General features: G+C 45.1%; 2 protein-coding genes across 2 annotated transcripts in view; both read right to left on the reverse strand.

Moving 5' to 3' along the window:
- The window catches only part of LOC119173756 (glutamate receptor ionotropic, kainate 2), a 45230-nt gene extending 38414 nt beyond the window's left edge, over positions 1 to 6816 (reverse strand). The window contains exon 1 of the mRNA XM_075883145.1: positions 6571 to 6816. Coding sequence (XP_075739260.1) covers positions 6571 to 6667 — 97 coding nt within the window. The 5' untranslated portion in view covers positions 6668 to 6816. The remainder of the gene's footprint in view (positions 1 to 6570) is intronic.
- Positions 6817 to 21558: 14742 nt separating this feature from the next.
- On the reverse strand, positions 21559 to 74811 carry LOC142784755 (uncharacterized). The gene is made up of 2 exons (XM_075883254.1): positions 73331 to 74811; positions 21559 to 21794 (listed from the first exon to the last, which is right to left on the reverse strand). Exons 1-2 carry the CDS (start codon positions 73479 to 73481, stop codon positions 21559 to 21561), a joined length of 387 nt encoding a protein of 128 aa, XP_075739369.1. The 5' UTR covers positions 73482 to 74811.
- Positions 74812 to 144179: the final 69368 nt, after the last annotated feature.

The following is a 144179-nucleotide window of genomic DNA, read 5'->3' on the forward strand; positions in this document are numbered from 1 at the left end:
CCACGTACAGTGGGAACCGAAGATACGCCAAGCACGAATAAGAAAGGTTGATATGTCACTTTAAAATCAGCGCAACGTTATGAGGTGGGGGTGAATTACGCCGTACATGAATTCCATGTCATAATTATTATGTTTGCACGCGTCACTTGCCTTTGTCATCTATTCACATCATTTTATATATAAATTTGGCATGTGAATAGCTAGCGAAACAGCCGCGAGTGCCCTATGGTCGTAGAATGTAGTCGTGTTTTATATGACACGCATGTCATGATTATCATGCTTCGACCTGTCATTTACATTTTTCGTCCATTCACGTCACTAAACACCAAATTTGCTGTATGTGGAGCTATTAAAACGGCCGCGAGCACGCTATGTGCGTAGCATGTAATCATGCTTTCCATGACACGCTTATAATGATTACCATGTTTAGACGTGCCATTTACCTTCGTCTTCTATTCACGTCTCATGATATCAAATTTCGTATATTTGGAGCAAGTGAAACGACCGCGAGCACATCATGAGCGTGGTATGTTTTCATGTTCCTATATGGCACGCGTGTCATGATTGTCATGCTTGCACAAGTTATTTACCTTCGTCATCCCATGACGTCTGGTAACACCAAATTCGGTATATGCGGAGCCAGCGAAACGGCCGCGAGTGCATCATGAAGGGTCCAAGATACTCCGACCTAACGTTGAGAGTGCGCATGCTGGGCTTAGCGACGCTGCGCTAGCAAAACAAGTACCAGGCGCGACTGGTGCGACCAGCGTCCGTCGGCGCGGCCCGGCGGCGACCGGCGTGATATGCAAAATGCCGCTTTCACGCCCATGACGTTACCCAGCTCTTTCCAGACAGCACTACGTCTGCCTCTCTTCGTGATGGAGGGATGCCGGCCTTCGCTCAAACGCACATGCGTCAAAGCAACGCAACGTGGTGCACGCCTGCAAGTAAACGGCAGGTAGATCGGTGCCTGGCGTGGCATCACTGGAATGACGCGAAAAAACGAACGCCGGCAAGCATGCGCGCGGGGTCACCTCGAACTGTATTGGCGCCGCGAGCGTGGCATGTAGTCATGTTGTTACATGACACGCATCTTATGATTATTATGTCTGCACCACTCACATACCTTCGTCATTCATTCACATGACGTAATACCAAATTTGGCATATGTGAAACTAGCGAAACAGCTGAAGTGCATCATGAGTGTGGCATGTAGTGATGTTGTTACATGGCACGCATGTCAGTATTATCATGTTTGGACTTGTCCTTTACCCATGTCGTTCGTTGGCGTCATGTAATACGAAATTCGGTACATGTGAAGCTAGCGAAACGGCCGCGAGCGCATCGTGTGTGTGACATGCAGCCATGTTGTCACATGACACGCACCTGGACTGATGATTATCATGTTTGCACCAGTGACATACCTTTGTCATTCATCACGTCCCGTAATACCAAAGTTGTTAGATGCGGTGTTAGCGAAACGGCCGCGAGCATACCTTGAGCGTGGCGTGTAGTCATGACAACTCATAAGATAAAAATCATGACATGTATGTCATGATTTCCTCGTTAGGGTCTGTCACTTATGTTTGTTATGCAGTCATGTCATACCATGCCAGTTTTGCAATATACCATGTGAACAAAACCACCGCAAGAGCAGCAAGACAATGAAAGGTAAATCACGACATTCATGACAAACATGTGATGATTTTTATGTTATGACTAATCAATTATGCTATTCACACAATCTTGTTATGGCATACCAAGTTTGGTGTCGATACCATGATATAAACGGCCAGGAGAGCTAAACGTCGTAAGCGGCTAGATAGATTGATAGACATATACGCTCAAAGTCGCTTAAGCTCGCTAAGAAATTCTTCGCAATAAAAGAAATAAATCCAGGCCTGCGCCGTAGGCGCAACATAGCAGCAGCAAAAGTTAGAAGAGGGGCCTTTCAGAGCCTTTTTCAAAATATTTATTGGGTAACTACTGCAAGCACACTTGCTTGGTAACCATTAGGGCAATAATAATAAACTTTTGTGTAGTAGGCTGGCATCCGCTACGCTATTTTTTGTCATTATTCTGAGAAGCGTGGCATCCGCTAAACACTTGCAAGAAATTTTGTGCCAAATTTTCATGCAGTGGCTGATGACCATGAGAAATTATGGCGGAAGTGGGTCTGCGCCACAGTTATTACTGGAACGAAAACAAGTTTTTGTGGTGGTTTAGAGCACTGAACGGCCCACTCGTTACGCTATTTGCATCTTGTGACGACTGGTTGCTTTTTCGCTTTTGTAAAACGCTTTAAAAGTCGTATTAATGCGATTGCTTTCCCTACATCATGCCTGCCTAAGGCAAGTTTGATAAGTCGCAGGCACCGGTGTAGCTCGGTGGTAGAATGTTGGGCTGGCACCCAACGGACCCAGGTTCAAGCCCCACTGTGTCATTAGGGGAACGTTTTTTTTTGGGGGGGGGGCGAAGCTCTTTATGGCGGCAGCCGTTCATCCCTCGTAGTCGTAGTCGTAGTGTGAAAGCAGTCTTACCTTTTGACCTGCAAGGCGGTGCCGGTGGGAGATTTCTCGTGTGCGTTGTTGAACAATAAAAATTCGCGGCGTGCGCGCTAACTAAAAGCCCCATTCCTTGTCTCTCATTCCCTATTAGCAGCCATTGGCATGTACATAGAGCACTATCTGACAAGAAAGGGTTGCTATGTTATACTCGCTGGGCGTAACCTCCTTCGTTTTAGAAAGGTTTAGCGAGCGTTGGGCCGCAATGCCATGAATAGAGTGAACTAGTATATACCATGAACTCGAGGTGGTTCAAGGTGGGAAGTAGACACGAAGCGCACGCTGTAAGAAAGTGTGCGTGTGCCACTTCTCGTTTAGTCCTTGCAATGTCCGCTGGATGGCGGTGCTTCTATATGGGAATATATGATGGAAAGATGCGAGGTGGTGGTACTTGGAGTGTTCAATAGATGGACGAACGGACACACAGACAGATGCATGGATAAGATCGTGCTTCATAGGACAGATGCATGGATGGATGCATGAACGGACGCAGGGGCGGATGCATGGACGAATACAGGGACGGACGCACAAACAGACGCACGCACGGACGGGCGGATGGACGCATGGATGGTCACACAGGCGAACGCATGGACGGACGGAAGCAAGAACAAATGGATGGACGAATGCTTCGCCCCACTCTCCATCATTCACTCCGTGCATGTGCTGCCATTTTTTTTCCATATGTCAGTACTCGTTTATTTTTACCGCGTCATACCTGTGACGGAAATACGTCTTCGGAGCCGTGGTGGACCTTGTCATAAAACAATATCCGTGTAAATTCTCGAATTCCGGCCCTAAGTTGTAGTCCTGCCTACAGGCGTCTGAAGAGCTACGTCACCTGCAATGAAAGCTTTATAATGTGTGCATGGTGGGCGCAGCGGGCGAACGGCGAAAAAGAAAAAAAGGAGAGAGCCGCAGTGTGGGCCTGGCGTGGCATGGGCCGGCGCCGGCGCGGCACAACTGCAGTGCTACATAACGCCAGCGACAATGCGCTCACGGATACTTCGTAGCTTGCATGGCGTAGTTATTTCGTTCCGTTGCCTTGTGACAACGTTTCTGAATAGCTCAGCGGTGTCGTGTGTGTGTGTGTGTGTTGTGTTGGCAGCTAGACTATGCTCACCACGCTGCAGTACGTGAACGGTGCTTGGTGACGGCAACAGAAGCACGTTCCTTTCATGATCTTTGTCAGGCATCGAGTGAACCTGTCACCGCGACTATACAATGCAAGATGATGCGCATGCTGCATGCGCAGAAGTGCTCAGAACCCAAATGGTAAGTAATGCTTCTGTTTTCCGTGTCCTCGTCCGTATTGTAACTCGGGTGCTTGCTTGTATTGTTCTGCAATGTGTGTTGCAGGAAAGGAAGATTAAAAAAGCAAAAAGAAAGAAAAGGACATCACGCGCACAAAGCAACACTGCGCGGGCCTAATGCACGTGTGAAGACTACTGCGAGGGCAGTACTTTATGCTTCATACGGCCACTTATTTGACACGCATGCGCGCTTTGTCAAAGACATTTTGTGCAATATGATTCCTTTCAAGGAACTACAACTGAAGCGAAGTTGTTTGCAGAAGTACTCAAGTGAAATGCCTGCTTTGTTGCGCCGTCCTTCGGTCACACGGCCTCTATGCCGATTTTTCTTTTCAATTCACTCAGTCACCATACTTAAGTTGCTTGTGTTCATCCTGTGTTGACTTGTGCTCGATAATACCGAGTTGCATGACCATGAGCCCACGTTTCCGAGCGCTTGCAGTTGATACAGAAGTGAACTATCCTGGAAGTCTTTGTTCCGCCACACAATTATTTGTATGAAACAAATATTTGTATCATAAAATCACCTTTTATAAGGGAATCATGAAAAGTGTACGCTAGTCATCACAAATCGGTGTTTTACCCCGCGTTAGGACTTGGTGAAGAACATCAACTAGATTACGTGCACTACAGTGCATAGAATACAATGTACTCGTGGTTACGTTATCGCGCACACACACTCCGTTCGTTGTCTACTTATTCCGACAATGAATCATTGCGTGTGACGGCTTACGCACCTTTCAAGTTTCAGTTAGCTGCTGCTGCTCAAAAGAAATCACACGTATAAAAAGCAGAGCAAATGCAGGCTCATGGCGCTTTTAACGGGTGGATGGTCTGCACTGAGAAGTCTGCACTGGGGGACCGTGGAGTTGAACAAGTTACCAGTGGTTATCCTGTCTACGTGCTACGCGCCCGCCTCATGTTCATTTCTTCTAATTGATTTTATTTCTATATATGATATCTTTAACCTATATTTGTTTGTTAATTGACTTAAAATCCCGACCAAGTGCCGTCACGTCTATTTTGAAGGCCATTTAGATTACGTCTGCTTCCTCTGGACAACAAACTGACTTGAAACGGCCATAATCTGACTTGCTTTATTGCTTGCTGGCGTGTATTCTAGCCAGTATATCGACCCGCTGCGGTGATTCATGGGCTAAGGGAATCGGCTGCCGATCTTCACGGGATCGAATCCCAGCCACCGCAGCCGCATTTCCGATCAAGGCAAAAATGCTTTAGGCCCATGTGCTTGGTTTTAAGCACACGTAAGGAACCCCTGGTGGTCTTAATTTTTGGCGTTCTCCACTATACGGCGTCTCTCATAAAGATATGATGGCTTTGGGACGTTAAACCTCAACAAGTATTATCTTACCAGGATTCGACTAAGAGTGTACTTGACTTCTGAAACGTTCTGCGCAAGAAACATTTTTCTTCTTTCGTAACTTGGTGTGAAAGCGACATGTTTCAACCCTTCGTTCTATTCCTTAGCAACAGTGACTGAAAGTGAGCCTTCATAGATAAGCAATTCAGTTGCTCAGACGGAGTGTAATACCTACTTTTGGGACCGGCAGTGTCTCGTCGCACATGTTGACAGTCATTAACCTGTTACATAAGGGCAATATGAGGCGAATGCATGAGCGAGCGGATAAATATAGTGAAATACAGAACTGCGTTTTCCCGATGAAAGACCGGTGAACTATAACCAAGAAAATCGAGTACCCAGATTGCAAGCATACATTAGCTTCTTTCATTTAAAAGAATGACGCCCTTTATTGAGGGCATTGTACTGGTATGCATATATGGTAGCATATTTGCTCACGGTGATGTGGAAGTGTTGCGAAAAACTGAGATTTCACGGGAGCACGTGGGCAGGCTGCCAATGAGTATTAGCCAACAAAAATAAAACGAAAACATGGCAGCATATCCACAGAGTGAATGGTGAAGAGTGGGGCGAAGCATTCGTCCATCCATTCGTTCTTGCTTCCGTCCATTCATGCGTCCGTGCGTGTGACCGTCTATGAGTCCATCCGCCCGTCTGTGCGTGCGTCTGTTCGTGCGTCCGTCCCTGCGTTCGTCGATTCTTCCGTTCATGCGTCCATCCATGCATCTGTCTGTGTATCCGTTCGTCCATCCATTCAACACTCCAAGTACCACCATCTCGCATCTTTTCATCATATATTTTTCATATAGAAGCACTGCCATCCAGCGCACATTCCAAGGACTGAACGAGAGGTGGCACACGCACACTTTCTTACGACTTGCGCTTCCGGTCTACTTTCCACCTTTAACCACCTCGAGTTCATGGTATATACTAGTTCATTGTTCTCATGGCACTGCAGCTCAACGCTCGCTAAACCTTTCTAAAACTAAGGAGGTTACACCCAGCGAGTATAACGTAGCAACCCTTTCTTGTCAGATAGTGCTCAATGTACATGCCAATGGCTGCTAACGGGGATCGCAGCGTGCGCGTTAACTAAAAGCCGAACGCTCCTGTCACTCATTTTTCCTTAGCAGCCATTGACATGTACATTGAGCACTATCTGTTATTGTTCAACAACGCACAGAAGAAATCTTTCAGTGGCACCATCTTGAAAGTCAAAATGTTATGCTTGTTACACACTACAACGGCTATGAGGGACGAACGAGTGCCGCTATAAGGCGTTTCGCCCCTAAAAACTATGCGACTCTGCACTCACCCTCTGGCTTTTCGTAGACAATCGTGAAACTCTTCCAACGTTGCGCTTTCACCAAATCTTGGAGTGCCTTGTCCAACTCGTTGTGAGGAGGTGCCATGCTAACAGACAACGACGCCGCGTTGACGGCGGCATTGGGCTGAAATTCCTGAGACAAGAAGACGTGTGGTACATGCTGTCCAGCGCAAGCGCTGCCGACCAGCGACGCCGCTTCAGGCTTCCGCGGTCCCAGCACTGCTACAACACCTTTCTTCAGGAGTCTGCACACTGCCCCGAGACAACGAGATAAACATAATTGACAGCATGCAATTGTTGTATGAGACATTCCTAAACTCAGGTTAACATGTCGTACACTGGACTATAGAGACGTTGACGAGAGTAGTCTTACGAGATCGTTCCCCTAACCACACCGAGCTGGAAATAGACGGCTCAATGTGATCAAGCTTCAAAGGAATGCCAGCTTAGCTTGCATTCACCTAAAGCGCAGTCTTGAAGAAATTGCCTCATTGTGAGTTGTTCGCCGTTGGGGGCCCACCAAAACTATTCTACATCAAATTTCGCGCTAGTGCCAACCAAACTACGTTAATTCTTTACCAGATATAGCGTCACATCCACTGTATTTCTTGTCGCACCGGAAGGGTTCGCTCCTCAATCATATGATGCTAAGCTACATCAGCACTTCATGAGCCGTCATTTGTATGGTCTTCTTTGGAAGCTGCTCCACCAGTAACATTTACCTTCTATTTTGCTGTGTATTGCAGGGTCAACAGTTTGAACATGACAATGTTCGGGATTCATTTGAACGCAAGAAAGAACAAATCACCACAATGTATGTCTCTGTGTGTATTTCTGGAATCACTAATTCAAGTGGCGAACTATGATGGAACCATATTTTCAGAAAAAAAAAGTTTTTCCCCGCTGAAATTTTGACCACATTGTGACAGTCTTTCATGAAGCCAAGAAATATTCTTTCAAAGTGTAAATATACTTTAATAGGGGCGCAAGTGTTCGCAAGGTGGGCAACTTGTATTTGCTTAAAAATATTTTTGTCTCGACAAGTTGCGGAAAGATTTGGAAATTTCATCAGCACGATAGATGGTACGAAAAAACAAGAGCAAAGGGACTTGTTGCACTTGTTCTTTCATACCATCGTTTGCTCTGGTGGACTTCGCAGAAGTGCAGTTGTAGTAACTATAGCCATTTAAACAAAATATATCAGCACCGTCACGAATGGCGTGGCCATAATAAAGCTGCCTTATGATGCTGCAGTAAACCATATTGTAAATCTTGAGAAGGTGACCGCGAAATACCGGAAATGGCAGCAAAACCAATAATAGGAATATACGGCCTCCGGTTTCACAAGAGAGAGAGAGAGAGATAAATAGAGAGGAAAGGCAGGGAGGTTAACCAAGCTTGGCTCGGTTGGCTACCCTACACTTGGGGTGGGGGAAAAGGAGAATAATAGAACGGAAAGAGACAGAAAAGAAGAGGAGTAAGAAAGAGAAGCATAAATAGTCAGCTAGAGACTACACAGCACGGCCTCGCACAGTTCTTTCACAAGCGGTCGTGAAGTTTGGTGGTCCTTAAAAAATTTACGAGGAGAAACTGGGAGAAACTGAAGTTCAGACGTGCTGTCGTGGATCAGGTCTCAAAAACTGGGCCTAGCTCACACGTATCGCATTTGCGAACGCCGACGTCAGCATTGGTCGTTAAAGTGCAATTTACTTCCTCTAGGCATTGCTCTTTTTTTATATTCTCTTCAATTCAACCGCGTCTGGTTCCCACCACGGCCCTGGGACCAGCTGTGTACACCGTATAACGTGCGACGCAAGAGAAGCAGTGATTGCTTTTATAGCGATGGTGGCGCAGATATGACAGGTACTGCAAGATCAGCACATTTATTAAAGCTGATGCAAAGGATTTTCACAAGTTGCAGCAATCCACACATTTTAAAAGTCTTTGCCAGGGTCCACCAACACCCCGGTGACATATTTTTGTCATGGAAACTAGGCCGAAAACTAGACACAATATCCTATGTAAAAAAAATTGGCAGATCCCACATACAGTGGGAATCAATTATATGCGAACGACAAATGGGGAAGGTTGATATGTCACTTTAAAGTGAGCACAACGTTACAAGGTGGACATGAATTATGCCATTCATGACTTACACGCCATGATTATCATCTTTGCACCTGGCATTTTTTTCGTCATTAATTTCACGTAACGTAAGGCCACGTTTGGCATACGTGAAGCTAGCGAAGTGACCGCGAGCGTGCTAAGAGTGTAACATGTAGCCAAACATGATACGCATGTCATGGTTATCTTGTTTGTGCATATTATTTATTTTCATCGTCTATTCAGGTCACGTATTACTAAATTTACTACATGTGAAGGTAGCCAAATGGCCGCGAGCGCATCATGAGCGTGGTATGTAGTCATGCTTTTTATTGACACGCATGCCATAATTTCCATCTTTGCACCATTTTTATACCTTCCACATCCATTCACTTCCCGCAATACCAAATTTAGCGTACGTGGAGCCAGGGAAGGGACCACCAGCGTATCATGAGCGTGGCATGTAGTGATGTTCTTACATTACACGCATGTCAGGATTATCACGTTTGCGCCAGTGATATTACTTTATCATCCATTTACGTGACGTAACATTAAATTTGGTGCATGTTAAGATAGCGAAACTACCGCGGGCGCATCATGAGCGTGGCCTGTAGTCATGTTCTTACATGACATCCATGTCATGTATATCATTTTTGCACCACTCATATTTCTTTATCATTCATTCACGTCACGTAATACCAAAGTTATTGTATGCGAAGCTAGGAATACGGCCACTAATGCACCATGAGCTTGATATCTGGTCATGTACTTTATTAACACACAAGTCATGATTATCATGCTTGCACCAGCTTTATACCTTCGCCATTCATTCACTTCCCACAATACCAAATTTGGTGTATTTGAAGCCAACGAAAGGACCACGAGCCCATCATCAGCGTGGTATGTAGTCCTGTTCTTACATGACCCGCATGTCATGATTTTAGGTTGAAGGCCTGCCACTTGTGTTGGCCATGCAGTCATGTCATGCTATACCACTTTGCAATATGTCTTGCGAATGGAAGCACCGCATGAGCAGCAAGACCATGACATGTGAATCATGACATTCCTGAGAAACATGTCCTGACTTCCATGTCATGACTAGTCACTTATGCACTTTGTATCGTCAGGTTATGTTATACCAATTTTCGTTAAGATCTCATTATCCAAACGGCAAGAAATGCTAAAAGTCATAGGCGTAGGCTTTAGATAGATAGATAGATAGATAGATAGATAGATAGATAGATAGATAGATAGATAGATAGATAGATAGATAGATAGATAGATAGATAGATAGATAGATAGATAGATAGATAGATAGATAGATAGATAGATAGATAGATAGATAGATAGATAGATAGATAGATAGATAGATAGATAGATAGATAGATAGATAGATAGATAGATAGATAGATAGATAGATAGATAGATAGATAGATAGATAGATAGATAGATAGATAGATAGATAGATAGATAGATAGATAGATAGATAGATAGATAGATAGATAGATAGATCCGGTCAAACCCGCCGAAGTTCGCCAAGACATGCTTCGCATTTAAAACAAAATTTCACCAACGTCAGTTGAACACACCACCTCGCAATCCATGACAATGTATGTCCAGCACGCTATACACTGGACCGTGGTCGCAAACCTGTATTTTGTGTTTCACTGCTTTCTCTCGGATTGCTCTTCTTTGCGGGCCCCACCGTGATGGTCTAGTAGTGGCTAAGGAACTATGCTGACCATTAGTTTGTGGAATTGAATCCCAGCTCCGGCGGCTGCAATTTCTGTGGAGGCAAAATCGCTGTAGACCCGTGTGCTCAGATTTGAGTGCGTGTTAAATAACCCAAGGTGGTCGAAATTTCCGAAGCCATCCACTATGCTCTTTGCCATAATCATATGATGGCTTTGGAACGTTAAACCTCGCATATCAATCCATCAATCATCACCACTCTTAGTCACAGGGTGTTGTCGACCTCTAGAAGCGATAACATGAACTAGTTCTTCATGGCTGGAGCTTCCTAGCTCATGCAACGCGGAGAATCTATGCATCGTTTCCGTACGGCACTTTTCCAATCGGGGAACTGCAATATATTTCAATTCGCTAAGGAACCACGACGTGGCGACCTTAGAGCAATCGTTGGCCTCGTTTTCACAAAAGTGGTTGAGCATTTTTTCGTATTTTTTCAGCAAAAAGGCGACAGAATAATTGCAACAAATTGTAACGCCACGCGCACAATGGCAACTAGGTCGGAACTTCAAGGGTACTCCTTTTCTCGGAACTCCTTAAGTGCTCCGAGATCAGAGCATGCGCAGTGGTGGTGCAGATTGCACCGCCGACGCAAAAGCGCGACATCATGGGAGTAAAAAATGCTCTGCATTAAAAAAAATATGCTTGCGCTTTTCGTGTAGACTATTTTCAGTGTCGGTTAGCTTCAAGGGGAAACAATAAACAATAAGAACGAGTGAACGAACAAACGCTACGCTACTAACATGGACTAAACCGACCCGCAGGCGACCTTGCGCTTGACGCACTCTTTGAAAGACAACGTTCTCAGGTAGCGCAGCCTGTTTAATCAGTATACGAATCTTTCGTTCTTCTCTGCTCAAAGTGCCAGAGCAAAACTTTCTTCACAAGTCGGCCCACGACAACCTCTTTTTTCCTTCGTTGTTCCGATGATCCTGATGCAGAGGTGTTCAGAATTACCACAAACCGATGCAAAAAGACACCGGCGATAAACACTGATATAGCAGAAATGAGTTTCATCACTACATTCATCATCTTCATTTCATCACTACACACTATAGATAAGATAGATAGGAAGTAGCTTAGGGTCGAGCTCAATCCAGTGTGCTGCGTGACCACCCCACTTGCGCATTTTTTTTTCGCTCTCCATGTTCCGCCTCACAATGCCGATGCATGGGATCTTCTGCTAACCAAGACACACTGCCTTGTCTTCCCTTCTTGGCATGCCTCGCCGCGGCGATTACACGTCATTGCGCCTGTACGACCCCTTGCGGTCCCTCTATATTCTTTCCTACGCTCTCCCCTCTCTCGCAAGGCAATGCCGACTCAGGCAGCGTCTGCTAGCGTTTCTTGATTGAAAAAACTAAATGTTCGTGGTCCACAACAGTTCACGCATCCCCCGTATATATAGGCACTTCAGCTTGACCAGCAATGTATGTTGATGAATTCCTCCTGTGCTTTGCTGAATAATAAAAATTCACAGCATGTGAGTTTAAAATAGCGGGCAGCGGGTCTCTGTGTCCAATCCGAGTCTTCTGTCTCTCATAGCACATTGTCAGCGATTGAAATGTTTCAGTGGGAAACATTGGTCCATCCCTGCGTGTTTTGCACCTCTCTAGGTTGCTCTCCTGCGCGACGCCGCAATGAGCGCCCGCGTAAACGTCGCCGCCAGTGGAATTCGGCTGGTTCGCATCTACACATGGTTCTGTTTAGCGGCAGATGGTGTAATCTTTTTTCTTTCATGTGTGAAGAAGAAGATGTGCCTGCAGCGAGCAGCATCGCCAACGCCCGGCTCTCTCGGCTCGTGCTTCGGTCCGTTGCTGTGCCGATCACTGGACGCCTCTTCACGCTTTCTCGTCGCTGTCTTTAACGGCTAATAAACCTCCTCACATTTGGTGGAAGTTCTGTTAATCCCCATTGCTACACCCTGGAGCTGCGAAGCCGCACGCTACCACCTGTCATGACTGCCAACGCCACTACATTGACGCCTTCGCTCCAGTTCAACTGCCCTGGCCATCCTACGCCACGGGAGCCGAAGGTCTTCAGCGGTGCGGATGGAACCGACGTCGAAGACTGGCTCGAGCACTACGAACTGGTGAGCGCCAACAATAAGTGGGATGAAGCCGACAAGCTGGGCCACGTGATATTTTATCTCACTGGCGTCGCCGAATTGTGGTTTAATAACCACAAACACAACATCCCCACATGGAGCGTCTTCAAGACGTCGTGTGCTGAAGTGTTCGGTCGGCCGGCTGTCCGCAAGCAGAGGGCAGAACAGCGCTTGCGCGTCCGCTCTCAGCAGACTGGCGAGACCTTTACCAGCTATATTGAGGACGTCGTCGACCTTTGTCGACGTGTGAATGACACCATGCCCGAATCTGACAGGGTCAAAAACATCCTGAAGGGCATCGACGACGGCGCATTTCAAATGCTCTTGGCAAGGAATCCAAGCACAGTTTCTGAAGTCTTCAGCTTGTGTCAGAGCTACGACGAGTTGAAAAAGCAACGCACTCTGACTAGGCAGCCTCAGCCTGGTGGTGAGTCGCTGTCCAGTTTCGACTCCATGCCCGACAATTCACCATTGCTTCAGCAAGTCCGAGCCTTCGTCCGTGAGGAAGTCGCCCGCCAACTTTCCCTAGTGCCCTTTACTCACGAGACCACCACCCGTCTACCTGCCCCGCTTCGCACTGCTATATCGGAAGAGGTTGCACAAGCTGTTCCTCTTGCGCACCACGAGCCACCTCTATCTAGCCGTGGTCACGGCCCGGGTGTCGCACAGCCGGTAGGCGCTCCTGTCACCTATCCGCCAGCCGTTCAGCCTGTGGCCGTGCCCCTAACCTATGCAACGCAGCCTGTGGCTCCTCCTGTCGCCTTTTCGCAAGAGATGCAGCCCGTAGCCGCGCCGCTCACATATGCAGACGCTGTACGTAAACTCCCGCAAGCACCCTACACCACGCGCTCACAGCCCGCACACCCGGCTGCTTATACGGCACCTTGGGCGGCAGCACCAGTCGCCAATCCCTGGAGGACGCCCGACAACCGACCAATTTGCTACGCTTGCTTCACTCCCGGACACGTTGCTCGCTACTGCCGCCGTCGACCTCAGACGTTCGGCAACTATGCCCGGTCGTCGCATCCCGGCAGCCAACCCTTCGTCCAATACGGGCCGGTCTCGCCACCTCGCTAGGCGCCTACAAACCACCTTGACTTCCAGCCGCAACGCGCACCCTCTCCTCGTCGGCGATCACCCTCCCCCATGCGTCGCCGGCCCGGACCCTCCGACCAGGAAAACTAAGCAACGCAGTTCAAGAGGCAAGAACTGCGCCGTTTTCGAACTGTCTAAGTCCTCGCTCCTCTCCTGCTAACGTGGTCGCAGTAACTGTTGAAGGTTATTGTACCTTCGCCCTTGTGGACACTGGCGCCGCTGTTTCTGTTATTGCCGCTAACCTCTGCCGTTTATTACGCAAAGTAACGACGCCACTTTCGGGACTGTCGCTTCACACCGCAAGCGCACAGCAAGTAACGCCTCTCGCAGCCTGCACTGCAAGAGTCTCCATCGAAGGCATTCTTTACATCGTGGAGTTTATTGTTCTTCCTGTCTGTTCGCATGACGTCATCCTCGGGTGGGACTTCCTATCCCGCCATAATGCCGTCATAGTCTGCGCACGCGCCGAATTTGAGTTTTCACCCTTGTGTGATCTCCCATTACTGGACGCTCCTCATCAGCCACCGCAGTTGCTCGTTCATAAAGATACCGATATTCCGCCTGGAAATTGCGCCCTTGTTCCCGTTTCATGCAACGCCTACACTGACGCTACAGTTCTTTTTATGCCTTCCGATATCTTCAAATGTCGTCGAGCTTTGCCGCTGCCTTTCGCAACAATTGACCTTGCCGCCGGAAGAAGCAACCTGTTCGTAAGCAATCCGCTTTCCACACCTGTCACATTGCTTGCGGGGGAATGTCTCAGCCACGTGCAGGATCTCGACGCTTCGTTTTTGTTTGATGTCCCGGACGACTACTGCGACCACCCAAAAGCACTGTCGGCACTCGGTGAATCGTGCAATGATACGTTTTCTAGCGACATCGCCGACACTCTCACTCCCACCGAACATGCCGACCTGCTGGATCTTCTGCATGAGTTCAGGAGTTCGTTCGATGTGTCGCAACCTCAACTGGGCCGCACATCACAAGTCAAACATCATGTTGACACCGGACTACACCAGCCACTGCGTCAAAAACCATACCGTGTCTCCGCTGAAGAGCGCCGCGTCATCAACGATCAAGTCGAAGATATGCTTCGTAGAGACGTCATTCGACCATCTCACAGTCCCTGGGCGTCTTCCGTCGTCCTGGTGCGTCAGAAAGACGGATCTATCGGATTTTGCATGGACTATCGTCGTTTGAATAGGATAACCCGCAAGGACGTCTATCCTTTGCCGCGCATTGATGACGCCATTGACACCCTTCACGGAGCGGAATTTTTCTCGTCGCTAGATTTGCGGTCTGGCTACTGGCAGGTCCCAATGGCAGAATCCGATCGCCAAAAAACGGCATTCATTACACCAGACGGACTATATGAATTTATTGTCATGCCCTTTGGGCTTTGTAACGCGCCTGCCACGTTTGAACGTCTTATGGATAATACGCTACGTGGCCTCAAATGGAATATGTGCCTCTGTTACCTCGACGATGTCGTGGTTTTCTCCCATGACTTTCCTACGCACCTCCTTCACCTCAGGCACGTTTGAGTTGTCTACCAACGCTGGTCTGCAGCTTAACCTGAAAAAATGCCGCTTCGCTGCACGCGAGCTCGTCATTTTAGGCCACATCGTGTCCAAGCACGGCGTATTACCAGACTCAGCAAAACTTCGGGCAGTCGCAGAATTTCCCAAGCCGACGACCATGAAAGAACTTCGCAGTTTTGTAGGCCTATGCTCCTATTTCCGGCGCTTTGTTCGCAATTTTGCATCTATCATGTCACCGTTAACCCAGCTTCTTCGTGGTGACGTGAGCCTCACCTCCTGGTCCCCTGCGTGTGACGTTGCCTTCACTACTCTGCGCCGTCTGCTCACTTCCCCACCTATTCTTCGCCACTTCGACCCGACGGCTCCTACCGAAGTGCACGTCGACGCCAACGGCGTCGGGCTAGGCGCGGTCCTCGCTCAACGAAAGCCCGGCTATTCAGAATACGTTGTAGCCTACGCTAGCCGCACTCTAACGAAAGCCGAAACTAATTACAGCGTGACAGAAAAAGAGTGTTTCGCTCTGGTGTGGGCGCTTGGAAAGTTCCGGCCGTACTTATACGGCCGCCCGTTCGATCTAGTAACTGATCACCACGCGCTTTGCTGGCTCTCCACGTTGAAAGACCCTTCTGGCCGCCTTGCGCGATGGGCACTTCGCATCCAGGAGTACGACATTCGCGTCGTATACCACTGCGGACGCAAACATTCTGACGCTGATGCCCTGTCCCGGTCACCTTTACCACCAGATCAGACGTGCGGAAACACTTGCCTCCAGACCTTGTCATCGCTAAATCTCGACTCGATCGCCACCGAGCAACGTCGTGACCCGTGGATCGCCTCTCTTATCGAATATTTATCTGGCACGCCACACCTTCCAGTATCTCGATCCCTCCGACGTCAAGCTTTCCATTTCGTCATCCGTGACCAACTTCTTTATCGACGCAACTACGCTCCCGATGGTCGCCGGTGGTTGCTGGTCATTCCACGCGCTTTACGATCGCAAGTATGCGCCTCCCTTCACGACGATCCGCAATGTGGCCATGCCGGAGTGTTCAAAACATATGAACGCCTTCGCCATCGCTATTACTGGCGCGGCATGTACAATTTTGTACGTAAATTCGTGCAGTGCTGTCCTGACTGCCAGCGATGTAAATCAACACTGCCACGTGCGACTGGCGCATTGCAGCCACTTCCATGCCCTGCCAAGCCATTTGATCGCGTCGGCGTTGACCTCTACGGTCCCCTTCTATTGACACCAGATGGTAATCGGTGGATTATAGTGGCGGTTGACCACCTGACACGCTACGCCAAAACAGCCGCTTTGCCGAGCGCTACAGCTCAGGATGTCGCCTGTTTCATTTTGCAACGCTTTATCCTTCGACATGGTGCACCTCGAGAGCTCCTTAGTGACAGAGGCCGCGCTTTCCTTCCTGAGGTCGCCGAAACTCTGCTTTCGGAATGCCACGTCATTCATCGGAAAACGACAACGTACCACCCGCAGACTAACGGACTAACGGAACGGTTTAACCGCACGCTAGGTGATATGCTCTCAATGTACGTGGCATCTGATCATAGCAACTGGGACCGTGTTCTCCCATACGTCACGTTCGCATATAACACCGCAATACAAACCACCACGGGATTCTCGCCTTTCTTCCTTCTTTACGGACGTGAGCCTTCCCATACAATTGATACCCTACTTCCTTACCGTCCTGATGCTTCCGAGTGTCCACCTATCTCCGATGCTGCTAGACAAGCCGAAGAGTGCCGCCAGCTCGCCCGTGCGTTCACCTCGGAAGAGCAACAACGCCAGAAAGAAACCCGTAGCACCTCTCTTCCGGATCCCAGCTATGCCCCAGGGTCTCTTGTGTGGCTTGCCATCCCATACCAAACACCGGGACTCTCCTCGAAACTTGTCCCCCGGTACGAGGTGCTTTACACCGTTTTGGAGAAAACCTCTCCGGTTAATTTCCTAATTGAACCAGTTTCGCGATCGGATGACATGCGCCGGCGTGCACGTGACATCGTCCATGTTTTCCGACTGAAACCGTACCATGAGCCTTTGCCTGAAACTTCTTAAGTCGCCAGGATGGCTCCTTTTTCAGCAGGGGCTATTGTGAAGAAGATGTGCCTGCAGCGAGCAGCATCGCCAACGCCCGGCTCTCTCGGCTCGTGCTTCGGTCCGTTGCTGTGCCGATCGCTGGACGCTTCTTCACGCTGTCTCGTCGCTGTCTTTAACGGCTAATAAACCTCCTCACACATGTAACACCTGCCGGAAACAGCCCATACGCCCTCGCACAGTCTCGGGTGTACGTCCTTCAGTGCGCTGTTTTCTTTCTTTCCAGAGACATAATAATGTTTGTAAACAGCCCTTGGCACCGGCGACATACTGAGCAGCTTGTAATGTCAAGCTACAAACGCCTCAGAATGTCGCAAAGCTGCAAAGCTGAATCCGAGTTCAGAGGCAGCTTTGAAGCTGCTGTGCCATGCAGTAGTCTAGTGATCATGGCGAGCATCGAGCTGGGCGGAGCCTGCGCGCCCAGGCGTCAAAACAAATGCCTCAATATGTCGACGGTGCCTACAGCTGTTTACAAACAATGAATCGGTTTTCATGAGGACCTAATTGAGTCTCTAAAAAGGAAGTCGGAGAATCAGCCCGGTGCTCAGTAATCCCTATGAAAGGGGAAGTGTGTCGACAAAGCAGGGGCGATATTTTGTAAGCGTTCTGCCGAGGGTAATATGAAACAGAGGGATGAAAGGGAGACACATGGAATTAGTCGAGGCCATTCTGACGGTCAAGGCTTGAGAATAGCCACAGAATGTGCATAGAACGGGTCGAGGCCCTGTTGTATCCCTAGTACGGATAAGAAACGGTCTCTTGGATTACCCGAATTCTATTGAAACTTAAATGCATCAACGCGAATAATCAATTTAGTCCTGCTTTGCGCATGGCTTCCTCCAATCTCGTGCTACCCATGTCGAAAAACATCGAACGACTCACCAAACTGTGACAGCAACGTGCACTCTAAACAACACAATAAATAGATTCTTAAGGCCATCCCGCTCTCTAATCTCTAACTTTGAAAGAAATGCCTGTCAATATTTATGTTGAGCTGAATGATTTGTATATGTCTTCATGCATTGAAAGCATTTCTGCATTCTCTCACCTCGACTATGAGCTCTTTGCTCTCTCGCATCCTTTTGTTTTATATCTCTCACGTTCTACATAGAACGCTCACCAAACAGCACCCCAGGCAAGTGTTCTTTTGCTGCCCTGAGAAGTGTAAACAAAGGACCCATTGCGTCATGGTCGACTTATAGGCCCTGATAGTACGGAGTTGCTTAAAGGGACAATAAAGTCAAATAACAATTTATGTCAGAGTGAAAGCACAATGTATGACAACATCTAAAACGACAATATTATCAACAACAGTGCCCTACTTATCAAGAAATTAGGTAAATGCTCAAGAACACAATGCCGCTGCAGGACACTTTCAAAATAATCCTGATCACATCGAACGGCCCGCCTACAACTAATTAATCACTAGTAATCGATTTAACTGAACTAAATAAAGAACCTTCTGTGCATCAAGGAACGCAATAAAAGGCTGCTTTTTCATTTCTGTTTGATTCATGAAAAAGAAAGAACCACCGGACGTTACTATGGAAAATTGTGCGAGTGGTTCAAAAACTGAATTTTCGCGTGGTTACACGAGACAGGTTGTGCCATCTAGCGGGTCGCAGTTAAAAAAAAGCGTCTGCAATCTCGAAGTCCATGGCGGGAAATTGATTAATGGCAGATTTTGCTGCTGTGGCTCCCACTGCTTTCAATCGGCAGCTACTAGCGTAGTCAAACCAAGCGACGTTGTGCACGGCAACATTGACGTGAGAAGGTCCGAGCTTTCGTTTCTTTAGGCGGGTGATTTGAAATGAGCCAACTCGATGCGGAGCTCCAAAATCAGATTTTATTTCAAAATAGGCCTTTTCTTGGCAGAAAAGTAACACTACGAGGTTTCCGGACCATCATTTCAACAATCAGCGTTGACTTAATTGCCTTTAGTGTCCCTTTACGTTTAAGATCCCCGAAAGAGTGGATGACTATATACAAGACACATGTTTAGATGGATTTGACTGGCTAACAGCTTCCTTTTCATTAGTATGGAAAATTATTTGCGTACACCGTACGAATAATTCATTTGTGAAGCTGCTTTCTAGAACCTGAAGCGACGCCTTATGTCAGAGACATTTTTCGCCATTTAGATTTTACGGCCCCTATTTGCCATCCCAGCACCCCCACCATCTTGTGAGACGATGTAAACTATGACAAAACGATTATTGTAATTACAGCAGAGGCGAGTGAGCCGAAAATCGAATACATGCGAAAGAGAGAACGATGATGGTGATTACAAATGTTAGTAAGCCTAAGGAAAGTTGGTGAACTACACTGTAAACGCTTACGCTTGTTTCATTTATATAGCCATTATAAATACACAAAAAACTTTATGCGTCAATATAGAGAACATTTTGAATATGCAGCGAGATATACCCCTATTTTTGTACTGTGAATATTAGGAGAACCTCTAAACAGCCTCTGACAAAATATTTAACCATATTCTTATTATATTCCAAAGTAGCCCTTTTTCGCGGCACGGTTCGCGACCTTTGCAGTTTGATCACGTGATGTTAGGGCGAAATGAGCTCTCGATTGTTCAATATTGGAGATGTATCCGCTGTGAATTGTTTCACGCAATACTTTACAAAGAGCCCCGCCACGGTGGTCTAGTGGCAAGGTACTCGGCTGCTGACCGGCAGGTCGCAGGATCAAATCCCGGCTGTAGCGGCTGCATTTTCAATGGAGGCGGAAATGTTGTAGCCCGTGTACTCAGATTTGGGTGCACGTTAAAAGAACCCCAGGTTGTCGAAATTTCCGGAGGCCTCCACTATGGCGTCCCTCATAATCATATGACGGTTTTGCGACGCTAAACCCCGCAAATCCAATGCTTTACAAAGAATTCACATGCCAGTTCTTCCTTGTATTGCATGAACATAGCACGCGATGAACTGATTTCACTTCGTGTTCTTCGTTTGCGACTGCGCAAGCACAGGTAGCAGCGTGTGGTTGAAGTGCGTGAAATCAGAACTCCTTACACATTAGTGCTGACACATTTCTCCCGTTTTATAAGAAATACGTGGTGAGAAAAGGTAGTGGTTGTAGGAAGAAAATTAAAGGCGAGAAAGGCACAACTGTTTCGCCCTTGAACTTGCGATGGGTAAAGAGACCTTCAACCATGCACTCTAAATATAATTTAATGTTTTAAAATAGAAACTCTTATATCATGCAACTTCAACCAACACCCCTCACAATATTACGCCATTCTATGGACGTATATAGCGATGAAGTAAGAATAAATTTTAAAATTTCTTTACTTTCATTGATAATGCATCGCCCTATGTCCCACGGCTCCCAAGTGCACTTGAATTTTTCGCTTTTTTTTCTGACTTAGTCATGCTAACTTTGCTCATCGTTGCAATGAAATAATATTTGCCCGCAACATTGCTAATGACGCCAGCTGAATAAAATAAAAAAGTACTAATTGTGTGCCACAGAGTTCCGAGTGTTCTATGCGAGTCTGTGGAGATATCAAACTCAAAGTATTTCTTCCTAAATAATTTTAGAAGAACAAATGAAGTATTATTTGCATCAGGCCTTCTTCCTTTTACGCACTATAACCGTAACTACAGTTCTAAAAGCATAGGTTTTTATTGACATTTCAAGCACAGCTGAGAAGCTCACAAAAGTGCTTATCTATGCGAAATTTTAGGGTAATTGCAGTATAATTTTTTTCACTTCGCAGATTTATTATAGACAAACGTATACACTTCTCTTGTCTAAATTTTAACTAAAAGCAACATGTATGCCAGTAACAGCAACAAAATGAATTGTATATTCAAATGGTAAGCCTTACGATGCTCCTTGCAAAAGACATACCATAAGAGTGCAGTTAGAAGTGCAAAACAGACACGCACAATCGATGCATCACGTGGCGAGCAAGTATCGAAGTGCTGACATGAACTCTGCTTGCAAAGCTAATATTTATTCCGTCTTAGTGAAATGTACCTGCACGTAGACAATGTTATATGTGACCATGCTTTCACTTCCTTCATCGCTCTTGGTTCATTCGACACGCCTCTTTCGAAATTTAAACACCAATGTATGGTCCTGTGCTTGGCAGCAGCAAGCACAGGACCGGGTTAACTGGCGGAACATGGGAGAGGCCTTTGTCCTGCAGTGGACGTAGTCAGGCTGGTGATGATGATGATGATGATGTATGTTAAAAGTAGTGGCAGGCTATTTAGCCTATTATTGCGGTGAATTTAGTGATGCTACGGGCTTTCACCTTTTTTTGCCGATTGGAAGGTGTCTTCCGGATCGAGTCTCTCAATGGCCAGGCTGAGGTGTGGTGCTTTGCTAGAAGAGTCGGCCAACTCGGGGGTGCTTGTGTTACCAGCCATTGACGTTGGCTTCTCTCCGTCGTCGCTGGCGTTCAGGTTGGCTCGGTCGAGCATTTGCCACAGGAGCTTTTCTTCTTCAGATGAGCCAGCATTGTCGTACACGACACCTGTGCACAAAGCAACCATAATAATTGTTGGAGCTTTACAGTCAATGACCACATCGTCATTATCAGAAACGCCATAGTGAAGGAACTCCATGAATTTTGTCCATCTTGAATGTTTGCCATGCATATATATTGAAGTACAAAAAAATCTACCACTCCGCTCTCACCTAAACGTGGTCGCCATTGCTGGCCTTTCATCTCGCAACGTTCGCGCCAGTACTCGAACACCATAAGCACAAGACCACCGAGGTGGATATGAACCGAATAACATTGAAGCTCTTTTGACCAGAAAAGAGAAGGAAGGAAGCCGCAAATAGTTGGTTTAAGAGCAAATGATGCACATGGTTTGCTTGTAACAAAACTCGACTGCGTAAACTGCTTAATAAAATAGGCCATCGCATCCTATATAATGACTGCAATGGAAAACTCAAAAGAGAAAGAAGACAATTTTGGGGTGTTTAACTTGCGTTATGCATTCTCCCGGGCCCTATTCATTTTAATGAGAGCAGAAAAGTTATTGCAATGAAAGAAATCGGCAGAACCCACGTGCAGTGGGAATCGATGATATGTGAAGCATGAACGAGAAATGTTCATATGTCAATTAAATCAGCACAACGTTACGAGGTGAAGGTAAATGATGGCGTACATGACTTCTGTGGCATGAATATCATGTTTGGATGTGTCAGTTACCTTCGTCATCTATTCACGTAACGTGATAGCAAGTTTAGTATATGTTAAACAAGCAAAACGGCTGCGAGCACGCAAAGAGAGTAGGATGATGCCATGTTCTTACATGACATGCGTGTCATGATTATCATGTTTGCAGCAGTCATATATTTCGTCATCATGGACGTCACGTAACACCAAATTTGGCATACGTGGAGCTAGCAAAACAGCCACGAGCGCATCATAAAGGTTCTGGTTTTGTTGTATATACGTTTGAATCGAAGTAAATTATTGCGTATGTGTATATGTCGATATTGTGGTAATTCACCTAACGACCTTGGAAAAGCTGGTAATTGTATTAGCTCAACGGCCGCCGTGCATTTCACTGCATTGTACATAGCTCAAGGCAGGCCACGTTGATTTTTCGTGCACGTACTGATGTAGTGGATAAGGCAAATCCGTAAACAAGAAGCTGTGTGTTCGTTCCGTCGTTTCGACAAGTGGGCTTGTGTTCCTCAATGTTCCTCGAGCCTTGAAGAAAAATGGCAACTCGCCAAAACGTCTACACGAGCACACAAAGCCTGTTTACAAAATTTTCAACTATCATCCTACATACAAGTGAGAAACGTGGCAGACCACATAAATCGTTACTAGTATTGCACGCACTCGCATAGAATTCAATCAAAGAGCTTCAGAGGGTTACGGCCGAAATTCCCCAACCGTACTTGAGAAGAAAATGACGACATGTCCCTCCAATTTTAGGCGCAAAAAGAGGATATGAAAGACTATAGAACATACGACACAAGAATAAACATGCCACAACGTTCTAATCCATCGGTGCAAATTTAGCAAAATATCCATAGCAAGACACTGTTGTTCGCGACTCAAAGTAAAAAAATAACGTGATGCAAAATCGAGAACAATTTACGCCTTAACAACTCCAACGTCAAATCCTTTACTAAAAATTGTGCATTTAACTACCGAAATACGGAGCTCCAAGTCAAAATGTTATAGGTGACTAAGAACAACACGTTATGGCTGCTTTTTTTCACGTCTCAAAAGGCCTGAATTATGGAAATATTTCCATTAAAGAATGCGCAAGAATATGTTCTTTCAATAACATTTTAATGAATGCAGACGTTTAGAGATTATGGCGTATTCAAACATTACTTTTCTTGTTTCACGCTATAAGATTTTTTTTCCTGTTTATTCATGCCAGAAGCTCAAATAAATTGTCAATCATGGATCAGTTCGCACGCTTTTCAGGACAGTGTTTTTAGTAGGCTTTATTTATGTGTATGTTTCTTCGAGTGGCTTGCTAACGGGCAATATTTTTATGCCTACTTTACGCTTGTTTTACTCACTGTACAGTTTACCCTATGTACACATCACATGGCCAGACTTTTCGAAATATGTTTTGTCTTTACTGGGCTACTGAGTAGAATGGCCCCATTCTACTGGGTGGAATGGCCCCTCATACAGTTCCGCATTTTTTCCCATTTAAATTTATGCCAACACTACCATCTAGTGTAAGAATAAACAGGATCTCCGAAAAAAGGTTGAAAATAAATTTCCCTAGGCTGTGAACCGGCAAATGTAGTGACGATTTACTCCTTCAACGTGCCAATGTAAGAATTTCTCCGTCGGCTTAAATGTCTACATGCCTCAGAGAGCATCGAGGCGTGGGTAGTATATTCGTTTGTTTACCCGTTCCTCAGCTATATTTCAGCAATGGGAACGAGGAGTGAATAAAAAACGCCTGGCGGCTGCCCAGTCTTCGCTTTAGCTTCCGGACACTCAGCCTAGCGGCAACAGATGCTGCAGCCAGCTTGATAGAGCAAATACGCCGCCCCGTCTCAACTAGTTCTAGGAAAGCCTACAGGGTAATGTTGAAGTATGACAGCCATCATCAAGCCTCATGTGCTTCGCTTCAAAGGAGTTGGAAAAAAAGTGAACCCATCCGCTTGGATTTCAGACTGCCATTCGTTTGTTATGGCGTGCGTATTATGATTTACAATACGGTACTTTATCCAGTATATTTTCCTTTTCAGTGTAACTGAGGAAGCGTTCGATAAATTACGAGCACACTTCCTCTAAAATACAGCATATCACTACCAGCTGTCTACACGTATTCTCGAAAGCATACAGTCAATTGTACATGTTTATGTTTCAACATCGCATCTTTTTTTATGAAAGCACAGTCAGTCGAAAGAGTTGAGGTGCACATATTGATTATTAGTACCTATAGTTGGTCAACGTTAGTCATATCATATTTGAAGCATGTCCTTCTTTGTTCCAGATTTAAGCTATAAGGTCAGCATGATCGATTTTGTGGCTCTATATGCGAATAAAGTAAAATTTTCTTCTGTTTTTCTCCTTAAAATAAGCATTTATCGAATAAAATTATCCTAAAGAAATTGTGTTTACGATAGCCGGCTAAATATTATGGCTGGGTAAGTATTCAGAGAATCATTCGTTTTTTGCAAGGATAGCCTACGCAGTAGTTAGCACTTTGAACCGAAAAACAAATATTGGAAAACGTCGCTGAAGTATTCAATGATAAAAAAATGAGTTTCACATTTAAAGCACAGAAAGCAGTGCAAAAAAAAAACACCAGGATGCTTGTATAAGTCCAACAACAATCCTTCTCTTCATCCATTCGTTGGAATTTCGTCAGTATTATTCTTCCTGCCCGAAGCATGTGATATAGATTTTTATAAACCTTTCTATTTTTATTCGACATTTCTCTACATTTCGCATGTAATACGTGACCGTCTCTCCTTTTAGTGTGGCCCTCTATATAAACCAATGAGTCTACTTCTTCCGTCAAATTTATTATACAATTAACGAAACAGACAGGGACAGGTGCCTTCCGAGTCTCTTTCGTCAGTTTTCAAGAATGTTTGCTGCCAATAGTTCATCATTGGGTACCGACACGCTCGAAACCCCACTTTGTTGTTAGACACTACAGAAAAAGTGTCCAAACAACTAAAACCAACATCATTCTTTTCATTATCTCGTACTGACATTATGGCATGCTAAAAGTTGCCGTGTTAGCGAACACTTGAGCGCAAATTTTCTCTATTGCTAATATTTTATTAGGAAAAGACTAGTCAATACAGTCATGACAAATAGACAATAGTCAAAAGAAATATTAAAAAGTAGTCAAGCTACTCTCTTTCATTTGGTTAAAGATGTAATGCCGCGTACAAGCAACAATATCAGTGGTAGTGCAATTGTGAAATATGTCCCAATAAAATATTTTGCAGCAATATTCTTCATAGAAAATAGTCGGCACTCGGCTGCTGATCCGAACGCCGCGAGTTCTATGTTGGCCGCAAGGGTCGCATTTTGATGGAGGTGAAATGGTAGAGGCCCACCTACTCTGCGGTGTAGTGCAAAGTAGAGTACACCAGATGGTCTAAATTTTCATATCCCTCCACTACGGCATCTTTCACAATGATATCATGTTTCTGGGAGGTGATTATACTATAAATATTCTTATGGGTCTTCTTTATACCATGATCTTGCAGCTTCATTAGCCCTGCCTCCCACCCCACTCCCCTCAATACATTCACAATTTCAGTGTATACGAACTTTGGAATTATAAAACGAAGTTTTAAGTTTTCTGCAGCGTGTTTTAGTAGTTAGCAAAGATATAAAAACGTGGACGTTTTGTTGCACGAAAATTCGTAATGATGTTAACATTCGTCAAGCACCTTTAAGTACAATACCAATGCTGCGTAACTAAAAGAGATCAAAAGTAAGGTATTTAAGAGAAAATAAAGAAAAAATGTAATAAACATAAAGACAGCAATACAACTCAGTTGAAGTTAAGCTACACGCAACTAAAAGCAAAAGAAGCATATATCCTCGTGAGCGGCAGCAACGAAATGAGGATTCAAAATGTGATGGCTGAATTGATATTAGATTGGTGCTCTACTAGCCACTCTGAGGGAAAAAACGAAAATATAAAAGAGACCATGCTAAACATTCTGCACACATTGCCCATGGCTCCCAGCATAAAATAAAGTGGCCGTATCGTTGATCATCTCCCACCCTCCTCTTTCCTTTGCCTAGGTCTGGCGCTTCTCATTAGCTACGTTGTCGTTAAGGCACAAGAAATAGAGTGAGGAAAGTACAAAATATTGGCATTGGCATTAAAAACAGCCAGGCCTGCAGAAAACGCACAGGTTTACGAGTATATGCAAATGAACGCTTCGACTTTCCCAATTATTGCCATAATCCCTCATCAAGCAGGCTTAAGCGACGTATCAGTGATGCCAGCTTAAGATCAACGCCTATTTGTTTTTATTAAGCAAGCAGTTGCATGTTTGATTTTCACAGCTGAATAATAATGACCCGTGATGACAATGTTTCATTTATGCGCAGAGCAAAACATTTGTGGGTGTTGCAGTTTCACAAGCACAAACCCTTCAACCTCAAAAGCATAAAAAAAGCAAAGGGAGAGCTGTTATAATCGATGCTTTAGGGTTTTCTACCTCGGCAAGAGCAAAGCAGCGTTAAACTTCACTTTTAACGGAAAACTGTAGAATTTGCTGTTCCTAAATCAGGAAACACCTGAGACTTCTGCGCATAGCCGTATGGGTTGCAAGATGCAAAATTGCGTCTTGGTACGTGTGGGATGTTGTTACAAGTCTTCGTGCTATCTTAATAAAAAAGTTGTGCAGAAGGACAGCATAGATATACTGTGTTCTGTTTCAATCCGAAGCAAATATTCTTGTTCTGGCGACATTCCGAGAGAAGACACAGTATGTATGTATGTATGTATGTATGTATGTATGTATGTATGTATGTATGTATGTATGTATGTATGTATGTATGTATGTATGTATGTATGTATGTATGTATGTATGTATGTATGTATGTATGTATGTATGTATGTATGTGCGTGCGTGCGTGCGTGTGTGTGTGTGCGTGCGTGCGTGTGTGTGTTGTGTGTGTCTGTGTGTGTGTGCGCGCGTGCGTGTGTGTGTGTGTGCGTGCGTGTGTGTGTGTGTGTGTGTGTGTGTGTGTGCGTGTGTGTGTGTGTGTGTGTGTGTGTGACTAAGGCATACTATGCAGTGTGTGAAATCTGTGGCACTGCAGGAAATATCAACCATCTACCATGTAATACCCTTGACTTGCACTGATAGGCATCACCCAGCTATCATGGTGTTCCCGCTACATCACACCAAGCTGATTAAAGATGAAACCTCAGTAATACGGAGAATCTAATGTAAGACGTACACGCACGGCATCTAGCCACATTGAACCTACCCGACTCTTCGCGCATACAACAGCCCGACGTACGACGTGCGATACGCACTGGAACACGAGGGCTCACGACGCCACGAAGATGGCAATCACCATCCCGTGACACCCACACACAATTCCTCGTCTAAAAAAATGTCAGAGGCCAAGATTTCTGGTGGAGCCCTATACAGGCATTAAAATATCACTCGTCGCCAGAAAAGTGACCCCGTCAATAGGATTCCTGCAATGAGGGACCCTCCCAGCCAGGGTGACCCAGGACTCAGGAGCTCAGAACCCTGTTTCGAAATAATAAACGTATAATTTATTGATTCATTTTCGCTCCTATGAAGCGCTTAGTCTCTGAGCAGTGGACTCTTTTGCCCACGGACACATCCAAAACAACTCAAACTTGTATGCATTTCAATGGTCATGTTTCATTGCTGTCCTAGTGTTCCATTACAAAACGTTGAATAGTCAGTGGAAGTCCCAGTGAAGAGGCATTCGTTTTTTACTTATTCGGACTCAGCAACAATCTATTATGTGATGTAATAGGTGATTTTCTTAATGTTGCTTGATATATCTGCCTTCTTCATTTATTCAAATGTCAGTTGTGAACTCAATCAACTACACTCGGACCTTACCATATTTTGTGTGTACTGCAGACTGAATTACGTGGTATGCAAGACGACGCATCTCGTATGGACAGTTTGTTGTCAGGTTTTTCTTGATTGGAGAAATAGGAACAAGCAAGCACTAGTACTTTACTGACCAGTCTTTGCACTTCGTTGCTCTAATCATCTTCGTTGTGCACCGTAAACCTAACGGCCAATAAATACATGACAAAACACTTGTATTCAGCAGAACTGTTCTCAAAAAACATCAACCACGAACTGTCATTTACGCATGGGCACTTGACATCTTCTACGAAAAGAAAATTCGGACGTCATATTTTGTGAACACTCAAACAAAGCATCACAACGCATGAAAAACCGTGAGCGTGCCATAAATTTTCACTCTACAAGGCAGCTAAATTAGGTTCAGGTAAATGGAAGCGACGCCAAGACTTTTCCGCATCACCTTGTTTTTGGCTCGATTCCACACCCCTTATACCCAGTGCTGTACTTACGACGCTTAGATATAATTAAAGATGCTAGAAAAGTTGAATGCATCCTGTATATTTTCAGTGTTTCTTTTTTCGGAATGCAAGTATCCTGTATAGGATATCACTTTCAGTCCTCCTCAGTGATGCTATATGTGGCAAACAGATATTGTATTTCGCAGTTCTCGTTTCTCTTGAATGCGATGTTTTCAAAACACTGCTACGAAGCGTTCGCTAAGGCCATATGGTGGGTACACCATCTCCTCAGCAGGATCAGCTTCAGCGTTTGTAACAAAGTTCTCTGCGATCAGTTCATCAGATCTGGATGACAGCTTCACACCAGAGGAGCTCCAATATGTGCTGTCTTCGGTAAAACGAACAAGTTCAGCAGGAACAGATGGAGTTACATACGCTGCTCTTGCTAATTTGTGCAGGAAAGGAAAATTACACCTGTTGGACATCTATAATAAAAGTTGGCAAGAAGAAAAAGTTCCGGAAAGTTGGAAGATATCAAAAGTAGTACCGTTGCTAAAGCCAGGGAAGAGCCCTATGCAGTTGCACCCGTTTAGGCCGGTTAGTTTGACAAGTTGTTTTTCAAAAGTGATGGAAAAAAATTGCCCGCAGCTTCTCTCGGGGGAACACTGAGGAGGATGCGGAGCATATAATTGGTTAACGGGGTGTTAAAGGGCGACTTACTTGGGTCGATGGCTAAATTGGTTAACGTGGTTGTGAAATATGGGGTGTTAAATTGCGACTTACTTGGGTCGATGGCTAAATTGGTTAACGTGGTTGTAGGAGGGGGTGTTAAATTAGTGAACACGTACACACGTATGCGAAAGGGCGGCGCAGGTCGAAGGGACGTCGATCATTGTGTTTGTGGATTCGTTGGAATTCATTTCACCGCGACCTTGGACGTCGACGCGCCGTACAAACCAACCAACGAGCGGCAACTGAGCGAGCGAGCGCCGACCTTGAGTATATATACAGCGCGATGGCGCATGCACTGTCAGCTGTCGAATGTTCGAGAAGGGGAGAAGCGCAACGGCGCATGCGCGCGCGTCAGCTGCCGATGTTCTCGAAGCGCGACGGCGCATGCGCGCGCGTCAGCTGCCGATGTTCTCGAAGCGTGACGGCGCATGCGCGCTACATTATACAGCTAGCGAATGTTCGTGAAGAGGAGAAGCGCACGCGGTGTGTAGAGGAGGAAGGGTGCACAGATGGTGGAGGAGTGAAGCGCGCGCTGTGTAGAGGAGGAAGGGATGCACAGATGGTGGAAGAAGGAGGAGGAAGCTTGCGGACGGCGCCGCACTACAAGCCTCGAGTATTAGATGCTCCGCATCTAAAAATGATCAATGAACAAATTTTATGGTAGCAAGACATGAACAAACTACTACCAAAAAGCATAGCCGGCTTTAGAAGAGGTAGATGCACAATGGACTGCATTCTGGATTTGATCACAGATGTTGAAAACCAACGAACGCAAGGAAACATCATTGTCGCTGAATTCCTTGATGTGCACCGAGCATACGACACAATGAGTCGCGCTCACGTTCTGAAACGCCTGGAGTTACAGGGATTCAAGGGCAAGATACTGCGCTGGATCTCTGACTTCCTGAATCATCGGAAAATTTCTGTAGTTACGCAGGAGGGCCCAACGTGAGAACATGTCGTTAACCAAGGAGTGCCACAAGGCAACGTGCTAAGCTCTACTCTCTTTAATGCAGTCATGGCTCAGCACCCGTATAATCTTCCACTTAACATCAGATGTTCAATATATGCTGATGATATAAGTATATAGACGTCTGGTCCATCGTTTTTGGATGTACAACAAACTCTACAAGAACGATTGGATTATGTAGACCGTTTTCTAAAAAACGAGTTATGGCACTGAGTCTGGCTAAAACAGCCATACTTCCGTTTACATTAAAAAGACCTAGAAATTTCAAGATTATTTTGCAAAATCAGCCTACTCAAATGGTTAAAACTCATAAATTCTTGGGAGTAATTTTAGACCGAAGACTAACCTAGTCGCCTCATGTCCAGTCCCTTGAACAAAAAGTGAATCAGGCCATTTGAATCCACCGGCATCTCTGCGGGGCCAAATGGGGTGGTTTTACAGAGTCGTTATTAGCCCTACAAGTTGCCTGGTTACGCCCCATCGTAACTTACTCACTGCCTATGCTGCACGGACATCTAGCCTCCACCGAAAGGAGACTTCAGTTGTTATTGGCAAGAAGCTTGAGGGTATTTCTGGGTTTACCAAGGTCAACTTTCAGTGCTTTAGTGTATGCCGAGGCTCGAGAACCACCTTTGGCATTACTCCGAACAAAAGAAAAATCTAGAAACTTATTTAGAGTTTTCACGCAACGTGAGAGTCATTTTTTATCAGGTGCACTAACACAAAGGAAGGCAACGAGACTACACGATACTATATCATCATTTCAAGCAGTTGTACCAGAATTTAAACAATGGAAACCTTGAAAATCACCTTGGACGCTGCCACTTCTCAACGTTATCCGTGAAATAGACGGCATGGAGAAGAAAGCAGACATGACACCTCTAGTAGTGGCACAGTTGGCACTTCATCAGCTTCATGTAATGCATAATGAAAAAACAAAGATATATACAGACGGATCATGCACTGAAGAAGCATCAGCCTGTGCGGTCTTTATACCCGAAATTAAGAAAAACAAGATGTACAAATTATAGCACATCTTCTTCGACGACAGCAGAATCGATGGCTATCTTTGAAGCAGTTAAGCTCATCTGCGAGAATCTTGAGCCACGAAAAATGGGTGATATGCACTGATAGAAAACCTGCTCTTCAGCTGATCAGAAACGTGAGATCACCTTACAAAAATAGTGAAATAGCACAATATATTGCAGAAACTGTTGAATATGCTTCGCAGGGTCACAACATCATATTCCAATGGATACCCAGCTGCATTGAAATAAAAAGAAATGAAGAGGCTGATAGCCTCGCGAATAAAGCATTGAAGGAAGGACGGGATTGCGCAATCCCTATGTCTGGGGCGGATATTTCACATTTTATATCGCAAGGAGCTAACGCTTGTTCGATTGAGAAGTGGTTTGAGCCCTAAAAAAAGGGAACGGTACTTTATGAAGTTAATCCACACATAAAGTTTTCCATAGCTGCAGACCTCCTACGACACCTCGATACATTATACCACCGACTTCGATTAGAAGTCGCATACACAAACAGCTTCCTGCACAAGATACATCAATCCAACTCACCGGAATGTTATTGTGGTCATGCAGAAGAAAATGTTCGCCATATTTTTTTGGAGTGCGTTAAATACGCGAATGAAAGAGAAAAATTAAAGAACAAATCAGCAAGTTTGGACAGACGGCCCCTCACAATAAAGAAACAACTTGTACCATGGCCTGAGATGCATCTCCAGAAAAAAACAATAATCTTCCTGATAGACTCTTCAGTGAAGACCGGACTGGACAAGCGCCTACGACAGACAGTCAGAGATGGGTATATATAAAACGTGGTCATGTATATACTGACAGTAGAATAGTAAGGTGTGCGTGTAAATAGTTTATAACTGTGTGAACTGCGCTAAGAAAACTCTGTATTGGCATGACATTTGAACTGGTTTCAGTGTGCTATTATGTTTTTTTCGTATTGTTAATTTTTGGGTATCGTTTTGAATTATTATTTTGTTTTTCGCTGCAGAACTTTGTGATATGGAGTATCCGAGGCAATAGGCACCGCAACCTCTCCACAGCAATACAGTTAAAACAGAACAGAACAGAAATGGATGTGTTCCATTTGTGCAATGGAACACATCAATGGAATTTCCTAAGTGCAAGGCAGCCGTAAAACACCTGAAATATTTCTAAAGTTCAGCAAGCTTTATACTTTCGCGGGCGTCTCAGGCTCTTAGAATTCCACGTTCTTCGCGCCTACGCCTTCGTTCAGTCTCTCCAAATCTTGTTTTCCCAGCGCAGAAACACGATCAAAAAGAACAAGCGGAGGAAATCTGGTCGCTTCGGCTTAACAGCCAGCCTGTATTTTTAGTCCATAATGGAGTATCGTAGCAGCTGTTGTAGACATCGCGAATACGCGGAAGCGTTTCATCGACCATGTAAGTCCCAGTACCGTGTCTGCGTAACAACACTGGTTCAGAACGAGATAGCACCCGAACAATGCACCACAGCACCTTTTTCACATTCCGGAATAAACTTTCCATTCTGTAAGCTCCTCGTGCGCTTTCGGTATACTTGTTGACACCTACACAACTGTATACTTGTTGTGTAAGCGTCATGATTAAAATACGTAATTGCAGGAACGCAGATCGGTTTAAATTAGAGTGGATCGTGTCGATATATGGGCATTAAAAATAATGCCATAGAACTTTAGTAGCGTTACTATTTGAGCTATTTGGTGCATAATTTTAGTAGAATAGTAGAAACGGTAGGTGTACACGAAAACGTATGTAACATCGTTTTGCGCTTGTCTCTGTTGCTTGCGAAAAGCCTCAAAACAGTAAACTATTATTCAAATTTAGAAAACATGTGCTTCCAGGTTTAAACCAGAAAGAGATCACGCACGCGAATACTTTTTTTCAGCGTACGCTGTAGCATACCAGGCTATGACTTTTGCAGTACTTACTGGCTTATCTTTAAGGTTGCACAGTGAGCAGGTGTGATTTTTCTCTTGATATTTACTATGATTATGATACATGCTTCTGAGGACGAATTATTGTTGTACGTGAAAGCTACTTTGCCTTCGGCCTTTATCATGATCACTCTTTTCATCAAAGCCGCTTTGTTTTCAAGTGGAAGTGAATGGAATTGTTCAAGGATGATGGACTTTGAAATGGGGATAATTTTCATTCTTTGAAACACATGGCACACAGAGACCATAACAGCACTAATAGAAAACAATTTTCAAAGAAACAAACTTCCTCGGCGTGATATGAGTTGTCTCCATAAAAACACTTGCACACTTTCACATCCTCTAATATATATGTTCTAAAGAACGCATCACAAAGCGTGTCAGGTTGCATGCATCAGTTTCGTAAGCCTCTTTAATCTGTATTGGAAACTAATCAGCATAATATACTTCTGCTGAAACTTGATGCAATTTCTGAAATGTTTTTATTTAGTACTGCTGCTGATATTCAGGCACGTTTTCATATTACGGAAATAAGACTCTCGACGTGCAGCTCCTCCCATTTTCGTGACAGTGACGTTGTTGGTGAAGATTGATTACCCGGCATTTCCAAAAGAAGTGAACTTCATGTTCGCACAAAAGCTACATACGGTCAATACTCACTCGTATATACTTACGTTGAGCTAAGCCTCAGACCAAGCAACAATTCGAATAATAATAAGAGGTTGAGCACTTGAAACAGATACATTTACAAATGTTATGCTGCTCAGAAGAGTTTTTTTTTGTTTTTACGGGCTCCATAAAAGTACGGGCTCGATAAAAATGATTGTTTAAATCCATGCCACGCACCAACCACTGTTTTTTGATAGACGCAAAGCAAAACTTATGTATCGTCCACTTGCTCTCTTTTCCTTGAATAGTCTTATAAGTCTTGACAAATGTTGCATGACGTTTGCGCGCCTTCGATATGCTGCTGACAGCTGGCCATTTCTTCTAATTTGTGAGGTTATTCAACATTTAAAGCAAGGCGCACTCCGCTGCCTCTATAGCAGCCATTCATTCAATAACAACATGAACCGACTCAGTCGGCGTGCAGTATGAGAGTGTTTGGGCAGTGCGCCACAGATCTGAATTACGTGCTTGGAGGATATTGTCTGCAGATGACACTAGTGATGCGAGGCATATGCAAAAAAAAACTAGCTCGACAGAAAGCAATGGCAAGTTTTCTGTAACAAACTTAACCACAGAAAACCGCTGCAAAGAGCGCAGAGTATTTTTTCTAGCTCAAAGGCGCCACCTACCCAACGTTCTCCCGTCAGCTCAGTTGCTCTAACCTGTGAAAGCAAGGAGTTCGTCGTGGCGGTGGTGCTCCGCTTTCAGATAAGTACAGTAGTGCCATGGCCAATTTTGCTTCGTGCAGCACAAGAGGTTTCAGCGATGATAAATCACTGAAGCGAAAGAACCATTTTTGCTCGAGGAGCAACTTGTAGCTGCGTAATTGGTGAACGAGGCGTCATCTCTTAGTAGTCCTGACTGTATCTTCATAATAAAGGAGATAATATATATATATATATATATATATATATATATATATATATATATATAGAGAGAGAGAGAGAGAGAGAGAGAGCACTATACTTTCATTTGACATGTCTCAAGAGGCAAGTAACTGTCACAAGACTTAACGGCACGAGCGCTCGCGTGACGTTTCCTGTGCCACACTCACGGAAAAACTTTATTTCTGTGTGGTCGCAAATCACTGGCCTTCAATACGAGTTCAATATTGAGTGAAATAGAATATTTTATTTTTGAGCATGAAGTACTCAACAAAACAGAGAGTTGGGTTGTCAGCGTTTTTGCTGTTCAAAAATTAAATCTGACCAACCAACCTAACTCTCCCTTTAGTTAGTAATTCATGTTCAGAATGAAATAACCTATCTCACTCAACTCGTATCTCACTCTCACTCACTCTCACTCTATCTCACTCATCTCACTCAACTCGTATTGAAGGCCAGCGATCTGCGACACAAAAAATATAGTCTGCAGATGACCCTAGCGATGCGAGGCATATGCAAAAAAATTACTAGCTAGACAGAAAGCAATGGCGGGTTTTGTGTAACAAACTTAACCACAGAAAACCGCTGCAAAGAGCACAGAGTATTTTTCCTAGCTCAAGGGCCCCACCGACCCAACTTCCCAGCTCTCAGACAAGTACAACCGAACGATCCAGCTCTCAGATAAGTACAGTAGTGCCACGGCCAATTTTCTTCGTGCAGCACAAAAAGTTTCAGCGACGATGAAATCGCTGAAGCGGATGAATCATTTTTGATCGAGAAGCAACTTGGAGCTGTGTAATTGGTGAACAAGGCGGCATCTCTTAGTCCTGACTGTATCTTCATATCGAAGGAAAAATATATATATATATATATATATATATATATATATATATATATATATATATATATATATATATATATATATATATATATATATAAAGCGGTAGAAAAAGAGGTCGACAAACTTTCGGCAGGTGGGCCTGTCTTCGTCGGAGTGAATGGTTGCACATGGCACACAGGGCACATATAAAAGCCGCTTCTTTTTTATTTTTTCGTTTTATAATAAACCTTTTTATTATAAAAGGTTGATTGGCGACATTTTCATGATTTGGTCACATGGAGAGGAGGAATTTTGTCTTTTATTTCAGACTTTAATATTGCTCACCCTTCCATATCCTTTTCGCACACTTATTCACCAGAGACCATTAACTTTCTCGATGTCACAGTATGTCTCGATAATGAAAAACAGAGCACTAAACTGTACCACAAGCCCACTGACAGACAGAGGTATTTACACTTTCAAAGCAGCCACAAAAGGCACTGCAAATCCAGCATACCTTACAGCCAGGTCTTACTGTTTAAGCGAATTTGCTCTGAGCAATCTGACTTTGATAATAACTGTAACAAGCTACGCACTGCACTTCTTAAACAGAAATATCCGCCCAAGTTAGTCAATGACGCAGTAAGGCGTGCCGACGCACAAGACCGTACAGCACTCTGCATCCCCAAGAAAAATCCTAAAAGTCATTCACAGGTTAACCTGGTTTTAACCCATAATGCATCGGCACCTAACGTCGCATCTATTTTCCGTAAACACCACAACATACTTATGCAGAGCGAACACCTTGCAAAAGCCTTTCCAGAACCACTACGTGTTGTGTACAGACGAGGCAAAAATTTGCGAGATTTATTAACTTCCTCTAAAACCAGACAGAGCAATAACGACAAGACGCTTGGTTGCCGTCCTTCTAAAAAGCCCCGCTATAAAGTGTGTGCACACATGACCACAACAACACTGGCAGCCAGTACTGCGACGAAATCCAAGTTCAAAATTAAGGGCAGTTTAACTTGTGATACTGCAAATGTCGTATATTTGCTAGAATGCGATATCCGTCATGTACAATACATAGGTCATACTGAAACTGCTTTTCGATACCGTTTCAATAATCATAAATCTCATGTGCATGCCCTTCCTAACTTACCGATTTCAAGGCATGTCACCAAGGCAGGTCATTCATTCAGTAACATAATAGCTACAATACTGGAATCGGGTTTTAAATCACACCATGAACGCGAAGTAAAAGAGTCATTTTTAATTCATAAATTCAAAACACTATCTGCCGGCATGAACGAGAGCCCGGGCACGCTTACTTGCATATTGCCTTAGTAAATCGCTTTTTTGTTTTACTGACAAGTGTATATTCTTCGCACGATGTTGGCCTAATGTCAAATATTACCTACATAATGTAGGTGGCCTTTGTCGCTTCACCATTTTACTCGCATTCATTTTGCTCTGCCTGCTTTGTAATTTTGTTTATCTCTCTAAACTTCTTTTTTCTTTTTAAAGGCTTACTGAATGTTTTTAGGCTGTGATTATCCCGCAGAACGTATGACATAGTGAGCTACTGCGTGCGCAGTCTGTTATTTTGCTGACCTGTTTCATTCCACACAAGTTGTAGGGTATCTAATACGTGCCAATTCACTATTGTATAATGATACGCGTTTTCAGCTGTATATGCACTATAGCCACGTACCTTTGGTGATATATAATCTTGTTTCTTAAACTACTGATAATGACTTAGCCGTGTGATACGCAAACAAGCGGCTTATATATGTGCCCTCTGTGCCATGTGCAACCATTCACTCCGACGAAGGCAGGCCCACCTGCCGAAACGTTAATAAAACTAGTGTTTTTTCGCACGTTTGTCGACCTCTTTTTCTACCGCATTTTCCACCGGATTCATTGAATTTCACCCCACCATATATATATATATATATATATATATATATATATATATATATATATATATATATATATATATATATATATATATATATATATACGTCTGATAGTATCAACGTCATCTATCTTCTCGAGTGTTCAACATGCGGAGCTCAGTACATAGGTCAAACAGAGACAAGTTTCAGAATTCGTTTTAATAATCACCGTGCACATGTCGTAAGCCTCCCTAATCTACCGCTGTCGAAGCACGTCAGTTTGCCTGGCCATGGTTTCGACAAAATTAGGGCCACTATTATTCAGTCCGGTTTCAAGACAAACCACGATAGGGAAGTGAGGGAATCCTTCTTGATCCACAAATTTAACACCATTCGTTCAGGTATCAATGAAAACGTAGGAAAGCTCACCTGCCTCGCACTATAACAACACGACTTCTTAGATTAGTAAAATATTTTAGTGTATATTAAAATGTATATTAGTCAACCGTGGTTTCTTTACTTCAAAGCTTTTTTACATGTCCTGCCAACCATACTGTGCACCGCGTGTCGATGCGCAAGGAAATTCGAAACTTGTAGATTCATTCACCCGTCACATGTCAGTCATGTCAACACAAGGTTCTGACAGATTACAATTTTTTTACTTTGATTGTCCTAGCTGCTATACCGAGAGTTCATCACGTGAGCCTATAAAAGCGGCTGCATTGTATCATACCTACTTACCCTGACGAAGGCCGTGCCATGGCCGAAACGTTAGCAAATATGATTTCCTTTTCGAATGTGCTATCTGCAAATTCATTCAATATATATATATATATATATATATATATATATATATATATATATATATATATATATATATATATATATATACACTTAACACTATACTTTCATTTGACATGGCTCACAAGACAAGTAAACATCAAAAGACATAACGGCACGACCGCTCGTGCGACATTTCCTGTGCCACACTCACAGAAAAAATTTACTTCTGTGTGGTCGCAGATAACTGGCCTTCAATATGAGTTAAATAATGAGTGATATAGATTAATTTAATTGTCAGCATCAGGTACTCAACATAACAGAGAGTTGGGTTCTCAGCTTTTTGCTGTTTAAAAATGAAATCGGACCAACTATTCTAACTCTCCCTTTTATTAGGACTTCATGTTCAGAATGAAATAACTTACCTCACTCAATATTTAACTCGTATTGAAGGCCAGCGATCTGTGACACACAGAAACACAGTTTTTTCGTGCGTGTGGCAGATAGTCATACTGAAACATGCAACACTTAACTACACACCCCAGCACGAGTAGAGGTGACAAATTCTGAACAGGCGCCATTTTCTACTCTTTACTTTTCACTAAATACAGCACAATACCGATAAAGAGGATCAACATGAACATCTATGACTTCTTTTTTATTTCTTTTCTCAGCAGTGTAACTACTCTAGCAGCAGAGAAGAATAAAAATGAGCGACACGAACTTCTTGCTTTCACTAATCGTGCTTTACAACCTGCGTGTGAAGTTGTTCGTAGTATAAAACGTAGGACAGATAATAAATCAAGTGAATTCTTTAGTTCTGACACTTTTGTTTAGCGCATTTTTATTTTTATTTAGTATAAAATCTAAGAAAACAAATCATTCCGCTTCACCGCATCGCTCCCCTTTCCGGTAATCCCAAGCAAGAGAGGCCTACTCAGGAAACCGGAGACGCGTTCGTTCACTTAGCGCGCTAAATTTATAGGCGCCTGCTAGCACGCCTAAATAGGACACACCGCCAGCCCTTTTTAACGCACCTAGTGGGATTTTGCAGTACCCAGACTTTGTACTACGTCTGAGAACTTTGTACCACGATTAACGAGCGCTGCTTCTATGTACCCTCAGTGGCGTCTGGTCTATTAGCTGGCGCTAATGACTTGGTCGACGAGCCTGCGAAATACGTTTTTGGCCAGTGGTAACATTTTGCAGCATTATATACTGCGATAAAACAAAATTGGGGCATAGTAGAATGCCTCCGAAATGTTTGTCTTTTTCTTTGAAGATCCTCCACTCGCTTCTCGAAGGCCAAAAACGCATTTTGAAGGAACTACGCGCTGTGGCGAAAACCACATGACTTGAGCAACTTGAAAGACTGTGTGACAGTAACGTACTGCGTGTCAAAAACGTAGTAAGAAAAAAAAACATATACTTCGAGCCTAGAAATGAAATCCCTGTTAAGACAAGAACTTCGGGGTTTGCTGGACGCGGGCATCATCAGAACATCGACATCGTCGTTTGCTTCAACGATTACAATCCTGCCTAATTAAGATAAATCACTTCACTTATGGGCGGATTGCAGACCGACCGGTTCCCGTCTCAGATGCGAAAAATAGACGAGATCATCGATGAAACCGGTGGATGCGATTACTCTTCTAGGATAGATTTGTTTAAAGGGTACCACCAAGTACGCTTGATGGAATACACGACAAATTTCATGGTGTTTGTTACACCATTTGACGTGTGCGAACACAACCGACTTCCGTTTGGCTGGAAGAACTGTGGTGCATTTTTTTAGGAAATGATGAACAGTGTACACGGAGACTTTAATGTAAAGTTTCGCAATGTGCACATTGACAATAGCCTAGTGTTCAAGGACAAGAGACGACCATATACTGCACTTTTCAGCTGTGTTGCTAGCACTCAGTGATGGAAGACTAAAAATCAATGCGAAGAAAAGTGAGTTTTTTAGTCACACGGTGGCATTTCCTGGCAGGAGCCAAACATAGAGGAGATGAATGAACGAACAGTACCAAAGAAGAAAGCGTGCAGCAAATCAGGTCTGTTGCGAAGCCCTACGACGTCCGTTCACTTGGTGTGTCTATAAAATTCATAGGGCACTTCCGAGCATTTGTAAAGAACTAGGCCAAAAAGACCAATTGCCTCGTAACATTGACATCAAAAGGTGTTATGTTCTTGCGGACGGATGAATGTGAAATCATCTTTGTAGAGCTAATTACCACCATTTCGTGTGACGCTGTATTGACGTTTCCAGATTTTACCTTACCATTCATACTCTGAATCGTTGCTGCTTCCCACCATGGTACTAGGGCTATTTTTACCAAAGAATTGACAAGGAGAATGTGACTCAACAACTACAAGTGAACAGATATTTTTATTATACGTTTACCGAAACCCAAATTAGTTATTACATCACAGAAAAAGAAGCACTAGCAGTTGTTAAGGCCTTGAGTTATTTTTGAGCATACTTGAAAGAGAATGTTTTATTTAAACTGTTCACCGACAGCCCGGCCTTCACCTATCGGCGGCTTCTCGCGCAGCCAAAGAGGAGAATCGCGTGCGAGATAAGCGATATTCAACAGTACACGTTTGCTGTAGCTCATCGTCCGAAACAGTCACCAAGATGCGGATGCAATGTCCAGAATACACATTCCCTAAGACACTGCTGAGGAGCACGTAAACTTGTCAAGGCTGTGGGAAGAAACAAGGACATTTATATTTAGAAACGAAAAAGTACATGTAGCTGAGACCGAAGTGGAAACCACCATTCTGAGGCTCTACTATAATGATCCAAAATCTGGAGGGCACGATGAATGTCGAAGAGCATACAGAAAGCTAACTGCAAGGTTCACATAAACGAACATGAAGGCGGGTATTACATTAAAACATGCCACGAATGCCAGGTCTTCAAAGCAAAGTTTTTGCCACGAGGAAATGAATTCATAACGCCGAAGTGCTCTGAGGTACCTCTTGAGGTACTGCACCTCGACTTTGCCGAAATGAAGAAGGTAAGGGCATGCTGAAAACGCAAGCATTTCTGGTTGTCGTCAATGAGTGCACGCGTCATGTTGCTGCTAAGGCAGGCAGAGAAGATACGAATGCAGTAATTTCATTCCTCAAACGGGAAATCTTCAAAGACGTTATATGGGAGCCGACAGATGGACACAACGAAAAAGAGAAGTTCCCCTATCGAAACGTGGTCCAGCTAATCTGAGGCAGTTCCACTGTTAACCCTGATTATCTCAAAGGTGGTAAAGTAATTCTTGCTGAGATCAGACCGGCTTTCCAAAGTCCTAAGCTTCGACATTGGGCAGAAAAGAAAAAGGCATAAAATTACGCTTTGTGGTCCAATATCACCCTGAAGACAAATTCCTGGATTTCGGAAAATCAAGTTGGCTGCCCCCTGATATAGAGCAGGGTTTAGTTGACAATATTATGCTCAAGAAACAACATATGGTGGCAGAGCGGAACCAGCAATATAGCTATACAATGAATGGAAATTTTGATAAGCGCCATCAATCAAAGATCCCTGATGTGCAGCTTGGAAGCTCGGTCTTCGTCCGAAAAGGACTTCACTCTAAGTCTCATGTTACTGGTCCCTACTTCCGCATGACGATTACGAAGCGACAAAGTGTGCTGAAGGCGGTATATTACCAGGGACCTCGGGGCTAGGTCGAAAAGGCATCTCTATCAAACATATTGTTACAAGACTACATCACACTGAAGAAGCAAGTCAAGACAGACAGCGAGCAAGACGACGTCATTCTAGGATGTGGGGCACGCTCTCGCTTGCCATTTGGGCTTACGCTCGGCGTCGTGCCAATATATTTCAGCTATAACCTCGTTTCTCTGTGTGCCCACCAATAACATTTTGGCGGAGGTGCTGGGTAGCAAAGCCCGACGGAGCTTCGCGGCGGACGCCAAGTTGCCGCTTCTAACATGTCTACCGATAGAAATGATGCGCTAACAGCTATGCCCAACGCATGAACGGCGCCCACCTCACCTGTGGTTAATGTGACCACTCCACCCCGTGATCCTGGCAACTTTTCGGACACTGACGGCGAAGACATCGATGAGTGGCTCCAACTCTACAAGCTCGTGAGTGAAAATCATTGTTGAGACCCAACCATGATGCAGGCAAACCTTATCTTTTACTTCAGAGGTACAACACTGGTTCGAAAACATCGTGGAAGAGCTTACCAGCTGGAATGTTTGTAAGACGAAGTTGCGCGAGTTGTTCGGCCAATCTGCCGGGTGCAAGCAGGCCGCTAAGAAAGAACTTGTTACCCGTGTGCAGACATCCACGGAGCCTTATCTGGCCTATATTCGAGATGTCTCGACCCTCTGTGTAAGGTTGATACCGCTATGACCGAAGCCGACAAGGTTGCGCCCGTACTCAAAGGCATCACTGATGATGCCTTTAGCCTCCCTGTATTTAAACGCTGTTCGGAAGTCCAAGACGTCGTTAAGAAGTGCCAACGCTTTCAAGAGGCTAAACGTCGCCCCACCACTTCACCCATCTTGGTGATTCTGTCTCGACTACCAATATCTAAACCGGATCACTAAAAAAGACATCCACCCGCTACCGCGCATTGACGACTCCCTGGATTGCCTTCACGGCGCTAAGTATTTTGCCTTCATCGACCTTATATCAAGGTACTCTCAAATTGCTGTCGACGGCATGGACCACGAGAAGACTAGATTTGTGACTTCTGATCGTCTTTACCAGTTTAAGGTTATGCTGTTCGGATTATGCATTGGACCATCCACCTTCGAGTGAATGATAAACACTCTCTTGCGCGGGTTCAAGTGGTCAATTTTCCTGTTATCTCGCTCACGTCATTGTATTTTTCCCGACCTTTGAAACACACCTAGACCGCCTTCCCTCCATACTTTCTGTTTTTCATAACGCAGGACTGAAACTGAACTCATCAAAGTGGCACTTCCGACGCCGCAACTAATCATGTTGGGTCATCTTGTCGACTCCTCTGGCATACGCCCTGATCCTCACAAACATTGAGCTGTGCAAAACTTCCCCGTCCCGACCAGCAATAATGAAGTACACAGCTTTTTAGGCGTATGTTGCCGCTTCAGACGTTTTGAAATCAATTTTTCAGACGTAGTCCAACCTCTTACAGACTTGCTGTAGAAAATTGTTCCTTTCTTTTGGGGCGCTGCGCAGGCTTTGGCGTTCCTTAATCTCATCGCATTGCTCACAACACAACCTATTCTGGTCCATTTCGACATGTGCGCCCCAACAAAAGTCCGTACTGATGCCAGGGGCCACGGAATCAGTACTGTTTTGATCTAGCATCAAAGCGGCTGCACCCACATTATCGCATAGGCCAGCCATCTGCTCTCTACGGCCGAGCGGAACTACTCGATAACCGAAAGGGAATGCCTTGCTCTAGTTTGGGTGGTTGGCTAATTTCAGCCCTACTTACATGGTCGCCCTTCCACCGCCAAAACCGATCATCGAGTGCTCTGCCGGATTTCGTCGTTAAAGGATCCCACTGGGCGTCTTGGTCGCTGGGCACTTCGGCTTCAACAGTATGACTAGTGTGTGTCTTATAAATCTTGCCGTTTACGCCATGACGCTGACTGCTTGTCACGCCATCCATTGGAACCCCCTGAGACTTTCGATAAAGCGCCGCCATGTGTGCTCTTTCTCTCTCTCCGTTAAGGCACATCCGTGATGAACAGCGCCGAGATCCCTTCTTGCGTGATATTATTGAGAAACGGAACTCCCTGACGCCCACCCGTCTACCCTACAGTTTGTGCTTAAAGAAGGCACCTTGTTACGCTACAGTGTCAACACAAATGAGCGCGAACTGCTCCTTGTGGTGCCTTCCCACCTACGTACGAGTGTTATCGCCCAGCTCCATGATGCCCCCACCACCAGCCACCTTGGTCTCTCTCGGACTTAAGACCATGTTCAGCATCTATTTTACTGTCAAAGCTTTATCGCTCCGTCCACGGCTACGGCGTCACATGCGATCAGTGCCAACGCCAAAAAAACGCCTGTGAGTCCTGCCTGACCCCTCCAGCCACGATCTTCCTATTGACCCCTTCTTTCGAGTTAGCCTCCACCTCCTAGGCCCTTCCCTGAGTCTACCTCCGGATACGAATGGATAGCTGTCGCAATGAATGATACAACCCGGTACACCATCACACGGGCTTTGCCAACCAGCTGTGTCACACCTGTTGACGATTTCCTTCTCTTCAATGTCATCCTTCATCATGCTCCAAGCCAACTCCCCACAGATCGTGGACATTATTTTTTCTCCCGAGTTATTGACAACCTGCTTCACTCTTGCAAAACCAAACATAAATTTACGACAACCTACCAGCCACAAACTAATGAACTTACCGAACGATTCAACCGGACTTTAACTGATATGCTCTCCATGTACGTTCTCCTCTGACCACCTATATTCTAGGACGTTGCTTTGTCTGTTGTTACACTTGCATACAACTCCTCACGCCATGATACCGCTGGGTTTTCACCATTTTCTCTCTTCTTCGGCTGTGACCCAACTCTATCATTCGACACCATCTTTCCGACAGCTGTCGATTCGCCGACTGAATACGCTCTTGACACTATCTCTAGAGCTCTTAGCTCCACAACAGCAACAAAAGCAACGTTATGACGCACATCATCATGGCGTTTCCTTTTCCCCGGGTTCTCTTGTGTTGTTTTAGACCCCGACTCGACATGTTGGTCTCTCCGAGAAACTGCTTTCCCGGTACTCAGGCTCCTACCTCGTCTTGCGCCAGGTGACCAACATTACCTACGACATAGCCCCACTGACGTCGTCATCTCCCTCCGCTCCCCTCTCTACAGACATTGTTCATGTCTGCCGCCTGAAGCTCTACCGCTCCGCACCACCATAGAAAGCACCAAAACGGTGTTTCTACACCCGAGGGTCACGTTACAAGACTACAGCACGCTGAAGAAGCAAGAAAAACAGCGAGAAAGACGACATGATTCTGGGATGTGGGGCACGCTCTCACTTGTCATCTCGGCGTTCGCTTGACGTCGTGCAAATATATTTTAAGTATCACCTCGTGTCCCTGTGTGCCCTCCCGGAACATATACTATACAATCTCCGGGGAGATGGAAAAGCAGGCTGGGACATTGTAGTGATTCAAGAGAATTGACTTGAAAAGGCGACAAAGAAGAGGCTATAGTGGAAGAACAGGTAGAGGCAGATTGGGATAATGTAAAAAAAGAGATTGAAGACCGCAAACCGCTTTCTTTGAAACGTTATAGGAATGACATAATTCGTGCGTAAAAAGGGCAAAATCGAGTAGAAATATTAGATATTGTGGTGATGTGCGGAAATAGGATAACAATACCGGTACATCTTTGAATTAGCTAGCACAAGACTATAATAATTAGAAGTCATAGGACACAGGCTTTCCTTGCTTCAGGGCACACGGAAACAGGCTGATGATACTTATGAAAGAGTTAGTTTCATCTGATAATTATCTATAGGCTTCTGATATCCTTATGGCTCCGTTCGCTTCGAAAGCCATCAATTTTCGCCTGGCACCCTCTATATCAAGAGAGATGGCCATTAAAGAAAAAAAACAGTACTTTCAATTACGAGCCACTCCCGCTCTCACATTCGAATAAACACGTACATGCTGGTTACAACGGAGGAGCTAGAAGATGAGGCCTGTTGTTCCTTTGCACAACGTACAAACGTTCGCGTGATAAAGTGTGCAGGTCACCGGATTACACCTATGCCTAACCTTAGGCGTCTATGCCACTCCGCCCTGCCTATTTCCTCCTCTGAGACTTTCACGATTAACGACCGTGCTTTCCTTCGGCACACAGGCCATTCGGTATGCTCTGTTAGCTTCTACTAATGACACTGCCAAGATAGTTGTTCGAGACTCCGCAGCAGAGACAGAAAATACCGAAGCTGTGTCAAGTCCCGGTTCTCTTATTAAGAGAGCAATTACTTTTCCTCTACATGGTGGCTCATTTCCCTGCGCGAGCATTTGTATGTTTCACAGACGACGAAAGTTGAAACGCGCGACTATATCATTACATATACATTGCAATACAATATAATACAGACGGTTCTGTAGAGGAAGCAAAACAAAAATGCACAAGCCTTGAAACAAAGAAACTGGGCTGTTCGAAAAACTGATTTCGTTCCTTCTAGACAGGCTCGTAGCCAGAATTTTTTTAAGTGGGGTGCATTTTTAAAGGGTGTGAGAGCTCTGCATTTGAATAGTGTAATCATGATAAAACAACCGCTTCCAGTCTCCCCCACCCCCTTGGCCGAAGGCCAGCTCCTGGTTTGTTTAGAGGTCTTAACTGGGTGCTGAAGGTTTTTTCGTTCTTTAGGTTGCATTTAGATCTTTGCAAAACTTTGGCTAGACGATGTTGGTTGTTTCTGTATTGATTCTCAATCAGAGGTCTTAGGTAAGCCGCGCACAGTTACGGACACCTGCCGGACCTCGAACTTCGGTGGACAGAATCTCACTCCGAAGCCAAGCATTCGCACCACTCATAGACCTACGGGCAGGTCGTCGTTGAGATCGTGCCTTCCATCTCTTTGGGTTCTCTCGCATCCGCTGTTGCCTTTCCCCATTCCCTAGCCTAGGGCTAACTACTGTCTGCTCCATTTTTAGTGTATCAGTCGTGAGTATTGGGAATGGTTTATTTTGTGTAGAACATACTCGTTGTTTATGGCCGTACCTTTCTGGTAGGCTGAAGGAATTCGTTTGCCGCTTAGCCGTTTGTTGGGCCGACTGTCATCTTCTCTTATCTCAACGCGAGAGCGTTAAAGAGCTCATTTTGCGGAAACATTGCCACCGTCCGCATCGGCGTTGGCATTAGACGTCGTTGGTTGGGAGTGAAAAATCATAATCCCGTCCATGACCGAAAAATCTATAAAGGTGCCAATAAATTGAAAAAAAAGACACTTCCGGGTCTGAGTGAGGATCAAACCAAGGTCATTGCTAATTGCTGATTGCTAATTTCATGGCCCCTTTCACGAACGGGGGAAAGCAGGGTGGGTGCTGACATTAAGTGCATCATTTTCATCGGCACATACAAACAGTTGTAATCATCATCATTGTTTGTCAGGTGGCCAGTCTCAGTTGGGTCGCGTGCGGCTCCACTAAAACATGACCTGGATACTGTCGTGTAGGACGTCGTCTCTTAATATTTAAATTCTCATTCTAAGCCTGTTTGAGCCTACTGCCATATATGAAGACCCATACAATGGCTTCAGATTTGCGCTATCCAAGGCAAGCAGTTTTTTATTTTATATCTAAGAACGTCTTAATTTTGTTACACTATCGAACTCTCTCCCTTTCTCGTCTTCGCTTACCGTCCAGTGGTAACCACACTGTTGGTCTTACTGTCCACTGGTTCCTTCCCATATTTCCTACTGTCCACCAGCTGCGTATTTTGTGACCACCCCAGATGCATTTTTTTGCCTTGATGTAACTAGGCTACCTGCAATCTCTAATTTTTCCCTGACCCACTCAGCCACGTCTTCTGGCTTGATGTACTGCTATCATTTTTTCGTTTGTTTGTTTGTTTGTATCCTCTAATCCATGGCTCGTACCCACTCTGGGGGATTGGCCAAGAGAACATATAGTCTCATAAGGAGAATAACTGCATTATTGCTTACAATGAAAAAAAAACCCAGAGGGGGGAGGTGTATAGTGAAGACAGTATGTTAAAAACAAAAAAAAGAAAGAAACCAAAGATTTAGATAGTAAGAAAAAAGAATCGACAACAAAGTAGACACTAATAGCTACAACGTGATTTTGGGAGCCGACCAGACAGCTGGTTTTGCCAAACCCGATTAATTTGGTATGTCACGGATTTATTCAGAATTGAAAATTACTTTTTGACCCATTTTTTCGGGGGGGGGGTGGCTGTTAACATGGGCTTTATGTTGAAAAACTTTTAGAGTCTTGAACAAAATTACACACCGCATCGAATGCATCTCTGTGGCAATTTCCCAAAACAGAGGCACCAAAACATAGAACATTTTCTGTGGTTAAATTTAAACTTAGCTTCGCAAATAGAATATCTAAAGGTTGTTTCCTGATTAATGCATAGTTACGACATGAGCCAAAATAATGTTCAATAGTTTCTGATTCTTCGCAGAACGGACAAAGGGGGGAAAGTGTCAGACCAGCTGTGAGTAAATAAAGATTTAATGGGGGAACACGGCATCGGAATCTGGAGATTATAATTTCAAGTTTTTTTGACGGACTCCACCTGGCGTTCCATGGAAATTTGAGGTGCTGATAATCTGTCCATTGTGTGATATTTTCTAAACTATCTGTAAAAATAGCGAAATTCCTATATCTAACCCCTGATAAGTATCCTAACTCGGGAAGTACTGAAATTACTGGTCTATCGAGTGATGCTCGTGTCAAAGCACCTGCCAATACATTTAATTGTAATCCGTAGTGACCTGGTACCCACACTAAATTGAGGAGTTTCAAATGCGGCGGTGCTAATGTGTGGAACGCTGCTAGGGCACGAGATTGTTCAAAGGTTGTCAGAGCTGCACACACCGAAAGTGAGTCTGTTAGGATGATTGCGCTGGTCTCGGTCGTAGGAATTTTACGGAGAGCTAAAATAATAGCTACTAGCTCGGCTTCAAATATAGGAGTGAAATCTGGAAGCCTTACTTTTTTGTTCCATCGCTTGCTGCCTCGTACTGAACTTCTCGTCTTTGCTTTCTTTTTGCTTTAGTGTTCCAGGCCCCAATTGGGGAGATGACGGCACGCAGTGATTGCATGAATGTTGCCTTATTGACATTGCCTGACTTTTTCACATTCTTTAGAAGCAGCTGCTGAATGCACTAGTCTATTTTTATTCCTTAATAACTATTTTTTATTAGGCTCTCCTGTTGTATACTTGTCCTAGATACGCATTTATATGTTTAAACTTCAATGAATTGTTTCTAATTGTGCACATTTATTTTTTCACTACTATATTCAGCCCTATTTTTGCCTTCGTTTTATTCAATTGTAGGACTGCTTTATTACTCTCTCTCGGTTTATTTCCTGAATCGTAGTGTGTGTGAGATATTTTTTGACACTTATTTGTTTGGCTGAGTGCCGCCATTGCAGGTGCGGAAAGCACTCCAGTCATTTCAGGTTCTACAGTACAGAATACAATCAACCCCTGCGGATGACAAGGAAAGAAATCCGGCCTTGTTTTTATACGTTAGGCAAAATTTAACGCAGAGAAACAGAAGGACAAAAAGGGATGGAGACAAATGTGCAGGTTTTATCCTAACCGAAGCACCATACTTAACGTAGGGATGCTCACGCGCTACGCCCACTTCTTATGCGTAGTCAAGTACATTGTTTGTCATTCTCATTTTAACAAGAGATGCGCAGAGAAAGAGATTTTTTTTCTGATCATGATCTTTGGCGACGTAGATCCTCGAAGTATTGCTCGTTTAATAATAGCAATCTGTGGTTTCACGTTCCACGTTCTGAATATATATATATATATATATATATATATATATATATATATATATATATATATATATAGTCAAGTAGCTCCTCCGTGAGCGATCACAACGTGGTTTATTTTAATTTAAACTACGTTTTGACCGCTCACAGAGGATCTACTTGACTATATCCAACGGTAAGCCCACTCAACCACCAAGCCTGCCTATATATTGCCGCGTGCATAGTTGCATTTAGCGGCGAGATAGCGACGACAACGAAGAACGCGGAGTTGCTCGAGAGGCGCAGCGCAGGCAAGTGAAGAAGACGACAATCTTAGTGGCCTTCTCTGAGAGCGTCTCTACAAGTTTCACTGTCCGTGTTTTTAAATAAACCCCCAGTAATTTATAACCCGCGACACTGGCGGAGGTGCTGGGTACTACCACCTCATGATCAGCACCCCTGTGAGAAGCCTCGAGTCCAGCCCTACGAGACAGCCACGCGTGGAGACGCCTGTGCACCTCTCAAGCCATCGCCTTCAAGGTCTTGAACCAGAATTTGGCCTTTTAAAAGGAGCGACACTTCCGACAGCCACCGCTACTCAAGAAATGGCAAGCAGTCCTGCACAGGTGACGGTCCAGAATATGCGCATTCCTCAACCATTTCATGGCCGGCCGAACGAAGAAGCGCTAGACTGGCTTGAGCAGCCTGAACGGGTAGCTGAATCGAACTACTGGAGTCTCGATGGAAAGCTCTTCCACGCATACTTCGCCCTTGAAGACGGCGCGAAGACGTGGTTCATAAACCGGCAGGCAACATTGACGACATGGGAGGTGTTTTGTCGGCGGTTTCTTGACACCTTCGGTAACGCGGACCAACGCGAAAACGCACAACGCCTTCTTGAAGGACGCACCCAACAGCTGCATGAAAGCGTCGCCATGTTTGCTGAGGATATAATGCGCCTGTGCCACCGCGCGGACTCCAGCATGCCCGAGGCTCGAAAGCTAAGCCATCTCATGAGTGGCGTCAAAGAGCAGCTATTTGTTGGTCTTGTGCGCAATCCGCCGACAACAGCGGACGAGTTCACCAGGGAGGCCACCACAATAGAGCGTGCGCTGCAGCAACGGTACCGACAGTCTGATCACCCGGCCACCGGCGCAGCTGCAGGCGCCGCCGCACTTACCGCAAACGATAAGTTTTTTATACGCCACCTGATTAGACAGATCATGTGTGAGGAGGTCGCGAAGGAGAACGCAAAATACACATTGCAGTCACAGGCGCCCCCGCAGCAGGAGTCCACGGTAGCCTCCGTCGCTGAAGTCGTTCGCCATGAACTTCGACAAGCGTTTGCCTCTCCTCAGCAATATTCCGCTCCACCACACCGTCCAAACTCGTGTACCTATGCAGACGCTCTGCGTCGTATATGCCAGCGCCGCAGTACCTAAAACCGTATCCTGTGGCAGCCTGGGCTCAGCAGGATTCTGTCAGGCGACCCTACATGCGGAAGACCGACATATGGCGCTCTGCGGATCACCGATCACTCTGCTACAACTGTGGAGAGCCAGGGCACATTTACCGTTTTTGCCCACATCGCCGAGCTGAATACCGTGGTACTGCACCTACAGCTACGCGCCGGCAGTTCGACGAAAGCCGTGCCCCCATCGACGACGACCAGGCTGGCAGGCGGGAAGGCTCTTATACCTTCCGGACGTGCTCACCATCCCCGGCTCGCTTTGGCTCACCAAGCCGCCGTAGTTTTGCTGACGCCGTCAGAGATCGGTATCCCAGCCCATGGCAGGGAAACTGAAAACAGCAACCTCTGGGGGGAAGGTTGCAAGCCGTCGAATCGCCGAAAATCCCTCACTGCTACCGAAACACGTGAGAGACGACGACGAAGACTCCGCCGAGAAAGCTGTGAATGCCAACCTCGCTGTGACGATTGACGGTGTTGAAGTGACGGCCTTAGTCGATACGGGTGCAGACTTCTCCATAATTAGTGAACGATTGGCAGATGAACTCAAGATTTTCAGGATGGAATGGACGGGCCCTTATATCCGAAATGCTGGAGGCCAGATAATGACTCCCACGGGAAAATGTACAGCAAGACTCACAATTGAGAATGTGGCTTTTGTAACCACATTACTGATCCTACCGGAGTGCTGAAAACCTATGATACTGGGAATTGACTTCTTAAGAGAGTACGTTGCTGTGGTCAACATACGCGATGGTGTGATCACATTTGCCGCTGACAAGTCTGTGACCCATGATCCAGACCAAGAAGCCATGGTGTTACGTGTGGTCGACGACGACGTCTGCGTGCCACCATTGTCATGTAGTCTTGTTTCCGTGTGTTGCGCCGTGCACTGTAGTGAACCGCCATAGCCGAACGCATCACTGCCCTTCTTTTTCGCCAAGGCATCGCCATCGCTTGTAGCATCGTCAGCTTAGTGGATTGGCGCGCAGAGGTGCTTCTGACCAACTTCACGAATGAACGCTGGCACATCAATAAAGGCACAGCTGTGGCGTACCTCGAAGACCTCGACTACTCTCACGACTGTCTTCTAATGCAAGGGGAAGCCACAGCACAATAACCTCCACATACACCACCAGTTGATATTGGTCCGAGTCTAACACCGACTGAAAGATGCCGTCTTATGGAGCTGCTCGACCAGTTCAAGGACTGCTTCTCATCGACATCACGATTGGCTCGAACGGCTCTGACTAAGCATCACATCATTACGGAAGGCACAGCAAGAACGATCAGACAGAACCCATATCGCGTCGCTCAGAAAGAATGTGAGATAATCCAGCAGCAAGTCAGGAAGATGCTAAAGGATGATGTAATCCAACTATCAAAGAGTCCTTGGGCATCACCAGTGGTACTCGTGAAAAAAAAAGGTGGCAGCTTGCGTTTCTGCATCGATTATCGTAAGCGGAACCATGTTACAAAAAAAGACGTTTATCCATTACCACGGATCGATGACTCTTTAGACAGGCTACGGCATGCGCGCTACTTCTCGTCAATGGACCTTAAAAGTGGATACTGGCAAATAGAAGTAGATGAGCGCGACCGAGAAAAGACCGCCTTCGTGACGCCACACGGGCTTTATGAATTCGAAGTCCTCCTTTTCGGTCTATGCTCAGCCCCAGCCACGTTTCAGAGACTAATGGATATCATTCTGTCCGGCCTGAAATAGAAAACATGCCTTGTGTACCTCGACGACGTGATTGTTTTTTCGGCCACGTTTGAAGATTATCTAAAGCGGCTACTGTCAGTCCTTCAAGCCATTTGGTCAACTGGACTTACATTCAAACCGGAAAAATTCCACTTCGGCTTCGAAGAACTCCAGTTCCTGGGACACGTGATCAGTCGCGAAGGTGTGAAGCCTGACCCAGATAAAACGGCAGCCGTCGCAAAGTTAACAAGACCTGTTGATAAGAAAGTGGTCAGGCGTTTTCTGAGTCTCTGCGCTACTACCGGCGATATACAGCAGGCTTTGCACACATCGCCTCACTCGCCTTACAAGGGAAGACATTGCATTTGTATGGGGTGAAGAGTAAGAAGCTTCGTTCAACGAGCTGCGACAGCGTCTACTAACTTCACCTGTCCTCGCTCACTTCGACGAGAAGGCACCAACAGCCATCCATCCACCAGCAATGTGGGCCTAGGTGCTGTTCTTGTCCAATGCCAAGATGGTGTGGAGAGAGTGGTTGCCTACGCTAGCAGAACGTTGACACGCACCGAGTCCAACTACTCAACAACGGAGAAGGAGTGTCTGGCTATCGTTTGGGCAGTTGCGAAGTTCCGCCCGTACTTATATGGTCGCGCTTTCCAAGTCGTAAGCGACCATCACTCTCTTTGTTGGTTGACCAACATGAAAGACCCATCTGGACGTTTAACACGATGAAGCTTATGGCTCCAAGAGTACGACTCGGCCGTAGTTACAAGTCCGAAAGGCAACATTTAGACGCCGACTGTTTGTCAAGGTCACCGATTGAATCACCGGCTATAGAGGATCATTTCCAAGGTTTTTTGGGAGTTGTTGATGCAGCTGTCATTTCTCGGCAACAACAAGATGATCGGGAGCTCAACTCGCTTTTAGAATTCTAACGGACGAGCCACCGATACACCAAGAGTGTTTTCGAAGAACTTATCGTCATTCTGTTTACGGGACAGAATTCTATACAAAAAAACTTTTCATCAACTGGTAGAAGCTATTTGCTGGTAGTTCCTGGAGCTCTCCGCAGCGAAATTTTGCAAGCCTGCTATGACGAAGCCACTGCGGGCCACCTCGGTTTCGCAGAAACACTGACACGCATCAAAGAAAAATATTACTGGCCAAGAATCGCAGCAGAGGTAAAACATTACGTTCAAACATGCATTGACTGTCAGCGGTGTAAGGTACCACCTGTCAAACCCGCTTGGCTATTACATCCTGTACCCGTGCCAGAAACCCCGTTTTCTCAAATCGGAATGGATCTGCTGGGCCCATTCCCAACGTCGGACAGCGGCAACAAATGGGTTATAGTGGCGACGGACTACCTCACCCGATACGCGGAGACCAAGGCAATCGCGAGAGTCACTGCAGCTGAAGCGGCCCAGTTCTTCATTGGGAACATTGTCCTGAGACATGGTGCTCCCGCTGTCGTCATAACGGACAAAGGTGCCACGTTTACAGCCGAGCTTTCGCGCACTGTGCTTACGCTCAGTGGCACAGCGCATAGGAAGACGCCAGCTTAGCACCCACAAACGAATGGGCTTACAGAACGACTTAACAAGACAATCGCTGACATGCTTTGCATGTACGTCGACGTGGAACACAAGAATTGCGACCGATTATTGCCGTACTTCACATTCGCGTATAATACGGCGCGCCAGGAAACAACAAAAATGACGCCGTTCGCACTAATTCATGGCAGAGATGTTACGACAATGCTTGACGCCATGCTGCCTTACGATTGCAATGATTCAGAGACAGACGCCGCAGACTTCACTGAGCACGCCGAGGAAGCAAGGCAGCTTGCCCGCGTCAGAATAATGAACCAGCAGCAACTTGACGCCCAACGGTGCAACCTTCGCCATCGATTCGTCATTTATCAACCAGGAGATAGAGTCTGGGTGTGGTTTCCTGCACAACGACGAGGCCTCTCAGAGAAACTCCTACGCCGATACTTCAGACCCTACAAAGTTTTGCGCCGTCTTAGCGACGTGACGTACGAAGTTGGGCCCGATGCCTCCTCCTGTTCGAAACTTCGCCAGCATCTGCCTGAGACAGTGCACGTGGTCCGCATGAAACTTTACCACTCTCAGTGATGTAAACACCCGCTGGCCGCATCTCTACCTGTTGAGCATCGGGACGACGCTCACTCTGGTGGGAGGGTAATGCCGCGTGCATAGCTTCATTTAGCGGCGAGATAGCGACGACAACAAAGAACGCGGATTTGCTCGAGAGGCGCAGCGCTGGCAAGTGAAGAAGACGACAATTTCAGCGGCCTTCTCTGAGAGCGTTTATAGAAGTTCCACTGTCCGTGTTTTTAAATAAACCCCCTGTACTTATAACTCGCGACAATATATATAAATATATATATATATATATATATATATATATATATATATATATATATATATATATATATATATATATATATATATATATATATATGACGTATGAAGGTAGCGATGGTTTCTAGAAGTAGAGAAGGAAGAAGTGCAGAACAGAATAAACATGGCGTATGAGCCAGGCCACGTCACCCATTCATCGTAGCGTCACACGAGTCGACAGGATGGAGACCTGCCTGCCCCTTCATCAGTCACTCATCATCGACGCAGTTCCCCAGAAGACACCCTGACCATACATTGACTACCGAATCATCGCCTAGAAGGACAACGACCAGCACCATGACAGAACCATCGGCTGACCTCGACATCCCAAAGTACACTGGATCAGTGGACGACGGACCCGTACAGGACTGGTTCAACCTATTCGAGGTCCACGCCGCCACTGCATCCTGGTCGGAACGGGAGATGGTTACGAACTTCAGTGACTACGTCACCGGTGAGGCATTTAAATTTTACCTAATTCACATATTCGAAAACGACGAGTCATGGCAAAAAATCAAAGAGCAGATGATTACCCGTTTTAACGACTATGACCAAGACCTACTCATTGCCAACCATCTAGAGACAACCGCACACTATCGTCAATTTCCTAAGCAGTCCTCAACCATTCGAAAGCCCAACGCGCATCGACAACTGCCTCAAGACGAAGTGGCACATGAGTTTACTTACAGAAGGCCATGCGTATATTGGGAAAAACCTAACCGTCAAGCGCGCCTCCCTTCTGCGCGAAAGTCATCGCTTCAGCATATGACCCGAGACGTTGCTCAACCACCTGATGCCCTTCACTCTTCGACTCGGATACGTGGTTCACCACCTGGGTTTTTGTCACGCGGTTCTTCAAGTGCTCCTGACGCTCACCGCTTGCCTCATAAAGACGCCGTGTTCACGATAGACGAGCTGACGCACCGGAAAAATACCCTGTCGAGCCATGCTCCTTCCGCACGGGTTCATGCATCGCCGTCCGGTGCATACACACTCGACAGTGGAAGCAACACCGAAGGCTCCGACACACCGAACGTCACACGCTGCTATGCGCAAGAGCCTCTCGTAGTGAACAGGGTAGAAGAAGCTTCTGAAGAACTTTCTACCAATTCAGAAGCATTATCTTCATTGCCCGAAGTGCACGACAACAGCCCACAAACTACCAGCTGCCGACTTGGCCCCACATCAAGTTGTGAAGAAAACGAGCACGATGTTCAAGAAGGGATCTCACCGCAATGCGTTCCACAGCAACAGCAGCAACGCCAGCAAAAGCAAGTCCAAGAATCGCAGACACTCCAACGAATACACCGACAAAGACGACGACGAATGAAAACTTCAACGGAAGCACGCTCCCAACTTGAACGACTTAAAAAATTGAGAACTTTGATACAAGGGCCATTTCAAGAAAAAAGACGTTTCCGGATGAAGGAACATCGTCACGGACGCTTTCTGCGCCAGCGGTTGCACAGACGACAACACCACGGAAAACGCCCATTAATACGCGGAGCAACTTCTTGCACGCCGCCAGCACACAGGCATTTAGTCGTCACCATCTCTCAAAAAGCACGCATACTAGATACAATGCATCTGTCGCGGCCACGACTCAGAATCCAACGCATTAGACACCCAACCTTCCAACGCTACAAGGACTCCCAACCTTGTTTGTTTTTCACTACTATCCAGGCTGTGTCATCATCATTTTCCACGTCGAATGCATGGTTATGCTCTCCAGAACGCAACAGCCAACCTCGCCCACCTGAGGTCTCCTAGATCTCACTGGACTGCCTTCCCTGTGAATGTTTTTGTGCAAGTGCATGGAACTGCCGTGTTACATGGAACTACTCTATTTTGTGATATTTTTTCCTATGATGAGACACCACTTGTTCATGCTTCAGAGTTTGTAGCTCGCGCATTCTTTCGGTGGGAGGGGGAATCGTGTGACGTATGAAGGTAGCGATGGTTTCTAGAAGTAGAGAAGGAAGAAGTGCAGAACCGAATAAACATGGCGTATGAGCCAGGCCACGTCACCCATTCATCGTAGCGTCATATATATATATATATATATATATATATATATATATATATATATATATATATATATATATATATATACATATATATATATATACTGCTACAATGCAGTAGTGGAATTGGGGCATAAAGCGGTAGAGGGTCCCTGGCTGCAAGAAAAGACTACGAAGTGGTTAGAGACTGGTTCCAGCCCACTAGTGCGCCAGGCATTGTCATCGCGTGTAATCGTTGTAAATATCTGTAAATATACGTTTTCTTGTAAGATTATTGGTGGAGGTGCGGGGTACGCCTACCTGGCTTTTCCGGCAAACCAACACGGAACTTCGGAGTGGTCGCCACCTTCATTTTCCTGCAATGGCTCAACAGACCCACCCACAAGAGCAACAACAGCCGCAGCTGCAGCAGCAGCAGCAGCACCAGCACAGGCACCAGCAGCACCAGCACCAGCAGCACCAGCAGCAGCTGCCTCCTCTGATTCTCCTGCCTCCACGAGACCCCGGAACCTTCTCGGGCACAGGCAAGGACAAGGTGACTGTTGAAAATTGGTTCGCTTTGTACGAGCGCGTGAGTGAATACTATAGGTGGGACCATACGTTGATGCTGGCCAACGTTGTATCTTACTTGCGGGATACGGCGCTCACCTGGTATGAGACGCATGAGTTGGAGTTGACCAGCTGGGACGTTTGCAAATTGAAGCTTCTCGAGTTATTCAGCAGGCCATTTGGGCGACAGCAGGCCGCGAGGAAAGACCTGGAATGTCGCGTGCAGACATCGACAGAATCATATGTATCTTACATACAGGACGCATTGGGCCTCTGTCGAAAGGTGGACGAGAACATGAGCGAAACTGACAAAATCGCTCACATATTGAAGGGAATTGCCGGTGACGCCTTCAATCTGTTGATCGTTAAAGATTGCGCCACTGTCGACGCGGTTGTGAAGGAGTGTCAGCGCTTCGAGCACGCCAAGAACCGTCGCATAACCCGCCAGTTTGCGCGTCTGCCTAATACTGCAGCCATTTCGACCGGTGAAGACAGCCCCAAGTTCACCCACGCTACATCGTCCGAAAATGTCACCCGAATCGTTCGTCGCGAACTCGAAGCAATGGCTCCTGCAGCCATCATCTCTGACGGTCCTCAAGACAACGCATCCACCATCTCCCTCATCCAAGCCGTCGTTCGCCAAGAAATTGCAAATCTCGGCATCACACCTGTTTGTGCTGTTCGCACCACCGAGAGCTCGGCTTCTGTTGACCAGATTCCGGTGTACCCTTCACGCTACCCTTCCCGCTACCGGAACCCTGCTGAATGGAGAACGTCAGATGATAGACCGATCTGCTTTCACTGCTCTCGCGCCGGCCACATTGCACGCTACTGTCGCAATCGTTGGTCATCCAATTAATCTTGGAACACTGGAACATGGCATCGCTTTGAAGGCAGTTTTCACCGCTTTTCTACTCCGTACGATCCACAGCCTGCTCCTACTAACGTTCAGGGCCGAAGGTTCAGCCGGTCACCATCACCCCAAGGCCGCCGATCTCTCTCGCCGATGATTTCTCGATCCAGGTCCCCTGCACGACCTGGGCCTTCAACCTCGGGAAACTAGACCATGCAGCTCCCGGAGGTGACGCTGCATTAACGACTCATTCTGCAAATCCTCTGTTGACGATTCCTACACGCCGCAACATTTTGGACCTTTTGGTGGATGACGTTACCGTTACAGCCCTCATAGACACTGGTGCACAAATTTCACTCATGAGCGCTGCTCTCTGTATTAAACTGCGAAAAGTGATCACGCCTCCTATTAAGTGTGCAGTAATGCTTGCCGATGGGAGCACATCTGCGGTCCTCGGCATGTGTACCTCTCGCGTGTGTATTGCTGGGCGCCAGTCCGTCGTATTGTTCACCGTGCTTGAGCAGTGCCCACATGACGTGATTCTTGGCCTCGACTTTCTCTCTGCGCACTCCACCCTTATCGACTGCTCGACGGGTCTTCTTCAGTTGGGACTGCCTTTTGACGCCGCTGTTGCCCGATACGCTCAAAGTCGCCTTCGTGCCACCGAGTTCCTGCATATTCCGCCGCAAGCCGCGACCTACGTGCAGCTCGTGTGTGATCCGCCTGTGCGCAATGGTGAAAATGTCGTTTCACCTATTACCGACGTTGTGCTAAAGCACTTCATTGCTGCCCCGCACACCGTGGTGAGAGTATGCCACAATCAGACCCATCTGTCTCTTTTGAACTTTGGTTTCTCCACGCATGTGCTGCCTGCTGGTATTAAACTAGGCGTCATGTCGTCGTTGCAAGAGTGTGATATTTCTGAACTGTCGGCTCAGCAACCTACTCCGCACGTCAACTTGCTCACTGCGCCCAACCTGTCAAGCATTGACATTGCCAAAATGATAGCGCCAGATCTTTCGCCCTCCGAAGCACAAGACCTCCACCGTCTGTTGACATCCCATGCGGACATATTCGATCTTGACAACCGCCCTTTAGGCCAGACATCAGTTGTGACCCATCACATCAACACCGGCGATGCCAACCAAATTCATCGCCGCCCTTACCGCGTCTCCGCTGCCGAACGCTCTGTCATCCAGAAAGAGGTCGAGAAAATGCTCGCCAAAGGCGTCGTCGAACACTCACTTAGTCCGTGGGCATCCCCGGTCGTGCTTGTCAAGAAGAAAGACAACACATGGCGGCTTTGCGTCGACTATAGACATCTCAACAAGGTCACTAAGAAGGACGTTTACCCTTTACCAAGAATAGATGACGCCCTTGACTGCCTTCATGGCGCAAAGTTCTTCTCGTCGATTGACCTTCGATCTGGTTATTGGCGGATCGCTGTTGACCCACGGGACCGAGAAAAAACAGCATTTGTAACCCCCGATGGGTTATACCAATTTAAAGTAATGCCGTTTGGGCTTTGTAATGCGCCGGCCACCTTTGAGCGCATGATGGACTCCCTTCTGCGCGGCTTCAAATGGTCCACTTGCTTATGCTACTTAGATGATATAATTGTTTTTTCACCGACGTTCGCAAGCCATCTAGAGCGACTGTCCAGTATTCTCCAAGTATTTCGCAACGCTGGTCTCTAGCTGAACTCCTCAAAATGCCGTTTCGGCCGTCGCGAAACAACTGTACTTGATCACATCGTTAACGCATCTGGGGTACAGCCCGATCCAGACAAAATTCGCGCATTGACTCAATTTCCCGTGCCCTCTTCTCATAAGGATGTCCGGAGCTTCCTTGCTTTGTGCTCCTACTTTCGCCGCTTCATCCGAAATTTCACCGATATTGCGCGGCCTCTCATCGAACTTCTTAAAAAAGACCTCCCATTTACTTGGAATTCGCCTCAGAGTGCTGCATTTTCGGCGCTCAATGCAGCCCTCACGACTACGCAATATTAGCCCACTTCGATCAGACTGCCCCGACAAAAGTTCGCACGGACGCGAGTGGCCACGAAATTGGTGCTGTTTTAGCTCAGCGTCAGCATGGACGTGACTGTGTCATCGCCTACGCCAGCCGCCTTTTAACCCCTGCCGAGAGGAACTATTCCATCTCCGAAAGAGAGTGTCTTGCTCTTGTTTGGGCTGTCGCTAAATTTCGCCCGTACCTCTCCGGCCGCGGTTTTACTGTTGTAACTGATCATCATGCACTCTGCTGGCTTTCCTCGCTGAAGGATCGCACGAGACGTCTCGGTCGTTGGTCTCTACGCCTCCAAGAATACACCTTCTCGGTCGTGTATAAATCTGGTCACCTCCATCAAGACGCCGACTGCCTGTCACGGTATCCAGTGGATCCACCAGACGCCACAGAGAGAGCTACGGAGGCTTGCGTCTTATCAATATCAGACTTTCTTGATATCGCTTCTGAGCAACGCCACGACCCGGATTCACTTCCCATCATAGAAAGCCTGAGTTCCGCTACTCCACCCACTTTTCTGAACTTGTATTTCCCTCATGAAGGAGTTCTCTACCGCCACAACATGCGCCCTAATGGTCCTGACCGCCTTCTCGTCGTGCCTTCCCATTTGCGTCTAGATGTTCTCTGACAGCTTCACGATGAACCTGCCGCTGGTCACCTGGGAGTCACCCGCACTTATGATCGCGTCCGGCGCCGTTTTTTTTGGCTACGCCTATATCGCTCTGTCCAAAAGTATGTCACCAGCTGCGACCTTTGTCAACGTCGAAAACGACCAACATAGCTTCCAGCTGGCCTTCTTAACCCTATTGAGATACCATGCTGAATCATTCTACCGCGTAGAGCTCGACCTTCTCGGGCCATTTCCCACTTCTGCATCCGGGAACAAATGGGTTGCCGTGGCGACCGACTACGCGACACGTTACGCGATCACCCGCGCTCTTCCAACCAGCTGCGCTACCGATGTCGCCGACTTTCTGCTACATGACATCATATTGCATCACGGCTCTCCTCGACAGCTCGTTACTGACCAAGGCCGATACTTTTTATCTCGCGTCGTCCAGGATATCGTACGTTCCTGTTCCACGAACCACAAGTTCACAATGGCATACCATCCACAAACTAATGAACACACAGAGCGCTTGAATCGCACTATCACGGGCATGTTGTCAATGTATGTTTCTCCAGACCACCGTGACTGGGACGCAACGTTACCCTACGTCACCTTCACTTACAACTCCTCCAGACATGACACCGCAGGCTATTCCCCGTTCTACCTTCTTTATGGACTGACACCCTCTCTGCCTCTTGATACACTCCTTCCCGCTGGTTCAAGCTCCCCTGTCACATACGTCCGCGATGCCATAGAGCGAGCCGACGCAGCACGACAGATTGCCCGAGAACGACTCAAGCTTTCTCAAGCCTCTCAGAAAGATCGATACGATCGTCACCACCGCGAAGTTTCGTATGCACCAGGTTCTCTCGTACTCTTGGGGGCCCCATGTCGTCACATCGGCCTCTCAGAAAAAGTTTTATTTCGCTATGACGGACCATACAAAGTCCTTCGCAAGATCACCAACCTCACCTACGAGATACAGCGAGTCGTCGATGAAGCGCACTCAATGCTACCACCATCCACTGTTGTGCACGTCGTCAGACTGAAGCCTTATGTGCCACCCAACACTCCCCTTTCGTGGCAAGCGCCGGGTCGGCGCTTTGGTAGTGCCACAAGGCAGTAGTGGGATTGGGGCATAAAGCGGTAGAGGGTCCCTGGCTGAAAGAAAAGACTACGAAGTGGTTAGAGACTGGTTCCAGCCCGCCACTGCGCCAGGCATTGTAATCGCGTGTAATCGTTGTAAATATCTGTGAATATACGTTTTCTTTTAGGAATATATATATATATATATATATATATATATATATATATATATATATATATATATATATATATATATATATATATATATATATATATATATATATATATATATATATATATATATATATATATATATATATATATATATATATATATATATATATATATATATATATATATATATATATATATATATATATATATATATATATATATATATATATATATATATATATATATATATATATATATATATATATATATATATATATATATATATATATATATATATATATATATATATATATATATATATATATATATATATATATATATATATATATATATATATATATATATATATATATATATATATATATATATATATATATATATATATATATATATATATATATATATATATATATATATATATATATATATATATATATATATATATATATATATATATATATATATATATATATATATATATATATATATATATATATATATATATATATATATATATATATATATATATATATATATATATATATATATATATATATATATATATATATATATATACAAATTCGGGGAAGAAGTGTGCACTTAAGGGCTTGTTTTTTAGTGTTTGACACAGTAATAAAGAGATTTGACATAAACGTAGCCAAGGAAAGTATAGAGGGAAACTTTCGACCTAATTGTGAATATGAAACAAAAAAGAAAAGTGGCTGAAAAGATAACGTGCGGTGGGTAGGAACCAATTCCTCATACGGCAAGTTATATTTTCACTCACTTTTATTTCTTCAATTTTACATTAGAATGTGGCGTGAGAACTTGCCCTGTACTTTCTTTGGCAATATTGCCTGTTATCTATATACAAGGTCAAGTGCAATCTTTTTTCATTCTAAATTTTACAACAGATGCACAGAGAAAGGGATTTTTTTCTGATCATGACCTGTAGCGACGTAAATTTTTGAACTATATGTCATTCAATAATAGCAATCTGTGATTTCATATATATATATATATATATATATATATATATATATATATATATATGTATATATATATATATATAGTACGTAGAAAGGCAGGCAGGTTGATTGAAAAACAAATATCTAGTTTGCTATCATGCACTGCACAAGAGGAGACAGAAAAGTTAAAAAAACGAACTGAGCGAAAAAGGAAGGGAAGCGGAAACCACGATATGAATACAAAAGATGCCGTACTGGAGGGCTCCCGATGTTTTGACTATCTCGTGTTCTTTAAAGTGGACTGACACTACACAAAACACAGGCCTCTACGATTTCACCTCCATTGAATGCAACTGTCACCGCTGGGGTAGAACCTGTGACCTTTGGGTCAGCACCAGAGCAGCGCCCCCACGGTTACACCGAGGCGGACAGTGGGTGCACGCTCACAAGATACAATTCTTCATCTGACAGGGACAATGATTGCGGGTTTGCCTACTCGCTACGAAGCTTTGCTATATTGCCAGCTTCTTGTATTAGTCTGGTCAGTTTAACAGCGAAAGCTGTTATGACATCACAACTCGGGTCATGCGCAGTCATCCGCCGTCACCGCCCTTGCCACCGCCACCACCGGTGTCCATAACAAAAAAAAACGTAGCACTATGGACACTATGGAGCTCTAACCCAGGTCCTCAGCGTGCCAGCCCAGTATTCTTCCACTGGCTACGCTGAAGCTTGTGACTTGTTGGCAAACTTGCCTTGGGCAGGCTTGATGTCGGGAAAGCAATCGCATTAATACGACTTATAAAGCGTTTTAAAACAGTGAGAGAACAACCAGTCATCGCACAACGCGAACAGCGTAAAGAATTGACTGTCCAACCCTCCAACCCATTACAAAAGTTTGCACTCGTTCCCCTATTAACTGTGACGCATAACCACTAATATCTAATCGTCGTCAGCTGCTGCATGGACAATTCGCACAAAATTATTTGCAAGTATTTAGCGGATACTGCGCTTCTCAGAAGTATGACGAAAAATAGCATAGCGAATGTCAGCCTACTACCCAGAAGTTTGTTATTAGTGCCCTGATGGGTAACAAGCAAGTGTGCTTGCAGCAGTTACCCAATGAGTGTTTTCAAATGGCTCTTAAAAGCCATTCTTTTAGCTTTCGCTGTGACTGTGCTGCACCGTCCAGTCAGACCTGGCGTTTTTTATGGTTCACAAAACCTGGGTGCACCAACAAAATCTGCAGAGCACCACAAGCCACCAATCGTTACCGTTGTCTGCAATCTTGCAGCGCTCTCATTACCTGTCGACATAGCGACATCTGTGCGAAGTATTGTATTTTTCTGAAAATCGGAAGGTGATAAACCTCTCTACAGTCCAGGAACTAGGCTCCATGCCTTATTTTGGAAGCAGACCTCTTCTGAAGGGCTTGAATGCTGAGTCTCCAAATTTAATTAGGCTTCAGCGGGCGGAGAGGACTACGTACACATTAGCACGTGACACGACTCGTTTTATCTTATGAGAGATTTTGTGTATCTATGGCACCACAGCTGTCCTGTTTCGTGCAGGATCAACGCTGGAACTGCGACCTCGATGAGCGCATCTTTTGTGCAATTGCTTGCACATGTTTTCTTAAAATAAGAATGACGAAAGGTAGTACTTCTCTGTGGATTACATTTGGGTGCCGCGTATGAGCGTATATTCGTCATTCGGGGGAAATAAACATATTTGCGGAAAGTTAGCGCACTTGCTATGTTCTCCGTTTTCGTCCGTCGTTGTGTTTCTCTGCATAAAATTGGGCTGTGGCAGTGTAGAGGCGTTTACCGTGATATTTTCATTAGATCGTTGTTTGAAAGTTGAAAGTTGACAACAACGTGTAAAGTGCGAAGCACGAACAGGCGATGCAATGACAGCGTGACATACGAGGGCTGGTGCACCGAGTGGCGTCGCCAAAAAATTGTGGTGACGTGTGGCCTCTCTCGTGGGACAGAGAGGATTCGTACTCTGTGCAACGCTTATTCAGGAACCTAAAGAAGTTCTTCATTTTCCAGCTTTCTTTGTCGACGCAGCTTTCCGGCGAGATGATAGCCTGCTTTCTATACAGAATGTTGGTGGCTAAAAACATAGTTATTTTCTTAATGTGCCACATTCACCGCCGTATACCGAAAACATCGCTGTCGTCAGAGACATATCTAGCCTGCAATTTGGATGAAATATATGCGCGAAAATTCCATGTCATCTCTACGAAGTGAATGCTGATGAGTGGGGCGAAGCTCCAACGCTTATCGATAAGATCGTGAAACATTCGCCCTACACATCATTTAAAGACGTTGCACGTTGTAATAGGGTGACTATGTGTATACAATTTTTATTATTTAAACGTCGATGAGGATATATACAGAAGAGGAGTATGTAAGACGACATTATGATGTGTTTATTATCGAGCCACAAGCGGTCGCATATCTTGCAAATATGGCAGAGTGAGTGGTCTCGGAAGTCGCGCATGAAGCACGCGTCGGCGGCTCTAGACTGGTAACGACTCCTTCAGGCGCTTGGCTGCTGCATCCCGCGCCCATTCCGCTACCATTTTCGCTTGCCGCCGCTTTCCTCTGTCATCGGCCTCGCGAGCTCTCAGTTGAGGTCCGCTTCCCGTACCTTACGTGGCGCCTCTGCTTCACTGGCTCTCAGAGCCAGGTGGACTCGCGGATGCATCCTCTTGGATTGGGTCTTCCGGGATCTCTCCGCAGAGTATTTGCGGTGAGCAGGCGTTACTCCTGTCTTGGAAACCCATGGCGCTCATTCGCCTCTGGGGTGATGAATAGCTAACGCGTACTCCGTGTGTGCAGTGGAGTGTGCGGAGCCGGGGAGTGCGAGTTTGCGCCGCGCCGCATAGAGAAAGGAAAACGAAAGAGAGGCCTCGCAATGCGAGCTACCCAGCTCAATGTGTGGCGGCCGTCACTTGCTTTTCCAGGGGAGCTGTGGAATTAGTTGGGCATGCCGCCGTCTTATGTCGTCTGCAGCACCACGCGTATGACCGCGCTGTTCATAGTGGCTGGATTACTAAATGTGCATTTTTGTGCAGCTATTGTACTTCAAGGTTGATGCAATGTGTGAGAAGCCTACAGTGAGCCTTGGTCTTCACGATTGCGAGCTTAGATTATATCGCTTGAGGTCGAAAGCGGTTTCCGAAATAGCTTGTGCCCATCTCTTCGAAAATTGTTGGCGCCACAGTCTTGTTTTATTTCGGAACTGTGTTGTTGCGTGCCTCAAAAAAGGAAGTGTAGGATTCCTAGACGAGAAAGGCAGCGTCTACGGCTCCTAACGCGAGAGGTGGGGATGAGTCGTTCTTGTATATGACGATCAAAACTATCGGAAAATCAATATTTGTGGCCCACTGTTCTCTAGCGACGGCTAGAGGAGCTTAGCCCATAAAGTTTAATGCATGGTGTCTTAATAATGGTTATGTTTCAAGTACTAACGTGGTTAATGAAATACTTTGTCCGCAAATATCACAAACGCACGACATTTGGGGACTCTCTCGCTGGATTCCGTGCCGACCGGTTGTGCTCCCGCGATCTCCGACGACAGGGCAGCTCTGGCCGACTGGCTCGCCTTACGCCATCTCCTGACGTCGACAAGAACTCTCGCTAAATGGTGCCGCGTCCTCGGACTTCTGTGACCATGTTCATCTTTCTTATTTTCTCTTTGCTTCTGGGTGTCGCTCTCCCTGCACAATGCTCTCTCCTTCCTCCTATCTACATCTCTATACCTTTTAATTCTATCCTTTTAATTTCTCCTTACCCCCTTTCCTTGCGAGCAACTGTTGAGGTTTCGCACATGATGCAGACAGTTACGGGGCTCACTTTTATTTTCTTTTCTCTCTTTTAAAAATCACTTACACAATTTGTGCGTTCCTTTACTCTGTGTTTGTGATATTTGCAGCCAAATAATGGCATGAAGCAGGTGGCAATGAGGCCACCAATCAGTCTAGTAACGTGGTGTTGCATCATTTCTCGCTTGGCTTACTAGTTCTACATCAACTACGAGCTCCATTTCCTCCTTAGCGAAAAGGAGTACTTTGTGATTCCACCTTATGAAGTATCATATATGTCTCTACAGTGAAACAAGAAAACTTGCCTGTATTGTTTTACAGCAGAAAAATCTTACCTTCCAGTTCACGCTGCGAAGGCTATTCGCCGCACAAGCTCTGGTATCATCTGATCCTATGGACCTATTTAACGTAAATAAGAACGTTATAGCAATCAACTGTAAGGAAAAAAATTGGAGGTAAGTAAATAATGTCCACTTCGTCATACCTTTGCATTGTTGAAAGCATATTGAGCCTTAATTTCCGAAAATTTCCTTCCGCACACCGGTGCACTTAACAAAAATTTTCGACAATGAACACAAATCAACTGCTTCAACTCGCCGTCTTCCTGCCACAATGATGACTTTTTCTGACCTCATCTTTAAAGTTGCACCACATTTCAAGTACGATTGTGTAATGGGGTTCCTGCTTGCTTCGTATGCTACAAACGTGGTGTCGTGGCATTCTACGAACGCACCTCATCGTCTATAACGCTAATTCAATACTTGGTCTATCCTTTTATTTCAAAAACGACTCTACCACCCGGGTGCAATTTCAATTGAACAATGAGCCCTGAGTAGGGGATCGTTTCAGCGTGAAAACAGGCCTCAAGTCGTCATTCGAGCCAACGTTCTTGCGCATTTCAGACAGTTTCGTCCTCAAATGAGTTCGCTGTGAGAAAGCTGTGCCTGTCTTCAATCGGGGAGACAGGAGCTTTTGACAGCGTACGTGCGGTCGCATTGAGCCACGGACTGGCGCGTCTTCTTTCTACTGAGTCACCACAGTGATCAACGAAGGTTCTTTCGGTGCCCGTGTCGCATTCTTTCCCGCTACAGTAAGTGCCGCAAATGCCTTGGCGAGAGCAGGATGCCGGAGACTTGTTTTCGGCAAGGCGGCGTACACTGTGGCGCTATCAGACTCTGGTTTTAATTAAAGGTGGTCGCAAAGAGCCTCCGTGCGTGTGGTGTTCATTAGCCGCGCCGAGACAGTTTACATCAGAAGAAAAAGAAAATTTGTTTGTTCTCACAAAAAGGAGGAGGAGATTTCCCCGAAGTTGCCAAAACTCAAAAGGCAAGAGTATAAAACCGCTTCGAAGAGATAGAAATAGAAAAAAATCTGTGTACTTGAGTTCTTGAGGCAGGTCATTAGAGGCTAAAGGCTAAGCTTTTCTTCCTTGAATTCGAACATCCGAGTCTACATTAAAATAACTGGGAAGGCCGCATGTGTTGTCCCTTTGTGAGTTTGTTCAGCAATGACGTACTCAGCTCTGCCGTTGGTGCATTAGTGTACTCTTTCCTAAACGATAACAACGATGCGATGGTACACTTACGAAAACTACGTACAAATGCAGTGATAGATATATAATTCGTGCATGCGAGAAAGCATGGCGCCATAAAATCTTATATGTTGAGTTGAGCGTTACTCACTGTAGGACGTCTTGGATGAATCTGAAAGAGCTGGAAAATCTTCACGTGTTCATGGCAATTTGTGAAATGCCATCAAATCATATAAATCAAACGCTTATATGAAAATCAGGCTCTCTGGAGACTTTAGTTGTGGTAAATATAAATATTTTTGTCTTGAGCACAGGTCTAAACAACGTGTGTGACTGTAACAAGACCTTTATTACCGGCATCGCAATGGCGAAGACCAAAAATGTACTTCAAAGGCCACAGGGTGCAATACTTTGGCGAATGATGATGATGCCATTGGCTTCGTATTTCAGCAGTAGTTGTTGTCTCGGTTAACGCAAACGTATTTTCCGTAGATGGAAGCAACTCCGCACAAAAAACAAAAATGATGAAAATAACTATGGATCGCTATCTATAATGCATAGCGAGTCAATATTCTCTTGACTTGAAGAGATAAGCCATGACATTTATTGTAATGACAATTCAAAATATGTGACATTAGTTTGAAGAACAAAATTATCGAGGGGTGATAATACTTTCATCCTCCTGAAGATTTCGCTGCAGCGCTTGCATACCGCCCTTAATTACGCATCATCTACTGGTTAGGTTCGCGCTATGAAAAGTATGATGAATATATATATATATATATATATATATATATATATATATATATATATATATATATATATATATATATATATATATATACACAACTGCTTGCATGCATCAGTCAGAAGGCTGCACCAAGTCAATAAATCAATTTATTTGTTTTCTGTTTCGGCCTGTTTATCCTATACTTCTTCATGCGCGCGAGTTTATATCGGAAGGATAGGGCTGGGAGGTAGAGAGTGATCGGTAAGCACCGTCTATAAGTCTACATCGCTTGCAATGCGTATGTGCACTGCAGCTGACAGGCGAAATACTTTGTATTGAAACATAAAACAATAGATTAACGTATAAGTCTTCCCATACGAAAAAAACGCTGTTTTGAGAACATAAGAAAGCCCGTCATAGTGGGGAACTTTAAGCTAAAATGACTTGGTTTTGGCAAGGAATCGCTGGCGGCGTACTTATCTGCTTGTGAGCTGCTGCAAAGAGTTGGAATCCCGAAGACGCCCTCGAAAAAGTGGCATTCCCGGAAGCCACTTTTTACATACGGCGCATTAGACGTTTGTTTAATTATATATTTTGTTATTCCACTGTCACATAATTCTGGACAAGGTATGACATGTAAAAAATATTTTCTCTCATCCCCGCTTGCATCAAATAATGTCAATAACAAGCGTCGACCCTGGAGCTCGATAGATTTACGAAACAAGTAGTGGCAACAGGAAACATTTCGTCAAAACAGGCCTTCCTGTGCATCTCACTGGAAATGCGGCTATGGTTTCGCATTACATCATTATAAATGGTTCTTTGAGCACGCAGAGCTCTGTGTTGATCACAGTAAGTTGAAGAAGTGGATGCTTGCGCTTCTGTAAGTAACAAGTTCCGCACAATGAGGCTTTGGCTCTTACACACAGACACACAAAGACCGCGGCTACTGCAAATCATTATCACGAATAATGCTGATTTTTATACGGAATCAGTAAACCCTTATATGGAAGGACGAAATCCAGATATATAGCCACCATTCACGCATGTCACAGCCCTGGTAAGTCAACATATGACACCTAGACCTTGTTCAGTAAGTGGCTGCCTTTAGCAATTTTTCAATTGTGAATCTATCTATCTATCTATCTATCTATCTATCTATCTATCTATCTATCTATCTATCAATCTATCTATGTATCTATCTATCTATCTATCTACCTACCTATCAATATCTATCTATCTATGCGCTTACGTTTGGGTGCTCTCCTGGTCACCCCCTTAACTTGGCGCGTCGTTAAACACTTCCCGCCAGACAGTGGCACATACCCACGGGCAGGTATGTGCCGTACGCGGGTATGTGCAATGGGTGACTTATGCTTAGTATCTACCCAGGAACGAAGATATCACACATGGGCAATGTTAAGGCGCAAGCGTTCAGAAATACCTGACATCGGTAGCGTGTACCCGACGAATGCAAAGAATAAATGTCACGGTCCTAGCTGAAATCAAACCCAAGCAGTCTGCGTGGTAATGAGGCATTTTACCACAGAGCTGTGCCAGGTCTCGGAAATACTTTTGAAATAGACGCTGATCTTCATGAAACGTCAATAGTGATTTCAGTGCTGCCAACCCAATTCTGTAGACATCACATATGTACTCCTTTAATGCAGCCGTTACGTCGGATTAACGTGAATTGTGGTTAGTTGTCATGCGCTGAAGTTCACTTATGTAGCTGCGTCCAGGCCTATAGCATCCTCGGGAGTGTAGGCGCTTCATGTCAGCTTCTGGTGTTGCTAATGTTCTAGTTGGAATCGTTGCGCAAGTACAAACAACTGGTCACATAAACATCTGCAACTCTTCAACATATACCTGTGATTGAAACATATTTACATATATTTAGCGTCATTTTATGACGCGTCGCACAATGAAAAATTTCCAACACCTTCACTTTCGCTCTGCATGCTTAGCATAACGGCGATTCTCAGGTACGTGAAATACGCCGAATTTCATTCTGGCGGTGAGTTTTATTACTAAATACCCAAGCAAACCTTGTGATAATGTACAGCTTGCCTCTTTATTGTGTAGAGCACTTTACGTATTGTGTATGTCTGCTTAACTTAACTCTCTTTTGAGATGGTTAAATGCTGGCGCACAGCATCACTGATTCACAGTTAATGTTTAATCTTCATATTTTACATAAGTCAACCTATTTCACAAAGTGGTTACTAAATCCCGGTGTACAAAGAGAGTATTTTGATATTTAGCAGGACAAAACCTTTTTTTCCGTCATCTGCTGCAAGCCACTACTCTTATTGAACTGCATTATAAAGGGGTCATCAGAAAGTTAAATTCACTTCATGAAGTCAAACTTTATGCCACCGTTCTCTCATCGCATACCGCAGAAAGGAAAGAATTTCGGATTTTGCGAGTAATCATTTGTCTCATTGTGGCTTTCAGTGTACATCAAGCAATGCGGAACATTTTAGTTTAAACGTTTACACGTGAACTGACTTTTTCTTTCTGAACTTGTGATAGGACACTTGTGTGTGTATATAACGTGTTTGAACTGCCATGTTCTTTCACAGCCTATGCCCTACTGTATTGAAGTTGGAGTCTTTATTTCTTACCACATATTTTGTCTTTTAAGCGAGAAGGAGTAGCCGGTGCCACTATATAAGCACGATTTCAATAATAAAAGAAGGAAGAGTCATAAAAGACAATTGCTTCGAAGCAGCTTGTTGTCATTCCTTAGCCACTAAGAATCGCGCCATTCACTCTGTCTATATATGATTGTCGTATCGCGGAAAAGTTCAAATACTTAAAAGATAAGTTCTGCAGGATCTACAGCTGCGAATATTACAGGTTAACGCTCATCATCTCACGCAATTAGTGCATTGAGAGCATTTTTTTCGTCCCGCGTCAGGGCACTGCCTCTATTGATGACTATTCTGAACCGACAGTATCTTAGGCTATCTAAAACTGTGTGATCACAATTTTTTGTATACTAGCAAGCGGTCAAGTGTAATAAATTGGTATATTTATTCTTCGCTACTTCACATCAATTGTACCATTTATAGTTTGTTTTTTTACATAAAGACCCCCCGCTACCTTCCGCACTTCATCAATTTGATGTTCTTTACTGAACTTTGTCATCGGTTCGATGCATTTGTACTGTTGTATATGTATGACAAATCATCTAGTCCCGCTGATAAGCAGAGAGTCGATAGTGACTCCACTAACAACTTTTCCTACATCCTGTTACTAGCAGAAAGAGGAAAATGACGAAAACATTACCAGACAATGGAGAACGCAAAGCGTGCTTTGTCAAAGCAACCAACTCACCGATTCGGATGACATCGAGTAGCGCAGCGCTCGTGTAGCTTCCTTTTGCGAGTATGGTAGCTAAGGCCGCGATGAAAAATGGCAGGCGCTGCCACTGCCGCTCACTCGGGGCCACTAACCGTCCCACGTCACGTCGATGAAGCCGAGCCATGCGTCCGTCGCCGTGTCCCGCGTATCAGCGTGATGGACAGGTCCTTAGAAGTATCGTGCAGGTCCTCATCACCACCCACAGCTTAGCGCACGTTGATACACAACGATGAAAGACGAGACTCGAATATCATGAGCGAGCTTAGTATGTGTGAGAAAAAGCGCTGCAAAAATGATTTTCATTCGCTGTACCGTAGTCGAGATCCTGTGCTTGAACTTCCCAGATGACAGAGAAATATCAGCGAGATCAAAGGACCCACCACTGTGCAAAGGCAGGCGTTCTAGATTAAAATGCTTCCCAAAGGAACACATTCACGTTTTCAACAGTTGCCTTCTTTAGGATTGAAGATAAAGACGTGCTCATCTTTTTTGTTGTTACCGAGTACTGAAAGCTAAACGAAAATCAGCGTTGATCTCTATCCTAACAACCATGTCTTTGATGTAGAATATGTAGTCTGCTCCAAAAAAACTTGCTCAGTTATTATTTTATGCTCTAAATTAGGAAATTTACACATAAAGCTTTTAATTGTTCGAAATACCAAGGATGTTGTGACTTTGCGGCTCCATTTTTTATGCTTTGCAAATTTCTTTTTTCTACCTGCGCGACTTTTTTTTGGAAAGCAGAAGTATATCAAGAAAGAATCCCTGCAAGTTTCACTGACCGTGCTCTTCAAACATAAAGCAGGTCCGCTTGCTCTAAAGATGCTAGAAACTCAGAAATCAAAGTTGCCTTAAATGGAGGGAAAACTTCACACAGATACAGGGTAACATACGAATGTCCCTAGTCACCATTGCCCCTTGTGGCTTCCTGTCATGCTGTCTTCAGTAAATCAAATTACGCTTTGCTTCTTAACGGTTTAGGCGAAACCTATAAATTGCGATCTCTTAATATTACAGAGATGCACCACCGCTAACTTTCACACCACTGTCCCGTGCACTCACGAGCAAAAGCGTTCCACTTCTTGTCACCGTTGGTGACTGTTACAGCACGTGTTTCCAATCAATTGAGGTCAAACTGTCGCAAACTTCCTGAATTCATGTTGTTCTTGAGCGTCCTTGCAGAATACCTTCTGACGGAGTAACGCTGTTCGGGATAGATGGACGATCCGATATGCTTGCTATCGTGAGCGAATCCAGTTGGAAGAGACAGCGACCACGTAGCGCAACCCCTCCTGTTATTTCTCCATCTGTAATAACTGGCGACGACTGAACGACGTTTTCCCGACTTCTCACGCTCCCTTGTTTGCGCACCAACGACGTCCCGCGAATGCAGCCGCACGCCGACTAAGCGCTCCGCATCTCGTCGTTGCAGAGTGGGGTGTCGCGAGCACGCCTTTTTCGGGAAGAGTGAGGGACGGAAGGAGAGGTGTGAACAAGAAGAGGGAAGAGAGGTCTGTGAGCGCCACTTCGGGAGAAACCGATCTCGAAAGAGATAGGGATATGGATGGAAAGACGGAACGACAAGGGGGAAAGGTCACGGAATACCTTAATACGAAAAAAAAGAGCCACTAAAGGGCCTATGCTAGCTACGGTATCGCTTCGCTCGCACGCGTTTGCGCGTCACGCTTATGCGTGGTGCTTTCCGTGCCGCCACCTACAGAGTTCGCCGAAAACCTTCATGTCAGACGGTGTGAAACCCGCGGACTTCAAATCACCTCTCTAGCTCCCCATCATCTGTGAGCTTCGTAAAGGGATAGCTATCAAAGGCCGCTTATGTGGCCGCCATTATCTCCACACCTTTTGTATCTGTAAAACTGTACTGGTGCCAGTCTGAGAGCCCAGTGTTCCTCGCAATACGCATCCATGCGTCATGTCATCATTTTTGCAAGAAGCTGCACGTGAGCGTGTGTTTGTGCATAAGCGTGCACAAACGCTAAGTGGAGGTGGCCGCCCTCCTTAGTCCTTTTAAAAGTGGACGGGAGTGCCCGGTGATGAACCGAATTCCCACGCTTGTATGTATGTGGGCGCGTGTGCACGTGTGCGCGTGTGTCTGAGCACGCACGTGTCTGCTCGTGCATGTGTGAGCATGTGTGGGAGTGCGTGTGTGCGTGTGTTACTTCAATTGTAGTAGTAAATAGTTTGTACCAAGATGAATTGATGAAGAATTGGGGGACCCTTAAGCTTCGTCTTTAAGAGTTGAACACGATAGTGAAATCCGACCCCTAGTGCGACCTTCAACCATACTTATTTATAATAATATTATTAATAATATTATTATAATATTAAGTATGCACTTATTATTAGTGCATACTTATTATTTTTGTACACAAACACACACTTACACGCCCACGCATGCACACACACACACGCACACGCACACACACACAGATGCACACACACACACGCACACGCGCGCACACACACACGCACGCATGCACACAGCGTGTGCACGCAAGCGCGACGTATCTATAGTATTGCAGTGACTGTGCAGTGGCCACTTCTCTCTGCTAGGACGGTGCTCTGCTGTAGTGGAGACACGTTTTTCACAATTTCTTACATGTGGCACACAGACACACACACACACGCGTGCGCGCGTGAATGGTACATACAGGTTTTTGAGCTGAAACAAGAACCTCATGACCTCCAAGATACACACCACGCGCTCGCCATTTCGGAGGCCATAAGGAGTCTCAAAATGCCTCACAGAGGGCAGCACATTATCTTGGGTTTGCTGTTTCCTTGACCAACACTTCTGAAAAGGCATGATATGTTTTCCGCTAGATGGACATAAATGTTCATTTTTGTGGCTGTTTCAAAGTTATTGTGTGTTTTTAGTGGTGTGGCGATGGCTGCACTATCCTAGCGTTTTTGAACGTAGTTTGATAGCCTCCCAAATGCGCCTACAAATCGCAGAACGGGCTCGTTTTCGTCGTGACACCTGTCAAATAAAATGCAGCTAGGAGACTCTTTCCATCAATTACATAGCATTATGTAGTGCTTTTTTTTTCCTTAGGCAGCTGCAAGTAACATTATGGCTTTGTGGTAGGACACCTGCTTGCCACGTGAACGGCCCGGATTTCACCATCAATGAGTCCGAAAATTTTATTCTTGATTTATTTGCTTATTTCTTGATTTTTTGCTCACACCCATCGTAGCCGACACCGACCGCGGAATTTCTGCGACACTAGCTCTTTAACGCTGTGGCGTTAAAAAGCAATGGGGTATTTTACTTGCTGCGTCAAAGTGGGGCAAGCCGCCATGCTTGAACAAGCTTTCATCATCACCTGCGTCCCAAAACAACGTTTTGAAATAAAACTACACGACCCATTTTACGCTGTTTGCGAAGGAAAGAAAAGATATTGTAGCAATAGTTACAGAATCAACCGTATCATACTGAAAAAGCCCACATGTATGAGCATGTTAGAGGTGGGCTGATAATGAATATCGGTTATATAACGTGAAATATTGCGTCTTCCTAGACACATATCTCAATAGTTTGAGAAATACTGGAAACTCTCATATACTATAGTAAAGCACTCGATACCTCCGAAAACTAAATACTCAAAAATAATGTACTACCAAGGCACAATTTCTCGTGACGTTCTACGAGACATTAGAATGGCTGCACTTTCTGAAAGATTAAAAAAATAAACACTGAGAGATTGTGATGTTTTCAGCTGATAGTGTGTAAGAACTCGTTTCGCATAACTTAAGGAGGCAGCGTCACGGTCGGCACCATTGGTTCTGAGTGCAAAATCCCCGCCTTGTGCGGGCTTGAAGAGTCGCGAAAGAGGCAAATAAAAGAAATAATAAATATCTAGGGTTCAAGGGAGATTCAAACCCATGCCGTCTACGTGACAAGCAGGTGTTCTGCCATATAGCCACGTTATTGTGTGAAACTGCTTCCTGAGAAAAGCCCTACATTCGTGTAATGTAGTAGAACGAGACACTGGACACTTCATATATTACCGCATGAAATGTTGCGAGGTAAAAGTATATAAAAACACCAGGCGTCTAAACGTGTCAATTGCGCAACGGAAGAGTGTATTGAAAGCCCACCCATTACAAGGCGCTGAGACATATTTAATAAACATCAAGCGTGAAAGCATCAAACAAAGTAAGCAGTTGCAAAGGTTCGCATGTTGCCTTACGGAGGCGTAGTTTACCCTTTGGTGGTTGTTAAAAGTAAAGTTTGAGGACCCTTTGTATATTTCAAAGCGTACGGACATTTGGCTGGTTAAGTTGTGGCACTGAAACAGCTTTGGTGGTGCGACTGTTTATATGCGCCGCTGTGCGAACACGTGTTTGCTGAGAGATTTTGTGGGCGAGAGCCCACAGTTGACACCGTTCCCGAGCACGGATGGACAGACACGTGTGTGAGATATCAAAGGCTTTTGCCTTAAAATTATGGTGCTTGCAGTAGGAATTCTGGGATACCTTAAAACGGCTAATGCTACGCGCACCGAAACTTGTTTATTTGCTGGACGGTTGAGGCATGCGCAGAGAACCGAAGCGCATTTCGCTCTTGAAGGCCAAGCTGAAGCGTCCTCCAAGTTTTTTATTGAGCAGCGAGCGTTCGTGAAGGCATCACGCCTTATACTAAATAGCTTTTTCTGAAATCGAGCCACTTGTATAAGATTTAGCTCGTTCATTCCGTAGGAAGTATCGCGCACTGCACATCATGAACGACTCGGTCTGTTTTTCTACAACGTTGCATGTGCGCCGCATTAAATAACCTTTATTTTGAACAAAAATTCATGCATGTTTCAGTTAGTTGGTTAGGCTAGCGATGTTTTATTGAGAGGAAAATGTGAAAGTGTTTTTCACTCAGCTGTTTTGTTTAGTGAGTTAAATTTGTGCTGGACAAAATACAATTTTGTTGAATCGAAATTCAGACCAAGAATGGAAGCCCCAAAAAAATAATTGAAAACAACAAATTCAGTAGCGTACTTGGAGTTCTCTCAACAATGCAGTGTACATCCTAAATACAGGCTAGAAGTCGGTTTACCTGTGCCGACTGCACGTGTCGAGTTGTTGCGGAAAGTAAATGTCAATAGGCGGATTTCAAAAGAATTCTTCCTTTTAAATTGGAGACTACAGGTGGCTAAATGGTTCACAGCTCTTGCATATCAACGATGATCATGGAGGGCCCTTCGCTAAATGAACACTGCGCCTGCCAATGAACGTCAGGTATGAAGGGATAGCAGTAGGTGTCGTCATCACGCATGAAAGGCCTAGAAAACTATGATGAACTCTTGAAGGAAGAAACGTCAGAGCGTAGCTCAGGCCTTGCCCAACCAGTGGCTCTCGGCATACAGGCTTTTGAAAGACTACCCCATTTAGACCGATATAGGAAAGGCACCGCTACATAACTGGCTTCAATGGCTCGACGCCTCCGGTAGAAGTTCTCTGCAAATATCGACTCCAATATCTGTGTCCGCGCTTACTTCTAACTCCTTTTTCGAGAAAACGGGAGGATCAAAAGGGTGTAGGATTTCTGATAAACATGAAGCTTTTGTGCGGGAACAGGGATATTGAAGTACCCGCACCGGGAGAACGGGTCGAAGCGACAATGTTTGCTAAGTGTGTAATCAATATCGATTGAAAGACTCTCCTATTTACTAAACTGGCGAAAAGCGTGATATAAACGAGTGGAAAGGTTCTTTATAACGGGTTTACACTTTTTGATTGAATAGCAGTGTCGCAGCTTTTAAGGGCGTTACACGTGTTCGGCAGCATTAAAGTATGTCAAAATCATGCTGAAACATTATGGGTACTCTCAGTAAAACGTTGGAAGTGAGTAAGAACACTAGTTATCGAGAGGTGGAGAGAGAAGAGTGGCTGTTTTACGTGTATCTTGTGAGGTCTAGGTAGCCGTTTTGCCAAGAGTTCCTGCTTTATCTGAATATTTTCTCAATTATTTAATTGTTTGTTTCATCACTGCCTTCAAGCGCTCTGTCACACTTTATCAGATAAAAAAAATTGTGAATATCGTGAAAATAAAAAAACGGAAAGTAGTTTGCTTTTGTGATCACACGCTCACGCATTCGCTCGTACACACGCTCACACACACGCTCGTACATGCACTCACACACACACGCTCGAACACACATACATACACACTCACACACCCACGCTAACACACGCATGTCCACGACAAACGCTCACACACAGTCACAAATATGTGCACGCAAACACACACGCTCACAGACTCAAATATATACACTCACAAACATGCGCCCACACACGCATAAACACGAACACACTTCAGTCAAGTACTTGGCTTCGAACGCTGCGTCTTCAGTTTAACATTTGAGAATGAAACCAGGCTGCCTCTATAAAATTTTAAAAATAATAAAAAAACACTTATTGTTGGGCTAGTTGGTGATACATTATGGGCAGTACCAGCGCATAAACTCACGGGACGAAGAGAAGAGACACAAACAAGCACTGACTCTCAACTGAAGAATTTATTGAAAAATACAAGTTATCTGAACATATAAGATAAAAACGCACAGAACATGCGCAGAGGGCCAGCGAAGGATGGTGTTGACGTCATTAATAGTTTTGCGCTACACGTAACTACGCAGATGTCGCATATTCCATTCAAACAAGCATGCTACTGATTAAGATTTCATCTTTTTCATGTAAAGAAATTGATGTCTTACTAGCGCAGGACTCCCCTTCTTTTTTGATATACGATGCTTCCGCTAGTTATATTGTGATCTGATCGCTATGTTTGAAGAGCACTGTTGTTTCATTGAACAATGGCCTGATTTTAGCTTTTTGGATGAAGAGAAAGATTGATGTGATTAAGATATAACGAGTTCGATCCCCTGACTTCTGAAACACGAGCTCTTGTGTTTTTTTATGCTTGGACCGAAATTTTTGCAGTCACTGATTTCAATTTTCGGAATCACTTATTATTATAAATAAACAGTGAGGATAACGTGTCCTATGCTGAAAGCAGTCTGTCAGAGTGAATCGTTCCCGAAAAAAGACCTGTTCAGTAGTCGACTGAAAACATCTTTTGCTAGGGTGGCTTCACAGCAATGTCTATATGCTTTGTTTCTTGGTTGTCTGAACAGAACTACTTCATTTACAAAAAAAACATGAATATCTGCAAGTAACGCTTCGATCGAAGTCCAGAAATTCATCATGGACAGTTATTCACTGCCTGTTTCGCATCAAACAGATTTTCACAATGAACAACACCTGATGATTATCACAATTTCTTCCCTAAAAACTTCAAGTATTCGCATGGCTTTGTAGCAAGACAACTGCTTGCTATGCAGAAGGTTCAATTTCAATTCATAGCCGTGATAACTATTGTTTGCTCTCCTTATTTTTCTCTCAGAGAAGGCCTATTTTTTTGTTGAGAACTCACCAGACTACACTTAGATTTTAATTTGTGTGAAGCGAGTCTTTCTTAATTATTACCTAGTAAAAATCCGATTGCACCTTCTGTAAAGCTCGAGAGTAACTGCTAATTCTGTTCTAAATATTGAAGGCCACTAACTTGGGCTGCCTAATGTTCAACTTGTGGCCTTCTTTTTTTTTGCAACATTCGCCAACGGTGCCGTTTGCGAATGTTGCGAAATTGTACGCGTTTTCTTTCACAAAAGCATTCTATTGCTTCAAAGATCTGCTTTCATGAGTTGGATAATAAATTGATGACAAGAAAAAAAAGGTATAAAGGCAGGCACAGACTGTTAATCGTTTTTCCTGGCAGTTTCCCACGAAATCAAGTTAATGGTTTTACCGAACACTCCCTGTGCCAGCCCGCGAATTGTACAAAGCACATTGGGCACGGCACGCAAGGTATGATTCTTGGAAGATTACGTTCATGTGCGTCTAATCTATGCCCGCTACAAAAATATTAAGGGCGTGGAAGGCAGTGTTCATACGAATGCAGTACTTCAAAAGTGTTGGGAAAGTTACCTTACGGCACAAAATTTAGTGTTTTACAATCATTAGTCCGCTGATGCTACCGAGAGATAATAAATTTTTGAACAAGGATGTATTATGTGCGAGGGTTGTTTTAGGCTGATTAAAAAATTTAGGTGGCAGCAGCAAACCACATGCACCTGTCACTCACACAATGACAGAATAAAAAGAAGTCCGCCATTCTTTGTGCAGTTGCCAAGGATGACTCGAATGCGAGAGATACTTTCTTTTTTTATTTTAGGTAGATTGCAATGGTCTCATCGCCTCCCCTAAAGAATTCTGCACCTAACACGGTTTCAGACTACTTGAATTCACCAAAAACTAAGGTCAAGTGAGGACGTCAACATCAGTTTTCCCTCTAAGTAACGTCATAATGACGCAACGAACAAAGCGTGGGGTCTGCTGCATGGCTGCCCCACTGTTGAGAATCTCATTTTCTTTAAACAAAATTATGTCCGAAGGTCGACGAAAACGCCCACTGGCAAGAAGGGAAAGCTGGCACAAGTTTTTATCGGTAATAAACTCCTATGCAGATGTGGCTAAGGCCTGACACAAGGTAAATAGGATGCAAGGGGAAACAGCACACTCTCTCCCTCTAGTAAACACTGATGTCAACAACCTGGAAGATCAAGCAAACTTTCCGGGTGCACATATTTACCAGTGTCAATCTCTCAGCACTACTCTAACACGTTCAAAAATATCAGACAGCTATAGAAAGTCAAAAACTAGAAACAAAATGCGCCAAGAATAAGGCGAATTCAACGATGCAGTCAACAAAGCTTAACTGCTGCAATAAATCTACACTAGGCTCTGACTATGTTGTGTACCAAATGCTAAAGAACTTACCTGACGACACACAGAACACCCTCCCCTACCTGTGTAGAGCTGTATGGACTTCCGCTGAGATCCCGTCTATGTGAACAAAGGTCATTGTAATCGAAATATCGTTGATATCGCACAGTATCGGGTCTCCCCAATTTCGTCAAAATGCGATCGCCATGGCCGGGATCGAGCACTCGACCTTCGGGTCATTCACCCAGCGCCCTACGCACTGTTTCACGAAGGCGGACTAGGTCGTTTTTTGTTATTCTATGGAAAGCCATATAGTAACACATCCATAAGGCACTGTCAGCTTCTGTTGCGGCTGATGACAATCAAGAATTGCGATTGAGCCGTTTGTAACGGGTTGGAGGCATTGGGCTGCCGACTCGAATTGGGATTCGCACTGTGTGACTCCTGCATGCTACACTATTTTACTACCACGTTATCAAATGAATTCAAACGTGATTCTTTGCCTGAAATTAGGACTCTACGGGGTATTTTAAACACGACACCTGTATAGGCACCATGCCTACAAATTCATGGCTGAGGTGATGCTTTGACCGACATAATGGCTGTATGATAACAAAAAAAGGTTTGCCGTAACTGCACGGCCCCTTTGAAGCTATGCGGAAGTATGCTCAGAACACGTAACATTGTTGTTTATTGAAATGAGTGAGCGTAAGCGCTCGTGACAGATTTAAGGTGGAAGATAAGCATAACGGAAGAACATTTCACACAACACGCTGAATTTTCTGGTTTTCCCTCCACTCAGCGTTTCCGCTGTTAAGTTTTCTCGCTGCGTTTTCCGCTTTGCAAGGATTGCTGCTTCCGCCATAGCGTTTAAAGATTCATTACCATCAGCCTCAAGCTCTCGGGCTGCTGGCACTGCGCTTTAAGTTTTGTAGCACTACAGTGTACTTTTTTTCTGCCCCTGGCATAGACTTCGTAGCAAGAATATATATATTTTTTCTTAATGAACAACAACGCTTGGCGGTAGGTGAGTTTCTGTTGGGGCTCTCGTTTGAAATCTAAAGTCACGTAAAGAATTTCCGTTTCATAGAGTACTTAGCGACCAAAACGTTGGGAACGACATGAACGTAAAGGCAATCTTCTCATCAGGCTGCATATAGCTGCTAATGAACAACCTGCAGCACTACTTAGAAATCAGTTCCTAAAAATAAACTCGGCATTCTAATTATTGGAGCAGTTTGGAAACAAAATCTTGGAAAAATACTTTGGTCGAGGAAGTTATTTCCTGTTGTATACTGCACAATTGTAGGTACTTTGAACTTCCCTTTTAAGCTCTATTTCTCGATTCCGGCAAAACTATTTGCATAATATCGCGAGTTCTTCAACATTGAGCCATTTTTAACAAAAAAACTCATTATGCAATCACTCCATTTACATTATGGGACCTACCGGAGCTTCTTTCACTGCCTCCATTTTGGGGGCGAAGCGCCCTAAGCCGTGGGTCGTGCGTCCGCGATGTATGTAGCAGTAGTAGCAGTCATTGTCGTAGAAGCAGTAGGTACTACCTCCACTGCCGAGCTAAAAAAAGTGGCAGCACGCACCCTTTTGAATTGAGGAGGTAACCCATGCATACTAATCATCAATAGACGGATGGTTGTTTCTGATGAAACAACTTACAGCGACGAGTATTGATGACTTAATCTCCAATAAAATTTGCCTTGAATTTGATGCCTATTAAAAAAGAAGTGTAGGAGAAGGACGCGCATTGAGCACCATCTGGCCAGAAAAGGTTGACACGTTAAACTTGCTGGGTGTAACCATCTTGCTTTTAGCAAGGTTTAGCGAGGGTTGGGCCGCATCGCCATGGATTAGCGGCAGTGAAAGGTGGGAAGTAGACATTGATTGATTGATTGATTTGTGGGGTTTAACGTCCCAAAACCACCATATGAATATGACAGACGCCGTAGTGGGGGAGCTAGACACGAAGAGCAAGCCGTAAGACAGTGCGCGTGTGCCACTCCTCTAATCCGGCCGTGCCACCTTTCGTTTAGTCCTTATATTGTCCGCTGAATGGCGGTACGCCTCTATGATGAATATATGATGAAAAGATACGAGATGGCGGTACTTGGAGTGTTCACTAGATGGACGGACGGATGGACAGACGCACGGACGGACAGACAGACGCACAGACAGGCACACGGATGAATGGACGGACGGATGAACGCACAGACTAATGCAGGGACGGACGCATGAACACACAGATAGATGGAAGCACGGACGTACTTACGGGTGCTTCGCCCCACGCTTTATGCACTCCGTAGATATGCTTTTGTTGTTTGTTGAGGTAGAATGCTCGCGATGTCAAACTGGGCGCTGTCCTTTGAACGCATCATGAATTGTATGCGTGCTGTATTCCTATAACTCCCTAAAAACTAAGACAGAAAGAAAATATCTGTAGCATTAGTCCAAACAAATGGCGCTCCACGGCTTTTATCTCAGCGGGAAATGATTTCCGCATAGCGGGCGACCGTATATAGGCAGTATAGGTATGGATGCTGTGCTCAACGAGCCTCCCCACGCCCGATCATTTACAGCCCAGATGCATTACACACTAAACGACAATGACCTGAAATAACCTCAAAAACTGGGTAAACTATTTGTCCTATTGCGCACTACCTTTCCTGGTTTTTTTATACCACCTACTATCGAGGTATAAATTTAGTCTCGTGCTAACTGAGTTCTTGAACCTAGGGAGAGTAGTAATTATTTACCCCAGTGAGGTTTTGAGTGAGTATAAAGAGAGTAAATTTTTACTGCCTTTACAAGGTTTTTGAGGTGATTTCTGGGAGTTATTTCCGGTGGTAAAAAATAAAAATTGACGGGTGCATTCGCCCAGAGTCGACAAATTTATGAAATAGCAGACTTGATTAAATTTATTAAATGGCAGAATTGGTGACACATAGATTCACATACAGACAAACACGCACACAAAACAAATGCAGAATACTACACCACTCGAACAGACTGCACGCGTTGCTCGACTACACATCGACAATCCGGTATATATAGGCACGACATTTTGACTGGCCGTGTAGTACCGGTAGGAGAGCTCTTTTTTTGCATCTATTAACAACAACGGTTGAAGGTGCAAGCTTAAACTTGAGGTGGGCTGCAGAGCTCTAAATGTCACACCAACCTTTTATTGTAAATCTACCCGATCTCACCTTTTTCATTATCCAATAATTACTTGGCACACCAGGCTCATGGCCCCACGCGTGTTAGCACTGCTGATGCACAAGTCCATAAAATTTACTTAAGTACGCACAAACCATAGCAGCTCAATGATTTTCATTGAGCGACGGTGCACAAACACAGTAGCAGCACGTTTCATCACAACGGGCGTAGAAGAGCGGTCCACGCCTGCATACAAGCTGCTTACCAACGGCGTGCTAGGCCTTTTTGAGAAGCACGGCTATCCGATGAAACACAGCTGGCGATCACAGAACGCATATCCTGTGCGAATTTCATCGTCATTTCAGACACAAGTGAACATGTGACCGCTATCTTAAGGGGACGTGGCGGTGTATGCATACTTCCAACGAAAGACCACCGTCCGGGTTTTCTTCATGCTCACCGGCAGCCACTTGTTGCTTCCGTCCACCTCTTATCGGCTTCTTGCTACATTATTGAGAACAGTTAGTGCATGAGGCGGGCAATTCGGGCAGCTCTTTACTCATGCAGACATCGCCTACTGTGGAACAAAACATATGCGATGCTTCTTTCACCTGCCCCGGATACACACTCCCACTGGTCACTGGCGGCCGCGGCTCAGTGCCGACGACAGAGTGAAGCATGTTGCTTATTTCTTTTCCAGTAGGCAACCATGGACAATGACACCAGATTGATTTTGTTACCACTGGCAGATCTTCGCGATTTGGCTCGGAAGTGACATATCCGCGACGTGCAGGTTCGGAGGCACTCGGAAGCGCATGGTTGCTCGATGATGTAGGAAACACGTGAGATTCATAAGGCCAACCAGACACACAGATACCGAGCTTCTTGCACCGTCTGTCTTCAAGGCCACCGCCAAGCAAAAGCCAAGAATTTGCGAAAGTATGCATGACAACTTTGCACAGCAGGTTTTCTTTCTTCTTTTTTTCTTTTTTGAGAGCCCCCCCCCGTCTTTTTTTTCGTTTCACAGAATGCTGTTCTCGCTTGTTGTGCTTATGCTGCCCCCAGTTCCAGTAAAAGTGCGTTGACTCGAGGTCAGTCTTGAGGCACGGCAATGCCAAAAAACACACAAAAAAAACATCTGTGGTCCTCGCGTATCTTCAGGATTCACTGAGAGCGTCAAAAGGTGGGTATGGGGCAAAAGCCGCAGAAGCAGCTGCACCTTGCAGTCACGTGGTAATAAACTCTGAAACACAGGTTAAAAATCGCGCGATAGAAAACTCTCTATGTGGTAAAACTAGATTTTGACATCCTTTTACTACTTGCCTGAGAGGTGGTGGTAAAACCATGTCATGTACCATCTTTTACTCACACACGAGGTAGTAATTTTAAACGCGAGAGAGTTTTCAGAGGTCATGAGCCGCAAAAACACTAAACTCAGATAGTTTTTGCTTACAGTGTAGGGCTAATGAGTCAGAAGCAGTGCCCAGTAATCACCTCCACTCTGCAATGATTTTCATGGTGGCTGGTCGAAGCTCCTGTGTAAGGAGAAATCAGTAGAGAAATTTATGACACGACGATTAGAGGTTATAGATTCGTTGAGGCTCATCTACAGTTACATGCAGTACTTACAATGCATAAACGCAGTTGGGTATCTTGAACGCTGGCATTTCATTCATTTCAAATGTTGTCACGCAAAACGCCTTCTTTACCAAAGCTGTGCCTAATGCGTGCTTGAAAGTTTTCGCTAATTTAATACATATTGTATATACTTTTCGGTAATTTGCCATATATCGTATATTTGTTTACACAATGCTAATATTCTTTAGAAGGGGCACATTGTACACGGCTTTTACAGTACACTAATCTGTAGTCATTTCTACATGAAAAGATGCTGCCACTTAAAGATAGAAGCAAATAAACTAAGGTGTAAATAAGACCTTGCTGTTTATTCAGGCCCAGGATCAAAAGCATATGATGCTACTTATGTTCAATTACCGACGTATTCTTTGAACTGTTCTGAAGCAGCTGGCGAAATGAGTTTCATATGCTAGCTAAAGAAAAAATATTTCTGAATGAATGTGTTAAATCACCAGGTCAGCAACAAGATTTCGTAAAAATCTTTGTAACGCCAGTTGAGAATGTTGCATATGATTTATTATGAATGATGCGCGCATTCGTCGCAAGTACCACGTAAGTGCCTACCAAATTAATTTTTCTAAGTAAACGGAAAGACCACTTCCAATTGTTCCGTTTTTAACGAGTAAATCTTGATCGCATACATTTTTTGCTGAAGTTTTAGTGAAGCAAGTACCCTAATGTTTGCTGAAATTAGTAAAGCAAACACAGAGAAAAACAGACGTCATTATAGCAAAAAATAAACAAATGAAAATGATACCTAGGTGAGTGCTAGTGTGGCTCACAATTGTGAAACAAAAGTAGCCCACTGTTGTTGTTGTTGTTGTTCTCCTATAGTTTGTGGCGCATACCCACTGTGGGGGATTGGCCAAAAATCGAGTGGTTAAAATTTACTGTTCAGATTTGGAATGATTGAGGTTTAACAGAAAGATTACCGATAGCCTAAGAAAGTGTGGTGCTTAATGTAATGCATACAAATATTTACATGAACGGAAATGCGGCCACGTGTTCGCGCAAACGTGCGGTTTGATATGTTCGTTTTTGTGTGTTGTTTAAAATTGCCAAAGCTCAACTTCCTTAGTCACAATATGGTTTTTATGGCATGCTTACAAACTTTTGTTTATTATGCATTTACCTGCACAGAGTGATTGAACTATACTTGTTGTTACAGTGATTTGCGGCAGGAACAGCCACTACTGGTCCAGCCATCATCACCACCTGGCTCCATGTTACTGCTCCAAGTCAGCGCCGATGTAATCTCAGAGTCAAGTGCAACGCGGCAATTATAAGCACGAATCTTAATCCTCGTATGATTCTGCAACATCTCAGCGTGAGTGCAAAACATTTGGTGTAGTTATTATCGATGCCTTGGCCGTATGAACGGTGTAGTGGAACACATGCAGGGATTTTTCGGCATTTATAACAAGCCTCCATATTTGACGATAAACCAGCGAGGAGTGTTTTCGTAAACAGTGTTTGCACATTTCAAAAAAAAATAATTAGAGCGCAGATACACGACACTTTCACACACGAATGCAACCAGACACCCACATACCCAACCACCACACACCTAAAGCACTAGTGTGTTGTGTAAATAAATAGATTAGAAATGCTCCTGTTTTTTTACAATACTTTCTGATGTCCTCCCCAGAATCAGATTTTACTGATCCTTGTCGTGTTTCCTAGAGACGTCTATAGCGGTGGAACACGACGACGATTTCCGTGGCAAGTATTGAAGCATAATGTCGTAGCGCACTGCTGAAAAATTGCTCATGGCGTTGTCTAAAACGTTGAGACAGCGTATAGTCATCTCGACTGCAACGTAAAGCTTGCTCAACTCCTTCATATCTGATGAAGAATTTACCGGCTGCAGTTCACGAAGTGCTTAGAAGTGCTGCCGTACAATACTGCTCTTGTTCCAGAGCCTCTGCTTCAGCAACCAGGCGGCATTTTCATAAGAGGCTTGCGTCTTTGGTGACCCGGCAATCACAACTATGGCTTCATCTACCAGGTAGTTGCAGAAGTAACAAAATTTTTCCGTCTTGCTCAGCAATGTGTTGGTATGGCAGCTCCATTGAACTGCTTCCAGAAAGATATCCACTTACATGCGCCCCCGCGACATGGCTCGATAGACAGCTTTGGGAGACGAGGTCCAAACCTCTGGGACGCTTCTGTCCTTGGGGCAGGAGACATATTGATCGCCATCCAAGTAGAGGTTCACCGCGCATTCTATAAGCTGAGCTCTTCAATACGACACCACTGGCACGTCAGAACCTGAAGTAACTGGTCGTCATTGTGCCCCGCAGATTCGTACTCTCTCTCAAGTTTGTCCACCAGAATCACGTTCTCGATTGCGGAATTGATCTTCCAAAAGCTCGTCACAGCTTGCGACGAGGTTGTCTATGACCTTGCTGAATTCCATTCGGTCGTTGCATTCATACCCCGAGAGCGTTGTCGCCTCACCCGTGACTCTCGTACCTGCATTTGTCCTGCAGTGCGTTTAGCTCTCAGGCGGTTCTTGTATTGTAATGATCACGGCTTACTTGCTAGTAAGGTTGCCGGTTCCGCTCGTTGCTTCCATGGCTTCGACACCATTTGTCGTGGAACGACGGCGTGCGACGCAACAGCGAAATTACAAAAAAAAATGTCTTTAATGGTTACAGTAGAACGCAGAACGGTACATGATGATGACAGTGGTTCACGCACCTAATGGCGCCTGCAAGGGAGACAGCAGCCCACGATCGATTCTTCATCGTCGTTTGCTGACTACCGACATAGCGATATTCTGTTCCTAGTGTGTCCTTCAACCACCCATTGTACGAAATCTTTTAGAACACTTTATGCGCCCACTACGTGGCCTGAAGGGTGCAGTAGTGTGTGCTGGCTTTTTATAGAGGACAACTGGTTTTGAACTATGACATCAGGATAATTCCATGTTCTGACACCTGATGGCAATGTACGCTTGTCCCACGCACTATTACGAAAGTATTACTTGTTATATTGTGACACATGTACGTACACAGGGCGCGTACACTGGTAAGGAATAATAGTTATTTGCTCTTCATTTACAAGCAGAGGAACTTACTTTCACTGTATTCACAAGCAGAGGCGGGACGCATATGCGGCAAAAACTAAATTTACTGCGAAAAAGTCAACGTTGTCTTCTAGCGCTTCACATTGTTGCGGCTTGTGATGTTATCGATCTGTGTTCGTAACATGCTGCGTGAAATTCGTGTAGGAAAAAAAGCTGCAAAACATAGGTGAAATTGTGCATTGTGCCGGTCGTGAAAATAAAGGATGATAAATGAGAGTAATGCCATCAACGTGGCCCTGCGTAAACAGGAATTACGCTCAGCTTTCGCAAGTGCCATATGCGGCATAATCACTCGCAGCACTCGCGCTTATGAACGTCCTATAAGAGCCCAACCTGAGAGAATATGCAAGATACGAAAGATTGATTAAATGGAAGCCGGCAGCTGAGGTTTTGACCCCGGTGAGGATAAATCCGTCCTGATATACTATGGCTCGACCATCCTCGGAAGTCACGTCTGAAGAGTTTGATGCTTTATACAGGGCCGCTCTAGAATTTCTTTGATTGAAACTATCATCGCAGGGAAGGTTGCCTGAACTTATGAGACAAATAGCAAAGCGGTTGCGTTAATGTAAACGAATAATCACAAGTGACATCAGAGGTTTTTAGTTTCGTAACATTTTCATTACCTTGATGATGCAGACCATGGTGGAGATGACATGAATTTATTAGTGAACTTGTTCATTGACCAGAGGTATACGGTGGAAGTTGCGCACCGTCCTGAATAAAACGTCACTAATCTTATAAGATCGCAGAAAAAAAGTAATTTTGCTTGCTACTCTTTCAGTATTGGCTACATTTGTTGACAAGAGTGCATCCTATATAATGCGTTTCATAGCGCTTGTGCTCAGAGAAAGGACAAAAGAAGAATATCGGCTTTTGTCCGGAGAAGCAAGGTGAGGCCAAGATGGCGTTAGACTGTATCTTTGGCATCATCTGTCGAAGGCTAAAGAAAAGTACTGTTCTGGGAAGATTGCGTCGATTTTAGAGAGAAGGGATCAACGCGAACAGCAGCTTTTCACAAGTAAGCACCGGCAAGTTTCTATTTTAATGTAATTGCATGGGCAACCCATTTGTGCAAATATATTTTGATGTCGACCACATACCTGTTAGCGTGCGCACTACGAAAATTCCATGCTTTCGATAACAAGAGAAATATTGATTATCATTTTACTGTGTCTTTGACCTGTTAGCCTACCTCACGCAACAGAACTTGCGATGAAACTTCTATTATTTATTTGGAGAGTACTGGTCAGCTTGACAAAGTTGATTTGCACCTTGAATGCACCAAATGCGAGACTTCATCAGGGCGCGTGCTGTCTGCAAGCCAAAAAACTCAGTTTATTCTGTTATTTCTATTTTCATTTTTTTTTATTTTTTCTGCCTCTTCCTGTCTCGGCACAGTAGCACGACAGTGATGTGTAAACGCCGGGTAAGTTATCTGCCTTTCTATAAAAATTGAGAGATTTAACGTATAGTGGGAATGAAATATATACGAAGCACGAATAACGAAGGTCTATATATCACTTTAAAATCCACACAACGTTATGAGGTGGGCGGACGTAGTACACAGTAAACACAAGTAGATTTGCTATGCACGCTAACATATATCGACAATATGCAGGTATGTTATTTATAGTAGCGTAACGACAGCACCAATGACATTTTGAATACCAGCACTAGCATTGATAGGCGTATAAACTATGCCGTACATGACTTCCATGTCATAATTATTATGTCCCGAACACAAATCCGCCTGACATTACTCCATAATACGTAATACATTATGCAAGAGAGAGAGATAAATAGAGGGGAAAGGCAGAGAGGTTAACCAAGCTTGGCTCGGTTGGCTACCCTACACTTGGAGTGGGGGAAAAGGAGCATAATAAAACGGAAAGAGATAGAAAAGAAGAAGAGTAAGAAAGAGAAGCATGAATAGTCAGCTCGAGACTACACAGCACGGTCTCGCACAGTTTTTTCACAAGCGGTCGGGAAGTCTGGTGGTCCTTAAAAAGTACAAGAGGGCTTTCGCGGCTTTGCGCGTATGGGAAGCCGTCGGCCAAGGTCCCAGGATCTTCTCTTCTGTAAGCGGCCGTGAATCCAGCTGACAGAGCTTGGCTTCCATAATACGTCGTTCGGTCTGGTATGCTGGACAATGACATAGAATGTGCTCAAGCGTTTCCTCGCAGGCGCAGATACTTCATGCCGAAGTGCTCGCCATTCCAAGGAGACGAGAGTACGATTTCGTAAATGCCACGCCCAACCTCATGTGGCACAGTGAAGTTCAGCGCATTGTGGGAGACCGGATGGCAAACGAAGTTGCAAGTTCGGGTCGATCGAATACAGGAGCGTGTTGGAGAAACCCTGTGTATTCTATTGTAGGAGAGATATACGGCGAGCAAGTGATTGTAGTAGCCTTGCAGCGTAAGTTCTCAAGAGTGGTATGGGCGTGCGCTGGTCTTGGTCATGAGCCGATCGAGCAGCTTCATCCGCGCGGTCATTGCCGACGATTCCGCAATGACTCGGCAACCACTGAAATACAATATCGTGACCTTCCTTGAGCGCTTCGTGGTAGTCGTGCCTTATCTGATATACTGATTGTTCGTGTAACCCGTGCTGCATAACAAACCGTAGTGACTGTAAGGCTGACCTGGAGTCGCAAAAAATGGCCCATTAGTTAGGTTGCTGCCAAAGAATGTACTTTACTGCACCTCGAAGTGCTGCGAGCTCTGCTACTGTGGACGTCGGTACAGCCTTCCTGTCCTGTCCAACACGTGCATGAATAACATCCGTACACTGCAAAGCGTACAAGCCCAATTACTTCGGATATGCCTTGGCCTACCAAGATGCTCATCGACAGTGTCAACTATTGCTATTGCACAAGAACAACCGGTCACAACGCATATCATTGTCGAGACGCTGAGAGCGCACATTTGGCATTTATCACGGCTACCGTCACATCATTTAGCGTGTTTGACAGCTCGGGGGCCGCATTCTTCGTACTGCGGTATTGTGACAAAACATCAGGACATACTACCACCTGGCTTCAAACTTGCGATGCCTCCAGCTGCTGCGCTATGGAGTCTTCGTCAACCTGACGTGCGCTTATCAGTTCCTGGAATCGTTAAGAAGGCACGCATGTCAACGTTAGCCATGAAGCAATTGACTTTGCGTCTGTTGGACGAAAGGTACTTCTACCGCATCCATGTTTACACCGATGGCTCCACTAATTCCAACAGCTCTACAGGAGCAGTGGTTGTTCCATCTGAAGATGTGTTGCTTCAGTACAAGTGTTCTCACATTATGCAAAATTTTTTATATGTGAAGCTAGTGAAACGGCCATGACCACGCTATGATCTCAGCATTTAGTCATGCTTACATGACGCGAAATTTATGATTATAATACTCGGACGTGCCATTTGCCTTCGTCGTCAATCACGTTACGTAATACCAAATTTGGTATATAATAAGCTAGTGAAACGGACGTGAGCGCGCTATGAGCGTAGCATGTAGTCATGTTTTACATCACACGCATATCATGTTATCATGTTATGACGTGTAACTGACCTTCGTCGTCCATTCACCTCATTTAATACCAAATTTAGTATTTGTCAGGCTAGCAAAACAGCCGCGAGATCATCATGACCGTATCATGCGGTGATGTTTTACATGACATGCATGTCATGATTGTCATGTCTGGACGTGTCATTTACCTTCGTTGTCTATTCACGTCACGTAATATTAAATTTGGTATATCTGAAGCTAGCAGAATGGTTGCGAACCCATCATGAGCGTGGCATGTAGTCATGTGTTACATGACACGAATATCATGTATATAATGTTTGCACCAGTCATATACCTTCGTCATCCATTCACGTCATGTATTACCAATTTTGATGTAGGTGAAGTTTGCAGGACGGCCGCGAAACCATCATGATCGTGTTATGTCGTCATATCTTCACATGACAAGGATATCATGATTATCTTGTTTGCATCAGTCATATATTATCGTCATTCATTCACGTCCCATAATACTAAATTTGGTATCAGTGAAGCTAGCGAAACGACCACGAGCACACCGTGAGCACGGCGTGTAGTCATAACTTTCATGACATGCATGTCATGACTTACACGTTGCGGCCTGGCACTTATCTTCGCCTTGCCGTCATGTCGTACCTTACCAGTTTTGCAATATATCATGTCAATGAAACCGACGCAAGAGCAGCAAGATCATGAAATGTTAGCTATGACATTTATGGCATGCATGTCTTCATTTTCATGTTATGACTAGTCAGGCTAAACAGTGGAAGTGCCTTAGACAGGCTTACTGACGTTTCGATAGGGGGATCTGTCTTTCTCAAAGGTGCCGTGTCATCCTTGGCGTGTTTATTTTAAAGGGGTCAGTGGTGACATAAACTTCTGGTGTGGCGCTTGTCCCGGTTGATAATCACTGGCGATTATCAACAGAAACACGCGCCACCACCTGGAGATGACTTCACTACTAACCCCTTCAAAACTAACACGCCAAAGAAGACACGGAGCCTTTGAGAAAGATAGATCCTCCTATCGAAACGTCAGTCAGCCTGTCTGAGGCACTTCCACTGTTCACTCTGATTATTCCTCGACGTTGTTTCCATATGTCGGTTCCCATCTTGATTTTAGATTTTAATGTATCGACTAGTAGCTTATGCTCGTCCTACAGTCATGCTATGCCCAACCAACCTATAGTTAGATAGATAGATAAATAGATAGATAGAAAGATAGATAGATAGATAGATAGATAGATAGATAGATAGATAGATAGATAGATAGATAGATAGATAGATAGATAGATAGATAGATAGATAGATAGATAGATAGATAGATAGATAGATAGATAGATAGATAGATAGGTAGATAGATAGATAGATAGATAGATAGATAGATAGATAGATAGATAGATAGATAGATAGATAGATAGATAGATAGATAGATAGATAGATAGATAGATAGATAGATAGATAGATAGATAGATAGATAGATAGATAGATAGATAGATAGATAGATAGATAGATAGATAGATAGATAGATAGATAGATAGATAGATAGATAGATAGATAGATAGATAGATAGATAGATAGATAGATAGATAGATAGATAACGATCAAGCTGGCCGACGTTCGCTATGAAATGCTTCACGTTTAAGAGTTTTCTCTATTGCTCTCTATAAAAACTGACTGAGTGTCCTGTACAAATGAATACTCAGAAAAGATATATCCTCTCACTAAAATGCAGAAAAACAGCTTCATTTATGAAGGAGAGAGTATGCCAGTTGCAGGCACGTGCACATTTTAATCGAACCGTGTCTGGACCGAGGCATTCAAGCCCTCGAGAAAAAAAGGAATAAAGCTTGGTACTGGAAATGCAAATTACGACAGTAAGAGAACAAAACTTACTACTTCAGAACTCATTTGGACGCAGAAAGTGCTTCTGTCGTAGGCGGGTGACAATCTGGAGCTATTTATTTTACCTTAAGCGCTCCTTTCGCTACTTTTGCAATTATGATTGCGTTCACGGCAGTTTTGTCTGTGGGTTATAGAGGTACGTGGGGCCGCCAATTTTAATTTTCTTAAAACGTCTATGTCGTTGCGCCTTGTCGGTCTGCTAGAATGAATGACTTCTTTTCCATTCCCAACGTGGCCCGGTGAGCCGTGGGGTGGCAGGCGCACCGTAATGTTTCCAGTTAAGACCACTTCTACCATATTGCACTGCGCACTACCACGTTTCTATGGCGGTGCATAAATTGGTCCTTGTAGTATGGTATCTTATCTTTTGAAGAGATATGCGCAGGGCACCTGCATCACAATGGCGTCCTTTTTTTCAATGGAACCAAATTTATATACCAACACTGATCTTAGCATGAAGTACTAACAGTTGTTTAGCTTCCGTGTTTCTGCAGCGCATTCGATAAGACATATAGCGTCTTGTACACTTCGACCGTTCCCTTCATGCCCGTTAGTTTACTGAACGTGTAATGCCAATAAAGGAATCCAATTTTCCATTGTGTCAAATCTGGAACATGTAGCTAATGAACAAAAGAAGGGCAATATATCAAATACTTGTTTCATCCTAAGGCACAACCTAGTCACATATACAGGCAATGAAGCTGAGTGACGCGTCAGTATTAACATTTGTAGTATTTATTCATAGTGCGAAGTGACACAAGAGAAAAAAATAAATTTATCGAAAAAGCGAATTGTTTTTTTATAGTGACCACGTGGCCTGCAACGTTTGCATAACGTGACATATAGTTTACCGATTGAGGTAAAGCGCTTCGCTTTTCTCTCCACTTTATCGGGTATTTTACTACGCCAAGTCTGAGCGTGCAAACCATTATAGCTACCGACATATCACGATTGGCCGTTGTTACATATGCAAGCTAAAAGCACACTGGTTGACATTTTACTCACTGCAGAAGCGGAGCGCTTTCCAATAAATATGGAACTGGCCTGTTCGCTTGACAAGCTGGAAAGTTAGGATAAGGGCATATAAGAGCCTTTTGGTCATAGCGCGGCCTAAAGGTTCTACTGTCTGCTTTCGTCCATTAGGACAAACCAGAGCACTGCGGCGCAATAAATTTTTCATTTCATGTCATCTCAGCTCTGTGAGCTCAGTGGCCTTTCGGCTCTGTATGAGCTGGCTGATGTTGGGGCTTGGCGCAGTGCTTCTCTGTGAGACTGTGGTGCATAAAATGAGTGGAAATATTGGGACAAAAGTGATCGTAGCCGTATGAATACACATGCAGCGGAAAGTGCGTCGTGGCTGTATTTTACGCAGCCGCATGAATGGTGCACTTCAACTTTTATACCACCGAAACACTACCGCTATAAGAAGAGAAGTGAGCCCGGATAAAATATTTTTAGCGAAACCCGTCGTCATTACTTTGTGAGTGCACAAATCAAAGGATGAGGATTAACAAAAAAATGAAATCAAATATGCGTTCGAGTTGGGACGCGATAAAAGTCGATGTTTATATCATTTGCTCTCTACCAGCGGATATACGCCGCATGGGGCCGCCACTAACAAGACTCCTTTGCAAGAGCAAGACACTCTGCAAAATACACATACTCTATTTACAGCGAACAAAGTACAAAAGCGTCTATACTAAAGTACACACGATCTATCTATGGTGAAATAATTATTATTTTTTTATTCTTTGTAAGTCTCACCTGACGATCTCGAATGGCAGACCAGTCTCCTTCATTTCCTGAGTCACTCATAAATCGTTTCTATAACCTTCTCTCTTCTATATTATTTCATACCTACTGCGCGATGTTGGGGCCATCAGGTTGAGGCCTGCAACAACACCGCATAACAAATCATTCCGTCTTGTTTCATTTTAACAACACTATAAAACCCACTTGGGGAACGCCTCATGCACCTAGTTTGTGAATATGCGTACAAATTATAGTTTTCATCATTACGAGTATTTTGAACTGATGGCAAACTTCTGACGAATATCGCGTCATCTCCTAAAACCGAACGTTCGAAACTCGATCGCTGCTTGGTTTTGTCTTTTCTCGATTGCGAGAAATATTACTCTGACTTTACGCTATAGCTTCGCAATAAATGACAAAAAATATCTACATTGTTTTACATTAGGGACAACACGAAAATGATTCCTGTCAATTTGGTTCCTGTCACAAAAACACCACTAAATATTGCTTTGTGGTGCTGCAATGTACACATTTACCTCTTGTGTCGTGAACTGTAACAAACTACGGTGAGCCTAGCTGAATTTCCGATGCATGCTTTAAAGAAAGTCACCAACCATTTGTTCTTGTTTTCTGAAGAATATTACATATTTTTCTATGCAATCGTCGAGAACTTGGCGCATATAAAAATATTTAATATCTCTCTTTTTTTTGAAAAATTACTCTTGTGCCACGAGTTGTAAATGATGACATTTTTTACTGCAGAGATATAAAAAAAGCTAAAAGTCCGATGAATCAGTGTGCTTGAAAATTTGTGGTTTCCCTGGTGATCGCACGATGGGCCATGGCTGCTGGTGAACCGAACAAGGAAGCAAGAATTGCAAGAAGCCATTGGGAGCAATCTCATCCGACCAGACAATATTTATTGAGGGGGAACAGACATAGCTCTTCGAATTCTAGTTCATGCGAATGCGTAGGCAACTGGCTGGTTTCGTGGTGAACCGAACAAGTAAGCAAGAAATGCAAGAAGCCATTGGGAGCAATCTCATCCGACCAGACAATATTTATTGAGGGAGAACAGACATAGCTCTTCGAATTCTAGTTCATGCGAATGCGTAGGCAGCTGGCTCATTTCGATATCGATAACTGTGAGGTCGCACAAGCCCAGCTGCAAAGAATGCGTGTGCTTCATGTTTGTCAATGATTTTGGCGCGTGAAGTTGCCAGAGATAGTACGCTACATTTCCTTACACGCCGAAACTTATTTTCGGAGCTGTAGCATTTAGTGCTTTATAAAGAAAAGTGCCTAATGGAACTTTTACGGCTGCTTATTTATTTATTTATTTAATTTTACATACTGCAAACCGTAAGGGCTATGGCAGCAGTGGGTAACACGCCGGTACAAAACATGGTGTAATAATTTGCGAAGGAAAGCAAAATACAAAGTGGCAATACATGGCATCACATGGTGGCATAATGAAGACATGGTGGCAAGGAAGAGAACACAGTAAACACAGTAAACAGTGAAACGAAAGAAGACAGACTGTCAAAGGGTATTTATGGATAACAAGAATTCATTTAAGGGCAAAGAACGTATGTCACTGGATAAGTTATTCCAAAGTTCAACAGTTCGTGGAAAGAAGCTAAATTTAAACGCGTTAGTACGGGCGTAGAATGGTGTCGTATTCAAAGGATGGTATTGACGTGTTGAAGAAGGTCTGGAACATGCTAAGTAGAGATCTTTTGAAAGTTTGCACGTCGAATAAATAATAGAATGTAATAACTTGAGAGATTCAATGTTCCTTCGCGATGAAAGTAGAGATAGGTTCAAAGATGGTAAAGCTGACGTAGGTGAAAAAGCAGAGTCATAACGCCTGAAGATGAATCTAATTGCATTTTTCTGTACCGATTCTATTTGTTTTACTTCGCACTGGTTGTAGGCGTTCCATAGAGGTAACGTGTATTCGAGCACGGGGCGGATAAGGGTCTTGTACACAGTTTTGTATCGCTAGGGGCCGCAGATAGTGTACGCCGGAGGTAACAAAGTTTTTTTAGCGCTTTAGAAGTAATGTAATTATTATGGTGAGACCAGGACAGGTTAGGAGTGAAAAGCATGCCAAGGTATTTATATTGGTAAACTCTCAGCAAAAACAGTTAATTAAATGAGTAGTTGAAACCTGAAAGAACTAATTTATTAGTAAAGAACATGAACAGTTTTTTTGTAGTTATTGTTCATTTGCCAGGAATATGGCACCAGTTGCAGAAAGATGCAAATGAATCGTTGAGAAGGATGTGATCATTGGGCGAGTGGATTACATGATATAAAACACAATCATCAACGTACAAACAAATCTTACAATGAACAATATCAGGCAACTCATTACCATAAAGCAAAAATAACAAAGGCCTGAGGATTGAGCCCTGCGGAACACCAGAAGTGATTTTGGCCGTGGAAGAAGCAACGGAATCAAAGCACACCAATTGAGAACGGTTCGAAAGAAAGCAAGAAATCCACTGAAGTAATTGTGAGTTATTGAGGATCCTATTTAATTTGTGCAAGAGTTTTGAATGAATAACAGTGTCAAAGGCTTTAGAAAAATCAATAAAGATGGCACCAATCTGATATCCTGCGTCAAGGTTCATAGAAATGTTATGTGAAAAGGCAATAAGTTGCGTCACCGTGCTGAACCCGCGTCGAAACCCATGTTGAAAATTGGACAGAAGGTTATTAGACTCGAGGAAGTTCATGATATGTTTAAAGATTACGTGTTCAAGCATTTTACAAGAGTATGAGGTTAATGAAATTAGTCTTTAATTAGAAAAAGAGTGCTTATCGCCGGATTTGAAAAGAGAAAGAACTTTACCTATTTTCCAGGACGAGGGAACGGTACCGGTGTGGATAGATGTGTTAAAAATAATTTCAAGGTACCGAGCACACCATTGGGAATACCGGAGTAGAAATGCATTGGGAATGCAATCAGGACCACTGCATTTTTTACGTCCAGATTCAACATAAGGTTCAGAATGCCTTCTGCGGTAATGTTAATATTCCCGATGGAGATATTAGAGAGACGATTTCAGAAGGGAGGAACAATGTTATTGTCAACAGAAGATTTGAAACTAAAATAGTAATTGAAGGCATTTGATATATCAGTTGCGTCACATAATGTTTCGCCATCAGAGGTGAATGAAGACGGTAAAGTGGATTTAGGAAGGATAGAACGCCAAAACTTTTTGGGATTACTTTTAAGCAGAGTTTGAAGCTGCACCAGATAATAAAAATCCCTAGCCGAGTTTTGCAGCCACTTCAGGATAGCGTTACAAATTTTGCTCGTTATGAAATGAAGACGAACAATGAGCGACGAAGAAAACATTTATTTCTACAATATCTTTGATAATGTGAGTTTCTGTCAAGCCGTAGTTGAAGACACCGCTGCGATTTGCCTAGCCGTGCATATTATTATAGTTAATTACACGCGACTATTCTTACGGTTTTATGATGAACACAAAACGGTGCTTCAGACACTGAACACTCATGAAGAAGTTATTCAAGCGGGGTTTACACACAGCTTAGTTGGAAGAAAAGACACATGGACGAAGTGCGCATGCTTTTCGTAAAAAATAAAGAAGCGTCCATAACTCCTATAAGGAAAATTACTTAAAAGCGCGCCAACTGCCAGCTGGTTTACAAATGTTGAAATAGCTTGTTTGCAAGAAAGTTCCAAGTTTCACTACTTTCTGCATGTATCTCGGCCAACACAGTGCGTTATGTTCTTTATAGAACCCTACCACCTCACCACCTCTACCTGTTTTCTTCAATTTTACAATTATATATACTTCATAATGCGTCTGCTGTGGTTCAAAATCAAAACCTTGCCTTAGCCGCTACCTCGGCCAGTGTGGCTTTCCCGAATTTAATCGAATAATAATGCAATTTTTAGGTTCATTTGAAAGCAACGGTAGCCTAAATCTCTTTATAAGTACGCTGCATTAATATCGATGCTGTCACACTTTAACAAAAACAAGAGGAAATGCGAGTCAGCGCATCGTGAGCAGCATCGTGAAGCGTACTTCAGCCTGGTTCTGCGGAGTGCCTCGTTATTTAAATGTCATCTGTTGGCCGCGAAGACAGCCACAAAGTCATACTAACAAGCTCCTTATGTAGCTTTATTAGCGCATAACTAACCAAATGCAGAGACCGAGGGGGTAATATTTCATTCATATAACTCGTAAAAGTTTGCTCTTGAACGCGTTGAAGTTCAGTCGAGGAGGAGTACGGCTGTGTGCGTGAAGTCAGCTAGCTTGAACATGTAAGATTTGCGTGACCACTGTAAAACTGTGAAGTTACATACAAAAGCAAAGCAGAGTTATTATTGATCAATACAAGTACCTAAGCATTGATATATTGTCCTCAACAAGACGTACAATCAAAGTTCAGTATAACTGAATCCCATCTACCACAAAAATACTTTGTTGTATCCAAAACTTCAATAAATTGATTATTAGTAACATTGTAGTTATGGCAAAGCTAACGAACTTTTTAACCGATAATTTGCTATATCGTAATTTGTTATATCGAGTTATGAGTGTATTGTGGGATTTGTCTAAATACTGAAACGCGTGTAATGCTGCCCTGTTTTCTTGGATCAATCGAATGTCCATATTCACCTAACCGTGAAATACATAACACAAGCAATATCATCCCCACCGAAACAACGCTAAAAACGAAGCGTTAGTCATGAACCAATTATTAGATTTTTTTCTGTGAGTTAGTACAAAAAAATTTGTAAATTTTGGTTGAACATCAGTTCACAAAGCTTGAAACGAGATGAAACTGTTGTGTCTGTCGGCATATATTGTTATTTCTCCTACGTTACGACTATGTCGTCTTTCATATTTCACACTTCCGCTCTCGGATTCCTGGCCTCCTAGGGTAAAGAAAATGATTATGTAACCACGACTTTCGAGTTCATTCGGAGTCATCACTGCTGTTTTGTTCTGTGTGGGCAAGGTACAACGATCGGTGTACGTTAGGGACCTGTTTAATGGAATAAAAAATGAGAGGTGACAGTAATAGTTTACAGAATGCCGCATTACGAAGTCCGCTAGTGTGTAACACGCACGCGCACGCATGCCCGCCCGCACAGACACACACACAAACACGCACAGACCCGCATATACACTCATTCGCACATACACACGAATGCATTTCTGCGTCAGTGCGCTGTTATCATTCCTTAGTCAGCATCAACGTAGCCGAGACAACAAGAAAATCATAAAACATTTGTGCAGAGCTACGGGCTCATTAACGAGCATTAACTGATTTTCCCAAAACGTGCATAATCATCCTATCTAAGTTGTGACGTATTTTTGCGTGTTTATAATTGTGGGCGTTTTCTAAAAACCAGCTTTAAGATATGCTGCTCTGTTGCTTGGAATAAGCTCGACACATCGATATCTGATTGTGATAGTTGTTCAAAATAATTTTTTACTATACATACCAACCGAATTTCACGGTTTTTGTTTTTTATGCATGTGTGGCCGCATACAAACACTGAGCTTTTTAATTAGGGCAGATCTATGATGTGATCGCCTTTCTGGTGCGCATGAAAATTTCTGTGTCAAGACGCAGGCTTTCGAAATTGTTCATGTTTCGGGCAGCTTCTTCAACAATGAAGTTTGGCTCAACTCTGAAGTATGTTATGTTACAATGTAAGGATGACGAAAACTGGTTGAAGGCATTGCTATTTCATATCCATTATCTTCGCATTGCTTGTAACGTAACACGACTCATCAAGCATCAGATATGACAGTCTTTATAAAAATATTCACGTCGCACGATAAAAAAAGCTGGTGGTGGGACCAAAGTATTTGACTTGTACGAACACCTTATTCTTGCTATGGGGTTGTGCAAACTATGTTCTCATTTAGCACCGTTTCTGCGTTTTACGGAGCCACAATACAGACAGTTCATTAAACAATACCTGTATTAAGTTTCTTTTCAGTGTAAGTGCATTAATATTAGAACTCAAGTTTTGAAACTTTGCCGTGGCACAACTAAAATTATTATGTCCAATCTACAATTGCTTTTTCCCAAAGTTTGTACCAAGACTAGAAAATACGTGGCGCGCTACCTTCAGGTTTCATAGCAGCAGCGTCAACTATCCAGACCCAGCACTGCTGTACGTTTTGCTAATATTGAACGCCACACACGTGAACAGGATCTTTGCATTCAAGTACAATAGAATCAGTGCTTCCAAAAGAAGGATAGCTCGTAACTCCGACAAATAGCTTAATCGAATGACAAAAGAAGAGATCACAGCTTCTGAAGGAAACTGTAGCTTTACTGCGACGAGCTCCGTATAATTCGGTATTTAAAGTGTCACCTACCGAGTGTTTTGCGGAGCAATTTTTGAATGAAGAATAGCCCGTTTGCTTCATTCTAAAAGCTACGGCTATTTCAATGAAGTTCAATTAGAGCGCACGCCAACCAATAGTCACTTCCTAATTCGTATCTTTTCCTCGAGCTCAAGCGGAAGCAAACAAGGCGTGAAATTACTGAGGTTTGTGTTCCAAATGAGAACTCGGTGCTTGCACACAATGAGACTCTGCAAATAGGAGTCCTCTACTTGCAGATTAGGGCGACAAAGAACGTGTTCATTAGCACAAAGGCTGCATAAAAGATGTAAATGAGAAAGGAGGCGTGATCGACTTGCGGTAGATTCCAAGAACACACATTGGCAGAAATTGTACTTCCGGATGAGTGATATCAGTGTTTCTTTGGTATGCTTCAGGAAAGTTAACACGTAACGCTATAACTTGTACTGTGCAATAATCTGACAGTGAGATTATTAGCTCATCTCGAGTAGAGCAACTAAGACTTCTCACGTGCTGTTCTCAATGCTTTACCAAGTTGTTGTATCCTGCACACAGTACTTGTAGTTTCGGTTTCTGTGTTTGAGTTGGCAACACTGGGTCTTTGTGATTGTATATATTTGTGGAACGTCTAATAAAAAGGAGAGTATGCAACCGCTACCCGTGAGTGCGAGGCACGTCACTCGTTCACTACAATGACGACGAGTGTTTGAACCCCGTCTGAGATAGTTCCCGGGGGATAACCAGCCACGGTCCCCCAATGGCTTTCGCTGGCATCACCCCACCGGATCCGTGTCTTTTGACACCGGGTCGTCCCATGCAGCCATGGTTCCGATGGCACGACAGGTTCAAGGTCTATCTGCTGGCGTCCGGTGCTTCAGAGTTCTCCCCAGAGCGACGCAAGGCTCTTCTACTACATTCTTTGGGACCCGAAGGTCAATGTACGTTCAATACTCTGTCTATTTCGCAGGCGACCGAAAAGACTGAGGAGAAAGAGACCGGAGCTACGCCCGACGTGTGCATTTCCGATGGAGGCGGAAATGTTGTAGTCCCAAGTACTCAGATTTGGGTGCACGTTAAAGAACCCCAGGTGGTCAAAATTTCCGGAGCCCTCCACTACGGCGTCTCTCATAATAAAATGGTGGTTTTGGGACGTTAAACCCCGCAAATCAATCAATCAAATACGCCCGACGTGTATGACTCCGCGGTAGCGGCACTGGCTAAGCACTTCGATGCCACCTGCAACCTGGTCGTCGAGCGCGATCGATTTCACCGTCGAATTCAGTTCCCAGGCGCGTCTATTCAAGAATATGTGACCGCACTAACAGAGCTTGCCGCGATGTGCTCATTTGCGTCGCAAGAAGAGTCACTACGTGACCAGTTTGTTGCCTGGGTGTCTTCGCATCGTATTCGGGAACGTCTTCTGTTAGAAGGGTCTTCGCTTTCGTTCAACAAGGCAGTTGCTCTCACGAGTCAAATCGAGCAGGCAGCAGTGGAAATGAAGGAATTTTTCGTCTCTGTGCAACCAGTATCTGCGCAGTCTGGAACAAAAGGCGGTTCATCGTTGCAGTCACCGAATTCAGTGCCGCGTGCTCGGACTGTCAGTCAACGCGATAAGGCAGCTACATCGGGGAACCGCCCCCCATCTCGACAGCGCTTTTCATCAAACTCACAGCAACACGCGAATTCTTCGTATTGCTTCAGGTGTGGTTCTAAACAGCATCGCGCTTCTTGGAAACGCTGCCCACCTAAAGGAAAAAAATGCTTCTTTTGTGGCCGTATCGGACATTTTGAAAACGTTTGCAACCAGAAGCCGTCGCAAGCTGCTGTCCACGAGGTTTCAGTACATAGCCCGTTGCAGAATGAAACCGCCGAGGTTCTTGTAGTTCAACAGCCTCTTGCATCCGGAATTCACATTAACATTCAAATCGGGCAGGTCGCTATGAAGCTGTTAGTCGATTCTGGCTCTTCTGTTTCCATTCTTCCAGGCAAGGTGTTTGACTAACATTTCTCTGGTGTGCTGCTTCTTCCTGTTCCTAGTGTGACACTTCTGAATTATTCCAAAAGACCAATTTCGGTTTGAGGCTGCTTCTTTTCTGAGGTCTTTTTTCGAGAATCGCAGCGTACCGATTTTGTTTTATGTCGTCGAACAGGGTACTTCTCTCGTTGGCTTGGATGGTATTAAGGCCTTGAAGCTGTGTATTGAAGGACTCAGCTGCAGCGTTTTCAAACGAGCACGGTACCGAACAACGAAGTAGCTCGGACATGTCCAATAGAGCCATCCATGCAGCTGCCGTCAGTACTTTAGCAAAAGTTTTGCTCGCTCTTCACAAATGAGCTGGGCCTTGCAAAAGGTTTTGTTCACAGGATTAAGACACGTGCGGGTATTCAGCCAGTAGCATCAACACTTCGCCGGCTTCCTTTCATCTTACGACCATGCGTGTCTTCCGAACTGGAGCGCCTGGAAAGCTTGGGCATCATTGAATGTATCGATATGTCAAAATGGGTGTCCCCTATTGTAGTCATTCAGAAGATGGAAGCATTAGACTTTGTGTAGATTTACGCGAACCTAACAAGGTCATCGTTCCGGACAGCTTTCCGCTGCCTTGCATGGATGAGTTGCTTCAAGCCTTGGTGGGTGCCACGCACGTTTCCAAACTCGACTTAGCGTCTGCCTACCACCAAGTACCGGGCACCGGGCTGGAAGCAGCGATGGCGTAGTGGTTAGAGCATCCGCCTCGCATGCAAAAGGTCCGTGGCTCAAATCCCGGTGCCGCGCAGTTCCCAACCGGATAAAAAAATCCGCGTGGTGATGAAACTGCATTACGAGGCCTGGGGTGCGGCCTCACCGGTAGCGACCGCCGTGAGGGCACTCCCTCAACAGATAAGGATTGGCCACCTTGGTGCAGTATCTGGCCACTACCTCCCACATGCATACGTCAAATAACTCACGGCCCTCAGTCCCCAGCAGCTGCGAAGCAACTGACCACGGCGGCGGTCAGATCTGCAACGCAGCAGAGGGTGCTAAGAATCTCTGGATCCGGACAGGCCACCATTCGAACCTGAACTTGGCAACGTTTAACGCTAGAACCTTATCTAGTGAGGGAAGTCTAGCTGCACTATTCGAGGAGCTAGAGGGTGTTAAATGGGATATATAATAGGGCTCAGTGAGGTTAGGAGGACAAAGACGCCTATATGGTGCTACAGAATGCGCACATCCTTTGCTATCGGGGCTTGGCTGACAGAAGAAAACTGGGAGTGGGGTTCCTAATTCACAGAAACATAGCTGGCAACATAGAGGAATACTATAGCATAATGAAAGGGTGGTAGGTATCGTAATTAAACTGAATAAGAGATACAAAATGAAGCTCGTACAGGCTTACGCACCTACATCCAGCCATGATGACGCTTCAGTTGAAAGCTTCTATGAAGACGTGGAATCGGCAATGAGCAAGGCAAAAACACTGTATACAATACTGATGGGAGACTTTACTACAAACGTAGCGAAGAAGCAGGCTGGAGACCAGGCAGTAGGAGATTATGGCATCGGTACTAGAAACGCCAGAGGAGAGCTACTAATAGAATTCGCAGAACGCAATAATTTAAGGATTTTGAATACCTTCTACCGAAAACGAGGAAACCGCAAGTGGACATAGAGGAACCCTAATGGCGAAAATAAGAACGAAATAGACTTTATAATGAGTGCACACCCAGGCATCGTGCAGGATGTGGAAGTGGTTGGCAAGGTACGATGCGGTGACCATAGAATGTTACGGTCTCGAATTCGCCTAGACTTGAGAACGGAACGACAGAAACTGATGCGCAAGAAGCCAATCAATGAGCTAGCACTGAGAGGGAAAGTACAGGAATTCAGAGTCTCGCTTCAGAACAAGTACTCAGCTCTTAGTGAGGAAACCAACCTTAGCATAGATACGATGAATGATAGTCTGACGAGTATTATTACGGAGTGTGCAGTGGAAGTTGGAGGCAGGGTAGTTAGACGGGACACTGGCAAGTTTTCCCAGGAAACGAAGAATCTCATTAGGAAGCGTCAAATCCTGAAAGTCTCAAGTACAACAGACAAAATAGAACTGGCAGAGCTTTCGAAGTTGATTAATAGGCGTAAGGTGTCCGACGTAAGAAGGTTTAACATAGAGATAACTGAACACGCTCTGAAAAACGGAGGAACCGTCAAAGCAGTGAACTTGGGATAGGCAAAAATCAGATGTATGCACTAAGGGACAAAGAAGGCAAAATAACTACCAATATGGATAGGATAGTTAAAATAGCGGAGGAGTTTTACAGAGATCTGTACAGTAGCCGGGACAACCACGACTTTTATACTATAATAACAAGCAGTAACCAAGATGACACCCCACCAGTAATGACAGAAGTCAGAAAAGCTTTGGAGAGCATGCAAAGGGGAAAAGATGCTGGTGAGGATCAGGTAACATCAGATCTGCTGAAAGATGGAGGACAGATTATGTTAGGAAAAATAGCCACCCTGTTTACGAGGTGTCTCCTGATGGAAAGAGTACCAGAGTCTCCAGAGTCTTGGAAGAACGCTAACATCCTCTTAATACATAAGACAGGAGATGACTTGGACTTGAAGAATTACAGGCTGACTAGCTGCTCTCTGTAGTATACAAGCTATTTACAAAAGTAATTGCCAGCAGAGTAAAGAAAACATTTGAATTCAATCAACCAAAGGAACAAGCAGCATTTAGAACAGGCTACTCAACAATCGACCACATTCATACTATCAATCAGGTAATAGAGAAATGCTCAGAGTATAACCAACCACTATACATAGCCTTCATAGATTACGAGAAGGCGTTTGATTCAGTAGAAATATCAGCCGTCATGCAGACACTGCGGAATCAGGGCGTCGATGAAGTATATATAACTATTCTGGAAGAAATCTACAAGGGATCAACTGCTACCATAGTGCGTCATAAAGAAAGCAACAGAATACCAATCAAGAAGGGTGTAAGGCAGGGGGACACAATCTCGCCAATGCTATTTACCGCGTGCTTACGGAGGTTTTCCGGAGCCTAGAATGGGAACAGTTAGGGATAAGAGTTAATGGAGAATCCCTTAGTAACCTGCGTTTCGCCGATGACATTGCATTGCTGAGTAACTCAGGGGACGAATTGCAACTCATGATTACGGAGTTAGACAAGGAGAGCAGAAAGGTAGGTCTTAAAATGAATCTGCAGAAAACGAAAGTAATGTACAACCTCGAAAAAGAGCAGTGCTTCGAGATAGGTAATAATGCACTTCAAGTTGTAAAAGATTATGTCTAGTTAGGGCAGGTAATAACCACGGAGCCGAACCACGAGATTGACGTAACTAGAAGAATAAGAATGGTGTGGAGCACATTTGGCAAGCACTCTCAAATTATGACAGCTAGATTGCCACTATCCCTCGAGAGAAATGTATATAACAGCTGTATCTTGCCGGTACTTAGCTACGGAGCAGAAACCTGGAGACTTACAAAGAGGGTTCCGCTTAAATTGAGGACGACGCAGCGAGCAATGGAAAGAAAAATGGTAGGTGTAACCTTAAGAGACAAGAAGAGAGCAGGGTGGATTAGGGAAAAAACGGGGGTTAAGGATATCGTAGCTGAAATCCAGAAGAAGAAATGGACGTGGGCCGGGTATGTAGCGCGTAGACAGGATAACCGCTGGTCGTTAAGGGTAACTAACTGGATTCCCAGAGAAGGAAAGCGGGTTAGGGGGAGACAGAAGGTTAGGTGGGCAGATGAGATTAAGAAGTTTGCGGGTATAAATTGGCAGCAGCAAGCACAGGACCATGTTAACTGGCGGAACATGGTAGAGGCCTTTGTCCTGCAGTGGACGTAGTCAGGCTGATGATGATTATGATGATGACCACCAAGTTCCGCTGGATCCCGACAGCAGGGACTTGACAGCTTTTATAACACATGAAGGGCTGTACCGGTTCAAGCGCGTTTGCTTTGGGCTAGCCTCAGCACCTGCTGCTTTTCAGAGTATGATGTCTCGAATCCTTTGCGATTGTGCGGGTGTCTTCTTTTATATCAACGATGCAATTAGTTTTGGTACGTCATCTGAGGAGCACCTCAAGAACTTGGAGGCAGTGTTGCAGCGTATCAAAGACGCAGGTCTGAAGCTCAACAGCAAATGTGTGTTTGGAGTTCAGGAGCTCGAATTCTTGGGCCACAAGGTGACACCTTGCGGTATTTCGCCACTGTCAGGGAAAGTGGACGCAATTGTGGAAACCCCACTTCCGAGAAATGCCGCTGAACTCCGCTCTTAGCTTGGGCTGGTGGCCAAGTTTGTGCCACACTTGGCCGAGATGGTAGAACCAATGAGGGCTTTTCTTAGGAAAGGCGAAATCTTCACCTGGTCTGTTGAGGTGGATAACAGTTTCCGCGCAGTAAAGGAGGTATCATCGTTCGATCTTGTCTTGCACATGTTTGATCCTGCGCTTTCAATTATCATTTCCACTGATGCATTCGAATGTGGTCTTGGAGCAGTCCTTCAGCCGTACGCCGATATTAAGCTTCGTACTGTTGCTTTTGCATCACGCACGCTATCTCCGGCTGAAAGAAAGTACGCAGTTGGCGAGAAGGAAGCACTTGCATACATTTGGGCATGCGAGCATTGGCATACATACCTGTGGTGACGGAGCTTCACTCTCCGAACAGACCACCAGGCCCTCGTTTCGCTTCAGTTTCCGCAGGGCTCAGGCCGACGCCCTCTTAGAATTGCACGTTGGTGCACAAGGCTACTACGTTACAATTTCACGGTGGTGTACCAGAAAAGCTCATCTAACAGAGCAGCCGATGCTATTTTGCGTTTACCCGTTCATATGGCAGATGGAGAGCTGACTTTTGAGAAGGAAATTGTTTCGTTGGTTCAACCAAGTTGCCTGACCAAAGAGCAGTTTTAACAAGCGGTTCTTGCTGACGCCACTCTTCAAAAGGTGAAGGTGTTTGTAAATGGGTCTTGGCCGTCACACAGAGACTTGCCGGAAGGTCTAGAACCATATTTCAGAGTTCGAGACAAATTGTCAGCGGTGAGCGAATTGTTGTTGCGTGCAGGGAGGCTTGTAGTTCCATCATCTCTCGTGGCTAAACTTGTGACAACAGCACATGAAACTCACCAGGGTATCGGACATACCAAAGCTAGACTTAGGGAGCAATTTTGGTGGCCCCTAATGGACAGTCACGTGCAAGAAGAAGTCCACAATTGTAGCATCTGTCAAGCAGCAGATAAATCGGCAAAGACGTCGCCTGCCCCGCTGCAACCTGTCGAGCTACAAGAGAGACCACGGCAGAAACTTGCAATGGATATCGTTGGTTCCCTAGAGAGGGTGCCTCCAGATTGCATATTTGTGCTGACACTCGTAGATTACTTTTCAAGATGACCAGAAGTCAGTTTTCAAGGGAAATTTCTACAAGAACCGTGACCGAGTTCCTGCTCAACGTATTTGCACGGGAAGGCTATCCTGAAGCGATAGTCTGTGATAATGGGCCCAAATTCACGTCAAAGGAATTTGTCAAGTTCCTACAAGAACGAGCGATCCGCCTGTCGCACTCATCTGTTTATTACCCGCAGGCAATCCGACAGATCGAGCGATTCAACCGCACGTTCAAGACTTACCTACAACTGGCCCGTCTAGAACAACGTCCGCTGCGAACTGCTGTACGGGATTACCTCGCCGCGTACAGGTGTACACCACACGCCACAACAGGAGTGGCCCCTGCGGTACTTTTACATGAAAGGCTGCCAAGAACGAAGCTTGAAATCTTCGGCTTATCGACCGAGTCCTTCGTAAAGGCACCCTACCAGGAGCTGGCCAGGCTGCGGCAACGTGTCAAGTTCAGGCAAGAGTACAGCAAAGCCTACAGCGACAGGAGGCGAGCGGCAAAACTGACAACAGTGGCAGTCATGGTGCGGGTGAAGAAACCATTGGTTTCTTTCAAAGGTGACATCTCTTTCTCAAAGACAAGGAAAGTCATCGAGCAATGCGGCCCAGCATCCTTCATTCTCGACGACGGCAAAACATGGAACGCGGCAAAGGTGTGCAAGGTGCCTGCTCAGCGCCCTGGCGACAATGGCCTTCAGCAACATTCTACAGGGCGTGAATATTCGTTCCATCACGATCCCGTTGACGCGACGCTTCTCGCTGCAACATGGCAGCCAGCGTCCGCCGAGGCAAGTGCTCCCGCAGCGAAACCTGTGCCTAGTGCAGACTACGATTCCCGCTCGCTAACGGAACCAGCCGCCGGACAGTTTCCTGCTTCAGAAACTGGTTCACGCCCGCCCATGAACACTACAGAATAACCTGTGATTTTGTGCCCACCTGGTCGTCGCATTCAGCCGCACCGAGGGAGACGGCGACCGGACAGATATGGTTATAAAGTGTGAATGTGTAAATATTCCTTAGTTGGTGTACCTGTTACGTAATATATTCAATATTTTTGGCATGTGAATAGATAATTTTGTGTGTATATATTGATATGTATTTCTTGTTGTGTATCTCTCGTTCCTCATATCAACTGTGCGTGATTAACCTATACTAACGTACTAACACCTTCCCAAAATAAAAAAAAATAAATGAGGGAGGGAAAATGTTGTATCCTGTATATAGTACCTGTAGTTTCGGTTTCTGTGTTTGAGTTGGCAACACTGGGTCCTTGTGATTGTATATATTTGTGGAACGTCTAATAAAAAGGAGAATATGCAACCACTACCCGTGAGTGGGAGGCACGTCACTCGTTCACTACACGTCATCCCGGAGTGTGGAGGTTTTATTGACTGAGAGAGACATGACGTAGTGGTCGTGTATTACCGACTATTAAATACTGATATATGAGTGTGCATATAACAGACCTCTCTGATCTAAAAGCCCTACAAGTTAGCTCGGTAAACACCTGAAAAGTGGCGTCACACCCCACAGATTGTTAAGCAGCTAAGCAGAAACGTCCCCCTCACCAAGTCTGTCACAGGATTTTATTACGACCTAATAATTTCTATCACAGTTAGTGCTGATATTTGTCGAAAATTATAATTGGTGTTTGCGGTCCTTGTGTCCCACTTTTCATTTTCAGTGGTGGTGCTATTCGCTCAATTTGTTTGGAGCATACCACCTGGGTGTTCTTGCACTTGTAAGAAGGAGGAGTTTGGCTTCTACTGAGTATTATAGTTTTACCGTAACATGCACTGTGATGCACTGAGACATACATACGTTGAAAAGCAGTCTTCGCAACGCTGACAAACACCAAAAAATTTGGAGTGGCCGAGTGTATAAGCAACACTGAGCACTATGAACATGACAGCGATAAAGAGCTCGTTAACCAGCAATTTCAGTTTCGCCGTTAGTGACGTATTTGATGATTATGTGGAAAAAGTCATTTTATGCGTTGCCGAAAATCAAGGAAGATGCAACTAAAATAAATAATAAAAAATGGCAGCATATCCATGGAGAGAATGATGTAGAGTGGGGCGCAACATTCGTCCGTCCATTTGTTCTTGCTTTCGTCCGTCTTTGCGCTTGTCTGTGTGACCGTCCATGCGTCCATCCACCCGTCTGTGCGTGCATCTGTTCGTGCGTCCGTCCCTGCGTTCATCCATGCATCCGCCCCTGCGTCCGTTCATGCGTCCATTCATGCATCTGTCTGTGTGTCCGTTCGTTCATCTATTCAACACTCCAAGTACCACCATCTCGAACTTTTCATCATAAATTCCCCATATAGAAGCACAGCCATCCAGCGGACTTTCCAAGGACTCAACAAGAGGTGGCACACGCACACTTTCTTGCGGCTTGCGCTTTGGGTTTACTTCCCACCTTTAACCACCTCGAGTTCATGGTATATACTAGTTCAATGTATTCATGGCACTGCGGCGCAACACTCGCTAAACCTTTCTAAAACCAAGGAGGTTACGCCCAGCGAGTCTAACGTAGCAACTGTTTCCTGTCCGAGTTCTCAATGAACATGCCGATGGCTGCTAATGGGAAATGAGAGACAGGAGAATTCAGCTTTTACTTTTTTACGGCCTGCGCTTCGTATCTACTTCCCACCTTTAACCGCCTCGAGTTCATTCATGGTATATACTAGTTAATTATATTCATGGCACTTCGGCTCAACGCTCGCTAAACCTTTTTAAGACTAAGGAGGTTACACCCAGCGAGTATAACGTGGCTACCCTTTCTTGTCAGATAGTGCTCAATGTACATGCCAATGGCTGCTAATGAGGATCGCAGCGTGCGCGTTAACTAAAAGCCGAATTATCCTCTCTCTCATTCCCCAATAGCAGCCATAGGCATGTACATTGAGCACTATTTTTATTGTTCAACAACGCACAGAAGAAATCTCTCGCCGGCACCACCTTGGAGGTCAAAATGTTGTACTTGTACATACTACAAAGGCTACGAGGGATGAACGGGGGCTGCTATAAGGAGCTTCACTCCTAAAAATCTGAGCATATCTACGAAGTGAATGATGATAAGTGGGGCAAAGCGTCCATTCTTCCGTCCACGTTTGTGTCCATCCATCCGTCCGTCTGTGCTTCCATTTATCTGCTCGTTCTTGCTTCCCTCCATGCATCCGTCCTTACATACACCAGTCCGTCCATGCGTCCGTGCCTCTGTCCGTGTGTTCATCTGTCCGATGAATGGACCAACAGAGCCATGGACTCACAAATGGAAGAACGTAAGCACGGACGGACGCATGGATGGACTCACAGACGGACGTACAGAACCACGGACGGACTCGCGAACTGTAGCACGCAATGACTGACGCGTGGATGAACGGAAGCATGCATGAACAGAAGCATGGATCGACGCATGAACGGGTGGACAGAAGCACGGACGAACAGGCAGACGGGCGGACAGAAGCACAGACGCATGGACGGAGGTACAGACGCACGCACGCACACACACACTGACGGACGGCCCGATGAACAAAAGCCTGAGCGGACAGACAGACGGACGGATGCACGGATGGACGGATGGACGGGCGAACGAATGGACCGGTTCGACATCCGGTTCGACACCCGGATGGACCGATGGTCGCTTCGCCCCACTCATCATCATTCTATTCATAGATACGCTATAAACACCACGCCTCCTCATTCCCTAGGATGAACTGATGGATAGATGAATGGATGTATGAATGGATGGATTAATGTATCCGGATGTGCCCTTTAGACCGGCCGGTGGCTCACACCACTTTTCTATAATGTTGAGCACTATCACCATGTGCGTAAGGATTAAATTTCACTCGCGCCTTAATTGTAGCCACTAATCAGTTGGCCTCTTGCTGGTTATTTTTACCCGTTCAAAGTCAATTTTGCCTTTACCAACCCTAAACCCCACTGCTTTGAAAAATTCCGCACCATTATCTTGGACTACAGAGTATACAGCACTTTACAGAACATTATAAAATGTTCAGCCGTTTTCTCCTCCTCTCCATATGCACTACATACCATGTCTGTGCATTCGTATTTGGCTCAGTACATCTTGGTCCGCAATACTCCCGTTCTAGCCTCGAACAGCAGAAAACTACACCGAGAATTATCATAGATATTTTCTTTTGAAGTTTACTGCTTGAAAGTTTGGTAGGTCTGCAGTGATGATTTTGTAAACATTCAAATCTTCCACATGTCCCTCTCTGTTTCTTTCAGGACATATACACACAGCCATCAATTGAGCAAGCCATAAACTAGATGTGGCTACCTACTACATACGGGGCAGGGAAGGACCCACAGCCTAAGGAGCTTCGCCCTTAACATTCTAGGTCTGAGCAAAAATCGAACCCGGTCGTTTGGTTGGAAGGCGGGTTTTCCACCACATTGCCACGCGTCTGCTCGAGAACGCCGTGAAAATATTTTCCTGTGCTAGGAAATGCCGTGAAAGTAACTTGCATGCCTTACAAACGTGTCCTGTATATTACATGTTGCTTTATAATGCAACATGTAATATCGCAGATATGATTCGTGGCACGTTTGTACCACCCATCACATGTCAGAACAGGTGATCATCACTTGATGGTTTAAAGTCCACCGGGCTATATAAAAACAACATGACATAGCGTATCAATGGATACCAGGCCACTGCAGCATTGATGGAAACGACCGTGCAGATGAAGCAGCCCGAACTGCTCATAATGATGCCCCTTGTGTAGCTATACCATTATTAAGAACGGACGCCGCTGCAAGGCTTCGATCACTTGCACGAGAACTGGCACTCGCTCAGTGGAATTCACCGACATTCACCAACGTCCGCCTTCATAATTTGGACCCACACCTACAGCTCCGTCTTCCATCAGGAATAACCAGAGCAGAGGAGACACTTTTGTGCCGTCTGTGGATTGGGGTGGCCTTTACGTATGCTTATTCGTTTCGAATCGGAATGGTCAGAAGCCCGACATGTGACAACTGTGGCTGCGCAGAGACTTTCTCCCATCTTCTCTGCGAGTGTCCCCGCTTCAGCGTGCCAAGAAAAGAACTGTCAAACGCTTTAGATAGAATAGACAATCGCCAATCGTCGGGAGAAAGGGTATTAGGACACTGGCCGAGACCGTCCTCTGCACGCAAAGCACTGAGAGCGTTGTTGCGCTTTCTGCGGGCAAGTGGTCTTAGAGACAGACTGTAAACAGCGTCGTGGATCGTCTGATGACATTCTCTCTCTTTTTTTGCAACGTCTCTTTTCTCTCATTCTTTATCCCCCTTAACCCCTTCCCCAGTACAGGGTAGCCAGCCGGTTTGAGAACTGGCTAACCTCCCTGTCCTTCCTACATTTATTCCTCCTCCTCCTTTAAAGTGAGTCACCCACTACAAAAGGCACAGACGTTACTGCGCCTTTTATTTTAAGACCCCGTAGTGGGTGCATATGAAGCTCGAAAAGATCTCACGCGCAACCGTTGTTCAAACCATGATATACCCTTACAGAATAAGAGAACACAACTTTATTGTTACCTTTACAGAAAACGAAACCGTATGCGAAAGTTTTACTGACATAAGCCATTTTAAACTCAGTACGCACTACAGACTGAATATCGCTCTCGTGTTCAACTCTTAAAGGCGTAGCCTAAGGGTCCCCCCTTTTTTTTTCTTTCGAAAGCTTTATGATTATTTTATTTAGCATAGCTTCACTGGCTTAACAAGTCACTTTACACTTGTACTGCATGCTATTAGCGTCAGTGGTCTGCTTGAAATGACTTTAAATGTTATAGCAGCAATTGGCCGCACTTGCCTTTTGCGCCACTACAACCCACCTGTTTTTATGTTGATAATTATTGCACTCTAAAATTTAGGAACGTGTAGTTTTATACAAATACACAATGGCCGACAAGCACGCTTTGTGACTGAATCTTCGTAATAATTATCGTCATGAGCCAGATTACGCCCAATACTGGGCAAATACCTCTCGCACGTTTCGTCAATCAGCTCGGTTCTGTGATTTCTGCTGCCACAATATACTCGCACCGTTCTCAGTCTTATAAGCTCCCCTAACTTTCAGTTTCGCCCTCGTGCATGTGCCTTGTTTTTGCATATCAATTATCCTTAATGACCAACGGCAACCTTGCCTCCAAGCTACGCGGTCTGCCTAAGTAATGATCATTATGACTCCGCATGAATGGCACTCACTTAAAAGAATCGGGTGGAATGATATTTAGAGTGAAGGTCTGTGGAACCAAAACAAAGCCGGAGATTTAGTTTCAAAATAAAACTTTAAATAAATGAAAATGCTCTCTCCGCAAGCGCTTAACACTGAGCTATGCCAGTGGTTCTATTTCAACTCCTTCGATTCTTCTTCCTCATGGGATAACGCTTCGCTTATCCCATTAGTCCATCCATGAGTCATGGGTGTTAAATAAAAAGGTATGCTGCTCAAATTATTCCTCCTCTAGAATTTGCCAAGTGCCACAGAGATGAAAGACTCAGGATTTTGTGAGCACGTGCAGATACAGTCTATGTAAGGCTTCTTAAGTTCCACCACAGTGAGTCATTTCATCCCATGTCTGGCCTTGGTGTTGACTGCATGATTCTATTGTACGGCGATTGTGTACATACTATTCTTTTCCCTTGGTTCAGCGGCTCGAATCACGTAGGACCAGAGGAAGAGGAAGAGGAAGAAAGTTTAAGCGGAAAGACAGGGAGGTTAGTCAGTTCTTATACCAGCTGGCTACCCTGTGCTGGGGAAAGGGGTGAGGGGAATGAAAGATGTTAAAAAATGTTGCGAAGAGAGAGACAAACAAAAATTGCGACAGAGGGAACGCAACATCAAAGGGTATAAGACACTAAAGTCTGTCTCTGAGGCCAGTTGTCCGCAAAAAGCGCAGCAAAGCTTTCAAAGTCTTCTGGGCTGAGGATGGGCTCGGCCAATGACCCAGAATCCTTTGTTCAGACAAAGGCCGATCGTCTAGTCTATCCAGAGCTGCAGTGAGTTCTTGTCTTTGCGCGTTGAAATGGGTGAACTCACACAGAAGGTGCGCGATGGTTTCTTCGCAACTGCAGTAAGTGCATGTAGGAGAGCTGGCCATCCCAATGAGATAAGCGTATGCGTTCGTGAAGGCCACTCCAACCCACAGGCGGCACAGAAGAGTCTCCTCAGCTCGAGATATCCTTTGGGGAAGACGAAGCTGCAGATCGGGATCCAAGTTATGCAGGCGCGCGTTTGTGAAGTCTGTTGAGTTCCACTGTACCAGTGTTAGGTTACGTGCAAGTGTACGAAGTCTTGTAGCTGCGTCGGTTCTTGAGAACGGGATGGCTGTGTATTGGGTACCATCGTGTGCAGATCTTGCGGCCTCATCTGCGCGGTCATTGCCATATATACCGCAATGGCCTGGTATCCACTGATACGCTATGCTGTGCTGTTTTTCGGTTGCTTGGTGATGAAGAAGCCTTATTTCAGCTACTAACTGTTCATTAGGTTCATGGCGAAAGGGTGACATAAGACATTGAAGAGATGCCTTCGAGTCCGAGAAGATAGACCGAATTCCCTAAAGTTCTTTCACTATAAACTCCAGAGCTGCACGTATGGCAACAAGTTCTGCAGCTGTCGACGACGTCAAATGCGATGTCATGAATTTAATTGTGATGTGCCTCGCGGGAATAACCACCGCCCCTGCAGAGCTTACTGAAGACAGCGAGCCCTCCGTGTAAATGTGAAGGTGTTCGTTGTGCTTCTCTTGCAGGAAGAGTAATGTGGCCTGTTTCAGAGCTAGATGCGACGACGTTTTCTTATTTTGGATGCCAGGAATTGTAAGAAGGGCTTTGAGGGGGGGCAGGCACCATAATGGTATCGGCGGCTGTGCTGCATGCGTGAAGTGCAATGGAAGCACTGCGCAATGCTCAGCTACAGTTGCGCTGAACGCTGAGTGGGACCTGGAAGTACGAAGTGAGGCGAGGTGATGAGATGGAAGCCGAGCGAAATGTCTTATGTGCATTCTCAAAGTGTCTACGCGGATGTATGCGTTGACTGAATAATCACGCGCAAGGATGACTCTCACTGCTGCAGACGCGTGTCTCGGAAGACCAAGACATATTCTCAGTGCTTGGGCTTGGATCGACTGGAGGACGCGCAAGTTTGTTCTTCGGATCCCGCAAAGCACGGGTAAGCTGTATCGCATATAACCGAGGAACAGAACAGTGTAGAGTTGGAGCATTTCTCGTACCGATGCACCGCACTTTTTTCCAGCAAGAAACCTCAGTACGTGGGTGATCATAGTGAGTTTAGTTTTCATGTGGGCGATGTGAGGGCTCCAGGAGAGGTCGCGATCAACTATGACTCCAAGGAATCGATGGGTCTTCACGAAATTGATCGTGTGTCTGTTGATTTTAATAACATATGGGCTCCTCGCCTTATGCGTGAATGCTATAAGCGAGCATTTCTCTGATGAAAGCTCTAGTCACCGTTCTTCCAGGTACTTTGTCGCTATTGTAGCCACTCCCTGAAGTCGGGCACGCAAATGAAGGTGTGTTACACCTGACGCCCAGATGCAGATGTGATCTGCATATATTGATAGATGAACAGATTCTGGAAGTGCGTCAATCAGGCCGAGTAGCGCTAGATTGAAAAGTGTGGGGCTAAAAACACCGCCTTTAGGCACACCACGACGGTTGCAATGGTGCGTTGTTGTGCCATTCTCCGTCTGTACAAAGAAAGTTCTGCCTTTCAGGTAGCTGTGGATCCATCGGTAAACCCGACCCCCTAATCCAACATTTTCCATGACATTCAGAATAGCCTCATGTGATACGTTATCGTATGCACCTTTCACGTTCAAGAACAACGCCCCAGATAAACGTTTCAGTCTTTTTTGATGCTGAACAGATGAGACCAGGTCTATAACCTTATCAATTGCGAACCGCCCACGCCGAAAGCCCGTCATAGCATGAGGATATACCTCGTGGTGCTCCAGGTACAACTCTAGGCGAGTCAAAATCATCCTCTTCATCACTTTCTCGAAACAGCTGGTAAGCGCGATGGGGCGATAAAAGGTCAAGTGCTAAGAAAATTTACCTGGTTTAATCACAGGGACGAGGCGGCTGGATTTCCATGAAAGAGGAATAAATTCGTTGCTCCACGAGTCGTTGTACACGGATAGAAGGGCCCGTCGAGCTGCTTCTCCGAGGTTGCAAAGAGCCATGTACGTGATCCCATCCGGACCAGGCGATGAAGATCGTTTGCATGCCGTCAAAGCCGCTTGTAGTTCCTCTAGAGAGAAAAAGGTGTCCATTCTTGAATCTCTGGAAACTGGAGCGTTTTCCGGGTGGCGCGTGGTGCACGCGGACGCATGACCGGCAACTTTCATGCAGAAATCTTCTGCTACTTCAATTTCGGTGCGGCCTTGGTGGAGAGAAAGACACTTGAAGGGGCGATGTTGATGTGGCGATGTTCGTAGGCCACGAACAATCCTCCATGTCTGCGTCAAAGACTTGTGTGGATCCAAAGATTCGCACAGATAATTCTAGCGAAAGGACTGAAGTGAAATGATTCGCCACTGAATTTTTTTCTGTAGGCGCCTTGCCTCCCACAAGTCGTAAATGGACTTTGTGCGCCTATATCTTCTTTCTGCGCGACAACGGATCCCTCTGAGCCGTTCCAATTCCGCTTGATGTTGACAATATTCTGAAGTATATTGAATATGATAGGTCGCTTCTTGAGTAGCACCTCTAATCATATCCTCGAGGGTGTCAAGAGGAGGCGCTTTGTTTTCTTGACACCTCTTTTCCGTCAGTAACCTGAACTTTGTCCAGTCGATGCGAGTCGAAGTGTCGTAGTTTGGCGACTTTTCCAGATTCTTGATCTTCAAATAATTTGGTATGTGGTCGCTTCCATGAGTTTCATTGTCTGCGAACCACTTGACCTTTCCATTTAGGCTTCGTGACACAAATGTCAAGTTAAGGCAGCTGCTGTATGTCGTTTCCCGTAGAAACGTTGGGCTTCCGTCATTTACACAAAACAGCTGCTGCTCCAGAGCAAAGGAGAATACATGCCTTCCGCGACTGTCTGTTTTCTGGCTTCCCCATAGTGGGTGGTGAGCGTTGAAATTTCCGGTGATGATCCATGGTCCAGGTGTGGCTATTAAGAGTGCACGTAGTCTTTCAGGTTCAAAACGGTTTGAAGGTGATATATATGCGCCTACAAGCGTGAAATTGAGGTCTCTACGTTTAACTGTCAAGCAGACATACTGGTTGTCATCGTGAGGTGCTACACGGTGTCCGATATATAGGTAAGGTCGCATCTGATATATACAATGACTTTACTCTGTTCGTTGCAGGTAGCGGACTTGAAGGCTTCGTACCTGTATAGTCGTACTGCATTGTGTAGCCTTGGCTCACAGATAACAATTATTGGAAACTGGTTTTTAAACACAAGTTGTCGGATATCAGAAATGCGGGGCTTGAGGCGTCGGGCATTCCACTGAAATATCGAAGTTCCTTTAACCTCTTTACGAAAAGCTTGCAGAGGCGGAGCCATGGTGCCTTTCCAGACTTGATAGCCCCGGCTTCAGCGCATCCACTAACTGAAGTGCACTCTTTGCAGCCGGACTGTCAATGCTAGTGAGGAGCATACGAATGGTATTCATAAGGGCCTTTACCATGGCTACGATTTCTTTATCGCGGCTATCACCACATTCTCGTTCCGAAGTGATTGTAGATGAGCGATACGGCAGCTCAAACAGCGGGTCTATCGTTGGCAGCGCTGGCCATGCTTCAGGCGAGCCGGTGATGATCTTGTCTTGCTTGGAGGATTTGTTGTCGGCGTGTCTGGACGCTTGAGGTGGTATGCCGGCGGTCATTTGGTGAGGTTCAATCCTTGCTTCAGCACTGGGTCTCCTCAGGGGCCTCCGGCGACGAGACCACCGGCGTCGTACTCGGGCAGCGGCCTCCCTGTGAGTTGAGCCATCCCAGACCATTTGCCTCAACACTTGCATTTCCTCGCATAGGACCAAAATCACACTACCCTTTCGTCCTTGGTATAAAGCGTGGTACTGAGTCTATTCTGAGCTGATTGATAAAAGTTTTAACAGAGTCAACACGAGGCCGTGAACCATATTTTAGTTCCGCAAGCCCTCTGTTTTTATATTGCACTGAAGGCGTTGGTTCATTCTTTTCGTTTAAATTTTGTGCAAAGCTTGCAAGCGATGAAGGTGACCTATTCGTGCTTGGTGCCCAAGAACGTGCCATTGAGTCCATAAAGCTTCTAGCCAGTGGCACCAAATTAAAAAATCGCTCGCTTTTTTTTTTGCTGAGCTTCATATTTGTAGGGACTAGACCCGGCGCGTTGGTCTACCGGCTAAGGTACTCGGCTGCTGATCCGCAGGTCGCGGGATGGAATTCCGGCTGCAGCGGCTGCATTTTCAATGAAAACGGAAATGGTTTAGGACCGTGTGCTCAAATTCGGGTGCGTGTAAAACAACCCAAGGAGGTTGAAAATTGCTAGTACCCTCCCCTATTTCTCATATTCGTATGATGGTTTCAGGATGTTAAGTCCCGCACATCAATTAAGATCAATCTTTACTTGTACGCACTATCACTACGCGACATACACGTGCAGCCATATCTCATTCTTATACAAGCATAGCTCGAGAGAAGGCTAGAATGTACGACCGAGAAAATGGTAGCCTGTCGAACACGCATATTTCGGGCTTTCTTTATTTTGTTTTCCTACTTTCTTTCCACACGACGTGTGGTAGTACGCTCCATAATGATCTAGGGTATTCAGGTGAATTCAGAAGTAGAATGATGAATAACTGTTCATGAGAATGCTTGAGCAACACTTGAAGTAAGGTAATAAGAAAGAAAATAAGGCATAGGAGAATAGCGAGAATGTCCCTCCTTCTCGCTATGGATGTGGAAGGGAAGGTTATATATGAAAATTCTATGACGGCACGCTGGAAACCCTTGACTTCAAGCGCCCAGACGCTATCAATATTGCGTCAAGACAGGCGCCTCTGATCACCTTCTTTGAGCCAGAGGAAGTCGACGGCGTTCCTAGCCGTCAGCGCGTCTAAAGGCGAAATAAATAAAGTGCCACGCGGTCGTATTTTGGCTGACTGCGATATTTCTGGTATTCTACGCAGCCCCGAAGAAATGACATGCATTAGCACATCACACGGCAAGGACGCTGCGCCTTTACCATGCTACCGTCTGTTCGCAAATTTTGGCGTCGTATCAGAACTAATGGAAAAGTACGGCTCACTTCAACGCTAAGTTGTGTAAAAGGTGCGTGGCAGGTGCCTAAATTCCATCCGAGCGTCTTTCTTTGTTTGGTCGTTGCATAGTCTTCAAACTTTGAAGCACTGTGGTCATTTGTAAAGGGCGAAGTCTCAAGTTTAATCAATTTGAATTATGCCTCGTCACTTTGTTGTTTCGTTTTTTCTCTTGTTTTTTTCTTTCATTTTGCAAAAGTCACTGACAGACAAGAAGTGACTTTCATGCATTTTCTTTATTTTGTTGTCCGTGCTTTGTTTTCATTTACCTTGTAATACTATGTTTACTTCTGTTGTAGTTTATATATCTTGCTTGCGAGTTCTAGTTCATAAGTTTTTATTTAGCTATAGACTGGTCGTTTTTCGGACTTCCTAAACAGATAAAATAAAAACTACATGCCGAAGTATAAGAGTCGGAATAACGATGTGAATATGATTATGTAAATATGTGATAGTCTTCAAAGCGACATTGAACAGCTTGTCCTGTTGATGTGCAGCTTCATATGGGCTGAACATTTTGACAGAGTTCTGTGTCTAATTGGGTTAATAAATTATGTCCTTCAGAAGGCTCCAACTAGAAACTGGGTTATTAGTCTTCGGCGAAACTCCTAACGAAAGAAGGCATTACGTTCGCACACTAGCCGGCCATTGCAATAATCCCCTTCTGCAGTAAACTAAGGAGCGTTCACCGAGATCAAACGAAGAAATGGCACCCATATCTCTGTTAGAGTTACTATATATGCTACCTTTAGGTACCATATGCTACCCAAAGGTAGCATATACAGTAACTCTAATCTCCGTGAGATATGAGTGCCATCTTTCAATCATTCCAAGATACAAAACGCTTTCTAGAATGCAGAAACATGGTTAGGTGGCAGCACCATGCCAATTTAGTTAAAGCCGACTTGATAACAAACCAGCAGCGTATGTGGACGCCACTCACGCCGGCGGGATCAATTATGTTAGTGTGGCAGTTGATGGCTATGGACGCACATTGTGAACTGAAACCTTTCAGGCTGGCTCCACAACCGAGACAGAAGAAACAGCGATTGCTATTTGATCTACCATTGAGGGCACGAAATTTATTATATCTGATTCGATGTCGGCTATCAAAGCATATGCTGCGGGGTATACAAATAGAACGGCACTGCGAAAATTAGCACAACCTTAACAAGAAATCAAGATCATTTGGGTTCCGGGCCACTGTGGGAAACCAGTAAATGAGGCCGCTCACCAGACAGCCCGAAGGAACATAAAGCGGGCAGTGGTGTGGTCCCAGCAACCAAATCCGAATGACCTGGCGCTCATCTACGGAGACCAGCTCAGCCGGCACCAAGAACAAAGAAGGCTTTATCCACCTCCAGATGAAGCATTAACCCGGGCCCAAGTGACTACACTGCGAAGGGCTCAGGTTCATTGTATACCCAGCACGAGCAGGCTGGCCGCAAGAGCGAACGTCGAAAAGCTACACAAGTGTATTAACTGTGGCCTAGCACAGGCAGGACAAGACCACGTACTAAGCGGTTGCCCCAGCAACTATCCACCCGAGGAGCTCCTGCAGCCATTTCCCTCACAGGAAGCATGGCAGAGGTCCTTAGGGAGCCCTAATTCGCATATACAGGCCAAGCTGGTTGACTGGCCTGCTAGTGTTGCGGCCCCTTGCAGCCCCAGTCAATCTTGGTTTCCCCCATTTCCCCTCTCTTTTCTGAAAAATAAAGTTTATTCGTCCTCCTCCTTCTCCTCCTCCCATGAATGTCTATGTGAAGCGCAGAAAGCAACCACTTTTCCGCTCATTGAGTCGCATCATAGGTGCAGTGTAAGAAATACTGCGGTCTTTGTGAATATATATATATATATATATATATATATATATATATAATAAAAGGAAGGCTGCGGAACCAAAGTAGGCGTGGCCCAATGCTGAAGAGTATAGTCCCACAAATGCGTCTGTTTTCCGCGTGAAGATAAAAGAAAACGTTATTTTTTATGGGACGCTGTTTACAAAGAGACGCTGCACGAACTTAGGAGATAGTAATATTTGTTTCGCTTTATGAAGCGTCACTTCGCGTTTCTGCACGTCTGAAAACGTCGTACGTTTTAGGTGCACCTCACAGTCAAAATGGCGTCTTCGCCTTTACGTGAACGCTCGTCGCTCTCCAGCTATTCCGACGACTCGCCGAAGGAGCTTGTGTCGAATTTCCTTTCTGCTGCTCAAAAAGTTATCCCATTTTCTTTTGACATCATCTTCTGGTTCACGCCTCTGTTTAGCATACCTGTGTTCACTGGAGGATTCCTGACGTCTTACTATGACTCTCTTAACTTTCTCGCCCCGCCGCGGTGGTCTAGTGGCTAAGGTACTCGGCTGCTGACCCGCAGGTAGCGGGTTCGATTCCCGGCTGTGGTGGCTGCATTTCCGATGGAGGCGGAAATGTTGTAGGCCCGTGTGCTCAGATTTGGGTGCACGTTAAAGAACCCCAGGTGGTCAAAATTTCCGGAGCCCTCCACTACGGCGTCTCTCATAATCAAATGGTGGTTTTGGGACGTTAAACCCCACAAATCAATCAACCAATCTTAGCTTCCTCATCCCACCAGCTCTTAAGTTTGTGTCTGCTTTTCCCGGTTGATTTGACTGGTACCTTAGGAAGCTTTAACTCAAACAATCGAGTTAGATTTGTGTACGTCCACTCTGTTTTGATGTCTTCGGTGATTAATTTTTCAATCTCTTTAGTTGTTATTTCTATTTGCCTTTCTGAATAAATATGGCATTGATCGTGTTTAACTCTCCCTGTTGGAAAAAAGCCCTGATTAGGGAAATCCAATCAATGCAGGAGCGTCTGTTTGAAGGTATTTTCCTTCCGACGGCCACGTTCACCGCCTCCAAGAGGGCGTCTACTTTTCCGCGACTGAAGAGGGGGGGAAGGGGTGTGTCCCTTCTTGAAGTTGTCAAGTTTTGACGAACAGCGGCATTAGTGCACACCTGCAGACCTCGAAAGCAGCACTGTTCATGCCTGCGCGCAAAATCTACGCATTCCTCTCGCGCTCGGAAGACGATGATCGGTTTTTGCGGGCATCGCTGCGTCTCTGGCGCACCTGCACGTAGAAGCGCCGAGGATGATAGTAGCTGTGGATGACAATGACGTTCTCCCCAGTGAAGGGGGGGGGGGGGGGGGGGGGCAGTGTCCAAGAAGCCTGAAAGATTTTTCTGCGGATCGTCTGCAGGAAGCGTTGCAATCTCTTTGTAATAATATTCAAGCGCAGCGTCGCTGCTAAATTCCGTCACGGGTGTAAGTGGCTTATGAATAGCTACAATGCCTGCTAGCTGAGCTCGCTTTTTCATAACCAGCGGCAAAGTGGTGGTCAAACTGGGTCTCTCCCAAAGACGAGTGACAGCGACTGCAGCAACACCAATGCCACCTACAAGTATCTACATCTGCGAACACACGTCACCTTGACAACTTAACCCTATTGGCCACCCTGTTACCACCTATCTCGATCTCGCGAATGGCTTTCTTTGCGAAGGAGTTTCCTCGTTTCAGTGCCCCTAACTGCGGGACGCGAGGCACATTACTCGTTCGGTAAACTTGACTTGACTGCGTCCACGAGATACTGCGACGGCAAACTCAATTAGCAGTCACTAGCGGTATTACGTGCGTAGATTTTTTTTTCCTACTACAGTTTAGCGTGGCTACATTCTTTGTGTTCCGTTGCATTGCACTGTGGCCTGGCAGCAAATACATAGAGTTGTTTAGCGTTAGCAATTAGCTCATTTCGTAAGTTCATTTTGAACGAGTTGGCCTCCCGAAAAAAAAATTTTTGCGCCAGAATCGCACGCGCCAGAAGGCACATAAACAGCACGAAGACGAAGGTTTCGCGTGTTATCAAAAGTTCGGATTATGGGATGTGCTCGAGCCATGCCTCGTGCGTGACTTCTCAGGGGTGGGTATGCATTTTCAAGCTAGGATTTGATGCATTTGCTTGATCGCTACACTTGTAAATGCGCGCGGCGCTACACACCTAAAGTGAGACATAGTATAAGTGAATGTCCCCGTGTAATAAACGACGGCGACCTCGTGTGGTATTGTCTGGCCGTGGTCGGGAGCATGGCGTTCGGGGCTTAGAATACTGTTAGCACTGCGTTAAGTGATGAATTCGTGTTAGTCAGTTAGTCAAAGTGGCAACTAATGAAAGGTCCAGGTTTTCCTTTAAGACTGTAGATTGTGTTTGGCAAGTGAAATATTACTAAAGAATCTACGTCAATGAATTAGCGCGGAAAACGTGGACACGAGGCAAGAAAACTAGTGCCATCCTGTGTTGCTTTTCTAACTTCTGTCCTCGTTTTTCAAGAAGTTGCACTTGCGCGTAGTAGTGCTGCGCAGGCTTGCTACGGTCAGTGCGATTAACCTAGGGCCATCGTTTCCACACCGCAGGGGCGCCTGCGCAAGTAGGCGTTTGGTGTGTAGCGACACCACGAACCCGAGCTAACGGGGGAGTTTCAACTCCCTCCCACGCCTAGCCGTGCGTGGCTTTGCCGTGTCCGAGGAAAAGGGGATCCTAGGGGTTGAGCCGACGCTGGGTGATTGGACCGTTAAGGCCCCCCGGCAGAGGCAACACACCCCTTTGGCCCCGGCTTCACGTAGACGGCACCCCTGAGCTGACCCACCCAGGGGAATCGGCAGTCGCCTTTTCCTATCTCTCTCTCCCTACATCTTCGTCTTTATCTCTTACTATTTATCTGTCCTGTCTTCTACTCTCTTCCGTTTACTTCCAAACTTCCTGGCGGCTAGGGTTAACCCTGTGCAAATAGCCTACCTTGGTCTAGGCGCATTGGGTTATAGTGGCGTTGTACGGCTGGCGTCTGCAGGTTTCAGCATTTGTAACCTTGTAGCGTCCCCTCGTTGGGCTCCGTGGTGGGTGGCTGCCAACGCTGCTGAACAACAATAAGGAAGACATGCATGGAGCATTCCCACTACTGTCTGATCGCACCGGCTTAAAGCTGGTACGCACCGATGATTTCACCAGAGAAGGATTGGCCACCCTGGTGCAGTATCTGGCCACCCCCTCCCGTAGGCATTCGTCAATTAACTCACGGCCCTCAGTCCCCACCAGCTGCGGAGCAACTGACCACGGCGGCGGTCAGATCTGCAAAGCAGCAGAGGGTGCTAGGAATCTCTGGATACGGACAGGCCACCATTGGAACTTGAACTTAGCAACGTTAAACGTTAGAACGTTATCTAGTGAGGGAAGTCTAGCTGTATTATTTGAGGTGCTAGAAGGCATTAAATGGGATATAATAGGGCTGAGTGAGGTTAGGAGGACAGATGAGGCCTATACTGTGCTACAGAATGGGCACGTCATTTGCTATCGGGGCTTGGCAGACAGAAGAGAACTGGGAGTAGGGTTCCTAATTCACAGAAACATAGCTGGCAACATAGAGGATTACTATAGCATTAATAAAAGGGTGGTAGGCATTGTAATTAAACTGAATAAAAGATACAAAATGAAGGTATTACAGGCTTACGCACCTACATCCAGCCATGATGACGCTTCAGTTGAAAGCTTCTATGAAGACGTGGAATCGGCAATGAGTAAGGCGAAAACACAGTATACTATAGTAATGGGCGACTTTAATGCAAAGGTAGGGAAGAAGCAGGCTGGAGACCAGGCAGTAGGAGATTATGGCATCGGCACTAGAAACGCCAGAGGAGAGCTACTAGTAGAATTCGCAGAACGCAATAATCTGCGTATTTTGAATACCTTCTACCAAAAACGAAAAAACCGCAAGTGGACATGGAGGAGCCCTAATGGCGTAAATAAGAACGAAATAGACTTTATAATGACTGCACACCCAGGAGTCGTGCAGGATGTGGAAGTGGTTGGCAAGATAAGATGCAGTGACCATAGAATGGTACGGGCTCGAATCCGCATTGACTTGAAGAAGGAACGACAGAAACTGATACGCAAGAAGCAAATCAATGAGCTAGCACTGAGAGGGAAAGTACAGGAATTCAGAGTGTCACTGCCGAACAGGTACTCTGCTCTTAGCGAGGAAACCAACCTTAGCGTAGATACAATGAATTATAATCTGACGAGTATCATCACGGAGTGTGCAGTGGAAGTTGGAAGCAGGGTAGCTAGACAGGACACCGGCAAGCTTTCCCAGGAAACGAAGAACCTAATTAAGAAGCGTCAAATCATGAAAGTGTCAAGTACAACAGACAAAATAGAACTGGCAGAGCTTTCGAAGCTGATTAATAGACGTAAAGTATGCGATGTAAGAAGGTATAACATGGAGAGAATCTAGCACGCTCTGAAAAACGGAGGAAGCGTCAAAGCAGTGAAGAGTAAACTTGGGATAGGCAAAAGGCGGATGTATGCAATAAGGGACAAAGAAGGCAAATTAACTACCAATATGGATAGGATAGTTAAAATAGCGGAGGAGTTTTACAGAGATCTGTACAGTAGCCGAGACAACCACGACCTTAATACTATAAGAACTAGCAGTAACCCAGACGACACCCCACCGGTAATGATAGAAGAAGTCAGAAAAGCTTTGGAGAGCATGCACAGAGGCAAAGCTGCTGGTGAGGATCAAGTAACATCAGATCTGCTGAAAGATGGAGGACAGATTGTGTTAGAAAAACTAGCCACTCTATTTACGAGGTGTCTCTTGACGGGAAAAGTACCAGAGTCTTGGAAGAACGCTAACATCATCTTAATACATAAGAAAGGAGATGACAAGGACTTGAAGAATTACAGGCCGATCAGCTTGCTCTCTGTAGTATACAAGCTATTTACAAAGGTAATTGCTAGCAGAGTAAAGAAAACATTAGAATTCAATCAACCAAAGGAACAAGCAGGATTTAGAACAGGCTACTCAACAATTGACCACATTCATACTATCAATCAGGTAATAGAGAAATGCTCAGAGTATAACCAACCACTATACATAGCCTTCATAAATTAAGAGAAGGCGTTTGATTCAGTAGAAATATCAGCCGTCATGCAGACACTGCGGAATCAGGGCGTAGATGAAATATATATAAACATTCTGGAAGAAATCTACAGGGGATCAACTGCTACCATAGTGCTTCATAAAAAAAGCAACAGAATACCAATAAAGAAGGGTGTAAGGCAGGGGGACACAATCTCCCCAATGCTATTCACTGCGTGCTTACAGGACGTTTTCAGAAGCCTAGAATGGGAACAGTTAGGGATAAGAGTTAATGGAGAGTACCTCAGTAACCTGCGCTTCGCTGATGACATTGTATTGCTGAGTAACTCAGGGGACGAATTGCAACTCATGATTACGGAGTCAGACAAGGAGAGCAGAAAGGTGGGTCTTAAAATTAATCTGCAGAAAACGAAAGTAATGTACAACAACCTCGGAAAGGAGCAGCGCTTTGCGATAGGTAATAGTGCACTTGAAGTTGTAAAAGACTATGTCTACTTAGGGCAGGTAATAACCACCGAGCCTAACCACGAGATTGAAGTAACTAGAAGAATAAGAATGGGGTGGAGCACATTCGACAGGCACTCTCAAATTATGACAAGTAGATTGCCACTGTCCCTCAAGAGGAAGGTATATAACAGCTGTATCTTGCCGGTACTTAGCTACGGAGCAGAAACCTGGAGACTCACAAAGAGGGTTCAACTTAAATTGAGGACGACGCAGCGAGCAATGGAAAGAAAAATGGTAGGTGTAACCTTAAGAGACAATAAGAGAGCAGAGTGGATTAGGGGACAAACGGGAGTTAAGGATATCATAGCTGCAATAAAGAAGAGGAAATGGACATGGGCCGGGCATGTAGCACGTAGACAGGATAACCGCTGGTCATTAAGGGTCACCAACTGGATTCCCAGAGAAGGGAAGCGGGGTAGGGGGAGACAAGGTTAGGTGGGCAGATGAGATTAAGAAGTTTGCGGGTATAAATTGGCAACAGCAAGCACAGGACAGGGTTAACTGGCGGAACATGGGAGAGGCCTTTGTCCTGCAGTGGACGTAGACAGGCTGATGATGATATATATATATATATATATATAGTCTAGTAGATCCTCCGTGAGCGGTCACAACGTGGTTTATTTCGACGTTTCGGCCTAGAGTCTGGCCTTCATCAGGAATAAAGATACAGTTTGTCTGTGCTCAGCTTTATACAATCTCAAATCAGAGGGCAAGGAAGAGGAAAAAAGGAAAGAAAAAAAAGAAAAGAAAAGGAAAGAAAAAAAAAGAAAAATATTACACGGTGGACGCCCCTCGGGTGCCCCCCTTCCACTTTTCCCTCCACTTCTCCCCATCTCTCTCCCCCCTCTCTCCTTCACCTATCTTATGTCAGGGGTCTGTGTATGTTTCCGTTCACTAGCGCATTCCTCACTAGCGCGTTCACTAGCGGATGGGAATGCGCGTTTCAGACGTTCACTTTGAAACGTCTGAAACGTCTGAAACGCGCATTCCCATCCGCTCCAGGCGTCGTTTACCGACGACCACGTAACCTCAAAGACACCCTTGTCCACTCCCAAATTAACACATCACCCCCCAATAATTCCTGCCGCCCTTGCTTAAAGCCACGATGTCTTGTATGTAAGGCGATGCGAGAAACAGACAAAGCAACCAGCACGCAATCCAAGTTTTCGATTAACATACGAGGAAACCTAACATGCGATTCCTCTAATGTGGTGTACCTACTCGAATGCAACGTGTGTGGTATGCAGTACATTGGACAAACAGAAACACCATTTAGGATTCGCTTCAATAATCACAGAGCCCATGCGAAATCAGCCCCAAGTCTACCTCTATCAAAACATCTCAATCTTCCCGACCATGCATTCGACAAACTATCAGTAACGCTCTTAGAGACGGGATTTAAATCAAATCGAGAACGTGAACAACGAGAGTCATACCTTATCCACCGATTTAACACCCTCGATAGAGGAATAAATGAGAATCCCGGTACACTTGCAGCAATTAAAGCATTAGAAAACAATAACGGCAACAATGAAAATAGTAACTGAGTTCACGGCACTGCAGTTGCGAAGGGCACTGGACAACCTAAAACAATTCCAAGTGTAACGACTCTTCCTAAGTGCAGCTGTCGTCTGTTTTCTGTTTTATTTTACTACCCAATCAATTGTGCCATGCACGACATGCCCAACAGCAACCATGTGCACAGCCGGGAGGCCCCCACGACACGCGTAATTTAGAAGCGGGCCAGGAATTCGCATTGCACGCGCTTGCACAGCCTACCGCAATACGGGGCACCCCTATTTTTTACGACGAAATGTTGACAGGGCGCGGAGTAGTTAAAGGCTTAGAACTTCCTAAAATGCCCCCTGACCAGCCTCTGCCACAATACGCGGCCCCCGTCCTTCTACGACGAATTATTTACGGGACCCCGAGTAGTTAAAGGCTTAGGACTTCCTGAAAAAGCTCTTTTTTGCCCCACACCGAACCGCCAGTGCCAGGAGGGGCCGTCTGATCGGGAGGAATGCGCTAGTGAACGGAAACATACACAGACCCCTGACATAAGATAGGTGAAGGAGAGAGGGGGGAGAGAGATGGGGGGAAGTGGAGGGAAAAGTGGAAGGGGGGCACCCGAGGGGCGTCCACCGTGTAATATTTTTCTTTTTTTTTCTTTCCTTTTCTTTTCTTTTTTTTCTTTCCTTTTTTCCTCTTCCTTGCCCTCTGATTTGAGATTGTATAAAGCTGAGCACAGACAAACTGTATCTTTATTCCTGATGAAGGCCAGACTCTAGGCCGAAACGTCGAAATAAACCACGTTGTGACCGCTCACGGAGGATCTACTAGACTATATGCAACGCTACGGCCACTCAACCACCATGCCTGCCTATATATATATATATATATATATATATATGAGATCTAACAGGCAGTAATGCCAAGGAATGTACAGGGGAAGTTAATCGAACCTACGGCCTTCGAATAACGCGTTCAAGAGCATCGAACGCGTTATTCGAAGGTCGTAGGTTCAATTCCTGCTCACGGCTGGTTACTTTTTCATCCACGTTTCTTTCTTCTTATTTACATTCCATTGGTTCTATTAACTTCCCCTGTACATTCCTTGGCATTACTGTCTGTTAGATCTCATTATTATTGTGTTAAAACACGCAAAAACGAGCCCTTAGGTATACACGTCTTTCCCTTATTTTATATATATATATATATATATATATATATATATATATATATATATTTGTATATATTGTAGGCATCTATTATGCGGTTCATCCTCATCTGAACAGCCGTCAATCATCATCATATGTTCTGGCTGACAATCATCATCTTCTTGGAACGTGCGTTCTTTTTCGGGTCCGTTGCGCTTGTTCGTTCGCGAGTTCACGACCAATAAACCTCTTTACAACCGAGTCGTCAAACGTGGTGGAGGTGGATTGACGTTCCCAGTACCTCTCCTTACAACGCCTACTCGATGGAGCTCTGTTTAGGCCGCCACTCGGACCCTCAGTCCGCCAACATGTCTCAGAGTGAGTGGGTGGATGCCCTTTCTGCTCCCGTCTCTGCGCCGCAAGCCGTCACTGCGTCGCAAGCCCCTCCTCTTTACATCGTAAACCACCAGCATGACCCTCCGATCTTCGCTGGTCTCCGCGGCAAAGATGTGGAGGACTGGCTCGATAACTACGATCGAGTAAGCGCAACTAATCACTGGGACGACTCTAACAAGTTCCGCCGAGTATCGCTTTATCTCACTTGCGTTGCCAAGACATGGTTCTTGAACCATGAGATCGACCTTACCGACTGGCCTGCCTTCAAGCAGCAGCTTCACCAAGTATTCGGCAAGCCAGCCGTTCGATCCGCTCTAGCGAGGAGGGCCCTAGATACTCGCCAACAACATCCCGGTGAGTCATACACATCTTACATTGAGGATGTCCTTGCGCTTTGCTGGCGCCTCAATTCTTCGATGTCCGAGTCGGAAAAACTGCGCCACATCCTGAAGGGCATCAGAAGCATTGCCTACAATGCCCTTGTTGCCCAGAATCTTTCTACTGTCACTGACGTCGTCTCTACGTGTCAGCGTCTCGACGAACTTGATTCTGTTCACCTTCAGTCGGGCAATAGTTAACACCGTACAGCAGACCGGGACCTTCGTGACATGATACGGGAGATCATACGAGAAGAACTTTAATCAATGGGCATCTCACAACCTTCTCCATCTGTCACACAGCCTTCAAGCATGGCCCTCCGTGACATCGTAAGGAGGAACTAACATCATTCACCTGTCCAGCCTACGTACAGCCACCTCCGTCTAGCCCTCCAACGTACGCGCAAGTTGCGGCCGCGCCTCCTCGCAACGTTAACTCTACTTCGCGGCTGCCATCATTCACGCCGGTTGCTGCTGCACCACCGGTCCACTGCCGGCCAATCCCACCCGACCCTCCGTCTGTCCACTTGAGTGCGCTATCTTCCGGTGCGCCGAACGCCCTCTACTACCCGCCTAGGCGCCCGTCTCGCCCAACATGCTTTTACTGTGGATATCGTGGCCATATATCGCGCTTCTGCCGCAAGCGCCAGCAGGACAAGCGTCGCGGGTACGACATTCACTAACAGCACTTTTCTAGTGGGGATTCTTACGCTCGGCGTTATTCATCTGGACAGCAGCGGTTCCTATCTCCGCCCGCGTCGACTGAGACGCGGAACACTTACCGTTCAAGCCGACGCCGATCACCTTCGCCCTTCCGTCGCTCCTCCTCTCCTCTTCAGCCAGCCACGTTTACGACTGACAACCGGTCGGAAAACTAAATGATGCAGTTTTCGGAGGAGAAACTGCATGTAACAGTAGGACTCATATTCCTCCAGCACGCCCGTTCAACATGGTTTCTGTTACGGTGGAAGGAGTGTTCATGGACGCTTTGGTGGACACCGGTGCTACAGTTTCTGTGATTAGGTATGATTTGTGCAAAAGCCTGAAAAAAGTAATGACACCTTATAATGGACCCAATATAGTTGAAGCCCAGGGAAACACTATCCACCCTTTTGCTCTTTGTACTGCTCGTGTGTCTTTTAATGACATTTTGCATTAAATCGAGTTCACTGTGCTTACTCGGTGCTCTCACCAGCTAATTCTAGGGTGGGACTTCGTATCTTCTTCTTCAGCCGCTATATGTTGTGGTGAACAGATTCTGCACCTAACTAATACGGACTCCATGTTCGACGAAGGCGTCTACAAGCCACTACGCCTGTTCGCTCGCGAAGATCTCGAACTACCGCCACATCAAGAACGAATTGTGACCCTGATCTTTAAGGACATCGACCACGGTGACGTCTTGGTGTCCCCTTCGTCGACTTGTGTCGCAAAAGGCGTAGCCCTTGAATCAGGTGCCGTACGCTTTCACCATGGCTCCGCGCTCGTCATTGCTACGAATGAAACGCCAGAGAAAGTTCTCCTGCCAGAGGGCACTGCAGTAGCCTGTGTTGTGGATGCTGAGCCTGTCAGAGTCACGCCACTTAAACCTGCCTCTACCAACGACCGTTCTATGAGTAAGTCTGGCTCATCCTCTCCCTTCACAGCTCTTATCAGTGATGACTTAACAGCTATCCAGGCGCAGCAGTTGCTTGCGTTATTAACGAACCACGCCGATTCTTTCGACACCTGCTCCTCAACGTTGGGCCGAACTACCGCTGCAGTGCATCGCATTCAGACGGAGGGAACATCTATTGTACATCGCCGCCCGTACCGCGTGTCTCTCGCTGAGCGAAAAATCATCGAGAAAAACGTCGCTGACATGCTCCAACGGCAAATGATTCGTCCATCAACTAGCCCTTGGTCATCCCCTGTTGTTTTGGTACGAAAAAAAGATGGCTCCATGCGCTTTTGCGTTGATTACCGGGCACTTAACAACATCACACGCAAGGACGTATACCCCATGCCACGCATCGACGACGTCCTTGATTCACTGCACGGCGCCGAATACTTTTCAAGCCTTGATTTGCGTTCGGGATATTGGCCAATTCCCATGCACGATGACGACAAAGAAAAAACGGCATTTGCGACCCCCGATGGCCTATACGAATTTAACGTGATGCCTTTCGGGCTCTGCAATGCGCCCGCGACGTTTGAACGCATGATCGACACCGTCCTGCGTGGTCTGAAATGGAAGACGTGTCTCTGCTACCTTGATGACATTATTATCTTTTCATCAACGCTTTCTCAGCACCTGAGGCGCTTGGATGACGTCCTAACATGCCTCACTGGTGCGGGTTCAGCTCAACGCTAAGAAGTGCCGTTTCGCCACCAAATCCATCAAGGTTCTCGGTCATGTCGTCAGCAAGGACGGTATTCGCCCTCACCCCGAAAAGATCACGGCCGTCCTTCGATTTCCATGCCCCACAAGACTTAAGGATTTGCGAAGTTTTCTTGGCCTCGCATCATACTTTCGTCGATTCATACGAAATTTCGCTTCAATAGCTGCGCCACTTCACAAACTACTTGCATCTAATGCACCCTTTGTGTGGTTCGAGGAATCCCTATCGGAAAAATTGCCATGGTGGATACTGGAAAACATGGTGGGAGTAGTGGAAATAATAGTGGGCATTGTAGAAATTATGATGGCTATGGTGGGACGTAGTGGAAAATACGGTGGTTATGCTGGGACATACTGAGTGGTATGGTGTACAGATGATGGGTAAAGTGGAAATGATGGTGGAAAGCAGAGGCTAGATAGTGGGCAATAATGGGACACTCTGCCCACCATCGCGATAATGCTGGGAAGCCCTGAGCATATGGTGGGTGGTGCTTATTATGGTGGGCTACATGGTGTACCAAGTTGAGAAACTCTTCCCACCATTGCGATAATGCTGGGAAGCACTAAGCAGATGATGGGTGCTGCTTGTTATGGTGGGCCACATGGTGTACCAAGCTGAGAAGCTCTGCCCACCATCGCGATAATGCTGGGAAGCAGTAAGCAGATGATGGGTGGGCTTATAATGGCGTGCAATTTATATAGTGTACAAAGCTGGGATCTGTACACTACATGTTCTACCACCATGATTTCCACCAAAAGTTAGGCCTACTGACCGAGCCCGTACAATTGTGTTATCCGTGCTTCCGGGTTTCAGAATACATGATTACGACGATTAAGTATGACAATACAGCGCAGCCATATGGCATCAACTAACCTAAGTGAAGCATTTTTCATTGTGTATGGTGTCCGCTCAAGAAGCAACAAATATCGATGCGACGCAATTAAAGAGCTCCCAGAGAACGTAATTAAGTGTCTTCTCACCGACAGCCGCTGGTCACACTCGCCGGCACTTCTCTAGCTTTTGTACGAGAACTCAGACGTGGCAATTCGTGTGCTTGGTGAACCAATATGACAGCGTAATGTTTCCGGCACACTGCACTCGTTTTGGCCAAGCCGTTATGTAGTTGTTGCTTTAGCGAAAGAGCTACAGCATTGCGCTGGCGCGACCACCCTCTGCATTGCGTGAAAAGCATCCCAATACTCAGTCAAATAAATTAGGCGGGCGTATCTATGGAATGAGCCTAGAAGCGTCATAAAGCGTGAGCAGATGTCGCCCTTTAGAACGAGCGCGAAACGGATATTAAACTTGGCAGACCCCGCCGGTAAACTGTCGCTGCTCCTCAGTCCACTTGGTTTTTTTCTTCAAGTTGTGAATTGCAAAAAAATAGCACTAGTGTCATTAACATAGTGGCAATCGTTACAGGCCGCAGTTGCTTGTGTTTAATAAATGTGCAATATTTAGTAGCAGGTGTAGATCTTGTCTATGTTGTGCACACGACAAACATAACTAAGTTTAACCTTAAGTTTGTATGGCAACTAAGTATTTAACACGCAATCAACGTCATGTTCGCTTGATATTGTCTTTATTGCTCAAGTACTTTATTATATACCATGAAAAAAAAAAGTTGGTGTGGCGCAGTGGTTAGCGTCTTCGAATGGGAATCCGCAGGTTGCACGTTCGATCCTCCGTGGCGCCTTGTTTTTTTTTTTTACGGGACGGGTGTTTTTTATACCGTTTTTATAGAATTCTTTTTTATTTTTTGTGGCAGCTCGTCACGGTGATTCTGACGTCATTGCGCGCTCAAGTGTTGCCGGCACTGCAGCACCCACCATACCCACCATGCGCCATGGTGGGCGTTTCCCACCATTCACCCACTACATTAATCCACTATAATGGTGGGTGGTGGTTTCCACCATGCCCACGATTCGTTTTTTTTTCGATAGGGATGTCAGTCGGCGTTTCACCTATTGAAGAAAGCTTTGACGTCAGAGCCTGTACTCTGCCATTTTGATGACACCGCCCCAACACTCCTGCATACCGACGCCAGCGGTCGCGGTATAGGTGCTGTTCTCCTCCAACGTGATAACTCTGGACGGGAAAGGGTCATCGCACATGCTAGCCGAGTGCTTACTTCTACCGAAAAAAACTATACCATCACTGAGCAGGAGTGCCTCGCTGTGGTTTGGTCCATACAAAAGTTCCGTCCTTATCTGTACGGCCGTCACTTCACCATCATAACAGACCACCACGCCTTATGCTGGCTTTCTACAATGAAGAACTTGTCCGGACGCTTGGGTCGTTGGATTTTACGCCTACAGGAGTATCAGTTTGAGATTATTTATAAATCGGGCAAAAAACATCAAGACGCCGACGCTCTTTCTCGTTGCCCACTACCTACGGCGTCGTTCGACACTTCAGCTGCCACCTCCAACGACACCAGTGCGGACGTGACTGCCACTTCTGTTGCCTTGCTCGCCTTGCTGTACCAACCGCCAATCGACGATGAACAACCTTTCAGTTCTCGCCAGCAGGCTGACCCGTATTGTCGGCGCATTATAGACCACCTCTCAGGAGCTACGCGTCCACCCAATGCACGCCTTCGTCGACAACTCGAACACTTCAAATTTCTGGATGGTGTGCTGTATCGTCACATATATCACCCTGACGGCCAACGCTGGGTACCTGTTCTGCCACGCGCTCTTCAACATCATGTACTTAACGCGTTTCATGACGATTTGACTGCTGGCCACCTAGGCTTTCACAAAACCTACGACCGCATTCGAATCCGCTTTTATTGGCCTGGGATTTCTACCAGCGTAGCAAAGTACGTGGGTTCCTGCTCTCCGTGCCAACTTCGCAAACTTCCGACATCTCCCCCGGCTGGTCAGTTACAGCCAATGACGTGCCATACAACACCTTTCGAGGTCGTCGGTGTCGATCTTTATGGGCCCCTTCCTGTTACTGGTGCTGGAAATAGATGGATAGTCACCGCCGTAGACCATATGACACGCTACGCCGAGACAACTTCAGTAGCTACTGGTTCAGCATCGGAAGTTGCTGACTTCGTCCTTCAGGCCATAATTCTACGTCTTGGTGCTCCTCGTGTACTTCTAAGTGACCATGGAAAGGTGTTCTTATCACAGCTTTTAGGTGAAGTTCTTCGCGTTTCTGGTACCACACACAAGATGGCGTCTAGCTACCATCCTCAAACAAACGGTCTGACCGAAAGATTTCATCGAACCCTTGCCGACATAATCGCCGTATACATTCAACCGGATCACAGAAACTGGGATAAACTTCTACCGTTCCTCACTTTCGCCTACAACACCGCTGTTCAGCGCACAACCGGCTACTCACCATTTTATCTCGTTTACGGACGTTCACCTACTTTCTTTATCGATGTTTCCTTCTTCACCAGCAATGGCCCTCCATCACCATCTTCTTGCGAATAATATATTTCTCGCCTTGCCCAGTGCCGCCAGCGCGCTCGTATGAACACGGAAGCTACGCAACAAGCAAGGAAGGCCGTCTACGACACCTCTCATCATGTGGTATCATTCCGACCGGGTGACGAGGTGCTGCTATTGACACCAATTCGCACACCTGGTCTCTGCGACAAGTTCCAGCCTCGATTCATCGGCCCATATGTTGTTTTAGAGCAGACTTCACCTGTCAACTATCGTGTGACGCCTCTCGTCGTGCCAACTGACCGCCGTTACCGCAGCACCGAAATTGTACACGCTTCCCGCATGAAGCTTTTCACACGACGTTCCTCGTCACCTTGACTACCCGCCCGCAGCGGCAGGCTGGCCGCTTCTACGTGGGGGGGCGGGGGAATCAGTGTAGGCATCTATTATGCGCTTCATCCTCATCTGAACAGCAGTCAATCATCATCATATGTTCTGGCTGACAATCATCATCTTCATGGAACGTGCGCTTCTTTTTCGGGTGCGTGGCGTTTGTTCGTTCCCGAGTTCACGACCAATAAACCTCGTTACAACCGAGTCGTCATAATATATATATATATATATATATATATATATATATATATATATATATATATATATATATATATATATATATATATATATATATATATATATATATATATATATATAAGGGAAAACAGCGGATAATACTGCCAAGGAAAAGGAAAGTATAGGGGAGGTTATTGCCCCGATTTGTAAGGTAAATGCGAAGAAAGAAAAGGGAATGAAAGATGAAAAGATAACTTGGCGTGGGAAAGAACCGAAACTGCGACCTTGGAAAAATGCATTCGATGCTCTACCGGTGAGCTACCACGGCGGCTATCTCCTCAGCCACTTTATTATATATATATATATATATATATATATATATATATATATATATATATATATATATATATATATATATATATATATATATATATATATACCAAAAACAAAAGTGATGCTTGGTCCGGGTAAGATTATCCGTATAGGGAAGAAGACGCACGTACGAAGTAGTTTTATTGACGTTTCGGCCGCGGGTCCGGCCTTCATCAGAATACAGTTGATGGCACGAGTGCTGTTTATATACATGTGCATATCAATGAGATACAAATATGAAAACCGGCATGAAAGTCGATATATGGGCATATATATGCAAGTCACACAATATGAAGGACACTTAATACACGAGTAAAAAGATATTGCTTCCATGCGCAAGCACGTGGCGAACACGCTGTTCACCAAAAAGATGAAACGCATAAAAGATAAAGCACATAACATGAAGAGTTGTCCAACCGGTAATAGCAAGGGGAAAAAAGAAGAAAAAATAATAAAATACAAATAAAAAATCCCAAAGACGTTAGGCAACTAAGTTTTCCTACGTTTTCATTTAGACCGGATGCGACGGCGTCGAACTTATAGATGAGGAATGATTCACGGGCTTCTCTATCATAATTTGTGCGGAAACCAGATTCTAGTAATGTGACCTGTAGATTTTCAAAAGAGTGGCCAGGAAGGTGCACGTGTCTTGAAATGGGCAAGTGGGGCAAGGTGTTAGCATGAGATTTATGGTTATTAAAACGCAGTCTAAAAGGCCCTTCTGTTTGACCAATGTACTGTATTTCACATAGTGCACATTGTATCATGTATATCACGTTCTTAGAATCGCAGTCAAGATTGCCTTTGATTTTTAAGGAAAAGTTGGAAGCTGTACTAGTGACCTGTTGGCATGTGCGCATGTACGGGCATACTTTGCATCGTGGTTTTTGGCAAGGATGGCACCCGATCGTGTCAGGACTGTCTGCTTTCGACGATGATGACGATGAGAGTATGTCTCGAATAGTTTTAGCTTTGCGATACACTGCTTTAGGTGGTTCGGTGAAAATGGTTCTTAAGCGTTCACTTTGCATTAGAATATTGTGGTGCTTTCTCAGCACATACGAAACGCGCGGAACTGACGCAGAATGGGTAAGGACTAAGTTTGTCTGCGGTGAGGGAGTCGAGTTTTTAGCAGCGCACAACAGCGTTCTACGATTATGCATGTCAGCACGTTTTATTGCATCATCAATTAATTGTGGCGGATATTTTTGTTTGACTAGAGCATCCTTTAGTATTCTGCAATTTTTTTGAAACTCTGATTGCTCTGAGCAGATTCTTTTAAAGCGTAAAGCCTGACTATAAGGGATGCTAGTTTTGCAATGTTTCACGTGGCTACTGTCAAAGTGCAAATACTGTTGCCGGTCTGTAGGCTTCCTGTATAGAGCAGTGGATAGCTTATCATTTACAATCGAAATGCTTACATCAAGAAAGCTGAGCGTTGAAAGCTGAGCGTGTGTGTGTGTGTGTGTGTGTGTGTGTGTGTGTGTGTGTGTGTGTGTGTGTGTGTGTGTGTGTGTGTGTGTGTGTGTGTGTGTGTGTGTGTGCGTGTGTGTGTGTGTGTGTGTGTGTGTGTGTGTGTGTGTGTGTGTGTGTGTGTGTGTGTGTGTGTGTGTGTGTGTGTGTGTGAGAGAATTTAAACGTGGGAGTGTTAGTCTGCGCCATCTGTAGCCAAGGTGGCGAGTGAGTGAGTGAACAAACTTTATTTAACCAGCGGATTGAGGCGTGGGCCTAAGCCGCGCCAGGGGCGGTGGAGAGACCCTGTGTCTCAGCTACCTCTCGTGCTCGCTGGATGGCCGATATTTGATCTGTCCGATCTGAGTTGATCAGCGCGGCTCTCCACCGCACCCCAAGCTGTTCTGGGGAGACTGCATTGGCGTCCTGTATCTGTGTGCATTCCCATAACATATGCTCTAGGGTGGCGCGTCTCATGCTACATAGCTTACACGAGTCATCTGGGTATAGTTCGGGGTAGATGCGATTTAGGTGCTTCGGATTGGGAAATGTTCTAGTTTGAAGTCGCCTCCAGTCAACCTCTTGAGTTCTGTCTAATGTAGAGCTAGGAGGTGGAAATCTGCGGCTTGACTTTTGGTAGAATTGGGTAATGTCACAGAACCTAAACATTCTGTCCCTCTCCCACCACTCCTCTCCTCCCGGTACCTCATGTGAAGCTCCATCGCGAGTGCGGTAAGTGAGACCTCGCGCTACGCGGTGAGCTGCCTCGTTGAGATTGGTAATGGGACACGCACACGGGGTGTGGGCTGGGAACCATATAATATACCTTTCTTCGAATTCCTCGGATGATGTAAGATTTCAAATCAAATCAAATCAAATCAAAGTTTATTTACATCCTGAAGATGTGGGCAAGCTTGGGCGAAAAGCGAAACAATTCACTTGAGGAAAGTCCAAGCCCCCATATACAAGGCATACAGTAGAGACACACAAAGATGTGAAAACGCTATCAGAAAACAAACTAGCGCGTTACATACATGAAAAAAATACTAACACAAATACTCTCACGGAATCATACCAGCGCGTTACATGAGAAAAAAAGAGAAAGGAGTAAAATGTTTAATGTGACACTTTAAACCTATTGTTTCTACAATATTTATGACAACAATAATACAGGGTATGTGTAAATGTTCATGCCGATAGTCAATCGATAGAGATAATGATTTGACCCAACAATTTATTCAAAAGAACAGGCAAACATCAAACAAACAAAAGCAATGTAAATATATCTCTCTTCATACAGTACAGCAAATATTTTTTTTACGGTGATTGGTTACAGGAAGTGTTTTTTAATATGACTTATACTGCGTTTCTTTACTTCTATTTCGCTTCTGAGGAGAGTATTTAGCAAGTGAGGCAAACAATACTGTAACATTTGTCGTCCGTATTCAGTTCGGCAGAAGGGGATGTTCCAGAAGTCTTGTTTGCGGAGAGAATAGAAAGGAGCATTTCCTCTTAGATTAGCAAGATTTTGAAGGTCATGCTGATTTTTATAAACAGCCTTTTTATATCTGATAGCTAGTTTCCAATCATAAAATTTTTCAATGGGTACAACGTTAAAACGATGAAACAAATCCTTTGTGTGCGCATAATATTCAACGTTAGCTATGGACTAAACAGCCCTTTTTTGTAACATTAATATTCTATGGTTATTTCTCTGTGTGGAATTTCCCCACACCAAAAAACAATAATTTATGTGAGATAAAAAAAGCGTGTTGTA

Source organism: Rhipicephalus microplus, unplaced genomic scaffold, assembly GCF_043290135.1.
Source record: "Rhipicephalus microplus isolate Deutch F79 unplaced genomic scaffold, USDA_Rmic scaffold_15, whole genome shotgun sequence".
NCBI classification, from domain to species: Eukaryota; Metazoa; Arthropoda; class Arachnida; order Ixodida; family Ixodidae; genus Rhipicephalus; species Rhipicephalus microplus.

Bases quoted from the DNA above. Each gene is read 5' to 3' on its own strand.
- LOC142784755 (XM_075883254.1), bottom strand. From the start codon at position 73,481: ATGGCTCGGCTTCATCGACGTGACGTGGGACGGTTAGTGGCCCCGAGT. The intron at 21,795-73,330 runs GTGAGTTGGTTG...CTTTGTGCACAG, and splicing joins ACTCGATGTCATCCGAATCG to GTGTCGTGTACGACAATGCT.